Source organism: Bombina bombina, chromosome 7, assembly GCF_027579735.1.
Source record: "Bombina bombina isolate aBomBom1 chromosome 7, aBomBom1.pri, whole genome shotgun sequence".
NCBI classification, from domain to species: domain Eukaryota; kingdom Metazoa; phylum Chordata; class Amphibia; order Anura; family Bombinatoridae; genus Bombina; species Bombina bombina.
In genome coordinates, this window is record NC_069505.1 from 630146925 (window position 1) to 630270957 (window position 124033).

The window sequence follows — 124033 nt, forward strand, 5'->3', positions numbered from 1 at the left end:
TACCACTTAACTATTCGACATATATACTGCTGCTGAACCCTGCCTGTCTGACTAATCTGCCTGTTATACCCTTTAACTGCTGGACTGATATACTGCTGCTGAACCCTGCCTGTCTGACTGCTCTGCCTGTTATACCCTTTAACAACTGGACTGATATACTGCTGCTGATCCCTGCCTGTCTTACTACTCTGCCTGCTATACCCCTTAACTATTCGACATATATACTGCTGCTGAACCCTGCCTGTCTGACTACTCTGCCTGCTATACCCCTTAACTACTGGACTGATATACTGCTGCTGAACCCTGCCTGTCTGACTACTCTGCCTGTTATACCCTTTAACTACTGGACTGATATACTGCTGCTGAACCCTGCCTGTCTGACTACTCTGCCTGTTATACCCCTTAACTACTGGACTGATATACTGCTGCTGAACCCTTCCTGTCTGACTACTCTGCCTGTTATACCCTTTAACTACTGGACTGATATACTGCTGCTGAACCCTGCCTGTCTGACTACTCTGCCTGCTATACCCCTTAACTACTGGACTGACATACTGCTGCTGAACCCTGCCTGTCTGACTACTATGCCTCCTATACCCCTTAACTGCTGGATTGGTTACTGCTGCTAAACCCTGCCTGTTGGACTACGCTGCTTATTAACCCCTTAACTGCTGGACTGATATACTGCTGCTGAACCCTGCCTGTCTGACTACTCTGCCTGCTATACCCCTTAACTGCTGGACTGATATACTGCTGCTGAACCCTGCCTGTCTGACTACTCTGCCTGCTATACCCCTTAACTGCTGGATTGATTACTGCTGCAAGTTATAGTAATGCCATCAATGTAGAACAAAGCATCAGATTGGGGTAAATGAGGATTTAAAAACAAAGTAGGAATAAGTCGTAGAAGATAAAGTCACCTAACTAAACCCCCTGCAACATTGATAGTTTAGCTTGTGGTCAAATTGTATGGTCTAGGGGAGACACTGATACAAGACCCTTGTCATGTTAATGTAGTAAGTTAGGAACAAATTTAGGATTTAATTGAAGTTGAATATTTGACAAAACCCATAGGAAGAGTTTGGGTGAACGTTAATGCAGGGACAGATGGCAGCGAAATTTAGAGCAATTCATATTCAGATTTATTTGGTTCATTTTTGCATTTTATTTTGTGTCAAGGGGCCTCATATTTGAGCCTTGTGTAAGGCCTCACAAACTCAAGAGCTGCCTCTGGGTATGATTTATGGATAGTGCACCCTTCTATAATGTTTGCACTCCACTTGTAATCAAGGCCTATGTGTTTTACATATGCACAGAATATCACTGCATTTGATTATTTATTTTTTAGTAATTGAATTTTTCTTTAACCCCTTAACGACCAGCGACGTATGGGGTACGTCCTGCAAACAAATGCAGCTAACGTCCGACAACGTTCCCCATAGGTTGTTGGTCTTTAAAAGCGGTGGAAGTGATCCTGATTGCTTCCAGCCACTTTCATGCTGTTGCAGTGATGCCTCGATATTGAAGCATCCTGCAATAACACTTCTTAACCATCTGATGCAGAGAGAGCCAATCTGTGGCCCTCTCTGCATCGAATAGCGATGGCCGTGATCGTTGGTGGGTGGGAGCTGATGTGGGTGGCCATCGATGTGTTCCAGCAGTAAGAGGGGGCGGGGTCACCGGTGGCGCACCGACGCGCACACGTGCACGAGGGGCGGCAGGCAGGTGCTCGCATGCACGGGGTGGGAGCGGGTGGGAACTGCTACACTATGGAACTTTTTTAAAACTAAAGTGGGAGAGAGGAGGGAGGGAATTGGGACCTAAGGGATCTGGGAGGGGGTGGGGGGTTGGTATTTGGGGGGGAAGCTACACTACAGAAAAATAGGGAAAAAATAAAAAAATAAAACATTTTATTGTAAACTGGGTACTGGCAGACAGCTGCCAGTACCCAAGATGGCGCAAATAAGGTAGAGGTGGAGGGTTAGAGAGATGTTTGGGGGGGATCAGGGAGGTTGGGGACTAAGGGGGGATCCTACACAGCAGAATATGGCTTTAAAAAAAAAAAAATACCTTTTATTTTAGTACTGGCAGACTTTCTGCCAGTACTTAACATGGCGGGGACAATTGTGGGGTGGGGAGGAAAGAAAGCTGTTTGGGAGGGATCAGGGGGTGTGATGTGTCAGGTGGGAGGCTGATCTCTACACTAAAGCTAAAATTAACCCTGCAAGCTCCCTACAAGCTACCTAAGTAACCCCTTCACTGCTAGACATAATACACGTGTGATGCACAGCGGCATTTAGCGGCCTTCTAATTACCAAAAAGCAACACCAAAGCCATATATGTCTGCTATTTATGAACAAAGGGGATCCCAGAGATGCACTTACAACCATTTATGCCATAATTGCACAAGCTGTTTGTAAATCATTTCAGTGAGAAACCTAAAGTTTGTGAAAAATTTGTGAAAAAGTGAACAATTTTTTTTATTTGATCGCATTTGGTGGTGAAATGGTGGCATGAAATATACCAAAATGGGCCTAGATCAATCCTTTGTGATGTCTTCTAAATAAAAATATATACTTGTCAAGGGATATTCAGAGATTCCTGAAAGATATCAGTGTTCCAATGTAACTAGCGCTAATTTGGAAAAAAAGTGGTTTGGAAATAGCAAAGTGCTACTTGTATTTATGGCCCTATAACTTGCAAAAAAAGCAAAGAACCTGTATACATTGGGTATTTCTAAACTCAGGACAAAATTTAGAAACTATTTAGCATGGGTGTTTTTGGTGGTTGTAGATGTGTAACAGATTTGGGGGGTCAAAGTTGTAAAAAAGTGTGTTTTTTTCCATTTTTTCCACATATTATATAACTTTTTAAAGTAAATTATAAGATATGATGAAAATAATGTTATGATTAGAAAGTCCATTTAATGGCGAGAAAAACGGTATATAATATGTGTGGGTACAGTAAATGAGTAAGAGGAAAATTACAGCTAAACACAAACACCGCAAAAATGTAAAAATAGCCTTGGTCCCAAACGGACAGAAAATGGAAAAGTGCTGTGGTCCTTAAAGGGTTAAATATATGTGTATGGCTTCATAACGTTTGGACTAACATTTGGCAATATATATAAAATGTCCTGAATTCTTCAGAACTGGTGCTTTGCTGACGCACTGTGTGTAAAATTTTAACAGTTTTTATGACATTGAGCAACATCAGTAATTTACGGTTTTCCTTTGAATTTTGCTCTTCAGACACACAGTATATAAAGAGAAGGTACAGAGTATAAGGTTATACCATTGAATTGAATTCCAAATAACAGCTACACCGGAGGAAAAGAAAATGAGCAAAATCAACATAGTGCTGTATGCGCAAGAGGATTGTAAAGGAGATCATGTGACTCTGACATCGGATGTTCCTGACTTGACAGTGAATCAGTTTATGAAAAAAGCGTTGTCTCTCAAAGTATTTGGGGACCCCTGGATTGTGTTTACCGAGATTAATTATAAGGGTGATTACACAGTCTATAGAGAAGGAGAACACAATGACATCAAGTCTATGAGCTCTAACATTGCCTCCCTTAGAGTAATCCCAATGGGTCTGCAGAGCCCTTCTATTACGGTGTATGAAAATGTCAAGTATGATGGCAGGCATGTAGAAGTAACATCTCCTCTGAGTCAACTATTTAATGAAAATGGGAGTCCATCTTTCAAAGTGAGACAAGGAGCTTGGATCCTGTATGGTGAAGAAAATTACAGTGGAAATCCAACATTTGTTCTTTCTGGTGATGAAGAGCCTGGTTACTGGAACAACAGAATTAAATCTCTGAAGACAATTTCTCAGTCTGAATAATAAAAAGCAATATCTAGAGAAGATGATTATCTCCAGACAACCCCTGATCACGTAGCTATCCTCTGCTGCAGCCTATATACTCCTGGCTAGATGTCCTACATCTGCCCTCAAATGCTTATTCTCACTTAGATTTAAAGAATCAGAAGATATGTGTCTTTTCTAAAAGGACCATCAGCCTTACCCTTCATCTCTTGAGTAATCAGTTATGGCAGAGAGGAACAAAACCAAATCTCACTCAGAACCACCAATATAACAGACTCGTGCAGAAAGAACTTTTCTCCAACATCTGAAGAGAGGACCCTGATCTGTGTCCCTGAAGTGATACTGATGACAAGAGTGTGCTGAAGACTGAGAAGATATGACAGACATTTTATTCTTTCATTATATAAATACTTTGCTGAAGCAATAAATCACTATTATTAGCACAATGAGTGTCCCTTGTGTCTTTGTGTGTGCCAGTGACATGGGGACATCAGAAGTCAGGTGAGTTGGATGGTTTAGAAATGATTGTCCCCAGGGGAGTGTGTGTGAGATGCTGTATTTTTTTAAGATGTATAATCACTGTGTATCTGTTACTGTGTGTGAGATGCTGTATTTTTATGATGTATAATTACTGTGTATCTGTTACTGTGTGTGTTAAACAGATATATTTAAAAGATACGTTTTATATAAAAAGTGCATCTATACTAAACAGCTGGTAACTAAATACAGGGCAGTGATGGGGAAGATGTAAACACTACATGAATGAGCATTAGGAATTGTGTATATACCAGTCAGGGTACAGCGGCTTGTAGACATTGTGTAAATGTGTCAGATTTTCTGTATAACCCCAATTATCTATGTAAAAAATCTGCCCTATGTTAGTAAATACTTATACTGTATGTGCTCCTTACCTTCTGTATCAAGTACAGGTTTATAGTAAATAATAAAATATTTAAAAAAAGCCTGCACACACAATAAGGGCTTGATAAGCAGTGCAGCGCTATTTATCACACAATAACTATTTTGTCTTTTTGTGCGTATCAGTTAATGCGCATATCACAATTGTAAAGTAAAAAGGTTTTGTTTGCACGCTAACCCAATGCCCGCAAAAAGCTAAAGTTACAATATCATGACCCGTTTACGTATCCCCCCATAGAAATCAATAGAGCGAAAAGCTGAAGTTACAATATCATGACCCTGTTTACGTATCCCCCCATAGAAATCAATAGAGCAAAAAGCTAAAGTTACAATATCATGACCCGTTTACGTATCCCCCCATAGAAATCAATAGAGCGAAAAGCTAAAGTTACAATATCATGACCCATTTACGTATCCCCCCATAGAAATCAATAGAGCGAAAAGCTGAAGTTACAATATCATGACCCTGCTTATGTATCCCCCCATAGAAATCAATAGAGCGAAAAGCTGAAGTTACAATATCATGACCCCGTTTACGTATCCCCCATAGAAATCAATAGAGCGAAAAGCTGAAGTTACAATATCATGACCCATTTACGTATCCCCCCATAGAAATCAATAGAGCGAAAAACTGAAAAAAAACGAACACCCATCAAGTTGCACAAACATGATAGCATTTTCTCAAGTGAGCTAACGCAACATGAAATATTATTATTTATTCATAAATACATATTTCTAAATAACAAAAATTCCCAAGCACAAGCTGCTTTATGATAAAAAGTCCAGTTTATTCCATCTATAAAAGCATGAAAATTGTGCGACACAAAGAAGCGCAATGACAAGGATAGCAAGGAATGGAGACGCGTTTCGTGCGTACACGCACTTGTTCACTGCTTATAAGAGCAACGGTTTCCTCTGGTTTAAACTCAGTAACATTTAAAGACACAGTGTAACATTAATGTATAATTAATTAAGCCATTCCATACTTCAAAAATATTAAAGGGAATTGTTACATTATATATGAAAATGATTTGATGTATCTTAAAGGGACATGCAACCCAAATATTTTCTTTCATGATTTAGGTAGACCATACAATTTTATACAACTTTCCAATTTACTTATATTATCACATTTACTTCATTCTCTTGGTATCATTTGTTGAAGGAGCAGCAGTGCACTACTGGTTTCTAACAGAACACATGGGGGAGCCATTGACAATAGGTATATATATATGTAGCCACCAATCAGCAGCTAGAAGCTAGGTTATTTACTGCTCCTGAGCCTCTTTATATTTATTCTCATTTATAAAAAATTTTTGTTATATTTTATTTCTTGTAGTATAGATCCATATAGATACATTTTATACAAATCAATATCTTTTCTTCACTTGAGATCCTTGGGTATAGAGCTATAGAGTATAAATAGCCACAAAACTTCCTGTAAGTTTAATTTGCTCTCTCTATCAGCACCTCTTCTTCAGGCTGGAACTTAATCGATGCCTTGTACAGTTACTAATTTAGTCAGACTCGTGAAATTCTCTCAAATGTTTTGCTATAGGAGTCAGAATCTGCATCATCTATAGATCTAACATGTTCTAAAAATCTATCTTTCAGGGGTCTCTTAGCTTTAGTTTAAGAGTTTCGAGAAGAGGAATATTATTATAATAGTAGTGCTTATACGTTCCCCAACAAAATTAACTCCTATCTATAGGGAGGAAAATTGTCTTTCCTTCGTCAGAGTAATAACGGAGTGGGGGGGGTGCTCAATATCCTGTGTTAACATAGAAATATGAGAAGAAGAAATGGATATACCTGAGCACTCAAAATAGGCTAATAGGAATTCGTGTTGTGAGTAGATGTATAGGACTGGGTTATATCTACATAAAACATAACTTTTATTAAACTCAATAAAAAAATATTGTATAGGTGATAAACATTCACTCCGTGTGTTGTGTGTTAAAAATAAGATAAAAAATGATGAATGCTGCAGTGCCAAATAATGGCCATACAAATTATGTCAAGTGGGTAACTGCTGGTCTCAAATGTTATTGAGTACTTAGCATTAGCAACAATAGTTAATCCAATACAAGGAGGGAAGGTACACTTCCGCGAATTATGATGCTAAATACAGAGCTCGACCATTGTGAGCCTGAACTAGCATAGCAAGTTTTGTATATAGTTACACATTAGGGTTGAACTGTAAGTAAGTCTATCTGAATTACGTGTAAGGACAGGGTCCAATACTAGTTGAGTGTAAACACTATACTGCTATCATGTATATGTTGCTAAAAACAATTATTCCCACAAGACGTGTGTGTGTGGATGGTATATCTGGCAGGGGTGTACCACAATATGCTCACGGATTGCACAAGAAACTAATCTAAAAAGAGGATTGACCTCACACAAATTATCTAGCTAGTGCAATACTGGAGCGGTACTACACCCTGTCAGAGTCCCATACTATGTGTCTTAATATTTAACAATTATATACTAGTGACCGCAATGACGTTATACACATATGCCCAGAAAAGGGCTAAAGCAATGAAAGGAATATTCCGTTATAAGTATATAATAATGCGGCTATGCGTATCTCAATTATGCACACACAAACACTATGATACTGTCAGCATTCAAATCGAGCGCCTGATGCGCATTTCGCCACCTCTGTGGCTTTCTCAAAGGCTAACCCGTCCTGCCTCCACACGAGCGGTTAAATACCGCTCAGAGCCAATCACGGGTGAGTAATCATACACACCCTCTAACGGCTGGCCAATCACATATCATCTACCCGATAGGGTAGAGGTCCGTCACATGACTTCTGATGCAGATGTATATGGGCGTGATCCATCACGCGAATAGACACCCGCAATACCTAATATTATCTTGGGATATAGGTTATTCCCATTAGCTTGTATACGTTAATCGTAACATTGCCATAGCAATCGGGCATAATAAATAGGATCCAATTACGCAGTTGAGATTTTGTTAATCCATATTGGGTACAGAAGATAATAGCTCATAAAACAGAGTACCATTACAAGTGTTACGTTGTCTCTATTGTTGTGATGATGGCTCATATTCAGTTGCAACATATCAGTAAACTGATAGTAGTGTAGCTACAGAATGTAAAATGCTCATTTGCAAAGCTGTATCACATAGACTCAGGGTGTAAGAATCCTATATCGTAGTAGTAGTGATGGTACATATAGGGCCGACATTTCAGCCCACACCACTTCAATTAGAAGATGTTATATAGTGGTTGAATTTATTAAGGAGCCTGAGATAGGGAAGTGGACATATATATCCATTGTCTCTTAGCTTTACCCACATAGGGCTCCATGAACGAAGCAGCGAGAACTGCACCGGAGCCCTTGCGGGGCAGGATGGCATATGCAAGCTTGCTTCCAGCAATTAAAGAAGCAGCGGTTATTGGACCGCTGCTTCTTACACCCTACACCACCTCTGAGGTGGCGAGGGAAAATCACAGAGAGCTTGCTCGCTAACGCTGATTGACAGCCCCTTCAGTCACGCAATTGGTCGTGCAAATGAAGGGACGGGCATTACACACTTCGAGTAGTGTTTAATGATACATACTGGCTAGTGGGCGAACAGATCCGCTGTCCGTATGTAGCAAAGGCAGGCGGATAGCTTTGCAAGTTGCAAAGCTGTCTGTCCGTCTCTTAGTACATGGAGCACATACTGGTTAGAGCACCACCTGCAGGTCAATAAATATTTTACATGAGGGGTTGCACAATTAATTAAAACAATTATATTGGGTTGCTGATTGGTACTTGTGGAAGTGAAACTGTTCCCTTCCTCCACATACTCACATGGTTTGCAAATTTGTCTCTAACATTTATAAAACCCTTTCCTTTGCCTAAGCCAGTATGTCTGTGTTCTCTTAACGCACAGTACATAACGCACAGTACATAACGCACAGTACATAACACACAGTACATAACACACAGTACATAACACACATTACATAACACACATTACATAACACACATTACATAACATACATTACATAATACACAGTACATAAAACACAGTACATAACACACAATACATAACATACAGTACATAACATACAGTACATAACACACAGTACATAACATACAGTACATAACATACAGTACATAACACACAGTACATAACACACAGTACATAACATACAGTACATAACATACAGTACATAACACACAGTACATAACACACAGTACATAACACACAGTACATAACATACAGTTCATAACACACAGTACATAACACACAGTACATAACATACAGTACATAACATACAGTACATAACACACAGTGCATAACATACAGTACATAACACACAGTACATAACACACAGTACATAATACACAGTACATAACATACAGTACATAACACACAGTATATAACACACAGTGCATAACACACAGTACATAACACACAGTACATAACACACAGTACATAACACACAGTACATAACACACAGTACATAACATACAGTACATAACACACAGTACATAACATACAGTACATAACACACAGTATATAACACACAGTACATAACATACAGTACATAACACACAGTACATAATACAAAGTACATAACATACAGTACATAATACACAGTACATAACACACAGTATATAACATAGAGTACATAATACACAGTACATAACACACAGTACATAACATACAGTACATAACACACAGTATATAACACACAGTACATAACATACAGTACATAACACACAGTACATAACATACAGTACATAACACGCAGTACATAACATACAGTACATAACACACAGTACATAACACACAGTACATAACATACAGTACATAACATACAGTACATAATACACAGTACATAACACACAGTACATAACATACAGTACATAACACACAGTACATAACATACAGTACATAACATACAGTATATAACACACAGTACATAACACACAGTACATAACACACAGTACATAACATACAGTACATAACATACAGTACATAACATACAGTACATAACATACAGTACATAACATACAGTACATAACACACGGTACATAACACAGCACATAACACACGGTACATAACACACAGTACATAACACACAGTACATAACATACAGTACATAACACACAGTACATAACACACAGTACATAACACACAGTACATAACACACAGTATATGACACACAGTACATAACACACAGTACATAATACACAGTACATAACACTCAGTACATAACATACAGTACATAATACACAGTACATAACACACAATACATAACATACAGTACATAATACACAGTACATAACACACAATACATAACATACAGTACATAATACACAGTACATAACACACAATACATAACATACAGTACATAATACACAGTACATAATACACAGTACATAATACACAATACATAACATACAGTACATAATACACAGTACATAATACACAGTACCTAACACACAGTACATAACACACAGTACATAACACACAGTACATAATACACAGTGCATAACACACAATACATAACATACAGTACATAACGCACAGTACATAACATACAGTACATAACACACAGTACATAACACACAGTACATAACATACAGTACATAACATACAGTACATAACACACAGTACATAACACACAGTACATAACACAGCACATAACACACGGTACATAACACACAGTACATAACACACAGTACATAACACACAGTACATAACACACAGTACATAACACACAGTATATGACACACAGTACATAACACACAGTACATAATACACAGTACATAACACTCAGTACATAACATACAGTACATAATACACAGTACATAACACACAATACATAACATACAGTACATAATACACAGTACATAACACACAATACATAACATACAGTACATAATACACAGTACATAACACACAGTACATAACACACAATACATAACATACAGTACATAATACACAGTTCATAATACACAGTACATAATACACAGTACATAATACAAAATACATAACATACAGTACATAATACACAGTACATAATACACAGTACATAACACACAGTACATAACACACAGTACATAACACACAGTACATAATACACAGTGCATAACACACAATACATAACATACAGTACATAACGCACAGTACATAACACACGGTACATAACATACAGTACATAACATACAGTACATAACACACAGTACATAACACACAGTACATAACACACAGTACATAACACACGGTACATAACATACAGTACATAACATACAGTATATGACACGCAGTACATAACATACAGTACATAACATACAGTACATAACATACAGTACATAACATACAGTACATAACATACAGTACATAACATACAGTACATAACGCACAGTACACAATACACAGTACACAATACACAGTACATAACGCACAGTACATAACGCACAGTACATAACGCACAGTACATAACGCACAGTACATAACGCACAGTACATAACGCACAGTACACAATACACAGTACATAACACACAGTACATAACGCACAGTACACAATGCACAGTACATAACGCACAGTACATAACGCACAGTACACAATGCACAGTACACAATGCACAGTACATAACGCACAGTACATAACGCACAGTACATAAGATACAGCACATAACACACAGTACATAACACACAGTACATAACGCACAGTACATAACACACAGTACATAACATACAGTATATAACACACAGTACATAACATACAGTACATAACGCACAGTACATAACACACAGTACATAACACACAGTACATAACGCACAGTACATAACGCACAGTACATAACACACAGTACATAACACACAGTACATAACACACAGTACATAACATACAGTACATAACATACAGTACATAACACACAGTACATAACACACAGTACATAACATACAGTACATAATACACAGTAAATAACATACAGTACATAACACACAGTACATAAGGGATTAAATGCCCTACATATCCTGAGTGTCTGCTTGTAACTTAACTTATCATAACTTAACACTTAATATAACTTTATTAAATAATAAATAACAACACAACACAGTCTGTGGGTGAAAGACCCGTGGGTCGCATTTATTGGTACCAGCCGTGGAACTGGCAGGTAACTTAACCACGGGTGGTGGCAATCGGGGCCTACATTCTAACTATGGATAACCCCTTCTAGAAAATGGCCAAGGGACACTGCTGCAGACCACAAGGCGGAGATACTCACGCAGCTTTATATTTAGGGGTTTTTCGGCCCAACGATAATCAGCCCGAGCACGCCCAAGCATACCAAGCCTGTGACGTCACCCTGACCGCAATGGCCATTACTCAAACCTCCTTCCAGTCTGCAGCCGTGATCCAGACCACCCGCCAGATTAGGGTGCAAGCATTAGAAACTCCAAACCTGTAGGTCCAGCCTTGACTTGACGAACAGCATGTCAATAACTGGGGAGTTCAAAATTACCGTCCTTGGACATAGGGAAGTAGTTTGAGTAACCCTCTTCCAGCCTCAGACACCTAGTCTCGAATAGAGACTTAACGAAAAACCGATTGCCGCCTACTATATAGTTATCCGAATCAACAGTGCATTACAATTTCCAATCAGTAATGCAGAGAATCAAATCAATAATGCATTACAAGTTCCAATCCGTAATGCATAATGAATCAAATCAAAGATGGATAACAAAACAAAACGACAGTGCATAACAAATTCAACAACAGTGCATAACAGGGATGGGAGGGTGGGGAAAGATCTTCTGGGAGTCCACAGGAACAAAGAGGAAGTAGAATCCCTGCACATCCTTCTTATAAGGTTAGTAAACCCCTCCCAACACAATGCAACATTGTAACTAACACACACACACACAGCAGCACTCACTCCTCCAGGCCTTAACCCTTAGCTACGTTCCGGGCTATTTGCCCTGCACTTTCTTAAGGGATTAAATGCCCTACATCTCCTGAGTGTCTGCTTGTAACTTAACTTATCATAACTTAACACTTAATATAACTTTATTAAATAATAAATAACAACACAACACAGTCTGTGGGTGAAAGACCCGTGGGTCGCATTTATTGGTACAGCCGTGGAACTGGCAGGTAACTTAACCACGGGTGGCGGCAATCGGGGCCTACGTTCTAACTATGGATAACCCCTTCTAGAAAATGGCCAAGGGACACTGCTGCAGACCACAAGGCAGAGATACTCACGCAGCTTTATATTTAGGGGTTTTTCAGCCCAACGATAATCAGCCCGAGCACGCTTAAGCATACCAAGCCTGTGACGTCACCCTGACCGCAATGGCCATTACTCAAACCTCCTTCCAGTCTGCAGCCGTGATCCTGACCACCAGCCAGATTAGGGTGCAAGCATTAGAAACTCCAAACCTGTAGGTCCAGCCTTGACTTGACGAACAGCATGTCAATAACTGGGGAGTTTAAAATTACCGTCCTTGGACTTAGGGAAGTAGTTCGAGTAACCCTCTTCCAGCCTCAGACACCTAGTCTCGAATAGAGACTTAACGAAAAACCGATTGCCACCTACTATATAGTTATCCGAATCAACAGTGCATTACAATTTCCAATCAGTAATGCAGAGAATCAAATCAATAATGCATTACAAGTGCCAATCCGTAATGCATAACAAATCCAATCAAAGATGGATAACAAAACAAAACGACAGTGCATAACAAATTCAACAACAGTGCATAACAGGGATGGGAGGGTGGGGAAAGATCTTCTGGGAGTCCACAGGAACAAAGAGGAAGTAAAATCCCTGCACATCCTTCTTATAAGGTTAGTAAACCCCTCCCAACACAATGCAACATTGTAACTAACACACACACACAGTAGCACTCACTCCTCCAGGCCTTAACCCTTAGCTACGTTCGGGGCTATTTGCCCTGCACTTTCTTAAGGGATTAAATGCCCTACATCTCCTGAGTGTCTGCTTGTAACTTAACTTATCATAACTTAACACAATATAACTTTATTAAATAATAAATAACAACACAACACAGTTTGTGGGTGAAAGACCCGTGGGTCGCATTTATTGGTACCAGCCGTGCAACTGGCAGGTAACTTAACCACGGGTGGCGGCAATCGGGGCCTACATTTCTAGAAAATGGCCAAGGGACACTGCTGCAGACCACAAGGCGGAGATACTCACGCAGCTTTATATTTAGGGTTTTTTCGGCCCAACAATAATCAGCCCAAGCATACCAAGCCTGTGACATCACCCTGACCGCAATGTCCGTTACTCAAACCTCCTTCCAGTCTGCAGCCGTGATCCTGACCACCCGCCACAAGAGACTGACCTGCATATTCACTGGTCCTGACTCTTGCCGCCACCCTATACTCTTAGGAGTAACTCCTGCCTGATGTCCTGCAAGAACAAATCTACTCCTGCCGGTTCTAAATGAACCCCATCCTGCCTATACAAACCCTTATGGGCTGTCGAGATGTTCCCGTGCTCTACCACAAAACCCTTGAGTTCAACTACCTGCTTCCTCAAGTCCCTATTGATCTTTTTCCTGACCTGGAAAGCCGCCTTATGACACACCATGTGCCTCCATCTTAATCTAGGGATCACATTCGACCACCCGATTCTCACACCTGGAAACCAGAGTTTGAACTGCCTCAGGTCTGACTGCATTGCCCGAATTAGATCCAATGTGGGAATGGCCCCCACATCGTTGCCGCCGGCATGAATTATCAGAATGTGGGGTTTTTCCCACCTTCTCGTGGCATTCTGGAGCAATGCAGGCAGATCTGCCCAGGCCAAGCCTCCGCGCCCTAGCCAACGTAACACAGCCCTGGACAAAGGAAATCCTAGCTGCTGTCCTCCTGGCATGGCTGCAGCTCTAATTGCGGCCCAATGCACATATGAATGGCCGACGATCCACACCCGTACAGGACCTGGACGTTATTCTGAAAACAAACAAAACAAGAGATAGCCCGCTTGCAGTAGACCAGATCCTCACAACCTTGGCCCATTACCTTTAGGTATCGCCCCAGCAAGCCCCCCAAACTCTTGCATACTTGACCCTTGATCCCCGTTCTCAAACATACAGCGGCCTAACATAAGACTTATACCGCAGCAACCTCCACCGCCCTAATGAGCGGATGCATTCTGAGGACCAACCCAACTCTGCTGCCGTTGTCGCTGCCCCCACTCGGAAGGAGTGTGGGGCGATCCGAGACCCGTCAAGACCAGCCGTTGGCGCTGCCCTATCTACATCCTTCCCAAACTGGTATCTGGTCAGCGGGTCTCCATTAGCATGTATTAGAAACCTGGAGGAGCCTCCTGGCCGCACTTCCAGGTAAGATGACACTAGCCGCACGGGGCAACAGGTAACACCAGGCTGCCCCGGCAAGGAAAGCCAAGCCCCCCGGCCCTCCTGGTCGGTTTTGGACCTGGGAATGAACAATAGCATGGAGTCATCCACCAGTCTGACATGGTTGTGCATGACCCCCCCTGTGGCCGCAGTTTTGGCTTGCGGTACCAACTCGCCCACCCTTAATGCGCCATGAAACGCCAGGCCGAAGGCCGCCCCGAAGAGCGAGCCTCGAAAGGTGAGGAACATACCTCTGGTAGGACCACCAGCAACTTTACCAGCCGTTCTGCCGTAATGGGCTCCCTTGCGTCCCGTCATGGAACTTCCAGACGGCCCCACCCCCTAATAAGCTGCTTTACAAAGAAGGAGCGTGACTCGTCTTTAAAAGCGTATAGTCTGCAGAAGAAAGCCACAGCCGATAGCCTCGCGACCACCGCCCCCTTTTTTGCTTGCTTACCTCTCAGGTCCACCAGCCAGTGCAACAGAAACCCCTGTTCACCCTCACAGGAAGGGAACTCACGTAGGTCGCAGAAACCTACCCACTCGCTCCAGTACCTTACATATGCCGACCATGTGCTGGGTGCCAACGAAGCCCGCAACAAAGGAATCAGGGAAGTCCCTTGCCATCTGCCACAAAAAGAGAGGGCAAGAAAGACCATTAGGAGCCGCGGCAGGTGCCGCTGCCCTAAATGCCTCCCACTGGAAGCGAGACAATGCATCTGCAACTATATTCTGCACCCCTGGCACATACCGGGCCCAAAAGTCAATGTTCCATTGCAAACATCTCAACACCAGGTGTCGCAAATAATGCACCACCACAGGCGATGAAGCTGAAAGCCTGTTAACCGCAAACACCACGCTGAGATTATCCGTCCAGAAAATCACAGCCTTGTTACTAAACAGGTGACCCCACAGTTCCACTGCAACCAGTACAGGAAACAATTCCAGAAAGCAAAGATTGCGTGTAAGCCCTCTGGCCGTCCACTCCATTGGCCAGGGCTCCGCACTCCATGCCCCTTCAAAGTAAGCCCCATACCCGGATGCTCCAGCGGCGTCCGTGAACAGATGTAATGCTTGGTTAGATATTGGATCACCTCGCCACATGCAGATGCCGTTAAAGTCCTGGAGAAACCTCTCCCAGACCTGCAAGTCCACCACGAGATCCCTCGTGATGCGAATGTGCGATGCCGGAGCCCTACCTACGCCCAAACACCGCTCTAACTGCTTGCTAAACACCCTACCCCACGGGATAACTCTCCCTGCGAAGTGAAGGAGACCAAGGAGCGACTGCAGCTCCCGCAGCGAACACGTCTGTGCCGAAACCATGGCACGAACTGTTGCCAACATCTTGGCAACCTTTTCCTTAGGCAACCTACACTCTCCTGCCACCGAATCGATATCGATGCCTAAGAAAGTCAAGCACATGCACAGTCCCTCCATCATCCTCTGCTAGAGGAACCCCAAACCTGGCCATCATGAACCTCATGACTTTCATTAAAGAGGCATTCTTGCGAGTTGGCCGCCCCTACCAGGAGAAAGTCATCCAAGTAGTGCGCAACTCTGTCACTTCCAGCCACCGAGACCACCGCCCAGTGCAGGAAAGTGCTGAATGCTTCAAAATACGCGCAGGAATCGAACAGCCCATGGGTAGACAATGGTCAACATAATAACCCCCTTCAAACCAACACCCCATCAGTCCGAAGGATGATGGGTGAATCGGGAGAAGCCGAAACGCGGATTCTATGTCTAACTTCGCCATCAACGCTCCAGGGCCCCGTTCCCTGACCATAGCCAGCGCGTCGTCAAATGACTGGTAATGGACTGAGCTCAATTCCTCCGGAATGGCGTCGTTTACTGACTGCCCTTTCGGATAAGAGAGGTGTTGTATGAGCCGGAACTTACCCGTTTCCTTTTTGGGGACAACCCCCAGCAGGGAAACAACTAAATCCGGCAGTGGCAATTCCCTGAAAGGGCCAGCAACCCTACCCAAGGCCACTTCTTTTCCCAGCTTCTCCCTGACTGCCTCAGGGTACTGAGAAGCTGATTTCAGGTTCTTCCTGTCTCGGGCTCCCACTACTCGACCGACTACTGGGATCATGAAACCCTCACGCAAGACAGACGTGCTTGAACGTGTACGATGTGCCCCGCTCGCACGCTTTATCCTGATACTGCCAGCACACACCCCCTTGCCGCCGTCGAAAGCGCAATGTCTGCCTACCCTCAGGCGATGCTGCCGTGGAGCCCGCTTGCACCCTCCTTTCCGCATCAAGATGCGCCCATAGATGCAAATCCATTGTGCCAAAATCAAGCAATGGGTTGCCCACCTTCTTCTTCCGATATAGCATATCGTACTCTCTCCACGCACCATCAGCAAACTTTCTGTGTATTGCATCAATGGTGTCGACGTACTTAAAGAGGGCAGTCCCATGATCAGGAAACCTCTCCAAGTACCAAGTGGCGTAGACCCTGAAACACCGATGCCACTCAAGGGTATCGGGCCGCCTAAATTTCTTAGGGCCCGTACCATCCTCCGCCATTTCTTTAAACTTAAAAGCCTCTGCAGACAGTTCAAATATGTTCACATACTTACCGTCCTGGATACGCTTCACCGTCTTAGACTTAAGGTGTGCATGCAAACTGTGTACCTGGCATGAATAAGTATCCCCATGTACCGCTGCCTTTCTGTTCACCGCCTGTGGTGACCCCCCAGCAACCCCTAGGAGTTGAGATGACTGCGCCACACTACTGGCGTTGCCATCCCCGTGATTGCCCCTACTCATCTTTCTCAACATTCTATACATCCTCCTATGCCCTTTCGTGTGCAAACCCAGGGACCCATCTATCTCAGCCCCCGAACCTGACCCACTAGAGCTGGAAGAATTACACCGCCCCCTAGGTAAACCAAGTTGCACCTCACCAGAGAAAGCACCCAATGCGGCCTGGCCTTGTCCAGAAGCACTGCTGACTCCTCTAGGCACGAGAGCTCCAGAACTCCAGAACTCTGAGTCGCCATATCCCTGCTGGATGAGGATGTCCTGGGTACCTGCAAAATAGAAGCCAAGAGGGGAGTACCTCATGAAGAGCCAGCCGTCTCCTCCCTATCCCCCCCTTCCCCAAATTCTAGATACCCTACCCGGTCGCTATCACTCACACCGCATGCCAAACTCACATCATCATCCGTACTGGTGGACAGCCCACTAGCCGAATCCTCTTGAAATCTCATGGTCCTACTCCGACCCTGAGACTTCGATCCCCTGGCCTGTCTCACCTGCCCCCTCCCAGGGCTCTCCAGGCCTTCCCCAGGGCCATCGCTAATGCTAGCATGCCCCCTTTTCACAGCCCCCCTTGTGGCTATTTGCCCCAACCGTGCTGGTGAGGTCCTGCTGGGCGTCATTATACCCTGCAGGCCTTGCTCCTGGGGCTCCGCTACCGCAGTGTCACCCCCTGAGCTATGTGCCACAACGGCCCCCTTATTTGCGGTCTTAGCCGAGGGGGCCTTTCCTTTACTTTGGGCCGCGGCGGGTGCGGGAGCCGCCTTAGCTTTGCCCCCTCCTAACGTAGGCCGCGAGCGCGAGGGGGGTGCCCTCTCGGCATCCCCTCCTTTATTGCTTGTTCCCGCTGCGGCTCTTGTGCGCACTCCCTGCTGCGCCACCCCCGGAGTGCCCCCCGAGGGGCCTTGCTGTCCCGCTTCCTCATTCTCACTTGCCCCATGACTCCTCGCTGCTGCCCCTTGTCCTGGCCTGCCATGCGCCCCCTCAGCCTCCTGAGGCCTAGCTGTCTTAACCCCAAGAGCGGGTGTCCCCCGAGGTGCTCTTATTTTGGATGCCATGAGGGACGACGAACCGGAGGCCTGCACACTACCATAGGCCGAAGCCTGGGCCTGAAGTACCGCCAGACCCGACGAGGCACCCACGAGGACCGACGCTAAGGACTGTAAGAGGGACACCGCCGCCGCCACCGATTCCCCGGAGAGGACCACTGCCGCAGGTAAGGCCGCACTGCTCCCAATACCAACACCAACGGAACTCTCCCCAGAGGTACCCGAACCCCTTATGGCCTCGCTGGGCCCCGCAACTACAGGCCCCTGCCTAAGGCCTACTCCGGAACCCCCGGGTGCATCACCGGGACCCCCAGAGCAGAAACCGGAGCTCCCCTGGGACCCCCTAGGCCCTATGCCTGACCCGCCTAGCGCGCCTGCTCGCCCCTCAGGCCCTACATCCCCTTGGGGCCTACACTCCAACCCGACAGGCTGATAAGCCTGTCCGGGCCCACCATCCCCTACTAAATTCTCCCGTGCAGGAGAAGAAAATAACACAGGGCTACCCTCCCCCCTAAGGGAGAAACGGGCAGACACAGCCCAGACCCATGGCCCAGACCCACCGTGACATTTCCAGATGGGGATGGTGCGACCCAATCAACGTCCTCTAACTCCATTTCTTCCCATTCTCCAGATTCGCCTTCCATTGGAAAAATGCTGCAAACTGCTAAGCTGAAAGATCTTCTGGGAGTCCACAGGAACAAAGAGGAAGTAGAATCCCTGCACATCCTTCTTATAAGGTTAGTAAACCCCTCCCAACACAATGCAACATTGTAACTAACACACACACACAGCAGCAGCACTCACTCCTCCAGGCCTTAACCTTAGCTACGTTCCAGGCTATTTGCCCTGCACTTTCTTAATACACAGCACATAACACATAGCACATAACACACAGCACATAACACACAGCACATAACACACAGTACATAACACACAGTACATAACACACAGTACATAACATACAGTACATAATACACAGTACACTACACACAGTACACTACACACAGTACACTACATACAGTACACTACACACAGTACACTACACACAGTACACAACACCCAGTACATAACACACAGTACATAACACACAGTACATAACATACAGTACATAACATACAGTACATAACATACAGTACATAATACACAGTACACTACACACAGTACACTACACACAGTACACTACATACAGTACACTACACACAGTACATAACATACAGTACACTACACACAGTACATAACACCCAGTACATAACACACAGTACATAACACACAGTACATAACATACAGTACATAACACACAGTACATAACACACAGTACATAACATACAGTACATAACACACAGTACATAATACACAGTACATAACATACAGTATATAACACACAGTACATAACACACAGTACATAACACACAGTATATAACACACAGTACATAACACACAGTACATAAAGTATACAATACACAGTACATAACACACAGTACATAACATACAGTACATAACATACAGTACATAACATGCAGTACATAACACGCAGTACATAACACACAGTATATAACATACAGTACATAACACACAGTACATAACACACAGCACATAATACACAGTACTTAACACACAGTACATAACACACAGTACATAACATACAGTACATAACACACAGTACATACCACACAGCACATAACACACAATACACAGTACATAACACACAGTACATAACACACAGTACATAACATACAGTACATAACATACAGTACATAACACACAGTACATAACACACAGCACATAATACACAGTACATAACACACTACATAACACACAGTACATAACACACAGTACATAACACACAGTACATAACATACAGTACATAACACACAGCACATAACACACAGCACATAACACACAGTACACAATACACAGTACATAACACACAGTACACAATACACAGTACATAACATACAGTACATAACACACAGTACATAACACACAGTACATAACATACAGTACATAACACACAGTACATAACACACAGTACATAACACACAGTACATAACATACAGTACATAACACAGTACATAACACACAGTACATAACACACAGTACATAACACACAGTACATAACACACAGTACATAACATACAGTACATAACACACAGTACATAACATACAGTAAATAACATACAGTACATAACATACAGTACATAATACACAGTACATAACACACAGCACATAACACACAGTACACAATACACAGTACATAACACACAGTACACAATACACAGTACATAACATACAGTACATAACACACAGTACATAACACACAGAACATAACACACAGTACACACAGTACATAACACACAGTACATAACATACAGTACATAACACACAGTACATAACACACAGTACATAACACACAGCACATAACATACAGTACATAACACACAGTACATAACACACAGCACATAACACACAGCACATAACACACAGTACATAACACACAGTACATAACACACAGTACATAACAAAGTATACAATACACAGTACATAATAAACAGTACACAACACACAGTACATAAACTATACAATACACAATACATAACACACAGTACATAAAGTATACAATACACAGTACATAACACACAGTACACAACACACAGTACATAAAGTATACAATACACAATACATAACACACAGTACATAAAGTACACAACACACAGTAAACAACACACAGTACATAAAGTATACAATACACAATACATAACACACAGTACACAATACACAGTACATAAAGTATACAATACACAATACATAACACACAGTACATAAAGTACACAGCACACAGTACACAACACACAGTACATAAACTATACAATACACAATACATAACACACAGTACATAAAGTATACAATACACAGTACATAACACACAGTACACAACACACAGTACATAAAGTATACAATACACAATACATAACACACAGTACATAAAGTACACAACACACAGTAAACAACACACAGTACATAAAGTATACAATACACAATACATAACACACAGTACACAATACACAGTACATAAAGTATACAATACACAATACATAACACACAGTACATAAAGTACACAACACACAGTACACAACACACAGTAAACAACACACAGTACATAAAGTATACAATACACAATACATAACACACAGTACACAATACACAGTTTCCTATTGATTTGAATCTCTTGCCCTTCTGCTTAATCATCTCTCTGTAACATAAGGAGACCAGACTTTCATGCATAAATATCTTATTTTATTTCATCCCCAGTTCATACACAATGTGTACAATGCACAAACGTCACTGGCTCACAGGCAGCATCATTATTATTATTATGTGACAGTGTATCTAGTGCAGGATTCTCACCCAGGTACCATCACCCCATACCCAGAATGCACCATCACCCCATACCCAGAATGCACCATCCCCCCATACCCAGAATGCACCATCCCCCCATACCCAGAATGCACCATCACCCCATACCCAGAATGCACCATTATTATTATGTAACAGTGTATCTAGCGCAGGATTCTGACCCAGGTACCATCACCCCATACCCAGAATGCACCATCGCCCCATACCCAGAATGCACCATCACCCCATACCCAGAATGCAGCATTATTATTATGTAACAGTGTATCTAGCTAGGATTCTCACCCAGGTACCATCACCCCATACCCAGAATGCATCATCACCCCATACCCAGAATGCACCATCATCCCATACCCAGAATGCACCATCACCCCATACCCAGAATGTAGCATTATTATTATGGTCAGTGTATCTAGTGCAGGATGCTCACACAGGCACCTTCACCCCATACACAGAATGCAGCATGAAGAGGCTCAGTGAAGGTGGTAGTGAAGGTGTATAAGTGTCTGACCGGGTCACACAGCTTAAAGAAGGTCAGACGCCCAGCCTCATAGTCCAGCAGTATTCCTACTGTGTCACATGACAGAGGGGGATGTAATGAGATGCGCATTGTGTTATGGACCACTGAAAGATCTTTATCACTATTCAAACCCCAGGACTTGTTGTTGTTTCCTATCCAAGACTGACGTTCTCCCCTCCCCATACTGGTATAACAAACCCCTACACACCAGTGCCCCGATTTACTGATTTGCACTTCCCAGTAATGTCGTCCTGAGGAAAAGCTCCTGGTGCTCAATACCTGAGGATAATAAGTAAATCTCTCTGGTGTTTCTGGTCGCTGCTGGTTTATACCTGAGCAGGATGCCGTTTTCAGTTCACCTGATACAATAACATTATTATGAGCTGTGTTTATATCTAGAAATATGTCTGTCACCTGCACATACAGCTCTCTCTTTACATCAGACACAATATCAGCTAAACCTCTGTATAAGGCCACTGAGATCAGATCCTCATACAAATGCCCCCCAGCAGGGACCTGTTTATCACCTCTCTGTGTGACCTCATTATCTCCTTTCTCAGCACCACAAAAGTCATCTCTGTGTGATTCCTGTTCTTGTAGGACAGTTAATGGGTCAGTCATGTTGCACAGCTCCTCGATTTGACTCATCTTTCTGGTCAGCTCGTCCTTCTCTTTTTCCAGCTGCTGGATCTGATTAGAGATTGTGAGTAAAACCTGCTCCTGCTGCCGGGTGATGTCACTCAGGACTCGCTTCTCTAGGTCTTCCAGCTGTTTCCTGATGTCCCTAATCAGGGCAGTGAGTCGTTCTGTTACACCAGCTGCTTTCTGTTGCACCCCTCTCCTGTGCTCCTGCAGACTCTGGACTCTTTTCTCAGTCTTCTCTCTCTTTGTGGTCAGTTTCTGCAGAACATCTCTCAATCTCTTTTTCTTCTTCTCAGAAGCCTCATTCAGCAGCTCCACCTGGTGTCCCCTGTGCTCTCCGGCCAGGGAGCAGAACACACAGATACAGGTAGCATCCTCAGTGCAGTAATATTTCAGCAGCATCCTGTGTATGGAGCATTTTCTGTTACCCCAGGAAGTGGTGGGTTCAGTTAGGACGTGTTCCTCAGACTTGTTGTGTGACCTCAGGTGGGGATCACACAGAGAAGCCTCACACAGCAGACAGGATTTAGTAGCAGGTACAGGAGAGTGAATACAGTAAGTGCAGAAGATACCAGTGTCTTTGTGCTCTTGCTCAGTAATCTGTAAATTCCTCACTATGTTACACAGCGCTATGTTTCTCTGAAGCTCAGGTCTCTTATTAAAACTCTTTCTGCACACAGGACAGGTATAAACCCCAGACCTCTTCTGCGTACCCAGCACACTCTTAATACAGCCCAGGCAGAAGTTATGGCCACATCTCAGAGTTACAGGATCTGTATAAAAATTCAGGCAGATGGGGCAGGTTAGCTCCTCTCTCAGATCAGCAGACGCCATGTTTGTATCCAGCAGCGGCAGGAAATGAAACGTACAATATCTTTCTATTCAGCACAAGGGTGTGGCACATACGTAACTATTCAGCAGCAGGAAATGTAACTTACAATATAAAGCTATTCAGCACAAGGGTGTGGCACATACGTAACTATTCAGCAGAATGAAATGAAACTTACAATATATATAGTTACTCAGCACAAGGGTGTGGCAGTTACGTAACTGCATGTGGTCGGCCTGTTAACTCTTTATGTCCCAGACTGCAGTGACCAGGGCAGGTTTATAAACTCTGATAAATGTTCTGTAGTGCTCAGTAATTTGTGTATCTGATGACATGACTGATAAACAAAGAGAAACTCTTATTATTGTGCCAGCCGTTCAGACTTTTAACTGTTTCCAAAAAATTCAAAGTATGTGCACCAAATGTGTTGCCAATATGTGTAAAACAGAGTGATGTGAAATGTCTGTTGGTCGCGAGCTGCCCCAGGTAATTGCACTGAACAGGCAAATAATACTTGTCTAATAACCAATTGCAATGCTTGCAACAAGTAACCGGCACTCTTAGGCAAACCAAATAAAACGTTACGTTAACCTTCACTCACCCGTGTTCTGCGGATTGGGGGTACTTCTGGCAGACCTCTGCCGCTTTACATCCGCCACACTCTGTGCAGGTAAGGCTCCAATCAGGCAAAGGGCAAATTCACCGGAAGGCGCCAGGACGAAGCGGTGTACCTCTACCGCCTCAACTTATCCCAGCCGCAGTACTTCCTTGTATTGTGTAAGTTGCTCCTCCCCCCTGCTCCGCTCCGTAACACGGTGAGACTTAGTGTTGAAAACAGCGGTCACCAAGACCGTAAGTATATGGCTAAACACAGATGGTCATCATACTTGCTCCAAACTGATAATCAATGTCCCATACTCAGCAAATGCTACCGGTGTACTGGAAAGTGAAAAGATCAAAGAGAGGAAGTCCCAGTAGCATAAAATTAAATCCTTTATTCTTGGTTCAAATAAAATCAAACATGGATATTCACAGCAAAGACGATGTGGAAGGTGCTGAGGGCGCAGCACTAACTGGCTTACATGTTTCGGAAATGATCCGTAGTCATAGCCTGTAGTGCTGAGCCCCACATCTGATGACATCACATGAAATATTAGCACAGAAATAAATCTAGTTTTTCTGTAAATAAAATATTATACCACACAGTATAACAGCACCTACACATACATAAGTGAACGCTACATATATTTTATACAGTTTATCATCTGTAGTTTCCTTTTATGGGAATTTCTAATCTATTCAAAAAACTTTATTTCTTTTCTAAGATATGGTGAGTCCACGGCTTCATCATTTACTGTTGGGAATATCTCTCCTGGTCAGCAGGAGGAGGCAAAGAGCACCACAGCCAAACTATTAGGTATCACTTCCCTACCCACAATCCCCAGTCATTTTCTTTGCCTTCGGTGCAAGCAGGAGGTGAAGTTTTTTGGTGTCTGACACTTCAATCAAGATTTTATTTTTTTGATAGCCAGAGTAGGTTTACTGTGATCTTTCCTCTCAAGATTGGGGTTAGCTGTACTCCACATCAGTCTTTTCAGTAAGGCAGTGGTGGCTTTTAAGCAGTTATCTGTTTGTGGTTCCCGAAAAAGAGGGAACTTTCTGTCCTATTCTAGACCTGAAGAGTCTAAACAAGTTTCTCAGAGCACCATCCTTCAAGATGGAAACTATACGTTTCATTCTTCCTTTGGTCCAAGTGGGTCAGTTCATGACGACCATAGACTGGAAGGATGCGTACCTTCATGTTCCTATTCACAAGGATCATCACAAATTTCTGAGATTTGCCTTTCAAGACAAGCAATATCAGTTTGTGGATTTTCAGTTTGGACTTGCCACAGGCTCCCAGAAATTGATCAAAGGTTCTGGGGGCTCTTTTGGCAGTGATTCGGTCTCGGGGTATTTTCTACGTTCCCACGGATGGAAAGTAAATCTGGGAAAGAGTTCCCTTGTTCCAGCTACAAGGTTAGTTTTCTTAGGACCCATAATAGCTTCTCTATCAATGAAAATATTTCTGACCGAGGTAAAAAAGGTCAAGATTCTGTCCTCTTGCTTCGCTCTACAGTCTGTTGTTCGGCATTAGTGGCTCAATGTATGGAGGTGATTGGGCTGATGGTTGCTTCCATGGACATCATTCCCTTTGCTCGATTCCATCTGAGAGCTCTGCAGTTATACATGCTCAATCAATGGAATGGGGACCATACGGATCTGTCTCAAAGAATAGATCTGGATCAGTCAACAAGAGACTCTCTCCCGTGGTGGCTTTCTCAGGAACATCTGTCTCAGGGAACATGTTTTTGGAGACCTTCCTGGGTGATTTTGACTACGGACGCCAGCCTACTGGGCTGGGGATCAGTCTGGGACTTGCTAAAGGTGCAGGGACTTTGGACTCAGGAGGAGTCTGTTCTCCCCATAAGCATCTTGGACTTGAGAGCAATTTTCAATGCTCTGATGGCTTGGCCTCAGCTGTCTTTAGCCCGGTTTATCAGGTTTCAGTCAGACAACATGACCGCAGTGGCTTACATCAACCACCAGGGAGAGACTCAGAGTTCCTTAGCTATGAAGGAGGTGGCACAGATTGTTCAGTGGGCGGAAGCTCACAATTGTTGTCTGTCTGCCATCCACATTCCAGGAGTAGACAACTGGGAAGTGGATTTCCTGAGCAGACAGACTTTTCATTCCAGGGAGTGGGAACTCCATCTGGAGGTGTTCTCCAGCTTAACCCTCAAATGGGGGATACCGGAGTTGGATTTGATGGCGTCAAGGTCAAGGGATCTACAGGCCGCTCTGATAGATGCTCTGGCAGTCCCTTTGGATTTCATGCTGGCATACCTGTTTCTTCCATTTTGTTCTCCTTTCATGAGTCATTGCTCGTATCAAACAGGAGAGAGCATCAGTAATTCTAATCACCCCTGTGTGGCCTAGCAGAATCTGGTATGCAGATCTAGTGAAGATGTCATGTCTCCCACCTTGGAGGCTGCCTCTGAGGAAGGACCTTCTTATTCAGGGTCCCTTCCTTCATCCAAATCTCGTTTCTCTGACTGCTTGGACATTGAACGCTTAGTTTTGTCTAAGCGTGGTTTTTCAGAATTGGTCATTGAGACCATGATTCAGGCTCGCAAGCCTGTTACTAGAAGGAAAAAGAAAAAAAAACATACGGCAGCATGGTAATAGAGTGCGCCAAAAAGGTTCCAGTGAGGGTGTATGAGTAGACCAAAGGAACTGTGATACAAAAAATATGTGGTGTGCAATAGTGAAATAAATTCTTGTGCATAAAAAAGTGGTGTAACCAATAAACATAGTGACAATAATTATAAATTGTAAATAATGGTGATAATACCATTCAAATGCATTAGCATTAAAATGACAACAATTTGTAGAAAATGCTTATCGTGCAAAAGTCCCAAAAAGGTGCTGATGAGTGGTATCTCAGGCTGTCAGTCTCTCTGAGGGTTATATGGGGATTTTTGTCACAATAATGATGTTAAAGTGCAGCAGGCAGCTGGTCTTGGAACTGTCTGATCAAAACAGGATATCTAGAAATTGAACAAAAGAAGACGGCGCCTCATAGTGCAAGTAAATTCCGGAAAGATGGGGTCACAATAGGAAACAACAATTGTAGATATATTCACAAGAGAATTGGCACTCTTATATAAAGAAGTGCGAATGGGCAGGCTGACGTTTTTGCAGCAGTCAGTACACTGAAAACAGGTGGTATCCAAACTTCCAAGGATGCAGCTGTGGGCTCTCCTCCACGGATTGAGAAGGGATCGTCTGGAGCCGTGCTGTGTTGAAAACAGGCAGCTTTTCCCTGCGTGCAGCAAACACTTAGAGCTAGTGTTCAGAATAATCACTCCACAGTAAATTTGAGGAGGCAAACACTGTCTTGACAGTAACCAAATAACTGGCAAATAATAGGAACCCCGAAAGAATCAGGCTTGAATAAAAAGGGATAAGAACAATTTATTGTATGAGCTTTAAACGCGTTTCTCAGCCGCAAGCTCCTGGCTGTTTCATCAAGTAAAATGTATTACACATGAGGATACAAAACAAATTTAAAAAGGGTGCCAAGGCGTTTCATTGGTCAGTGTCGGACTAATCCTGGGCTATGATACATTGTAAACAAATCTATAATGTAATAATATCAAGACAAAGATTGTATATACCAGAGCCCCTACACTTAGAAGCAAATTAGCACTGAGCAAGAAGGTTAAACATATCATATCCAATTCACAACCTACAATAAAGAAAAAAACCAACTCCTTTTTAGAAAGAATAGGGGTATATAAATGTGGACAAAGAAAGTGCAACACATGCAGATTTATAACATCTGGAAAAAAGACTTTTCAGTCTTTTGTCAGTGGAGAAGTCTTCAATATCACTAGAATTTTTAACTGTAACTCTGTTTATGTTGTATATGTTCTGGAATGTTGTTGTGGGATCCAGTGCGTAGGCCGCACCTCCAGGAAGGCTAAAGTACGCTGGGGCGAACATTGGCGGAACTGCAAAAATTGCACCAAAAAAAGATCAAGCACAGCATTCCTGAACATTGTCTATATAAACACAAGGGTATCTCTGATATTTTCAGATTTTACCCTATTGACTACATTCCGCCTTCTACAGATTATAACAGAGTTATACAATTAAGAATCCGAGAAACCTTTTGGATTCATAAATTAAAAACTTTACATCCATTTGGCCTTAATTCCAATCTAGACCTAGCGGCATTCAACTAAAGAACATTCACATCACCAGGTTTCACTTCCCCATTCCCAACTCCCGTTTGTTTTATATGCTTTGATCCTCTTAAATTTGCTTTATATACAAGGCCAAATATAGCATTATTACAACATCTTTTCATTTTTACTTACACATATGCACCTTGTCTTAGAGATCATTTTCTTAATATCTATTTGAGCCAATTCTCTATTTATAGAGTCTTATCTGTAATCCTACAACCGTATAATACTATCCCAAGTTGTTAAACTTCATATTACATCTGTTTACAGCGTTACTGCAATGCAATATTATATATATATCTGTCTATATTGTTATTAACATAATATTCCCCTCCCCCCCCTTTCAATATTACAAACATAATGTATATTCTCTTCTCTATCGCCCCATATGGGCTCCAGACATTTTTTCATTATACCAGTACAATAAGGTATGACAGTGATACAAGTTCAGGTTCCACTACTCTCTTTTGAGGTTTGTTAGTTATACATCATCTTTTTACAGACAACCATATATTTTTTACACTAAGGTACTTCGTTGACACAGATCACAAATAATTTTATTTCCGACACATTCCCTTCTTTTGCGCATTCAATATTAAAGATTGGGGTCCACATATTTTTCATATTTCACCCCCTTTTCATACATATTTTTTATATATACATTTTTATAAATTTTCTGTTTAACAATATTATACTTGGTTCCATGGCCCTTTGATGCATTTTCCATCTCTCCGTTGCTCTTATATAACACTTGTCACCTTTACAACATTTGTAAGAAAACCTCAATGCACAAAGGGGATCGCTTCCAATAGCGCCTCTAAGATTTATAGCACCTATCTCATTTGCTTACTACGCCACTAAAGATTATAAATATAGCCCTTAGATGGTCGCAGTGTTTTATAACATGCAAAATAAGGAGGAACGATATACAAAGTCATATTTATTGTTTTTCAGACATTTTACACTCCCTATGGGATTCAAATTAGTGAGCCGTAAACCTTTTTGGTTTAAATATCATCCTTGATATGCCACTACTTTTTATCTTCCTTTTTTTGGAAAACATTACATGTCAGTTAGAAGGTTTAGATCCTAATTATAATATATTTTTTTCCCCACTCTGGATTTTTAATGGAAATGTCTTGCTTTATTTTATTTTGGACACTTTTTATTTTATTTTTTTGCAGGTATCGCTCATTTTTGCCTGTGATTTTCAGCAACAAAAAGCAATTTTACATATTGTTACTAGTTTATTTTCAATCTAGTAATTGATACATATTCATGAATTTTTTTTATACATCAGCGGATACAACGTTAGAATATAAACCCACTTCATATACATTCTTTTTGAAAATTATTTATTCATATAGACGATGTTCCACAACATTTCACAGATCAAACGCTCTTTAGACTTGGCTTAAACGCAAACTATTATATTTAGGAATACCTATCAGGTTCTTACAATCTAGTCAGGAAAGTTTTTTATTGTGTTATTTGTATTTTTATACAATTTGTCTTGATATTATTACATTATAGATTTGTTTACAATGTATCATAGCCCAGGATTAGTCCGACACTGACCAATGAAACGCCTTGGCACCCTTTTTAAATTTGTTTTGTATCCTCATGTGTAATACATTTTACTTGATGAAACGGCCAGGAGCTTGTGGCCGAGAAACGCGTTTAAAGCTCATACAATAAATTGTTCTTATCCCTTTTTATCCAAGCCTGATTCTTTCGGGCTTCCTATTATTTGCCAGTTATTTGGTTACTGTCAAGACAGTGTTTGCCTCCTCAATTTTACCGTGGAGTGATTATTCTGAACACTAGCTCTAAGTGTTTGCTGCACGCAGGGAAAAGCTGCCTGTTTTCAACACAGCACGGCTCCAGACGATCCCTTCTCAACCCGTGGAGGAGAGCCCACAGCTGCATCTTTGGAATTTTGGATACCACCTGTTTTCAGCGTACTGACTGCTGCAAAAACGTCAGCCTGCCCATTCGCACTTCTTTATATAAGAGTGCCAATGCTCTTGTGAGTATATCTACAATTGTTGTTTCCTATTGTGACCCCATCTTTCCGGAATTTACTTGCACTATGAGGCGCTGTCTTCTTTTGTTCAATGTTACTAGAAGGATTTACCAGATGGTATGACGTAAATATCTGTATTGATGTGAATCAAAGGGTTACTCTTGGAGTAGAGTCAGGATTCCTAGAATTTTGTCTTTTCTCCAGGATGGTCTGGAGAAAGGTTTGTCAGCGAGTACCCTGAAGGGTCAGATTTCTGCATTGTCTATTTTGTATACATATTTTGTCAGGCCCTGGTCAGAATCAGGCCTGTGTTTAAGTCATTAACACTTACATACCAAATCCAAAGGGTGAAATATGGCTCAGGAACAGTAAAAAGGAAATTTATGCTTACCTGATAAATTTGTTTCTTTTACGATATGACGAGTCCACGGATTTCATCCTTACTTGTGGGATTTATCCTCCTGCTAACAGGAAGTGGCAAAGAGCACCACAACAGAGCTGTATATATACCTCCAGTCATTCGACCGAAGTTAGGAAGAGAAAGGAAAAGCCAAAGGTGCAGAGGTGACTGAAGTTTAAGAAAAATAAATATATACCTGTCTTAGAAATGACACGGTCGGCCGTGGACTCATCATATCGTAAAAGAAACAAATTTATCAGGTAAGCATAAATTTCCTTTTCTTTTACCAGATATGACGAGTCCAAGGATTTCATCCTTACTTGTGGGATACAATACCAAAGCTACAGGACACGGATGAAAGGGAGGGACAAGACAGGGACCTAAACGGAAGGCCCCACTGCTTGAAGAACCTTTCTCCCAAAAACAGCCTCAGAAGAAGCAAAAGTATCAAATTTGTAAAATTTGGAAAAAGTGTGAAGAGACGACCAAGTTGCACCTTGCAAATCTGTTCAACAGAAGCATTGTTTTTAAATGCCCATGAGGAAGCCACAGCCCTAGTGGAATGAGCCGTAATTCTTTCAGGAGGCTTCTGTCCAGCAGACTCATATGCCAGATGGATGATACTCTTCAGTCAAAAAGAAAGAGAGGTAGCCGCAGCTTTCTGGCCCCTACGCTTTCCAGAAAAAACAACAAATAAAGAAGAAGATTGACGAAATTCTTTAGTTGCCTGTAAGTAAAACTTCAGGGCACGGACCCCGTCCAAGTTATGCAACAGATGCTCCTTCTTAGAAGAAGGATTAGAACATAATGAAGGAACCACAATTTCCTGATTAATATTCTTATTTGAAACAACCTTAGGAAGGAACCCAGGTTTGGTACGTAAAACCACCTTATCAGAATGAAAGATAAGATAAGGTGAGTAACATTGTAACGCTGAAAGTTTAGAAACTCTACGAGCAGAAGAAATAGCAACCAAAATCAAAACTTTCCAAGATAATAACTTAATATCTATGGAATGCATGGGTTCAAACGGAACCCCTTGAAGAACATTAAGAACTAAAAATTCAAACTCCAGGGTGGAGCAATTGGTCTAAACACAGGCTTGATTCTGGTCAGAGCCTGACAAAAAGACTAAACGTCTGGAACATCTGCCAAACGTTTGTGTAGTAAAATTGACAAAGCAGAGATTTGTCCCTTTAAGAAACTCGCTGATAACCCTTTCTCCAATCCTTCTTGGAGAAAAGACAGAATTCTGGGAATCCTAACTCTACTCCATGAGTAGCCCTTGGATTCGCACCAATAAAGATATTTACACCATATCTTATGGTAGATCTTTCTAGTAACAGGCTTACGTGCCTGAATCAAAGTATCAATGACTGAATCAGATAAAATCAAGCATTCAATCTCCAAGCAGTCAGTTGCAGAGAAACTAGATTTGGGTGTTGGAAGGGTCCCTGAAAGAGAAGGTCCTGCCTCAATGGAAGCTTCCACGGCGGCAGAGAGGACATGTCCACTAGATCGGCATACCAAGTCCTGCAAGGCCACGCAGGCACGATTAGAATTACTGAAGCCCTCTCCTGCTTGATCTGAGCAATCACCTGAGGCAGGAGAGCAAACGGTGGAAACACATAAGCTAGGTTGAACGACCAAGGCGCTGCCAAGGCATCTATCAGTTCGGCCTGAGGATCCCTTGACCTGGATCCATATCTTGGAAGCTTGGCATTCTGACGAGATGCCATCAGATCCAACTCCAGTCTGCCCCATCTGAGGATCAGAGTGGCAAAGACCTCCGGATGGAGTTCCCACTCCCCTGGATGAAATGTCCGCTTCCCAGTTGTCCACTCCTGGGATGTAGATTGCTGACAGATAACAAGAGTGGGCCTCCACCCACCGAATTATCTTGGATATTTCTGTCATCGCTAAGGAACTCCTTGTTCCTCCCTGATGATTGATGTAAGCCACAGTCGTGATGTTGTCCGACTGAAAGCAAATGAATTTGGTCGAAGCCAACTGAGGCCACGCCTGAAGCGCATTGAATATTGCTCTCAATTCCAGAATATTGATTGGAAGAAGTGACTCCGACTGAGTCCACACACCCTGAGCCTTCAGGGAATTCCAGACTGCACCCCAACCTAGAAGGCTGGCATCCGTCGTTACTATCACCCATGAGGGTCTGCGGAATCACGTCCCTTGGGACAGATGATCCTGAGACAACCACCAAAGAAGAGAGTCTCTTGTCTCCTGATCCAGATCTATCTGAGGAGACAAATTTGTATAATCTCCATTCCACTGTCTGAGCATGCTCAGCTGTAGTGGTCTGAGATGAAAACGAGCAAATGGAATGATGTCCATTGCCGCCACCATCAATCCAATTACCTCCATGCACTGGGCCACTGATGGCCAAGGATTGGACTGAAGGGCTCGGCATGTATTCAGAATCTTTAACTTTCTGACCTCTATCAAGAAGATTTTCATGGATATGGAATCTATTAGAGTTCCCAGGAAGGGAACCTTGGTCTGTGGAATTAATGAACTCTTTTCTAGATTCACCTTCCACCCGTGAGTCCTCAGAAAGGACAGGACCATGTCTGTATGAGACTTTGTCAGATGGTAAGACGACGCCTGGTTCAGAATATCGTCCAGATAAGGTGCCTCTTCAATACCCCGCGGCCTGAGAACCGCCAGAAGGGACCCTAAAACCTTGAAGATCCTGGGTGCTGTGGCCAACCCGAAGGGAAGAGCCACAAACTGAAAATGTTTGTCCAGGAAGGCAAACCTTAGGAACTGATGATGATTCTTGTGGATAGGAATATGAAGGTATGCATCCTTCAAGTCCACGGTAGTCATATATTAACCCTCCTGGATCAATGGCAGAATTGTTCGAATAGTCTCCATTTTGAAAGATGGGACTCTGAGAAACTTGTTTAGACTCTTTAGATTTAAAAAGGGTCGAAACATGCCCTCCTTTTTGGGGACCACGAAAAGATTTGAGTAAAGCCCCTGTCCCTGTTTCAGTCCTGGAATGGAACAAATTACTCTCATAGTAGAGAGGTCTTTTACACAACGTAAGAATGCCTCTCTTTTTGTCTGGTCTGCAGACAATCATGAAAGAAGAAACCTCCTCCTTGGGAGAGAACCTTTGAATTCCAGCTGATACCCTGTGACACGACTTCCAGTGTCCAGGAATCCTGAACATCTCTTACCCAAGCCTGGGCAAAGAGAGAAAGTCTGCCCCCTACTAGATACGGTCCCGGTTCGGGGGCTGCCCCTTCATGCTGTTTTGGTAGCAGCAGCGGGCTTCTTGGTTTGTTTACCCTTGTTCCAAGCCTGGTTGGTTCTCCAGACGGACTTGGCCTGAGCAAAATTCCCTTCCTGCTTGGCGGAAGAAGAGGAAGAAGAGGAGACTCCCCTAAAGTTCCGAAAGGAACGAAAATTATTTTGTTTACCCCTTAGTTTAGCAGTTCTATCCTGAGGTAGGAGATGACCCTTACCTCCCGTAATGTCAGAAATTATCTCTTTCAAATCAGGCCCGAATAAGGTTTTCCCTTTGAAAGGAATAGCCAAAAGCTTTGACTTAGATGACACATCAGCAGACCAAGATTTTAACCATAATGCTCTACGCGCTAAAATAGCAAATCTGGCTTTCTTAGCTGCCAACTTGGCAATCTGAAAAGCGGCATCTGTAATAAAAGAATTAGCCATCTTAAGAGCCTTAATTCTGTCTAAAATATCCTCTAAATGAGTCTCAGTCTTAAGAGACTCTTCTAAAGCATCAAACCAGAAGGCCGCCGCAGTGGTAACTGGCACAATGCAGGCTATTGGTTGTAAAAGGAAACCCTGATGAATAAACAATTTCTTTAGAAGACCCTCCAATTTCTTATCCATAGGGTCTTTGAAAGCACAACTGTCCTCAATAGGAATAGTTGTACGCTTAGCCAGGGTAGATATAGCTCCTTCCACTTTAGGGACTGTTTGCCAAGAGTCCCAAACAGTGTCAGATATGGGAAACATTTTCTTGAAATTAGGAGAGGGTGAGAACGGGATACCCGGTCTGTCCCATTCCCTCTTAATAATCTCCGAGATTCTCTTAGGAACCGGAAAAACATCAGTATAAGTAGGTACCTCTAAGTATTTGTCCATTATGTTTCAGATGAATCCTTAAACTTAGCTACCAATATATTCATAAATATACTTTGTACAACCACGAGGATATGTATAGCCAAACACTGGAGAACAGGTTCACCAACGTGGTCAGACGTGATTAACAGGTTAGATAATATATATGCTATGTCAGAATCTGCCTCTTGGTTGCAGGATACAACAACACATTTCCAAAAGATTTGGGTCCACTGGATCATGAACAGAGATAGAAGTGAGATAAGGGAAATTTAAGTCTTTCAAGAGTTATAACACGATAGGGGATCTCTCCTAAACTTATTACCACTAAGTCTTTTATGGGGAACTTATATACATCTTAGATACAATTTGATGGTTCTCTCTCTGCTCGACGGGAAAGGTTATACAGTTATGAGTTTATTGTTTTACAGTTTCAAAAGTTTATGTTTAATGTTTATAATTATTAAAATAAAAGGAAAACACATTAGAAAAGGGAGGGGAAGGAAGACTATAGATAATTTCGTTCCTACTTCAGGAAAATAAGCAGGACCTCATATATTTCCTATGCCTGAAGGCAACTTCAGTAGGTGGGAGCTTTTCCTAGGACTCTATGGACTTTCAGAGATTTCAGTAATGATGGAGATACATTGGGAAAGCCGGATGGATATACTAATTGCTGAAAGAAGTTGTTTCATCCTCCAACTCATTTTCATGTTGTTTGAGACAGATATATGGAATTATAAAACTTTATCGAACAGAATAAGAGGTCCTGAGACTGTAACAATGAATATAAATATGTTTATCTGAACTAGGGGCATGATGTATTAGATATGTCTCTTGTCTTCCTTTTTGACAATAAAGATTATTTCAACTAAGTATTTGTCCATTTTACACAATTTCTCTGGTGGTACCACAATAGAGTCACAGTCATCCAGAGTCGCTAAAACCTCCCGAAGTAACAAGCGGAGGTGTTCAAGCTTAAATCTAAAGGACATAACGTCCGAGTCCATCTGAGGTAACGCACTTCCCGAATCAGAAAGTTCCCCCTCAGACAGGAGTTCCCTGACCCCCAATTCAGATCCCTGTGAGGGTACATCGGAAATAGCTAACAAAGCATCAGAGGACTCAGTATTCACATTGACTTCTGTCCTACTGCGTTTGCCCTGTAACACTGGCAACTTAGATAATACCTCTGTAAGGGTAGTTGACATAACTGCAGCCATATCCTGCAGAGTAAATGAATTAGACGCGGCTGAAGAACCAGGTGTCGCCTGGGTGGGCGTTAAAGGTTGTGACGCTTGGGGAGAAGTTAGCGGTATACCCTGATTCTCCGCAGACTGAGAATCATCCTTAGACACATCTTCTTTACATAAAATTTGTGCTTTACATTGTAAGGCCCTCTCAGTGCACGAGGAACACAAAACCAGAGGGGGTTCAACAGTGGCATGTAAACACATAGAGCAAGGAGTTTCATCCTCAGTGTCAGACATGTTAAACAGACTAGCAATATTAACAATAATCGTATTTTGCTAAAAATATTGAGCTCTGATTCAAATTGTATGCAAAAATGTTAATGCAAAAAGAAACTGTACTGCGCCTTTAAATTTTAAAAGCGCAACTATTTTTCTGACATCTGCAAAACTTGTTTGGAACAGAAAATATTATTTTAGAGTGCCCAAAATACTCTATAAGTATTGCATCCACTTGCTTAGATATGTAAGAAAACAAATAACAGAAATGTATTTATTTTCTTAATTTGGCCCCTGCACCACGCCACAGCTCTGCTGTGGCGCCTACCTGCCCCCGTAATACACTTGGTGTAGCCTGAAGTTTGAAAAACCCTTTGATAGGTCGAGACAACTTAGGCCCCACCAGAGCCCCAGTCTCCGCTTGCTATGCGATCCGGATGCTACTGCGCGTCTGAGCGCGTGAAAATAGGCCCCACCCACCATGGGCGTTACTCTAATTCTGACTAAGACCCGCATGGGTCGCAAGTAAAAACAACAAGTCGACTTGTAAGACAAAAAATAAAGCCATGTGCCCTCTTGTATACACAGCAAACATCGTAACACTGCACTCCCTCAAACTCTTTGCATAAATGTTTTGTAGATGAGTACATAGAGGAGACTTATGAAAACTACATAGTGTGTGTATATATATATATATATATATATATATATATATATATCTTCTTCAATCAAGAACTACACTCACTGGATTTGGATATAGAAATTAAAAGGGACATTATACACTCATTTTTTCTTTGCATAAATGTTTTGTAGATGATCTATTTATATAGCTCATAAAGTTTTTTTTTTTTTAAAATGTATAGTTTTGCTTATTTTTAAATAACATTGCTCTGATTTTCAGATTCCTTACCAAGCCGCTAAGTTTTATGTGAATACCGTCAGCTACCTTCTCCAGCTTGCTCCTGTTTGTGTAAAGGGTCTTTTCATATGCAAAAGAAGGGGGAGGGGGGAGGGTCTTATTTCCCACTTGCAGTGGGCTTTCCAGCTGCCTTTTCAACAGAGCTAAACGGACAGCTTCTAAGTACGTTTTTAAACAGTTTTATTCTGGATTTTTATATCGGTATCTGTGCATCTTATTCTTTATAGTAGTGTCTTTTACATGCAGTTATATAAAAATGAGTGTATACTGTCCCTTTAAGCAAACCGTAACTCCCAGTGTCCAGCCCTAAATAAGGTATATATTTACATACTTTGGCAAATAATATAAAGGGACTTCAGGTACACCATTTCCTTTCATATAGTGTATACTGCTTACCCTTCCCCATATAGGGAAAAATGTCAGCCTGTTCTGATGCATCAAGTCTCCCCAGAAACAAAATACTGAACATACCTCAATGTTGCTTGTAGCAAGACACCGTTCTCCACACTGAAGATTTTCTCACACTACCTTCAGCTGAGCTGTGGGAACCATCATGGATCTTAGGTAATGTTTGCTAAGATCATCAACATCAGGGCAGAAAATAAGATGTCTCCCCTCCTCTTGGGAAGCAATAGACTGACGATTTCCCCCTGAGAAAAATAGTACTCACTGGCACCATTTTAAAATAAAAAACTTCTTGATTGAAGAATCTAAACTAACACCTCACTTTACCTCTTCCTATCACTAACACAGGCAAAGAGAATGACTGGAGGTGGGAGGGAAGGGAGGAGCTATATATACAGCTCTGCTGTGGTGCTCTTTGCCACTTCCTGTTAGCAGGAGGACAAATCCCACAAGTAAGGATGAAATCCGTGGACTCGTCCTATCTGGTAAAAGAAAGATATAACTTGATTCCCCCACATGCAAATGTGTGTGTAAATAATCACATTGAACTTATAGTATTCAGATCCACATAACGCTAAGCAGTTTACAGGGAGACTCACTTGTATCAGTCTGTATAATAGCCTCAGCTCTAGTATTCGATCAGCGTGATTATGCTCTCCAGGGTCAAGCGGGTCAGATCCGGAAACCATATACAAGTATCCTGTACTAAACGTTACCTCCTTATCGTAAGGCTGTCCCATTCACCGATCAACAAAATAGGTAAGATCGGCCCCACAGCATGCAGGTGGGCAGGCAATGTGTTCCTATTATATTAATTCGGCTTGATCTGGATCCGGCAATCTGAGTAGATAGGGTGAGAAGTCAATCTGTTGTACAGCTTACCAAACAGCGTTCCCAGACGCTGTCAATTCAAAAGCACAAAAATTCAAAGAACAGAGAAGTTACAGGCAGTACCAAATAGGATAGTTAAAAACAAAATGGATTTATTTTGAAACATTGTTAAAATTGGAAGTTCCAAAAGCACACACACAAACTTGTGAACTCAGCACACAGGAGCTGCCTCCGACGCGTTTCCTGCTAAAACAAGCACTTCATCAGGGATAAACAGCCGTGTTCCCTATGAAGATTTAAACCTCTCAGGATTAACCCCTTACTATCTAATAACAATTTTTTTTCAAGATTCTTTGTGATATAAAGTATACAATACATAAGTTTACATAGGTTAAAAATCTTCAAAACATAATTATATAATAACTAGAATCCATTGTTTCTATAGTATACTCAAAAAAAGAGAATCAATATCTTTACACATCACATTTAAACCTCAGCATCAATGAAAATTCAGGACATAATGTTACAAAACATGCTCTGTATACTCTATATAGCCCTAAATGTAATAAAGTAAAACTATTTCTCAATAGGCATATGGATCTATTAAAAATCCTATATCTCTTATTATATATCCCATATATGTATATATATTCAAATAGGCCTATAGGTTAATGATATATATGAAGCGACTTGGAGTTTAAATGGCTAATGTTGGAAGCCCACTATAAGATGAATAATGGCGATAGGGAGATAATTTAAATATCTATGAATAATTTAAGATCCCACATCTCATTGATACCATTGGGATATCCTGTCTGTAATTTATGTATCCATAACACTTCCTTTCTATTCAATATCGCTAATCTATCTCCCCCTATGATACGTTTAGGTACTCAGTCAATGGCTTGAAATTCAAGAAGGGATAGAATATATTTTTTCGCTGGTTCATAAAATTCTAGTCCTGTCCTATGTTTGACAAAATGTTTTGCTACTGGAGTTTTTGGTTCTTCTGCCTCTAGTGAGAGGTGTTATTGTATACAGTCCTTGAGGGGTCTAGTGGTGTGTCGAGTATATTGACACCCACACAACCCTCCCCTCCATCTTCATCCACTTCCATCTCTGTCTGGACCAACCCATCCAATTAGGCTGTCCATTCCTCCTGGGGCAGCTTTCCTAGGAACGGCATTCATAGATCTCTACTCTGTAGAGTATTTCTACTCTGGAGTAGGAAGGGACTTTCTCTGGTAGTCCTGTTCAAACTGGAGAGCCTTGTGCCAGAGTTCCCTTTGAACCATATATTTCAAGGCCAGTTTGCCCTCTACCAAGACAGGGCCATCTAACTAGGCCAGAGCTGCCTGCAATCTCCACTGGAATTCAGCCGCCATTTCCATCAGGGTCCCACTGGTGGTTTGGAACTGCTCCATAAGGAGGAAACAGATCCCACCGCTGCCAGCAAATTGTAGCGGGTCTCGGTACCCCCAAATGGATATACCCGCTAAAGTAGGCTTCCTCCTGCTAAACACGAACGGATCCCCGAAACTGAGAAGACTTCCCTCACAAGAAAATTAGCCAGGACTGAATGTTTGAGAGTAAAAATAAGAAATGATTGATTGCACAAAAAACACAGCTTTTATACATTTCCAACAAAGGGGAGTGTAGTCACCACATGATTAATAGAAACAAATATACAATGGGACAAAGAGCAGTAGGTTGCAATCAGCTCAAACATTCTGAGTCTGGGGATTGGAGCAGGCAATGTTAGTTTGGGCTGTCATCTAATACTCCAACAAAGCACAGGAACTTCAACTCTGTATCAGGGAACCCTCCAGTACTCAGAGTCTCTGGGAATTTGTGGAAACGGGGTAAACCTGAATCCATTGTAAAAGTACTCCAAATATACCCTGGGCACCCGCCTCCCAAATCACAGAATCCCCTCAAGTTCCAGGGTCCATAGGCGTGGGGAGGAGGCTTGCCTGCAGTCCTCTCCAAGTACAAAAGTAACAGAGGCTTCCACTTTTCTTTAATTAAATTGTATATTTTGAATCTTCTAGAAACAGACATGTACCAGGTAGAAACTGAGAAGTTACCTTTATCATATATAGTTCCAATAATAAATTTGGTAAAAAAAAAAAAACACTAGCACAACTTCTTAATTGTAAATGTGTCTATTTAGACAATTACATTTATTTTTCAAATAATTAAAATTACAAAATGAGTTATTTTGAAAATTATTGAATTGGTATATCTGGGACAGACTATTCTATTCCCTAAAAACCGGGAAAGCATTACCTCTGGAAAGTCTGGATTACCCTTTATTGGCAGGTTTGTTGCAAACTCAGTTGGCACCCAGTTTCCTACAAATATTTTGCCAGGATTATTGGCAGGTTTATGAATTAGTGCCTGGTTAGACTATATGGTCCAACCATATCTTATTCAAGATTTACTATATAACTATAGTTACTGTGCGTAAGCAACAGCAACTGTTCTACCTAAACGGGCCCAGTTATACATTTCAAAATCTGGTAAACCAAATCCTCCAAATATTTTAGATGTAGATGTTTTTTATATAGCAATTTTTTTCTTATTCCAAAAGAACTTTACTAAGGCCTTTTTCAGAAGATTAAGATCTGATTTTTTTTAATCAGACGTGGCAAAGTCTACATTAAAGGGATACTCAAGTCAAAATTAAAACTTTCATGATTCAGATACAGCAGCAATTTTAAACAACTTTCCAATTGACTTCCATTAACAAAATGTGCACAGTCTTTTTATATTTAACAGTCAACAGCTCCTACTGAGCATGTGCAAGAAGTCACAGAATAAACGTATATGCATTTGTGATTAGATGACGGCTGTCACACGATACAAGAGAAGTAGAAAAGAAATGTATGCTTACCTGATAAATTTATTTCTTTCGTGACACGGTGAGTCCACGGAATCATCAATAACTGTTGGAAATACCACTCCTAGCCAGCAGTAGGCGGCAAAGAGAACCACAGCAAAGCTGTTAAAGGGACAGTATACTGTAAAATAGTTTTTCCCTTAATGTATTTACAATTGCTTTTTTTACCAACTGCAGAGTAAAAAATGTATGAAAATTAGCTTTTTAAGGTTTATTTCTGTATATTAAAGCTCTGATTTTGTGTTTTGAAGCCACAGCCTAATAAAATAGGTGAGCTTGTAGGTATAATCAGATCTCATTACTGTATCACATTGTGCACATATACCTGCTTCTTTATCTTATATTTGTCCTTAAACCAATCACCAATACTTTGAGAGAACAATGGGAAATCAACATTTTATTACCTTATCTCTGCTTTATCACACTGGGAGTGTAATTTCTTCTGCTGGCTGTGTTTACAAAGCTTATCTATAGCTGGTACGCGCGGCCACAAACTTTCAGAATAGGTGGGGATACCACATGCTAAATTAACAATTTCAAATGCCAATATAAGGGTAAAGGATCTACTTGTAAACAATTTAATACACTCCAGCAGGTAAAGTGGATCATTGGGAACAAATTAAAGGGGAGAACATTTTTGAGTAAACTGTCCCTTTAAGTATCACTTCCCTTCCCACAAACCCCAGTCATTCGACCAAAGGAAAGGAGAGAAAGGAAATAACACAAGGTGCAGAGGTGCCTGAGGTTTATATAATAAAAAAACTGTCTGAAAGAAACAGGGTGGGCTGTGGATTTACTGTGTCAAGAAATAAATAAATCAGGTAAGCATAAATTTTGTTTTCTTTCTAATGCCACGGTGAGTCCACAGAATCATCAATTACTATTGGGAATCAATACCCAAGCTAGAGGACACAGATGATTATGGAGGGCAAGACAGGCAACCTAAACAGAAGGCACCACTGCTTGAAGAACCTTTCTCCCAAAAGCAACCTCATTCGATGCAAAAGAATCAAAATTATATAACAAAAAAGTGTGCAAAGCTGACCAAGACACAGCCTTACAAACTGTTCTACAGAGGTCTCATCCTTGAAGGCCCAAGAAGAAGACACTGCTCTAGTGGAGTGAGCTGTAATCCACTCAGGAGGCTGCTGTCCAGCAGTCTCATAAGCCATACGAATAACATTTCTCAACCGGAAAGAAAGAGAAGTGGTAGACGCTGTCTGGCCTTACGTCTTCCAGAACAATAAACAAACAATGCAGAAGACTGACGAAAGTCCTTCAGATCCTGCAGATAGATTTTAAGGGCTCGCACAATGCCTAAGTTGTGAAACAAACTCTCTTTATGAGAAGAAAGATTAGGAAAGAGGGAAGGAACAGCAATTCCTGATTAGAAACAACCTTAGGAAGAAGCCAAACTATGTAATGAGACAAACCTTATCTGACTGAAACATGAGAGAAAGAGAGTCACACTGCAACGCTGAGAGAACACAACTCTCCTAGCAGAAGAAATGAAACCTTGCAAGATAATAACTTAATATCTATGGAATTCATAGGTTCAAAACCAAGCCTGTGTGAAACTTTAAGAACAAAGTTAAAAACTCCAAAGTGGAACAACAGATTTAAACAAAGGTTTGATCCTAACCAGAGCCTGAAAAAAGGAATTAACAGCAGGTACGTCCGCCAGACGGAAGAACAACAAAATAGATAGAGCAGAAATTTGACCCTGAGGGTACTGATGTACAACCCCTTTTCCAGACCTTCCTGAAGAAAAGATAAGATTCTTAGGATCCTGCTCTACTCCAAGAAATCCCTTAGACTAGCCCTCATAAAGGAATTTATGCCAAATCCCTTCGGTGACAGGCTTACAAGCTTGAATCACGGCTCAATGATCGATTTGTACAGACCACACTTAGGAAAAACAAGCGCAAAAACCCCTGGAGTAGAGGACCTTCCTCAGAGAAAGTCTCCACAGGGGTAGCAACGACATCTCTACTAGATCCGCATACCATATCCTGCGAGGTCACGCAGAAGTTAAAAGATTTTTAAAACTCCCGCTTGGAAAACTAGCTGACACCAGAGGCACACGTCATATCAGAAAACAGTAACTTTGCCTGGGTTCAAACCCACAACCCTCTGCTTCAGGAGCAGTGGAACTAGCCACCACACCACAAATCCCTTTGCGAGTGAAGATCCACAGAAAGGAGAGGAAACAGAGGAAAATATATACCACCTGAAGTTCCAATGAACTGCCAGAGCATCTATCAGAAGGCCTGATGATCTCTCGACCTCCGACCACACTGAAGAGCCTGGAGATCCAATGAGACGCCATCAGATCCAATGCCAAAACCCCCACTTGATTGTCACCTAGAGAACACGTCCGGATGTAGTACCCACTCTCCAGAATGGAAAGTCTGACTGTTTAGACAAACCACCTCCTAATAGTCTACTCCGGAAAGGAGGAAGACTGACAGAAATTGTGGATCTCCACCCACTGAAGATACTTATCACCTCCTACATGGTTAAGGGACTCAGAGTTCCCCCCGGTGGTCGATGTAATCCACTGAGGTTACAATGTCCGACTGGAACCTGATAAACCGGGCTAGAGGCAGTTAAGACCCAGCCCTCAGGGAATTGAAGGTCGCTCTCAACTCCAAAATGTTTATGGGGAGAGTAGTTTTCTCCTGAAACCAAAGACCCTGTGCCTTCAATGAGTCCCAGACTGCTCCCCAACCCATTAGGCTGGCGTCCGAGGTCACAATTACCCCCGAAAGTCTCTGCCAGCAAGTCCTCTGGAAGAGATATTCTTGAGACAGCACCACGGTAGGAAGTCTCTTGTAAATTGGTCCAAAACTATCCTCTGCAATAGGTTTGTGTAATCCCCATTCCATTGAGCGAGCCTGTATATCTGCAGAGGCCTCCAATGGGACCGAGCAAAGGAAACTATGTCCCTGGAAACCCCCATCAAACCAATTCCATATATTGGGCCACTGATGGTCGAACCACAGACTGTAAAAACAGGCAAGCGGAGAGAACATTGATAGGAAGTCTAAAACGGATCCTAAGAAGATCACTCTTGTAAACAGGACAAGACAACTCTTCTCCAAATTAACCTTCCCACCATGGGAACGAAGAAAGGACAACAAGATCTTTGAAACAGATTCTGCTAGTTCCAAAGACAATGCCTAGAACCGAATGACGTCCATATAAGGTGCCACTGCAATACCACGGGACTGAAGACTACCCATAGAGCTCTCAGGCCCTTTGAGAAAATTCTGGGAGCTGTGGTGAAGCCAACTGGAAACGCTACAATTGCGAAATTCCTTCCTATTCGGAATCAAAATCAGGAATGAATAAAATTCAGACCCCATTTCCCTTACAGGGTCTAGACTATTCACAGGAAAGAGGAGACCCACAAAGGAGGAGGCCTACAAAATGGCTCAGTTATCTGGCCTGCAGATAAAACAGAGGCAGAAACTGCCTCAGAATGGAAAGAGATGACTACTAAGTAGTAACCCTGAATAACTATGTCCTCGGCCTATCTGGGACCTCTTGTATCTATACTTGAAAACCAACAGAGAGATTCAACCTCCCACTTGGAATGTAGAAAAAATACTAGAAATTTCCATGGCAGACCAGAACCAAACAAGGCTACACTTGTACATAGGCACCAGAACTTGGCCACAGAGGAAAAATCCACTGTCCTCCACGGCCCGCAGGCACAGAGAAGTTAGATATCATAGCTCCCTTAGCTTAAGAGCCTTAATACAGAACCTTCTCAAAATAGATCAGACAAGGCATAACGCCAATAAAACGCTGCACTTGAAGCAATGGTAACGCCAAGTTCAATGTAAGTCCATAGATCCTGAAAAGAGCAGCTATCCTCTCTAGGAATCAAAGTTCTCTAAGCCAGAGTAGAAATGTCCTACTACTTAAGGCACTGTGCGCCCTGATATTTAATGGAGACAGCAACAAGAAACATCTTTTCAAGACAGGAGATGTAGAACAAGGAAACCCTGACTACTCCTATTCCTGTGGGGGGGGGAAACGCCTAGCACAGTCTGGAACAGGAAAACACTTCACAGAGGAATCCCAGTATTATAAAAAGTAATAGATTCTTTAAGTTTAACAACGACAAAATGTATCAGAGTCACACCAAGGTAGCTAAAACCTCCTTTAACATCACAAAGGTGTTCAAGCTTAAATCTGAAGTATACAACTTCAACCTCAGATGAAGGAATTATACTGTCTGAAGTCTGAAATTTCACCTCAGAAACTACCAAATTTTCCTCGCCAGCCTAGGAGAGGGACCTCTGTGTAGTCAAACGTGGAACAGAAACCCTCAAATTCTGAAATTATATATGTCCTCTTGCACTTTCCCTGAGAAAAGGAAAAACAGACCAAGCCGCAGATACCATAGAGGATACCTGGCCTCAAATTCAAAAACACTCCTCCTGGAGATTGAGAGGAACTGCAGGGCACTTCATGTGATTCCATTAAGGCTTGGGACATAAAAGGAGAAAAACTGTTGCATAGTCAAAAACAGTATCATCCAAAGACACATTAACTCACCTAATAGTCATGCAGCACAATTATGACAAACAAAAAATGCTACAGGGCATAACAGTCTATAACAATCCTGAGGCACCGACATCCTGGTATTTAATATTTATATAACAGAGGGGAGGGTATGAGACACATCAGGAGAAACATATATTGATGTATGGAAAAAGCGCCCCCAAACATAGGTTTGAAAGAAAACAAACCTATAATAAAAAGAATATTACCCCTAACATTAGTGGACAAAGCTTCATGAGAGAGCACTATACAAGGTTTGGTAATAATTAAAAATATTAGAGATTGAACGACATTTGTAAAATCTATAACGCCTTCTGAATGTCTCCAAATTATTGTAGGACCATGTCACTCAGCACACAGTAGCTAATAACAAACCACACAGCTCCGTAGCATGACACATACCCACATCTACGGACACATAGCTCCCTTGCAACGAGAAACAAAAGGAGGGCGTGTTCAAATGCCCTGCTCTAAACATCGCTCCGTACGGAAGCAAATGGCTTATCTGCCATACTTGGGGAAGAAGAGGGCGGGAGCAATCATAGCCCTCAGAAAGAGCTTGCAACTAAAGTTAACTGCGCGTCTCACACTGCCTAATGAAATTCCTTCCTTTTCAGTAAAGGAAACTCAGCAGCACTCGCTAAAAAAGGAAAAAAAACTTAAGCGCTTCTTTCCTTTACTCATATGTCTTGTTGGTACCTCTACAATGACAAAAACAGATATGTGCCGTTCTTATGAAGGCTCTTCTGTCAGAACCTCTAGGACTCTGATGTCTATGCTAGGACTCGGTCTAGATACTGTAAAAGCGCTTTGTGCTATATCAGTTATTAGAATTATCAGAGGAACAATGTACCTCTAAGCATAGCCACATAAAATTAAACCTGCACATTAATAAATAAATGTTGAGCTAAAGTACAAGAACAATAACAAGTCAGGGATACTTCCAAAAAGTATTAACCCCTAGTCTACTAAAGTCACATAAGTGCCTGCGTCCTGCCTATGATATCCTGCCTCAGGATATACTGTATATGTCCCAGAATAATGTAGTAGAAAAACTTTTCAGAAGTGCATGTCCCCCAAACATAGAAGACCAAGCAAGCACTTGCCTGCATCCAGCCTTCAGGCAGGAGGACAGCTCACCCGACATGAGAGGATGCCGCTCCTCACAGAGACCTGTGAAACAAAGAAAAACTAGAGTAAACCAACTCAGGCTTTCTATACCAGGGCAGCAACATGTTAGGAAAACTCATCCAGGCCCACCTCACAAGTTCATAACTGCTTTAAAGCCACCACTGCCCTACTGAAGTGAATTAACATGGAGTACGGCTAGACCCAGACTGCGATGGAAGATCAGAGCAAGCCTGCTCTGACTTCAAAACAAAAAAATCTTGATAGAAGAATCTTTATCAGACACCTAATTACTTCACCTCCTTCTTGCACTACAGGCAAAGAGAATGACTGGGGTTTGTGGAAAGGGAAGTGATACTTAACAGCTTTGCTGTTGTGCTCTTTGCCTCCTCCTGCTGGCTATGAGTGGTATTCCCAACAGTAATTGATTATTCCGTGGACTCACCCTGTCATTAGAAAGAAATAGATATAACTCTGAAATTTGTCAGTAAAAAAAAAAAATCTACTGCTCATTTGAAGTTCAGACTAAAAGTGCTATTGTATTTTTATTGTGCATTTGTTGTTTGTGCAAATATACTTTATTACTGGTCCTTTAAAGGGACAGCATAAAGTAAAATTATTATTCCCTTAATGTATTTCCAATGACTTATTATACCAGCTGCAAAGTATAACATATATGAGTAATTGCCTTTTCAGGTTTGTCTATATGAAATTGCTGGTTTTGTGCTTTGAAACCACAGCCTATTACAGTGGGTTGAACTTGCAGGTAATATCAGCTCTCATATTATCACTGTGTGCACACACTTGCTTCCTTATCTGATTTGTGTCTGTAAACCAAATCCAATACTTAGAGAGAACACTGGAAAATTATCATTGTATTACTTATCTCTTCTACCTGGAGTATAGTATCTTCTGCTGGCTCTATTTACATTGTCTGTCAATAGTCTAGATGTTAGACCAGAAACATTCAGTATAGGTGGGGATAACACAGGCTAAATCAGCTATTTCAAATGCAAAAATAAGGCTAAAGGAGTTACATGTAATACACTCCAGCAGGTAAAATGGAACAACTTAAAGGGTAGAAAATGTTGGGGTAAACTGTCCCTTTAAGTAAGTATTCTGCTCTTTTATTGCTGATATTTTCCCCAATTTATTTCATTTAGTGTAAACAAATATTTAATATAATTATATTGGGCTTTCCTTTTTCGATTATATTTAGCCATATATAATGCAGTTATTTCCACTATTAAATTGACTTTCACTGTTTCACAAAATAATACCACTTCTTTTTTAGATTCTTCTATATTATGTTCTACATACGCTCTCCATTTAAAAAAAAAAAAAAAAATTATAATCATTTGAGATAAAAAGGAAATTTATGCTTACGTGATAAATTTATTTCTTTTACGATATGACGAGTCCAAGGATTTCATCCTTACTTGTGGGATTTATCCTCCTGTTGACAGGAAGTGGCAAAGAGCACCACAGCAGAGCTGTATATATAGCTCCTCCCTTCCCTCCACCTCCAGTCATTCGACCGAAGTTAGGAAGAGAAAGGAAAAGCCAAAGGTGCAGAGGTGACTGAAGTTTAATAAAATAAATATATACCTGTCTGAAAAAATGACAGGGTGGGCCGTGGACTCGTCATATCGTAAAAGAAATAAATTTATCAGGTAAGCATAAATTTCCTTTTCTTTTACAAAGATATGACGAGTCCACGGATTTCATCCTTACTTGTGGGATACAATACCAAAGCAACAGGACACGGATGAACGGGAGGGACAAGACAGAGACCTAAACAGAAGGCACCACTGCTTGAAGAACCTTTCTCCCAAAACCAGCCTAAGAAGAAGCAAAAGTATCAAATTTGGAAAATTTGGAAGAAATATGAAGAGACGACCAAGTTGCAGCCTTGCAAATCTGTTCAACAGAAGCATCATTTTTAAATGCCCATGAGGAAGCCACAGCCCTAGTTGTATTCTGCAAAGACTCTTGATCTCTAATTCAAATAGTCTGTAAAAAGTAAAATCAAAAGAAAAACGTACTGTGCCTTTAAATTTTAAAGCGCAACTATTTTTCTGACATCTGCAAAAAGTTGTTGGGGACAGATAATATTATTTTAACATGCCCAACATACCTTATAAGTATTGCATCCACTTGCATAAACATGTAAGAAACTTTATAATAGTTTTTTATTTAATAACGAAAAACATAATTTATGTAAGAACTTACCTGATAAATTCATTTCTTTCATATTAGCAAGAGTCCATGAGCTAGTGACGTATGGGATATACATTCCTACCAGGAGGGGCAAAGTTTCCCAAACCTCAAAATGCCTATAAATACACCACTCACCACACCCACAAATCAGTTTAACGTATAGCCAAGAAGTGGGGTGATAAGAAAAAAGTGCGAAGCATAAAAAATAAGGAATTGGAATAATTGTGATTTATACAAAAAAATCATAACCACCACAAAAAAAGGGGTGGGCCTCATGGACTCTTGCTAATATGAAAGAAATGAATTTATCAGGTAAGTTCTTACATAAATTATGTTTTCTTTCATGTAATTAGCAAGAGTCCATGAGCTAGTGACGTATGGGATAATGACTACCCAAGATGTGGATCTTCCACGCAAGAGTCACTAGAGAGGGAGGGATAAAATAAAGACAGCCAATTCCGCTGAAAAAAATCCACACCCAAAACAAAGTTTAAATCTTATAATGAAAAAAAATGAAATTATAAGCAGAAGAATCAAACTGAAACAGCTGCCTGAAGTACTTTTCTACCAAAAACTGCTTCAGAAGAAGAAAACACATCAAAATGGTAGAATTTAGTAAAAGTATGCAAAGAAGACCAAGTGGCTGCTTTGCAAATCTGATCAACCGAAGCTTCATTCCTAAATGCCCAGGAAGTAGAAACTGACCTAGTAGAATGAGCTGTAATCCTTTGAGGCGGAGTTTTACCCAACTCGACATAAGAATGATGAATCAAAGATTTTAACCAAGATGCCAAAGAAATGGCCGAAGCCTTCTGACCTTTCCTAGAACCGGAAAAAGATAACAAATAGACTAGAAGTCTTTCGGAAATCCTTAGTAGCTTCAACATAATATTTCAAAGCTCTAACTACATCCAAAGAATGCAACGACTTTTCCTTAGAATTCTTAGGATTAGGACACAATGAAGGAACCACAATTTCTCTACTAATGTTGTTAGAATTCACAACCTTAGGTAAAAATTTAAAAGAAGTTCGCAACACCGCCTTATCCTGATGAAAAATCAGAAAAGGAGACTCACAAGAAAGAGCAGATAATTCAGAAACTCTTCTAGCAGAAGAGATGGCCAAAAGAAACAAAACTTTCCAAGAAAGTAATTTAATGTCCAGCGAATGCATAGGTTCAAACGGAGGAGCTTGAAGAGCCCCCAGAACCAAATTCAAACTCCACGGAGGAGAGATTGACTTAATGACAGGTTTTATACGAACCAAAGCTTGTACAAAACAATGAATATCAGGAAGACTAGCAATCTTTCTGTGAAAAAGAGATTTTTCCTTTCAAGGAACTTACAGACAAACCTTTATCCAAACCATCCTGAAGAAACTGTAAAATTCTAGGAATTCTAAAAGAATGCCAAGAAAAATGATGAGAAAAACACCAAGAAATGTAAATCTTCCAGACTCGATAATATATCTTCCAAGATACAGATTTACGAGCCTGTAACATAGTATTAATCACAGAGTCAGAGAAACCTCTATGACTGAGAATCAAGCGTTCAATCTCCATACCTTCAAATTTAAGGATTTGAGATCCTGATGGAAAAAAGGACCTTGCGATAGAAGGTCTGGTCTTAACGGAAGAGTCCACGGTTGGCAAGTGGCCATCCGGACAAGATCCGCATACCAAAACCTGTGAGGCCATGCTGGAGCCACCAGCAGAACAAACGAGCACTCCTTTAGAATCTTGGAAATCACTCTTGGAAGAAGAACTAGAGGTGGAAAGATATAGGCAGGATGATACTTCCAAGGAAGTGACAATGCATCCACTGCCTCCGCTTGAGGATCCCTGGATCTGGACAGATACCTGGGAAGCTTCTTGTTTAGATGAGAAGCCATCAGATCTATTTCTGGAAGTCCCCACATTTGAACAATCTGAAGAAATACCTCTGGGTGAAGAGACCATTCGCCCGGATGTAACGTTTGGCGACTGAGATAATCCGCTTCCCAATTGTCTATACCTGGGATATGAACCGCAGAAATTAGACAGGAGCTGGATTCCGCCCATACCAGTATTCGAGATACTTCTTTCATAGCCAGAGGACTGTGAGTCCCTCCTTGATGATTGACATATGCCACGGTTGTGACATTGTCCGTCTGAAAACAAATGAACGACTCTCTCTTTAGAAGAGGCCATGACTGAAGAGCTCTGAAAATTGCACGGAGTTCCAAAATGTTGATAGGTAATCTCACCTCCTGAGATTCCCAAATCCCTTGTGCTGTCAGAGACCCCCAAACGGCTCCCCAACCTGTCAGACTTGCATCTGTTGAAATCACAGTCCAGGTCGGAAGAACAAAAGAAGCCCCCTGAACTAAACGATGGTGGTCTGTCCACCACGTCAGAGATTGTCATACAATCAGTTTTAAAGATATTAATTGAGATATCTTTGTATAATCCCTGCACCACTGGTTCAGCATACAGAGCTGAAGAGGTCGCATGTGAAAACGAGCAAAGGGGATTGCGTCCGATGCAGCAGTCATAAGACCTAGAATTTCCATGCATAAGGCTACCGAAGGGAATGATTGAGACTGAAGGTTTCGACAAGCTGAAACCAATTTTAGACGTCTCTTGTCTGTCAGAGACAGAGTCATGGACACTGAATCTATCTGGAAACCTAAAAAGGTTACCCTTGTCTGAGGAATCAATAAACTTTTTGGTAAATTGATCCTCCAACCATGTTCTCAAAGAAACAATACAAGTTGATTCGTATGAGATTCTGCTAAATGTGAAGACTGAGCAAGTACCAAGATATCGTCCAAATAAGGAAATACCACAATACCCTGTTCTCTGATTACAGAGAGAAGGGCACCGAGAACCTTTGTAAAAATCCTTGGAGCTGTTGCTAGGCCAAACGGCAGAGCCACAAACTGGTAATGCTTGTCTAGGAAAGAGAATCTCAGTAACTGATAGTGATCTGGATGAATCGGAATATGCAGATATGCATCCAGCAAATCTATTGTGGACATATAATGCCCTTGCTGAACAAAAGGCAGAATAGTCCTTATAGTTACCATCTTGCATGTTGGTATCCTTACATAATGATTCAATATTTTTAAATCCAGAACTGGTCTGAAGGAATTCTCCTTCTTTGGTACAATGAAAAGATTTGAGTAAAACCCCAGCCCCTGTTCCAGAACTGGAACTGGCATAATTACTCCAGCCAACTCTAGATCTGAAACACATTTCAGAAATGCTTGAGCCTTCACTGGATTTACTGGGACACAAAAATCTTCTTGCAGGAGGCCTTATCTTGAAGCCTATTCTGTACCCTTGTGAAACAATGTTCTGAATCCAAAGATTGTGAATCGAATTGATCCAAATTTCTTTGAAAAATCGTAATCTGCCCCCTACCAGCTGAGCTGGAATGAGGGCCGCACCTTCATGTTGACTTGGGAACTGGCTTTGGCTTTCTAAAAGGCTTGGATTTATTCCAGACTGGAGATGGTTTCCAAACTGATACTGCTCCTGTAGGGGAAGGATCAGGCTTTTGTTCCTTATTGTGACGAAAGGAACGAAAACGATTAGTAGACCTAAATTTACCTTTAGATTTTTTATCCTGTGGTAAAAAAGTTCCTTTCCCTCCAGTAACAGTTGAAATAATAGAATCCAACTGTGAACCAAATAATTTATTACCCTGGAAAGAAAGGGAAAGCAAAGTTGACTTAGAAGACATATCAGCATTCCAAGTTTTAAGCCATAAAGCTCTTCTAGCTAAAATAGCTAGAGACATATACCTGACATCAACCCTGATGATATCAAAGATGGCATCACAAATAAAATTATTAGCATGTTGAAGAAGATTAACAATGCTATGAGAATTATGATCTGATACTTGTTGCGCTAAAGCTTCCAACCAAAAAGTTGAAGCTGCAGCAACATCCGCTAAAGATATAGCAGGTCTAAGAAGATTACCTGAACATAAGTAAGCTTTTCTTAGAAAGGATTCAATTTTCCTATCTAAAGGATCCTTAAAGGAAGTACTATCTGCCGTAGGAATAGTAGTACGTTTAGCAAGAGTAGAGATAGCCCCATCAACCTTAGGGATTTTGTCCCAAAACTCTAATCTGTCAGCTGGCACAGGATATAATTGCTTAAAACGTTTAGAAGGAGTAAATGAATTACCCAAATTATTCCATTCCCTGGAAATTACTTCAGAAATAGCATCAGGGACAGGAAAAACTTCTGGAATAACTACAGGAGATTTAAAAACCTTATTTAAACGTTTAGATTTAGGATCAAGAGGACCAGATTCCTCTATCTCTAATGCAATTAAGACTTCTTTAAGTAAAGAACGAATAAATTCCATTTTGAATAAATATGAAGATTTATCAGCATCAACCTCTGAAACTGAATCCTCTGAACCAGAGGAAACATTATCGGAATCAGAATGATGATGTTCATTTAAAAATTCATCTGAAAAATGAGAAGTTTTAAAAGACCTTTTCCGTTTACTAGAAGGAGGAATAACAGACATAGCCTTCTTAATGGATTTAGAAACAAAATCTCTTATGTTAACAGGAACACTCTGAGTATTAGATGTTGATGGAACAACAACAGGTAATGTAACATTACTAAAGGAAATATTATCTGCATTAACAAGTTTGTCATGACATTCATTACAAACAACAGCTGGAGGAACAGATACCACAAGTTTACAGCAAATACACTTAACTTTGGTAGATCCAACATCAGGCAGCGATTTTCCAGAAGTATCTTCTGATTCAGGGTCCATCTGAGACATCTTGCAATATGTAATAGAAAAAACAACATATAAAGCAAAATTGATCAAATTCCTTAAATGACAGTTTCAGGAATGGGAAAAAATGCCAGTGAACAAGCTTCTAGCAACCAGAAGCAAATAAACAATAAGACTTAAATAATGTGGAGAAAATAATGACGCCCATATTTTTTAGCGCCAAAAAAGACGCCCACATTATTTGGCGCCTAAATGCTTTTAGCGCCAAAAATGACGCCACATCCGGTAACGCCGACACTTTTGGCGCAAAAACGTCAAAAATGATGCAACTTCCGGTGACAAGAACGACGCCGGAAATAACAAATAATTTTTTGCGCCAAAAAAGTCCGCGCCAAAAATGACGCAATAAAATTAAGCATTTTCAGCCCCCGCGAACCTAACAGCCCACAGGAAAAAAAGTCAAATTTTAAGGTAAGAAAAAAATTGATTATTCAAATGCATTATCCCATATAATGAAACTGACTGTCTGAAATAAGGAATGTTGAACATCCTGAATCAAGGCAAATAAATGTTTAAACACAATTATTTAGAACTTTATATAAAAGTGCCCAACCATAGCTTAGAGTGTCACAAAAATAAGACTTACTTACCCCAGGACACTAATCTACATGTAGTAGAAAGCCAAACCAGTACTGAAACGAAAATCAGTAGAGGTAATGGTATATAAGAGTATATCGTCGATCTGAAAAGGGAGGTAAGAGATGAATCTCTACGACCGATAACAGAGAACCTATGAAATAGGCAATACTCTCTTCACATCCCTCTGACATTCACTGCACGCTGAGAGGAAAACCGGGCTCCAACCTGCTGCAGAGCGCATATCAACGTAGAATCTAGCACAAACTTACTTCACCACCTCCACAGGAGGCAAAGTTTGTAAAACTGATTTGTGGGTGTGGTGAGGGGTGTATTTATAGGCATTTTGAGGTTTGGGAAACTTTGCCCCTCCTGGTAGGAATGTATATCCCATACATCACTAGCTCATGGACTCTTGCTAATTACATGAAAGAAATTGGCCCCTGCACCATGCCACAGCTCTGCTGTGGCGCTTACCTGCCCCTGGAATATATTTGCTGTCCTTTGATAGACCGATACAGCTTAGGCCTCACCAGAGCCCTGGACTCTGCTACTATACGATCCGGAGACTGCTGCACGTCTAAGCGCGTAAAAATAATCCATGCCCACCATGGGCGTTATCTGAAATTGACTAAGGCCCGCATGGGTCGCCGTCCAGAGAAGGATAGTCTTTATGTCCGGAAGACACACATCAGAGGAAACATATATATATATATATATATATATAGTGAAGATTGGAGTAGCCGTGTTAGTCCAGTAGATAGATGCTCAAAAAGCAAAGTATTGCAGTACGCAGTGATACCTTTTTTATTGGACTAACATAATATTTAAAAGATAAGCTTTCAAGAGTTTTCCTCTCTTCCTCAGGTCTAAAGCAATACTGATCATTCTGATATAGATACACATCACATACAACAAATGGAAGGGAGGAAGGGGGGTGAGAGGGGGGTCATAAAAGCAGAGAATGTGTCTGAAGGAGAAAATAGCTGAGAATAGCCAGAAAGAATAAATAAACAGAGGAGAGTAAATAGGCCAGATGAGAGGAAAAACAAAAAGGAAAAAGAAACCAATATAGAACAATAAAGCATACTTTTCTCTTATACCTAATATGATCAACAAAAATAAAACAAATACAAGAGAATACAAAACAAGCAATATAAGGAATCGAGTTAAAACAATAACCCTAATTTAATTGGTTGACCCTGTAACAGCATAACAGGTCCTCTATATCGAGCGGCAAGGCACAGTCCAAAGAAGGAGAGTCTTTATGTCCGGAAGACACACATCAGAGGAAACAGTCATGGATTACCCAGAGTCCAGTTCTGGGGCTGGTACCAGCATGCAAAGCAAAGAATGGATCCAAAGATAGTTCAGCAACTTTCACTGCAGTATGGTGGTTAAAACAAGCTTGACAAAAGGTCTTTCATCTTCATCTTTTCTTTCTTTAAAGGTTTACTTGCATTCAATCTTTAATCTTTTGAAGAGTGCATTTATGGAATTTTGCCTGTACAGATTTTACCTAAATATGGAAACTAAAAAATAATTCAGATAGTGTCTTTTAATCTCTGGATACAGCTGCATACTCTCATCCTGCAAATACAAATATAGTGTTAAGAACCAAATAGAAAAATAAAACATTTTAGGCATCTGAAATATGAGAGCAAAATAAAACACAGAGAGACAATGAAGAGATAGAATCCACCAGGGAGGGAAAAAGGAGTGGGGTCTGGGTATACAGGCTACGACCTGGGAGGCCATCAAGGTAGATGATGTCCGTGGCCAGATTCCCAATGAAGGAAAGTTCTAGACAATCCTAGGGACATAGTACATCCTGCATAGGGATAGGACAGGGAAATTTAGGGCACAGCTGGTGGTTAGGCAATAACATTGTGAGAGGAGATTCAAAACGTTTTAGGTTCACCTCCTAAAAACAATCACCCCCATTACATAAAGATACTCATCAATACTATACTCATCAATACTTCCCCCTTGTTGGTGTGAAACATCTCATGTGACACGCAAACACAACATAACAAGAAACTAAACGACAAATCATGCACTCCACTCTTGCAGAGACAATTCTCAATAGCAAGCAAAATCAAATACACTTCACTATTCAATATACTGTCCATACAGCACGATTCCACACGCAGTCACAAAAGAGAAAAACATAACAAAGAAACATTGAAAACCAATTGTTCTTGTCTGTAACAAAACAAAACATTAGCTGCCGACACAAACTTCAAACAATCACAATTAACCTGAAATTCAACACATATTCTGACATTCCCTGAAACGCAAAACACCATGCAAATCAACAGTTAAAGGACATACTAGTATAAATGAAACTTTCATTATGCAGATAGGACTTTTAATTGTAACCAACTTTCCAATGTACTTTTCTCATCAAACTCGCCTTTTTCCTCTTGATATTCTTAGTGTAAACTAAACATAGGTAGGCTCACATACCAACCTCTAAGCCCCCGAGGGCCGCCTCCTATCACAGGCTGTTTAAATCTCTTTGCAACACCATGAGACAAAATACACGTAAGCCATAGAAATAAAACTGTGTGCTGGAAGAAGGCCCTAGACACAAGGCATGTCAAAACTATAATCAGATAAATTAGCAAGTTATGTAAATGCAGTAGAATCAGATAAATTGTGCATCATTTGTTTGCCGTCCCCTATTGCCTTAATATAGGGGTGTTTATCGTAGACACATTATAGACCACGGCTTAGCTGTTAAGCAGCAATCAAACTTATTGCATTTATAGCTGTAGACTGGTTAGTAACCATATAGCTATATATTTGTTAAAGTGTCACTTAAATCAATTCGTTAAATAATATGTCATTTATTTATTGAACTCAGTGGGGGTTATTTAAATAACAAAGAGTTCTGTAATATCTGTGAGATACAGTTTGACAGCAGACGGCCACAGAAATAAAATGATCATTTTTTGTTAGATTCTGTGACAGAATATAATATAAATACTTGTTTTTTTGTAGTTAGCAATTTATATTTCTTTCATGTAATTAGCAAGAGTCCATGAGCTAGTGACGTATGGGATATACATTCCTACCAGGAGGGGCAAAGTTTCCCAAACTTTGCCTCCTGTGGAGGTGGTGAAGTAAGTTTGTGCTAGATTCTACGTTGATATGCGCTCCGCAGCAGGTTGGAGCCCGGTTTTCCTCTCAGCATGCAGTGAATGTCAGAGGGATGTGAAGAGAGTATTGCCTATTTGAATTCAATTATCTCCTTCTACGGGGTCTATTTCATAGGTTCTCTGTTATCGGTCGTAGAGATTCATCTCTTACCTCCCTTTTCAGATCGACGATATACTCTTATATACCATTACCTCTACTGATTCTCGTTTCAGTACTGGTTTGGCTTTCTACTACATGTAGATGAGTGTCCTGGGGTAAGTAAGTCTTATTTTTGTGACACTCTAAGCTATGGTTGGGCACTTTTATATAAAGTTCTAAATAATTGTGTTTAAACATTTATTTGCCTTGATTCAGGATGTTCAACATTCCTTATTTCAGACAGTCAGTTTCATTATATGGGATAATGCATTTGAATAATCAATTTTTTTCTTACCTTAAAATTTGACTTTTTTTCCTGTGGACTGTTAGGCTCGCGGGGGCTGAAAATGCTTCATTTTATTGCGTCATTCTTGGCGCTGACTTTTTTGGCGCAAAAAATTATTTGTTATTTCCGGCGTCGTTCTTGTCACCGGAAGTTGCGTCATTTTTGATTTTTTTTGCGCCAAAGGTGTCGGCGTTACCGGATGTGGCGTCATTTTTGGCGCTAAAAGCATTTAGGCGCCAAATAATGTGGGCGTCTTTTTTGGCGCTAAAAAATATGGGCGTCATTATTGTCTCCACATTATTTAAGTCTCATTGTTTATTTGCTTCTGGTTGCTAGAAGCTTGTTCACTGGCATTTTTTCCCATTCCTGAAACTGTCATTTGATCAATTTTGCTTTATATGTTGTTTTTTCTATTACATATTGCAAGATGTCTCAGATTGACCCTGAATCAGAAGATACTTCTGGAAAATCGCTGCCTGATGTTGGATCTACCAAAGTTAAGTGTATTTGCTGTAAACTTGTGGTATCTGTTCCTCCAGCTGTTGTTTGTAATGAATGTCATGACAAACTTGTTAATGCAGATAATATTTCCTTTAGTAATGTTACATTACCTGTTGCTGTTCCATCAACATCTAATACTCAGAGTGTTCCTGTTAACATAAGAGATTTTGTTTCTAAATCCATTAAGAAGGCTATGTCTGTTATTCCTCCTTCTAGTAAACGTAAAAGGTCTTTTAAAACTTCTCATTTTTCAGATGAATTTTTAAATGAACATCATCATTCTGATTCTGATAATGATTCCTCTGGTTCAGAGGATTCTGTTTCAGAGGTTGATGCTGATAAATCTTCATATTTATTCAAAATGGAATTTATTCGTTCTTTACTTAAAGAAGTCTTAATTGCATTAGAGATAGAGGAATCTGGTCCTCTTGATCCTAAATCTAAACGTTTAAATAAGGTTTTTAAATCTCCTGTAGTTATTCCAGAAGTTTTTCCTGTCCCTGATGCTATTTCTGAAGTAATTTCCAGGGAATGGAATAATTTGGGTAATTCATTTACTCCTTCTAAACGTTTTAAGCAATTATATCCTGTGCCATCTGACAGATTAGAGTTTTGGGACAAAATCCCTAAGGTTGATGGGGCTATCTCTACTCTTGCTAAACGTACTACTATTCCTACGGCAGATAGTACTTCCTTTAAGGATCCTTTAGATAGGAAAATTGAATCCTTTCTAAGAAAAGCCTACTTATGTTCAGGTAATCTTCTTAGACCTGCTATATCTTTAGCGGATGTTGCTGCAGCTTCAACTTTTTGGTTGGAAGCTTTAGCGCAACAAGTATCAGATCATAATTCTCATAGCATTGTTAATCTTCTTCAACATGCTAATAATTTTATTTGTGATGCCATCTTTGATATCATCAGGGTTGATGTCAGGTATATGTCTCTAGCTATTTTAGCTAGAAGAGCTTTATGGCTTAAAACTTGGAATGCTGATAAGTCTTCTAAGTCAACTTTGCTTTCCCTTTCTTTGCAGGGTAATAAATTATTTGGTTCACAGTTGGATTCTATTATTTCAACTGTTACTGGAGGGAAAGGAACTTTTTTACCACAGGATAAAAAATCTAAAGGTAAATTTAGGTCTACTAATCGTTTTCGTTCCTTTCGTCACAATAAGGAACAAAAGCCTGATCCTTCCCCTACAGGAGCAGTATCAGTTTGGAAACCATCTCCAGTCTGCAATAAATCCAAGCCTTTTAGAAAGCCAAAGCCAGCTCCCAAGTCAACATGAAGGTGCGGCCCTCATTCCAGCTCAGCTGGTAGGGGGCAGATTACGATTTTTCAAAGAAATTTGGATCAATTTGATTCACAATCTTTGGATTCAGAACATTGTTTCACAAGGGTACAGAATAGGCTTCAAGATAAGGCCTCCTGCAAGAAGATTTTTTCTTTCCCGTGTCCCAGTAAATCCAGTGAAGGCTCAAGCATTTCTGAAATGTGTTTCAGATCTAGAGTTGGCTGGAGTAATTATGCCAGTTCCAATTCTGGAACAGGGGCTGGGGTTTTACTCAAATCTTTTCATTGTACCAAAGAAGGAGAATTCCTTCAGACCAGTTCTGGATTTAAAAATATTGAATCATTATGTAAGGATACCAACATTCAAGATGGTAACTATAAGGACTATTCTGCCTTTTGTTCAGCAAGGGCATTATATGTCCACAATAGATTTACAGGATGCATATCTGCATATTCCGATTCATCCAGATCACTATATGTTTCTGAGATTCTCTTTCCTAGACAAGCATTACCAGTTTGTGGCTCTGCCGTTTGGCCTAGCAAAAGCTCCAAGGATTTTTACAAAGGTTCTCGGTGCCCTTCTCTCTGTAATCAGAGAACAGTGTATTGTGGTATTTCCTTATTTGGACGATATCTTGGTACTTGCTCAGTCTTCACATTTAGCAGAATCTCATACAAATCGACTTGTATTGTTTCTTCGAGAACATGGTTGGAGGATCAATTTACCAAAAAGTTAATTGATTCCTCAGACAAGGGTAACCTTTTTAGGTTTCCAAATAGATTCAGTGTCCATGACTCTGTCTCTGACAGACAAGAGACGTCTAAAATTGGTTTCAGCTTGTCAAACCTTCAGTCTCAATCATTCCCTTCGGTAGCCTTATGCATGGAAATTCTAGGTCTTATGACTGCTGCATCGGACGCGATCCCCTTTGCTCGTTTTCACATGCGACCTCTTCAGCTCTGTAAGCTGAACCAGTGGTGCATGGATTATACAAAGATATCTCAATTAATATCTTTAAAACCGATTGTACGACAATCTCTGACGTGGTGGACAGACCACCATTGTTTAGTTCAGGGGGTTTCTTTTGTTCTTCTGACCTGGACTGTGATTTCAACAGATGCAAGTCTGACAGGTTGGGGAGCCGTTTGGGGGTCTCTGACAGCACAAGGGATTTGGGAATCTCAGGACGTGAGATTACCAATCAACATTTTGGAACTCCGTGCAATTTTCAGAGCTCTTCAGTCATGGCCTCTTCTAAAGAGAGAGTCGTTCATTTGTTTTCAGACGGACAATGTCACAACCGTGGCATATGTCAATCATCAAGGAGGGACTCACAGTCCTCTGGCTATGAAAGAAGTATCTCGAATACTGGTATGGGCGGAATCCAGCTCCTGTCTAATTTCTGCAGTTCATATCCCAGGTATAGACAATTGGGAAGCGGATTATCTCAGTCGTCAAACATTACATCCGGGCGAATGGTCTCTTCACCCAGAGGTATTTATTCAGATTGTTCAAATGTGGGGACTTCCAGAAATAGATCTGATGGCTTCTCATCTAAACAAGAAGCTTCCCAGGTATCTGTCCAGATCCAGGGATCCTCAAGCGGAGGCAGTGGATGCATTGTCACTTCCTTGGAAGTATCATCCTGCCTATATCTTTCCGCCTCTAGTTCTTCTTCCAAGAGTGATTTCCAAGATTCTAAAGGAGTGCTTGTTTGTTCTGCTGGTGGCTCCAGCATGGCCCCACAGGTTTTGGTATGCGGATCTTGTCCGGATGGCCACTTGCCAACCGTGGACTCTTCCGTTAAGACCAGACCTTCTATCGCAAGGTCCTTTTTTCCATCAGGATCTCAAATCCTTAAATTTGAAGGTATGGAGATTGAAAGCTTGATTCTCAGTCATAGAGTTTTCTCTGACTCTGTGATTAATACTATGTTACAGGCTCGTAAATCTGTATCCAGGAAGATATATTATCGAGTCTGGAAGATTTACATTTCTTGGTGTTTTTCTCATCATTTTTCTTGGCATTCTTTTAGAATTCCTAGAATTTTACAGTTTCTTCAGGATGGTTTGGATAAAGGTTTGTCTGCAAGTTCCTTGAAAGGACAAATCTCTGCTCTTTCTGTTCTTTTTCACAGAAAGATTGCTAGTCTTCCTGATATTCATTGTTTTGTACAAGCTTTGGTTCGTATAAAACCTGTCATTAAGTCAATCTCTCCTCCTTTGAGTTTGAATTTGGTTCTGGGGGCTCTTCAAGCTCCTCCGTTTGAACCTATGCATTCGCTGGACATTAAATTACTTTCTTGGAAAGTTTTGTTTCTTTTGGCCATCTCTTCTGCTAGAAGAGTTTCTGAATTATCTGCTCTTTCTTGTGAGTCTCCTTTTCTGATTTTTCATCAGGATAAGGCAGTGTTGCGAACTTCTTTTAAATTTTTACCTAAGGTTGTGAATTCTAAAAACATTAGTAGAGAAATTGTGGTTCCTTCATTGTGTCCTAATCCTAAGAATTCTAAGGAAAAGTCTTTGCATTCTTTGGATGTAGTTAGAGCTTTGAAATATTATGTTGAAGCTACTAAGGATTTCCGAAAGACTTCTAGTCTATTTGTTATCTTTTTCCGGTTCTAGGAAAGGTCAGAAGGCTTCTGCCATTTCTTTGGCATCTTGGTTAAAATCTTTGATTCATCATGCTTATGTCGAGTCGGGTAAAACTCCGCCTCAAAGGATTACAGCTCATTCTACTAGGTCAGTTTCTACTTCCTGGGCATTTAGGAATGAAGCTTCGGTTGATCAGATTTGCAAAGCAGCCACTTGGTCTTCTTTGCATACTTTTACTAAATTCTACCATTTTGATGTGTTTTCTTCTTCTGAAGCAGTTTTTGGTAGAAAAGTACTTCAGGCAGCTGTTTCAGTTTGATTCTTCTGCTTATAATTTCGTTTTTTTTTCATTATAAGATTTAAACTTTGTTTTGGGTGTGGATTTTTTTCAGCGGAATTGGCTGTCTTTATTTTATCCCTCCCTCTCTAGTGACTCTTGCGTGGAAGATCCACATCTTGGGTAGTCATTATCCCATACGTCACTAGCTCATGGACTCTTGCTAATTACATGAAAGAAAACATAATTTATGTAAGAACTTACCTGATAAATTCATTTCTTTCATATTAGCAAGAGTCCATGAGGCCCACCCTTTTTTGTGGTGGTTATGATTTTTTTGTATAAAGCACAATTATTCCAATTCCTTATTTTTTATGCTTTCGCACTTTTTTCTTATCACCCCACTTCTTGGCTATACGTTAAACTGATTTGTGGGTGTGGTGAGGGGTGTATTTATAGGCATTTTGAGGTTTGGGAAACTTTGCCCCTCCTGGTAGGAATGTATATCCCATACGTCACTAGCTCATGGACTCTTGCTAATATGAAAGAAATGAATTTATCAGGTAAGTTCTTACATAAATTATGTTTTATCATTCTTTATAACATAGAACACCAGTACTGCCGCTTTAAATGTAAAGTACAAATCTTTCTCTCTGCGACAAATCCAAACACAAGAGAGAACTTTTTTTTTTTTTAAAAGAAAACCAAAGCATGCACAGTGTTATCAGTCTTTCTCAAGGATAGTAAGGCAAGCTCAAAGTTTCATTTTTACTTAAGGAGAAACACTGTTTACTGCTTAAAAATATAAAATTCACACTAAAACCTGATAAATGCTAATTAGTTTAACCACAACAACAAAATTATTGGATCTAACTCTGTGTATAATTTGATATTCACCATTCTGCAGCTCTCTAGCCACATATAATCAATCGTATATTACACAAAAATAAGCTTTCTACAAAAGAATAACAATAAAATTTCCCCTTTAAATTATTCCCAATGATCCATTGGCCTTACTTATAATAAAAAATGTATACTGACATTCAATAAATAGCCTAAGCAAGCATAAGCAGCATAAAAACACACTCACAGTGGGATGCAGGCTAGTTAAAGGGACATTTTACCCAAACTAAAAAAAAATCTTTAATTGAAGCTGCTAAGTGCTAACACAGTTAAATATACTAGTGTTAGGTTTACAGTAAACCTCATTGTCTTTTCTGTAAATATTCCCTTAAATTCTCAGATGTTATATCAGTTTGCCTGTATCCCTTTAAATATTGTCACTCCTCTGTTTTTTTCTTGTGTTTTTTTTTTTTCTAGTCTCACAGATCGCGACACTAAAATTGTAGACAACTTATCACTTCAGTTTGCATTACAGAGAGAATTAAGGTACACTGCACAGAAATAGCTGCTATCTAAACGGCAGATTTACAAAGAATAATACAAAGAAAGGTCGCAAAAAAATATCTATTTCGCAAACTACTAATACAGTGTTATTGCTATTCATGAACTCCTTTCACCAGAGTGAACTGATCCTTTAAATAATAAGATGACAATTTTCTATTGCTCCGTCTAAGCACTGAGCTCTGATTTTACAGACAAATATAAGATAAGGATTATCTGAGATTCAACCCATTACAATTTACATCAGCTATACACAAACTTACAAATGCAACTTCTCCTACATTTTATACTATGCAGCTTGTATAACAAGTCATGGACAATACATTAATATCAACACTATGTTACAGTAGACTGTCCCTTTAAGGACTAACCATTTATCACGTAAATTACATATGTATATCCCAACCATAATTTAGGCTGCTTGTATGATTTACCACACAAATTCCACCTCTGTACTGTAGCATGACCTGCAGATTAATTTACTTGCAACAGAAACGGACGCACTTTTAGATAAAATTTCAATTACAGCCTATAACTATATTTCATCTTTTGCACTACCTCCATGCACAGACCTTAAAAATACAACATACGTTAACCCATTAATCATACGAGAAACAGTTTCATATTTACCAGAGTGTGACAAAAATCACACACACCATCGCACTTTCAAAGCCACTTTCAAAGCTGTTACTTCACTTGCAAAAACAATATCATATATTTACATGCCAAAAAACAATTATCACTTAAAACTAAAACTGCTTATTAATACCACATACTTAAAACATGCTGTTGACTTTAAAATACAGGTATAAAAAAATAACACTACAAAATACCTCCTTACAACGTCTGATTTCCCAGCAGAGAAACAGAAAGAAACATTTTTACAGCGATACAGACACACAAACCCATTCCATCTCGCATACCAGAGATTCACTCCCTTTTTTCCTTTCTCAGAAAAACATCTATTTCATAGCGTACCAAAGACATATAGAAATACCACAAGATTAACTTGTCACCAAGTTCAAAATGTATTTCATTCTGAATCCCCGCAGAATGGCAATTTTCTGCATGGATTGGGACAATCATTTTCAAATAATACATTCTGTTTTTGGTTTAGAGTAAATCTGTTACACGCATACCACAGTGAGAACCGACAGACCATCACACATTATGCATCACAATATACACAATTTCCTTTTCATTACTGCAAGCAAACAAAAAGTTTTACAAACGGAGCTGCTGTAACAGTTTCTTTTTTTTTTTTTCTGTTCTGTGTGCGCGCTCCGTGGTGGCCCCCCTTCTTTGCCTGCTGCATTTTTTAACACAGAGATTTCTCTATTTACCACACAGCAGTGCTCACTGACAGTGTTTTGAAATGTTTCTGTCTTTAGCAGAAATTATTAACCTTTTTTGTCGACCTTATACATGTAATTTTCTCCCGGCATTATTATCTATAAGCAGATCCCATTCCTCGACACAATAATAGCCACAATAATAACATGCATAGCCACTTAATATTTTCTAAGCACAGCATAATGTTATAGCAGCAAAACACAAATAAACAAAGCAAGCATCAGATATCAACATGAGTTTCAGGTGGGTAACAAAACTCTATTATGGGAATGAATATGGGAAACTTTAACACACGTGAGACTCACTCACTGCCAACATATCCGGGAGAGCATAACTTAAAATCTCCTGTCAAATGGCATTTATTTATTTCTTGCGCGCTTATCACAGACAGGACTCACAATACCTGTCGTAAACCAGCCCAGGACTATCAACCTGGCTGGAGGGGTTATCACAACTGCCGGCAGGACTATAACCTCCGCAAACCTGCGCTTCAACCACAGGAACCCCTTAACCCTTTATCATATATTATCAACACCTATTACCAGACTGAATTTAGGTTCAGATTCACAGAAGGAAAGCATGGTAAAAGCACTCATACTCACCCACTGTGAATCCCACTTCTGACGCCAAAATTGTTAGGTGTTATCCCCGGGGGGGGGGGGGGGTCAGGTCAGGCCGAAGCCGCGGGCCCACTGTACCAGATGTAGGCACATGTAGATTATCTGATAAGGATCCCTTAGAATGACTCAGACCACGCAGCAATATGATCTAAAGCCAATCATGTTTATTGAACAGTGCAAGCCTATCTTATAGACTTCAGTAACAGCATACAGGGTTAAGGGGATGACACGTTTGGACAGCGTCATCTTACACAGTTATACAGAGTAAAATACAGTGTGATTCTGGAAAGTTACTATCTCATAACAATATGTTATAGTCATAATAAGCTAACATCTGCAGAGACAACAAGGTCTCTGGACCATCTTATTGATATAATATTCTTCTGGGCATACAGCCAGGAAGCTTCTACAAGGCCGAAGAGCTAAGGAAAGTACCATAACAAGCACATAGTTCCCACTACATAATAACCCAGTATAATAAAGACTAATCATTACAAAATGGATGCTAATCATCACAAGATGGCTGCGAAGAACAAGATGGCTGCAGTCAGGTTCACATTACCCCTAACATAACACAACTACACAACTCAATTGAAAAACAAACTGAAATCTTTAAGGTAAAATAATGTGGTTGCATAAGTGTGTAACTGGGGATGTAGCTGTGTTCAGAATTAAGCAATCAATTTAAAGTGCCTCTGATTAACCCAGAATAAAGTTCAGCTGTTCTAGTAGGTCTTTCCTGACATTTTCTTAGTCGTGTCCTACACAAAAGCCATGGTCCGCAGAGAGCTTCCAAAGCATCAGAGGGATCTCATTGTTAAAAGGTATCAGTCAGGAGAAGGGTACAAAAGAATTTCCAAGGCATTAGATATACCATGGAACACAGGGAAGATAGTCATCATCAAGTGGAGAACATATGGCACAACAATGACATTACCAAGAACTGGATGTCTCTTCAAAATTGATGAAAAGACGAGAAGAAAACTGGTCTGGGAGGCTACCAAGAGGCCTACAGCAACATTAAAGGAGCTGCAGGAAAATCTGGCAAGTACTGGCTGTGTGGTACGTGACAACAATCTCCCGTATTCTTCTTATGTTTGGGCTTTGGGGTAGATGGCAAGACGGAAGCCTTTTCTTATGAAGAAAAACATCCAAGCCCAGCTAAATTTAGCAAAAACACATCTGAAGTCTCCCAAAAGCATGTGGGAAAAGGTGTTATGGTCTGATGAAACCAAGGTTGAACTTTTTGGCAATAATTCCAAAAGATATGTTTGGCGCAAAAACAACACTGCACATCACAAAAAGAACACCATACCTCCAGTGAAGCATGGTGATGTCAGCATCATGCTTTGGGGCTGTTTGGAACTGGGGCCTTATTCAAGGTAGAGGGAATTATGAACAGTTCCAAATACCAGACAATATTGGCACAAAACCTTCAGACTTCTGCTAGAAAGCTGAACATGAAGAGGAACTTCATCTTTCAGCATGACAACGACCCGAAGCATACATCCAAATCAACAAAGGAATGGCTTCACCAGAAGAAGATTAAAGTTTTGGAATGGCCCAGCCAGAGCCCAGACCTGAATCCAATTGAAAATCTGTGGGGTGATCTGAAGAGGGCTGTGCACAGGAGATGCCTTCGCAATCTGACAGATTTGGAGTGTTTTTGCAAAGAAGAGTGGGCAAAACTTGCCAAGTCAAGATGTGCCATGCTGAAAAACTCATACCCAAAAAGACTGAGTACTGTAATGAAATCAAAAGGTGCTTCAATAAAGTATTAGTTTAAGGGTGTGCATACTTATGCAACCATATTATTTTAGTTTTTTATTTCTACTTCCCTATTAAAAAGATTTTTGTTTGTTTTGCAATGGAGTTGTACCGTTTATAGGTCACATTAAAGGTGGAAAAAGTTCTGAAATTATTTATCTTTGTCTTATTTTTTTACATCACAGAAAACCTGACATTTTAAAAGGGGTGTGTATACTTTTTATATCCACTGTCCCGTATCCCCCCTGGAGCTTTAGGTGTACCAAGTGACAATCCATGTATAACTCCCATAGTACATATATAACATTCACTGTCCCTTATCCCCCCTAGAGCTTTAGGTGCACCAAGTGACAATCCATGTAAAACTCCCATAGTACATATATAACATTAACTGTCCCGGGATTACCTCGTCGTCAGACTTTACATCCATTTTGCAGCAGAGTTGGGTTACAAGGGGTTTCCGAAGGGAGGAGCTGTTCAGTAGCGCACGCTGAGACTGGCGTGGTGCATGGAGAGTGAGCAGCTGTGTACAACGATCTCCTGCGGCCATTTCTCCCGTTGTTGGTGCAAGACAGCACCCTAGGGAGCGGGGCAAATAGATTCTGGCCCTGGCAGGAAACCCCCAAAATACTTTTTCCAACGGCTTCCAGTCCGAGCCACAACTTCAATCTGTGAATAAAAAAAAAAAAAAAGAAAAAGAAAAGCTGGAAGAAAGAAAAGAGGCTAAACTATACTGTTAAATCTGTTACCTTGAGCCTGTCGCTATATCTACTACATATGCCTTAAGGACCCAGTCGATAGTAACAGTGTTCACTGGGGTCAGGATTGGCAGCAGCGGTGCCAAGGTTTTTGCAGAGCAGCTGGAGTAGAACGGTGACAAGGGCCGTGCCGTAGTCAAGGGTGGAGAGCGGTGCCCGTTGTGGGGTGGTTACACCTCCTAGGGCTCGCCTAGTGCAAAGGATTCTCCCGGGTCACTGTGGATCATCACATCTGATAGCTGTGAAAGTAGCGATACAGCTGAAGAAGGAAGCTGACCAATCCAAGAGTTGCCCTGCGGTCGAGCCCCCCCAACCTACCAATAAGAAGCGGAGGTGTGGGAAGAACTTTATTTCACGTACCGCGTCTAGACGGAGTACATATGAAGTAACAGAGCAGTGTTAGAGCTATTCAGGCTGAGGAGCGGCCCTACAGGTCCTAAACTGATACAGCTTGAGGAGCCCGGAGCAGGACATGTAAGTTAATTTTCCCGTTGGCTGTTTTTGTTAAACGGAACTAAGTAGCCCGCTAGCTTGCGGCAGTTACTAGCTGAAGGAGAGGTGGCTGTGGTGTTTTCTACCAAATAGATCTAGTGACTGTATTCCTTTTTCCTGGTAAAGAACAAGAAGAGGGGACTTTTCTGTAGTTAAGTTGATTCGCCACATCACTGGGGATATTGCTTGTGAACGTATTGCTCTATCAGCTATATACTCTTGTGCAAGACTCTCAAGTTGTTATTAAAGAGTATTCTGCAGAACTTTAGTTTGCCGCATAGAAGCGGAGGACAAAATAACAACCCAGGAAAGTGGCTAATTACCACACTTGGATAATAGAAAATACGAGAATGCACTATTAAGGATGCGCTGTGTAAGCTGAGATATGTGGGGATAGATAGTGTGCTAACTCTGTGTTGATTTGTTGGGTTAAATTTTATTATTTAAAGGGAGACTTTGAATACGTTATATTGGGTTTGTTTGCCTGTACATATACAGTGATGTGCTGTAAGGGTGGTTATAGGTGCTGAATATTTTTTTATTTCTCGCCAATACATTATCCTTATATTCTCTGGGTCATAGAGAATTAACAACTAGACTTAGGCAATTAAAACTGGGTGTGCAAGTCTGTACTGAAGTGGTATACAAGCACCTATAAAGTAGAGATCAAGCTGAGTTACAAGGAGCTGGAAAGCCAAGTGTATCTTATCTGGAAGGAGACAAGCCCATAGAAATATAAGAACAGCTAAAACTAACTGGTTAAGGTAGTAGAGATTTACAGGCCTGTGTGCACTACTATGCACTATTTAACATTATTGTAGTAACACTACTATAATTGTCACACATTATTTTGAAAATATAGTATAGGGGAAATAAGGGTGGGAGGGGGTTATTGAGACATTGTTTGTTTTTGTTTTGTTTTTTTGTGTTTGAGGGTCTTCACTTCAATGTGCACTTGATTTATTTTCTTTTTTTCTGCTCTATCCTTTATGGATAGATTTATCACTCAGGTGAAATCTAATTCACCAAAAATGCCTGTAAAAATAAAAGATAAAAAAAGTAAAATATCAGATACCAGTTTGGATAGCTCAACAGAAACCAATAAAATGTCCTCTGATTCACAAACACTGATTTCACAGCTAACAGAGATATTTTCCCCACAGTTTGAAGTAATTAAGAAAGAGCTAGGGACTATCTCTGCAGAGTTAGTTACACTGTCCTCTGAAGTTAGGCAGTTTTCGAACAGATTAACTGAGGCTGAGACAAGAATCTCTGAGGTAGAAGATATATCTCATATTCATGGAGACTTAATTCAGAAACAGGAAGCTAAAATGAAAAGCATGCAGTCACGCCTGGAGGATCTCGAGGATCGCTCCAGGCGTAATAATATCAGGATAGTGGGCCTCCCAGAAACATCAGAATATGAGGATTTATTGAAATTCACTTCAATTACACTACCACAAACATTAGGGATGGCCCCTGAGCTGCTACCCCTAGCGATAGAACGAGCACATAGGTTGGGCCCCAAGAAATCTTTCTCGGATGGAGTCATGAGGAACAGAATCTGTATCTTTAAACTGTTAAAATTTCAAGACAAAGTTGAAATATTGAAATTATTTAAAAAAAATGATCCTCCTATTTTTGGAAAGAATCGGATTCTGTTGTTTCAGGACTTCTCATATGAGACGTCAGCTAAAAGAAAACTAATGGCCCCATATTGTTCGCAATTGATAAATAAAGGGGTTAAAGCTCACCTGATATATCCAGCGCGTATAATTATTGAGGACAAAGGTACTAGATATTCTTTTGAGGAGGTGGCAGATGTTAAAAAATTCATAGAGACAGGGTAAAGTGTCATGCTTCATATAACAGAAAGGTTGTCCTATATGGAGCTTGTTTTTTTCTAAATAATAGGGACTATAGGTTAATGAAAGCAGTGAAGTGGTTATATAGTATTTTATGTGTGTTATGTTTTTTCCCTCCCCTTTTTTATTTTTTGGTTTATCGTTTCTTTTCCTTTTTTTTTTTTTCCCTTTCCGCTTTTTTTTTCGCTCTCTCTCCTTCTTCCGTCTGGTGGCCCTCCCCCCCGTGTACTCTGCCCCCCCCATCGTCCCTTCCGTGGGATGTGCTACAGTGATGTTATTGGTGGATGAGGGAGGGAATTAAAATTATATCTTGGAATGTAGGGGGGATAACTTCCCCCGCTAAACGTAAATTAGTAATTAAAACATTAGCTGGGTATAAACCTGATGTGGTACTCTTGCAGGAGACTCATCTTAATGAGCAAGAAGCAGACAAGTTAAAAATAAAATGGGTGGGGGAGGTTCTCTCTACCTCAGGGGTAGCTAGAAAATGTGGAGTTGCTATACTTTTGCACAAAGAATTGGATTACAAGATAATTAATGCTGAATTTGACCCGGCAGCTAGGTTTATCCTCCTTCAGATACAAGTGAAAAATTGGAAATTAGTTATATGCAATGTATATGCCCCAAATGATTTTTCGGTGGACTTCTGGGAAATGATGAAGTTAAAATTGTTCCCGTTTGTTGCAGAGAATTTGATTTTAGGCGGAGATTTTAATGTAACTCCTAGTCCAGAGCTAGATAGACTCTCAAAAAAAAAAAATATAATGACCTACTCTAGATATGCTAAATATTTAAGACAATTTTGTTTAAGGCTGAAGTTGGTTGATGTATGGCGGTTTAAAAATCCGGATGTACTGGCATTCTCATGTGAATCAAAAGCACACCGCATTTTTTCTAGAATAGATCTTTTTTTAATTTCCAAAATATTCTTAATGCAGGATCTAGAAAGTACAATGGGAGAGATCTGTGTATCTGATCATGCTATAGTCTCATTATCCTTACATTCAGGCAATAAAGAAAGAGGTGGAATCTCTAGATTTACTTTCCCCCGGCATTTATACACTAACCCTAAATTTGTTAATTTTTTAAAAATAGTGTGGCAGCGCTATTATAATGAGAATCTAAGTAGTTTTCATAAGTCAGAGGTTTTCTGGGAAGCTTTTAAAGCTGTTATCCGGGGAGAGATTCAAGCATTTGTGAGCATAGGGAACAAAAAGAATAGAGCATGAGAAACTCAAATTATAAACCAAGTCAAGAATACCTATAGAAAATACTGTTCATATCCGACAGCGGCCAACTGGAAAAAATATAGAGAGAATAGAAAAGAAAGAGATCTCTTCCTAAAACAAAAATTAGTAGAAGAAGAGACAAAAATTAATTTACACTATAGAGGAGTACATGGTTGCTCCGCGAAAAATCTGGCTAGACTGTCTAAAGTGAGGAAAAAGAGAAATCTCATTCTATCTATTAAATAAGATACAGGTAGAGTTACCGAGACTAAAGGAATTGTGGAAATCTTTCACACCTACTATCAACAGCTATATAGCCAAATTGAAATAGATAATGTGAAGCAAGATCTTTTTTGGAATATGACAGAGGTTCCTAAAATATCGCCGGATGACCTAACGGTAATTAACGCTCCAATTACCTCGGTAGAAATTAGCAAAGCAATAGATAATTTAAAGCTAAATAAAGCAGCGGGTCCGGATGGACTCCCAGTAGAGTTTTATAGATGCCTAAACAAAGAGATACCTCTAATTTTAGAAAATCTTTTTAATTCTTACTTTTGTTCTCAGAGTTCTATCTCAAACTACTAGGATAAAAATGCGGAGGAACCGGCCTCATATAGGCCAATTTCGGTCTTAAATATAGATTATAAAATTTTAATGTCGATTATTGCATCCAGGTTATCTATCTTTTTATATAAAATTATCCATCCAGATCAAACTGGATTTATGACGGGGAGAAATCCTTCTAAAAATATTCGTAAATTGGTTAATTTTCTGGATTATGCTTGGAATGTGGATAAGAGTAAACAGAGGCCGTTGTGGCAGAATGCGGCTATTCTATCGTTAGATGCGGTTGAAGCCTTTGACTCGATTGTATGGGAATACTTATTTCGAGCATTAGATCAGTTCGGGTTTAAAGGTGAATTTGTACAATTTATCTGTAAAATATACCATAACACTATATCTTTTATTTTGATCAATGGGACCTTATCTCCTAAAATAATACTCCAAAGAGGAACTAGACAGGGATGTCCTCTATCCCCGTTACTTTTTAATATCGCTTTGGAGCCGTTAGCAATACAGCTCAGAAAAGTGTTACCGGGAGTTCGGATGGGTACCCAGTCTCTTAAAACTTTGTTATATGCAGATGATGTATTACTATTTTTAGCGAATATACAACAATCTATTCCGCTGATTCTGCATACGTTGGAAATCTTCAGCTCTTTCTCTGGGTATAGGATAAATTTGGAAAAGAGTGAATTAATGTGTCTAAATAATACTCAGACTAGAGTACCCAACAGCCCATTTAAACAAGTTGACGGTATTAAATACCTGGGTTTGGTCCTGCATAGAAACCCTAGTCACTGGTATAAAGATAATTATGTGCCATTATTCCAGAAAATTATTGCAGATCTACAGGTATGGGCAGCTTTTCCACTCTCCTTGACAGCGCGAGTCAATCTAATTAAAACTATTATTTTTCCGCGTCTGTTGTACCCATTGCAGAATCTCCCGTTATTTATTTTAAATAAGGATATAAAATTAATTAGTGCTGTTTTTTCCAAATTTATTTGGAATAATAAAAAGTCCCGAATTGGGTTGGGAAGACTAATGCAAAAGGTAGATGCAGTAGGATTAGCGCTGCCGAATATCAAACTTTATAACCTAGTTGCCTTGGTTAAAATAGCGATAGATTGGATCGCAGGATCCAGTATAGTAGCCTCTGAAGAAATAGATTCTTTTCTAATTGCGCCATTTGTGTTGAAAGCTATTATACATACCCCAGTACATAAGCTGCAGCAGAATATTTGTTGTCTCATTTCTATTAAGAATATTGTATCCGCCTGGCAGAAATTTTGTATCTTTTTAGATTTGGAATTTTCCTTCTCTGAATTTTTACCTATTATAGGTAATCCGAGTTTTTTACCGGGTTTATATCAAAAAACATTCAGAGAGTGGGCTGGAAAAGGTTTACATTATGTAAAACAAGTTCCTGATGAAGGTTGTCAAATGGCATCAGTAAAAGATATTTTTAGCAAATTCGGGATTAATAGAGCTGATCTATTCGCCTATTTTCAAATTCGGCATTTTGTTGTAGGACAGAAGTGGCGTATCACGACCACAATGATTTGGGCAGATATTAAGTTATGTGTACAAAAATTTATTGCAGGAGATGCGTCGATTTCATTATTGTATGATGTGTTGTTGAGTAAACAGAGCCAGCTTATTCTGGATAAGCTATGTAATGTAGGGGGGGGGTGAGACAGAATCCAGAGGAGGGATGGGGAATGGGAAAATAATTTTTTATTTTTTTTCTCTCATCCCTCTTTTGTTCGCTTATGTGATATGATTCTTTAGTGTGGTATTATGTATACTTGATTTCATAAGTTGACTATGGGTGCAAAAATAGGATATAGGATGAGAAATCCATTTTCTTTTTTGTTTGCTTAACTTTTTTTTTTGTATTGCTGAAATTGTAAGACAGATAGAGCTCATTCTATGTTTCTTCTATGGCAATATTCTGTTTGTATTCTTCATGTCTTTTTTTTGTTGTGGATATATGATGATGCTGTACATAATGTAAAAAATCAATAAAAATTATTTTATTTAAAAAAAAAAAAAAAAAACTGTCCCATATCCCCCCTAGAGCTTTAGGTGCACCGAGTGACAATCCATGTATAACTCCCATAGTACATATATAACATTAACTGTCCCGTATCCCCCCTAGAGCTTTAGGTGCACCAAGTGACAATCCATGTATAACTCCCATTGTACATATATAACATTAACTGTCCCGTATCCCCCTGGAGCTTTAGGTGCACCAAGTGACAATCCATGTATAACTCCCATAGTACATATATAACATTAACTGTCCCGTATCCCCCCTAGAGCTTTAGGTGTACCAAGTGACAATCCATGTATAACTCCCATAGTACATATATAACATTAACTGTCCCGTATCCCCCCTGGAGCTTTAGGTGCACCAAGTGACAATCCATGTATAACTCCCATAGTACATATATAACATTAACTGTCCCGTATCCCCCCTAGAGCTTTAGGTGCACCAAGTGACAATCCATGTAAAACTCCCATAGTACATATATAACATATTAATTGTCCCGTATCCCTCCTGGAGCTTTAGGTGCACCAAGTGACAATCCATGTATAACTCCCATAGTACATATATAACATATTAACTGTCCCGTATCTCCCCTGAAGCTTTAGGTGCACCAAGTGACAATCCATGTATATCTCCCATAGTACATATATAACATATTAACTGTCCCGTATCCCCCCCTAGAGTTTTAGGTGCAACAAGTGACAATCCATGTATAACTCCCATAGTACATATATAACATTAACTGTCCCGTATCCCCCCTAGAGCTTTAGGTGCACCAAGTGACAATCCATGTATAACTCCCATAGTACATATATAACATATTAACTGTCCCGTATCCCCCCTGGAGCTTTAGGTGCACCAAGTGACAATCCATGCATAACTCCCATAGTACATATATAACATTAACTGTCCTGTATCCCCCCTAGAGCTTTAGGTGCACCAAGTGACAATCCATGTATAACTCCCATAGTACATATATAACATTAACTGTCCCGTATCCCCCCTAGAGCTTTAGGTGTACCAAGTGACAATCCATGTATAACTCCCATAGTACATATATAACATATTAACTGTCCCGTATCCCCCCTGGAGCTTTAGGTGCACCAAGTGACAATCCATGTATAACTCCCATAGTACATATATAACATTAACTGTCCCGTATCCCCCCTAGAGCTTTAGGTGCACCAAGTGACAATCCATGTATAACTCCCATAGTACATATATAACATATTAACTGTCCCGTATCCCCCCTGGAGCTTTAGGTGCACCAAGTGACAATCCATGCATAACTCCCATAGTACATATATAACATTAACTGTCCTGTATCCCCCCTAGAGCTTTAGGTGCACCAAGTGACAATCCATGTATAACTCCCATAGTACATATATAACATTAACTGTCCCATATCCCTCCTGGAGCTTTAGGTGTACCAAGTGACAATCCATGTATAAATCCCATAGTACATATATAACATTAACTGTCCCGTATCCCCCCTAGAGCTTTAGGTGTACCAAGTGACAATCCATGTATAACTCCCATAGTACATATATAACATATTAATTGTCCCGTATCCCCCCTGGAGCTTTAGGTGCACCAAGTGACAATCCATATATAACTCCCATAGTACATATATAATATTAACTGTCCTGTATCCCCTCCTGGAGCTTTAGGTGCACCAAGTGACAATCCATGTAAAACTCCCATAGTACATATATAACATATTAACTGTCCCGTATCCCCCCTAGAGTTTTAGGTGCACCAAGTGACAATCCATGTATAACTCCCATAGTACATATATAATATTAACTGTCCCGTATCCCCCCTAGAGCTTTAGGTGCACCAAGTGACAATCCATGTATAACTCCCATAGTACATATATAACATTAACTGTCCCGTATCCCTCCTGGAGCTTTAGGTGCACCAAGTGACAATCCATGTATAACTCCCATAGTACATATATAACATTAACTGTCCCATATCCCCCCTAGAGCTTTAGGTGTACCAAGTGACAATCCATGTATAACTCCCATAGTACATATATAACATTAACTGTCACGTATCCCCCCTAGAGCTTTAGGTGCACCAAGTGACAATCCATGTATAACTCCCATAGTACATATATAACATTAACTGTCCTGTATCCCTCCTAGAGCTTTAGGTGCACCAAGTGACAATCCATGTATAACTCCCATAGTACATATATAACATTAACTGTCCTGTATCCCCCCTAGAGCTTTAGGTGTACCAAGTGACAATCCATGTATAACTCCCATAGTACATATATAACATATTAACTGTCCCGTATCCCCCCTAGAGCTTTAGGTGTACCAAGTGACAATCCATGTAAAACTCCCATAGTACATATATAACATTAACTGTCCCGTATCCCCCCTGGAGCTTTAGGTGCACCAAGTGACAATCCATGTATAACTCCCAAAGTACATATATAACATTAACTGTCCTGTATCCCCCCTAGAGCTTTAGGTGTACCAAGTGACAATCCATGTATAACTCCCATAGTACATATATAACATTAACTGTCCTGTATCCCTCCTAGAGCTTTAGGTGCACCAAGTGACAATCCATGTATAACTCCCATAGTACATATATAACATTAACTGTCCCGTATCCCCCCTAGAGCTTTAGGTGCACCAAGTGATAATCCATGTATAACTCCCATAGTACATATATAATATTAACTGTCCCGTATCCCCCCCTAGAGCTTTAGGTGTACCAAGTGACAATCCATGTAAAACTCCCATAGTACATATATAACATTAACTGTCCCGTATCCCCCCTGGAGCTTTAGGTGCACCAAGTGACAATCCATGTGTAACTCCCATAGTACATTTATAACATTAACTGTCCCGTATCCCTCCTGGAGCTTTAGGTGCACCAAGTGACAATCCATGTATAACTCCCATAGTACATATATAACATTAACTGTCCTGTATCCCCCCTAGAGCTTTAGGTGCACCAAGTGACAATCCATGTAAAACTCCCATAGTACATATATAACATTAACTGTCCTGTATCCCCCCCTAGAGCTTTAGGTGCACCAAGTGACAATCCATGTATAACTCCCATAGTACATATATAACATTAACTTTCACGTATCCCCCCTAGAGCTTTAGATGTTCCAAGTGACAATCCATGTATAACTCCTATAGTACATATATAACATTAACTGTCCCGTATCCCCCCTAGAGCTTTAGGTGCACCAAGTGACAATCCATGTATAACTCCCATAGTACATATATAACATTAACTGTCCCGTATCCCCCCTAGAGCTTTAGGTGTACCAAGTGACAATCCATGTAAAACTCCCATAGTACATATATAACATTAACTGTCCCGTATCCCCCCTGGAGCTTTAGGTGTACCAAGTGACAATCCATGTATAACTCCCATAGTACATATATAACATTAACTGTCCCATATCCCCCCTAGAGCTTTAGGTGCACCAAGTGACAATCCATGTATAACTCCCATAGTACATATATAACATTAACTGTCCCATATCCCCCCTAGAGCTTTAGGTGCACCAAGTGACAATCCATGTATAACTCCCATAGTACATATATAACATTAACTGTCCCATATCCCCCCTAGAGCTTTAGGTGCACCAAGTGACAATCCATGTATAACTCCTATAGTACATATATAACATTAACTGTCCCGTATCCCCCCTAGAGCTTTAGGTGCACCAAGTGACAATCCATGTATAACTCACATAGTACATATATAACATTAACTGTCCCGTATCCCCCCTAGAGCTTTAGGTGTACCAAGTGACAATCCATGTAAAACTCCCATAGTACATATATAACATTAACTGTCCCGTATCCCCCCTGGAGCTTTAGTTGTACCAAGTGACAATCCATGTATAACTCCCAAAGTACATATATAACATATTAACTGTCCCATATCCCCCCTAGAGCTTTAGGTGCACCAAGTGACAATCCATGTATAACTCCCATAGTACATATATAACATTAACTGTCCCGTATCCCCCCCCCCCCTAGAGCTTTAGGTGCACCAAGTGACAATCCATGTATAACTCCCATAGTACATATATAACATTAACTGTCCCGTATCCCCCCCCCTAGAGCTTTAGGTGTACCAAGTGACAATCCATGTATAACTCCCATAGTACATATATAACATTAACTGTCCCGTATCCCTCCTGGAGCTTTAGGTGCACCAAGTGACAATCCATGTATAACTCCCATAGTACATATATAACATTAACTGTCCCGTATCCCCCCTAGAGCTTTAGGTGCACCAAGTGACAATCCATGTAAAACTCCCATAGTACATATATAACATATTAACTGTCCTGTATCCCCCCTAGAGCTTTAGGGGTACCAAGTGACAATCCATGTATAACTCCCATAGTACATATATAACATTAACTGTCCCGTATCCCTCCTGGAGCTTTAGGTGCACCAAGTGACAATCCATGTATAACTCCCATAGTACATATATAACATTAACTGTCCCGTATCACCCCCCCCCCTAGAGCTTTAGGGGTACCAAGTGACAATCCATGTATAACTCCCATAGTACATATATAACATTAACTGTCCTGTATCCCCCCCTAGAGCTTTAGGTGCACCAAGTGACAATCCATGTAAAACTCCCATAGTACATATATAACATATTAACTGTCCTGTATCCCCCCCTAGAGCTTTAGGGGTACCAAGTGACAATCCATGTATAACTCCCATAGTACATATATAACATTAACTGTCCCGTATCCCTCCTGGAGCTTTAGGTGCACCAAGTGACAATCCATGTATAACTCCCATAGTACATATATAACATTAACTGTCCCGTATCCCCCCTAGAGCTTTAGGGGTACCAAGTGACAATCCATGTATTACTCCCATAGTACATATATAACATATTAACTGTACTGTATCCCCCCCTAGAGCTTTAGGTGCACCAAGTGACAATCCATGTATAACTCCCATAGTACATATATAACATTAACTGTCCCGTATCCCCCCTAGAGATTTAGGGGTACCAAGTGACAATCCATGTATTACTCCCATAGTACATATATAACATATTAACTGTCCTGTATCCCTCCTGGAGCTTTAGGTGCACCAAGTGATAATCCATGTATAACTCCCATAGTACATATATAACATTAACTGTCCCGTATCCCCCCTAGAGCTTTAGGTGCACCAAGTGACAATCCATGTATAACTCCCATAGTACATATATAACATTAACTGTCCCGTATCCCTCCTAGAGCTTTAGGTGTACCAAGTGACAATCCATGTATAACTCCCATAGTACATATATAACATTAACTGTCCTGTATCCCCCCCTAGAGCTTTAGGTGTACCAAGTGACAATCCATGTATAACTCCCATAGTACATATATAACATATTAACTGTCCTGTATCCCCCCCTAGAGCTTTAGGTGTACCAAGTGACAATCCATGTATAACTCCCATAGTACATATATAACATATTAACTGTACTGTATCCCCCCCTAGAGCTTTAGGTGCACCAAGTGACAATCCATGTATAACTCCCATAGTACATATATAACATTAACTGTCCCGTATCCCCCCTAGAGCTTTAGGTGCACCAAGTGACAATCCATGTATAACTCCCATAGTACATATATAACATATTAACTGTCCCATATCCCCCCTAGAGCTTTAGGTGTACCAAGTGACAATCCATGTATAACTCCCATAGTACATATATAACATATTAACTGTCCTGTATCCCCCCCTAGAGCTTTAGGTGTACCAAGTGACAATCCATGTATAACTCCCATAGTACATATATAACATTAACTGTCCCATATCCCCCCTAGAGCTTTAGGTGCACCAAGTGACAATCCATGTATAACTCCCATAGTACATATATAACATTAACTGTCCCGTATCCCCCCTAGAGCTTTAGGGGTACCAAGTGATAATCCATGTATAACTCCCATAGTACATATATAACATTAACTGTCCCGTATCCCCCCTAGAGCTTTAGGTGTAACAAGTGACAATCCATGTATAACTCCCATAGTACATATATAACATTAACTGTACTGTATCCCCCCCTAGAGCTTTAGGTGCACCAAGTGACAATCCATGTATAACTCCCATAGTACATATATAACATATTAACTGTACTGTATCCCCCCCTAGAGCTTTAGGTGCACCAAGTGACAATCCATGTATAACTCCCATAGTACATATATAACATTAACTGTCCCGTATCCCCCCTAGAGCTTTAGTTGCACCAAGTGACAATCCATGTATAACTCCCATAGTACATATATAACATATTAACTGTCCCGTATCCCCCCTAGAGCTTTAGGTGCACCAAGTGACAATCCATGTATAACTCCCATAGTACATATATAACATTAACTGTCCCGTATCCCCCCTAGAGCTTTAGGTGCACCAAGTGACAATCCATGTATAACTCCCATAGTACATATATAACATTAACTGTCCCGTATCCCCCCTAGAGCTTTAGGTGTACCAAGTGACAATCCATGTATAACTCCCATAGTACATATATAACATTAACTGTCCCGTATCCCCCCTAGAGCTTTAGGGGTACCAAGTGACAATCCATGTATAACTCCCATAGTACATATATAACATATTAACTGTCCTGTATCCCCCCTAGAGCTTTAGGTGCACCAAGTGACAATCCATGTATAACTCCCATAGTACATATATAACATTAACTGTCCAATATCCCCCCTAGAGCTTTAGGTGTACCAAGTGACAATCCATGTATAACTCCCATAGTACATATATAACATATTAACTGTCCTGTATCCCCCCTAGAGCTTTAGGTGCACCAAGTGACAATCCATGTAAAACTCCCATAGTACATATATAACATTAACTGTCCCGTATCCCCCCTGGAGCTTTAGGTGTACCAAGTGACAATCCATGTATAACTCCCATAGTACATATATAACATTAACTGTCCCATATCCCCCCTAGGGCTTTAAGGGTACCAAGTGATAATCCATGTATAACTCCCATAGTACATATATAACATTAACTGTCCCGTATCCCCCCTAGAGCTTTAGGTGCACCAAGTGACAATCCATGTATAACTCCCATAGTACATATATAACATTAACTGTCCCGTATCCCCCCTAGAGCTTTAGGTGTAACAAGTGACAATCCATGTATAACTCCCATAGTACATATATAACATATTAACTGTCCCGTATCCCCCCTAGAGCTTTAGGTGCACCAAGTGACAATCCATGTATAACTCCCATAGTACATATATAACATTAACTGTCCCGTATTCCCCCTGGAGCTTTAGGTGTACCAAGTGACAATCCATGTATAACTCCCATAGTACATATATAACATTAACTGTCCCGTATCCCCCCTGGAGCTTTAGGTGCACCAAGTGACAATCCATGTATAACTCCCATAGTACATATATAACATTAACTGTCCCGTATCCCCCCTAGAGCTTTAGGTGCACCAAGTGACAATCCATGTATAACTCCCATAGTACATATATAACATATTAACTGTCCCGTATCCCCCCTGGAGCTTTAGGGGTACCAAGTGATAATCCATGTATAACTCCCATAGTACATATATAACATTAACTGTCCCGTATCCCCCCCTAGAGCTTTAGGTGCACCAAGTGACAATCCATGTATAACTCCCATAGAACATATATAACATATTAACTGTCCCGTATCCCCCCTGGAGCTTTAGGTGTACCAAGTGACAATCCATGTATAACTCCCATAGTACATATATAACATATTAACTGTCCTGTATCCCTCCTAGAGCTTTAGGTGCACCAAGTGACAATCCATGTATAACTCCCATAGTACATATATAACATTAACTGTCCCGTATCCCCCCTAGAGCTTTAGGTGCACCAAGTGATAATCCATGTATAACTCCCATAGTACATATATAATATTAACTGTCCCGTATCCCCCCCTAGAGCTTTAGGTGTACCAAGTGACAATCCATGTAAAACTCCCATAGTACATATATAACATTAACTGTCCCGTATCCCCCCTGGAGCTTTAGGTGCACCAAGTGACAATCCATGTGTAACTCCCATAGTACATATATAACATTAACTGTCCCGTATCCCTCCTGGAGCTTTAGGTGCACCAAGTGACAATCCATGTATAACTCCCATAGTACATATATAACATTAACTGTCCTGTATCCCCCCTAGAGCTTTAGGTGCACCAAGTGACAATCCATGTAAAACTCCCATAGTACATATATAACATTAACTGTCCTGTATCCCCCCCTAGAGCTTTAGGTGCACCAAGTGACAATCCATGTATAACTCCCATAGTACATATATAACATTAACTTTCACGTATCCCCCCTAGAGCTTTAGATGTTCCAAGTGACAATCCATGTATAACTCCTATAGTACATATATAACATTAACTGTCCCGTATCCCCCCTAGAGCTTTAGGTGCACCAAGTGACAATCCATGTATAACTCCCATAGTACATATATAACATTAACTGTCCCGTATCCCCCCTAGAGCTTTAGGTGTACCAAGTGACAATCCATGTAAAACTCCCATAGTACATATATAACATTAACTGTCCCGTATCCCCCCTGGAGCTTTAGGTCTACCAAGTGACAATCCATGTATAATTCCCATAGTACATATATAACATTAACTGTCCCATATCCCCCCTAGAGCTTTAGGTGCACCAAGTGACAATCCATGTATAACTCCCATAGTACATATATAACATTAACTGTCCCATATCCCCCCTAGAGCTTTAGGTGCACCAAGTGACAATCCATGTATAACTCCCATAGTACATATATAACATTAACTGTCCCATATCCCCCCTAGAGCTTTAGGTGCACCAAGTGACAATCCATGTATAACTCCTATAGTACATATATAACATTAACTGTCCCGTATCCCCCCTAGAGCTTTAGGTGCACCAAGTGACAATCCATGTATAACTCACATAGTACATATATAACATTAACTGTCCCGTATCCCCCCTAGAGCTTTAGGTGTACCAAGTGACAATCCATGTAAAACTCCCATAGTACATATATAACATTAACTGTCCCGTATCCCCCCTGGAGCTTTAGGTGTACCAAGTGACAATCCATGTATAACTCCCATAGTACATATATAACATTAACTGTCCCATATCCCCCCTAGAGCTTTAGGTGCACCAAGTGACAATCCATGTATAACTCCCATAGTACATATATAACATTAACTGTCCCATATCCCCCCTAGAGCTTTAGGTGCACCAAGTGACAATCCATGTATAACTCCCAAAGTACATATATAACATATTAACTGTCCCATATCCCCCCTAGAGCTTTAGGTGCACCAAGTGACAATCCATGTATAACTCCCATAGTACATATATAACATTAACTGTCCCGTATCCCCCCCCCCCTAGAGCTTTAGGTGCACCAAGTGACAATCCATGTATAACTCCCATAGTACATATATAACATTAACTGTCCCGTATCCCCCCCCCCTAGAGCTTTAGGTGTACCAAGTGACAATCCATGTATAACTCCCATAGTACATATATAACATTAACTGTCCCGTATCCCTCCTGGAGCTTTAGGTGCACCAAGTGACAATCCATGTATAACTCCCATAGTACATATATAACATTAACTGTCCCGTATCCCCCCTAGAGCTTTAGGTGCACCAAGTGACAATCCATGTAAAACTCCCATAGTACATATATAACATATTAACTGTCCTGTATCCCCCCTAGAGCTTTAGGGGTACCAAGTGACAATCCATGTATAACTCCCATAGTACATATATAACATTAACTGTCCCGTATCCCTCCTGGAGCTTTAGGTGCACCAAGTGACAATCCATGTATAACTCCCATAGTACATATATAACATTAACTGTCCCGTATCACCCCCCCCCCTAGAGCTTTAGGGGTACCAAGTGACAATCCATGTATAACTCCCATAGTACATATATAACATTAACTGTCCTGTATCCCCCCCTAGAGCTTTAGGTGCACCAAGTGACAATCCATGTAAAACTCCCATAGTACATATATAACATATTAACTGTCCTGTATCCCCCCCTAGAGCTTTAGGGGTACCAAGTGACAATCCATGTATAACTCCCATAGTACATATATAACATTAACTGTCCCGTATCCCTCCTGGAGCTTTAGGTGCACCAAGTGACAATCCATGTATAACTCCCATAGTACATATATAACATTAACTGTCCCGTATCCCCCCTAGAGCTTTAGGGGTACCAAGTGACAATCCATGTATTACTCCCATAGTACATATATAACATATTAACTGTACTGTATCCCCCCCTAGAGCTTTAGGTGCACCAAGTGACAATCCATGTATAACTCCCATAGTACATATATAACATTAACTGTCCCGTATCCCCCCTAGAGATTTAGGGGTACCAAGTGACAATCCATGTATTACTCCCATAGTACATATATAACATATTAACTGTCCTGTATCCCTCCTGGAGCTTTAGGTGCACCAAGTGATAATCCATGTATAACTCCCATAGTACATATATAACATTAACTGTCCCGTATCCCCCCTAGAGCTTTAGGTGCACCAAGTGACAATCCATGTATAACTCCCATAGTACATATATAACATTAACTGTCCTGTATCCCCCCCTAGAGCTTTAGGTGTACCAAGTGACAATCCATGTATAACTCCCATAGTACATATATAACATATTAACTGTCCTGTATCCCCCCCTAGAGCTTTAGGTGTACCAAGTGACAATCCATGTATAACTCCCATAGTACATATATAACATATTAACTGTACTGTATCCCCCCCTAGAGCTTTAGGTGCACCAAGTGACAATCCATGTATAACTCCCATAGTACATGTATAACATTAACTGTCCCGTATCCCCCCTAGAGCTTTAGGTGCACCAAGTGACAATCCATGTATAACTCCCATAGTACATATATAACATATTAACTGTCCCATATCCCCCCTAGAGCTTTAGGTGTACCAAGTGACAATCCATGTATAACTCCCATAGTACATATATAACATATTAACTGTCCTGTATCCCCCCCTAGAGCTTTAGGTGTACCAAGTGACAATCCATGTATAACTCCCATAGTACATATATAACATTAACTGTCCCATATCCCCCCTAGAGCTTTAGGTGCACCAAGTGACAATCCATGTATAACTCCCATAGTACATATATAACATTAACTGTCCCGTATCCCCCCTAGAGCTTTAGGGGTACCAAGTGATAATCCATGTATAACTCCCATAGTACATATATAACATTAACTGTCCCGTATCCCCCCTAGAGCTTTAGGTGTAACAAGTGACAATCCATGTATAACTCCCATAGTACATATATAACATTAACTGTACTGTATCCCCCCCTAGAGCTTTAGGTGCACCAAGTGACAATCCATGTATAACTCCCATAGTACATATATAACATATTAACTGTACTGTATCCCCCCCTAGAGCTTTAGGTGCACCAAGTGACAATCCATGTATAACTCCCATAGTACATATATAACATTAACTGTCCCGTATCCCCCCTAGAGCTTTAGTTGCACCAAGTGACAATCCATGTATAACTCCCATAGTACATATATAACATATTAACTGTCCCGTATCCCCCCTAGAGCTTTAGGGGTACCAAGTGACAATCCATGTATAACTCCCATAGTACATATATAACATTAACTGTCCCGTATCCCCCCTAGAGCTTTAGTTGCACCAAGTGACAATCCATGTATAACTCCCATAGTACATATATAACATATTAACTGTCCTGTATCCCCCCTAGAGCTTTAGGTGCACCAAGTGACAATCCATGTATAACTCCCATAGTACATATATAACATTAACTGTCCCATATCCCCCCTAGAGCTTTAGGGGTACCAAGTGATAATCCATGTATAACTCCCATAGTACATATATAACATTAACTGTCCCGTATCCCCGCTAGAGCTTTAGGTGCACCAAGTGACAATCCATGTATAACTCCCATAGTACATATATAACATTAACTGTCCCGTATCCCCCCTAGAGCTTTAGGTGCACCAAGTGACAATCCATGTATAACTCCCATAGTACATATATAACATTAACTGTCCCTTATCCCCCCTAGAGCTTTAGGTGTACCAAGTGACAATCCATGTATAACTCCCATAGTACATATATAACATTAACTGTCCCGTATCCCCCCTAGAGCTTTAGGGGTACCAAGTGACAATCCATGTATAACTCCCATAGTACATATATAACATATTAACTGTCCTGTATCCCCCCTAGAGCTTTAGGTGCACCAAGTGACAATCCATGTATAACTCCCATAGTACATATATAACATTAACTGTCCCATATCCCCCCTAGAGCTTTAGGTGTACCAAGTGACAATCCATGTATAACTCCCATAGTACATATATAACATATTAACTGTCCTGTATCCCCCCTAGAGCTTTAGGTGCACCAAGTGACAATCCATGTAAAACTCCCATAGTACATATATAACATTAACTGTCCCGTATCCCCCCTGGAGCTTTAGGTGTACCAAGTGACAATCCATGTATAACTCCCATAGTACATATATAACATTAACTGTCCCATATCCCCCCTAGGGCTTTAAGGGTACCAAGTGATAATCCATGTATAACTCCCATAGTACATATATAACATTAACTGTCCCGTATCCCCCCTAGAGCTTTAGGTGCACCAAGTGACAATACATGTATAACTCCCATAGTACATATATAACATTAACTGTCCCGTATCCCCCCTAGAGCTTTAGGTGTAACAAGTGACAATCCATGTATAACTCCCATAGTACATATATAACATATTAACTGTCCCGTATCCCCCCTAGAGCTTTAGGTGCACCAAGTGACAATCCATGTATAACTCCCATAGTACATATATAACATTAACTGTCCCGTATTCCCCCTGGAGCTTTAGGTGTACCAAGTGACAATCCATGTATAACTCCCATAGTACATATATAACATTAACTGTCCCGTATCCCCCCTGGAGCTTTAGGTGCACCAAGTGACAATCCATGTATAACTCCCATAGTACATATATAACATTAACTGTCCCGTATCCCCCCTAGAGCTTTAGGTGCACCAAGTGACAATCCATGTATAACTCCCATAGTACATATATAACATATTAACTGTCCCGTATCCCCCCTGGAGCTTTAGGGGTACCAAGTGATAATCCATGTATAACTCCCATAGTACATATATAACATTAACTGTCCCGTATCCCCCCCTAGAGCTTTAGGTGCACCAAGTGACAATCCATGTATAACTCCCATAGTACATATATAACATATTAACTGTCCCGTATCCCCCCTGGAGCTTTAGGTGTACCAAGTGACAATCCATGTATAACTCCCATAGTACATATATAACATATTAACTGTCCTGTATCCCTCCTAGAGCTTTAGGTGCACCAAGTGACAATCCATGTATAACTCCCATAGTACATATATAACATTAACTGTCCCGTATCCCCCCTAGAGCTTTAGGTGCACCAAGTGACAATCCATGTATAACTCCCATAGTACATATATAACATATTAACTGTCCCGTATCCCCCCTGGAGCTTTAGGGGTACCAAGTGATAATCCATGTATAACTCCCATAGTACATATATAACATTAACTGTCCCATATCACTCCTGGAGTCTCTAAACACAAATGACAAACATAGTCAATATACTTTTGATCCAATATTTATTTAATGAAATCTAGCTTTCAGTAAAAACCACAAAGAATAATTGATTGGCAATCTTCACTTTCATCCAACTATGTGTAGCTCTATTAGCCCCATTTATCAAGGGGTCGGAGCACCGTTGGCTGCAGGTTCACATAAGTGAACCTGTACCAGAGGTTTAAGAAGCAGTGGTCATCAAAACGATGCTTCATAAACAACTTTGCCTCCTGTTAATTGGTGTATGACAGTCCCCATAGGGAGATTGATGGCCCTTGCTCGCGTAGTGTGCAATGGTAAATCCGGGCAGCTTATTGCCCTGTATCCCTCCTAGAGCTTTAGGTGCACCAAGTGACAATCCATGTATAACTCCCATAGTACATATATAACATTAACTGTCCCGTATCCCCCCTAGAGCTTTAGGTGCACCAAGTGACAATCCATGTATAACTCCCATAGTACATATATAACATATTAACTGTCCTGTATCCCCCCTAGAGCTTTAGGTGCACCAAGTGACAATCCATGTAAAACTCCCATAGTACATATATAACATTAACTGTCCCGTATCCCCCCTGGAGCTTTAGGTGTACCAAGTGACAATCCATGTATAACTCCCATAGTACATATATAACATTAACTGTCCCATATCCCCCCTAGAGCTTTAAGGGTACCAAGTGATAATCCATGTATAACTCCCATAGTACATATATAACATTAACTGTCCCGTATCCCCCCTGGAGCTTTAGGTGCACCAAGTGACAATCCATGTATAACTCCCATAGTACATATATAACATTAACTGTCCCGTATCCCCCCTAGAGCTTTAGGTGCACCAAGTGACAATCCATGTATAACTCCCATAGTACATATATAACATTAACTGTCCCATATCCCCCCTAGAGCTTTAAGGGTACCAAGTGATAATCCATGTATAACTCCCATAGTACATATATAACATTAACTGTCCCGTATCCCCCCTAGAGCTTTAGGTGCACCAAGTGACAATCCATGTATAACTCCCATAGTACATATATAACATTAACTGTCCCGTATCCCCCCTAGAGCTTTAGGTGTAACAAGTGACAATCCATGTATAACTCCCATAGTACATATATAACATATTAACTGTCCCGTATCCCCCCTAGAGCTTTAGGTGCACCAAGTGACAATCCATGTATAACTCCCATAGTACATATATAACATTAACTGTCCCGTATCCCCCCTAGAGCTTTAGGTGTACCAAGTGACAATCCATGTATAACTCCCATAGTACATATATAACATATTAACTGTCCTGTATCCCCCCTAGAGCTTTAGGTGCACCAAGTGACAATCCATGTATAACTCCCATAGTACATATATAACATTAACTGTCCCGTATCCCCCCTAGAGCTTTAGGGGTACCAAGTGACAATCCATGTATAACTCCCATAGTACATATATAACATATTAACTGTCCTGTATCCCCCCTAGAGCTTTAGGTGCACCAAGTGACAATCCATGTATAACTCCCATAGTACATATATAACATTAACTGTCCCATATCCCCCCTAGAGCTTTAGGTGTACCAAGTGACAATCCATGTATAACTCCCATAGTACATATATAACATATTAACTGTCCTGTATCCCCCCTAGAGCTTTAGGTGCACCAAGTGACAATCCATGTAAAACTCCCATAGTACATATATAACATTAACTGTCCCGTATCCCCCCTGGAGCTTTAGGTGTACCAAGTGACAATCCATGTATAACTCCCATAGTACATATATAACATTAACTGTCCCATATCCCCCCTAGAGCTTTAAGGGTACCAAGTGATAATCCATGTATAACTCCCATAGTACATATATAACATTAACTGTCCCGTATCCCCCCTAGAGCTTTAGGTGTAACAAGTGACAATCCATGTATAACTCCCATAGTACATATATAACATATTAACTGTCCCGTATCCCCCCTAGAGCTTTAGGTGCACCAAGTGACAATCCATGTATAACTCCCATAGTACATATATAACATTAACTGTCCCGTATTCCCCCTGGAGCTTTAGGTGTACCAAGTGACAATCCATGTATAACTCCCATAGTACATATATAACATTAACTGTCCTGTATCCCCCCTGGAGCTTTAGGTGCACCAAGTGACAATCCATGTATAACTCCCATAGTACATATATAACATTAACTGTCCCGTATCCCCCCTAGAGCTTTAGGTGCACCAAGTGACAATCCATGTATAACTCCCATAGTACATATATAACATATTAACTGTCCCGTATCCCCCCTGGAGCTTTAGGGGTACCAAGTGATAATCCATGTATAACTCCCATAGTACATATATAACATTAACTGTCCCGTATCCCCCCCTAGAGCTTTAGGTGCACCAAGTGACAATCCATGTATAACTCCCATAGTACATATATAACATATTAACTGTCCCGTATCCCCCCTGGAGCTTTAGGTGTACCAAGTGACAATCCATGTATAACTCCCATAGTACATATATAACATATTAACTGTCCTGTATCCCTCCTAGAGCTTTAGGTGCACCAAGTGACAATCCATGTATAACTCCCATAGTACATATATAACATTAACTGTCCCGTATCCCCCCTAGAGCTTTAGGTGCACCAAGTGACAATCCATGTATAACTCCCATAGTACATATATAACATATTAACTGTCCCGTATCCCCCCTGGAGCTTTAGGGGTACCAAGTGATAATCCATGTATAACTCCCATAGTACATATATAACATTAACTGTCCCATATCCCTCCTGGAGTCTCTAAACACAAATGACAAACATAGTCAATATACTTTTGATCCAATATTTATTTAATGAAATCTAGCTTTCAGTAAAAACCACAAAGAATAATTGATTGGCAATCTTCACTTTTATCCAACTATGTGTAGCTCTATTAGCCCCATTTATCAAGGGGTCGGAGCACCGTTGGCTGCAGGTTCACATAAGTGAACCTGTACCAGAGGTTTAAGAAGCAGTGGTCATCAAAACGATGCTTCATAAACAACTTTGCCTCCTGTTAATTGGTGTATGACAGTCCCCATAGGGAGATTGATGGCCCTTGCTCGCGTAGTGTGCAATGGTAAATCCGGGCAGCTTATTGCCCTGTATCCCTCCTAGAGCTTTAGGTGCACCAAGTGACAATCCATGTATAACTCCCATAGTACATATATAACATTAACTGTCCCGTATCCCCCCTAGAGCTTTAGGTGCACCAAGTGACAATCCATGTATAACTCCCATAGTACATATATAACATATTAACTGTCCTGTATCCCCCCTAGAGCTTTAGGTGCACCAAGTGACAATCCATGTAAAACTGTCCCGTATCCCCCCTGGAGCTTTAGGTGTACCAAGTGACAATCCATGTATAACTCCCATAGTACATATATAACATTAACTGTCCCATATCCCCCCTAGAGCTTTAAGGGTACCAAGTGATAATCCATGTATAACTCCCATAGTACATATATAACATTAACTGTCCCGTATCCCCCCTGGAGCTTTAGGTGCACCAAGTGACAATCCATGTATAACTCCCATAGTACATATATAACATTAACTGTCCCGTATCCCCCCTAGAGCTTTAGGTGCACCAAGTGACAATCCATGTATAACTCCCATAGTACATATATAACATTAACTGTCCCATATCCCCCCTAGAGCTTTAAGGGTACCAAGTGATAATCCATGTATAACTCCCATAGTACATATATAACATTAACTGTCCCGTATCCCCCCTAGAGCTTTAGGTGCACCAAGTGACAATCCATGTATAACTCCCATAGTACATATATAACATTAACTGTCCCGTATCCCCCCTAGAGCTTTAGGTGTAACAAGTGACAATCCATGTATAACTCCCATAGTACATATATAACATATTAACTGTCCCGTATCCCCCCTAGAGCTTTAGGTGCACCAAGTGACAATCCATGTATAACTCCCATAGTACATATATAACATTAACTGTCCCGTATTCCCCCTGGAGCTTTAGGTGTACCAAGTGACAATCCATGTATAACTCCCATAGTACATATATAACATTAACTGTCCCGTATCCCCCCTGGAGCTTTAGGTGCACCAAGTGACAATCCATGTATAACTCCCATAGTACATATATAACATTAACTGTCCCGTATCCCCCCTAGAGCTTTAGGTGCACCAAGTGACAATCCATGTATAACTCCCATAGTACATATATAACATATTAACTGTCCCGTATCCCCCCTGGAGCTTTAGGGGTACCAAGTGATAATCCATGTATAACTCCCATAGTACATATATAACATTAACTGTCCCGTATCCCCCCCTAGAGCTTTAGGTGCACCAAGTGACAATCCATGTATAACTCCCATAGTACATATATAACATATTAACTGTCCCGTATCCCCCCTGGAGCTTTAGGTGTACCAAGTGACAATCCATGTATAACTCCCATAGTACATATATAACATATTAACTGTCCTGTATCCCTCCTAGAGCTTTAGGTGCACCAAGTGACAATCCATGTATAACTCCCATAGTACATATATAACATTAACTGTCCCGTATCCCCCCTAGAGCTTTAGGTGCACCAAGTGACAATCCATGTATAACTCCCATAGTACATATATAACATATTAACTGTCCCGTATCCCCCCTGGAGCTTTAGGGGTACCAAGTGATAATCCATGTATAACTCCCATAGTACATATATAACATTAACTGTCCCATATCCCTCCTGGAGTCTCTAAACACAAATGACAAACATAGTCAATATACTTTTGATCCAATATTTATTTAATGAAATCTAGCTTTCAGTAAAAACCACAAAGAATAATTGATTGGCAATCTTCACTTTCATCCAACTATGTGTAGCTCTATTAGCCCCATTTATCAAGGGGTCGGAGCACCGTTGGCTGCAGGTTCACATAAGTGAACCTGTACCAGAGGTTTAAGAAGCAGTGGTCATCAAAACGATGCTTCATAAACAACTTTGCCTCCTGTTAATTGGTGTATGACAGTCCCCATAGGGAGATTGATGGCCCTTGCTCGCGTAGTGTGCAATGGTAAATCCGGGCAGCTTATTGCTGCTCGCTAGATGTGAAGCTGGGTGGACAGAGGCGAAGATGTACGTCCCTGTTCACCTTATTTTCTTACATTAGTGCAGCAGAACCAGTCATTGGCGTTTCACAGGTGCCCTTTCAAAACACAACTTTACTTGATTTTAATCCATTCAGGCAATTATATTCCAGTCTCCTATAGATATAACAGCAGGTAGTCCTCACTAGTGACACTTTCTCATACACACCACTGTATTTCACATAACACCATGTACTGCTAAAAAGATGATGCAAAGTCCCAAAAACGTTCCCCGTCATTAAATAGAATTCAGGTACTCTTTACTGGCAAAAACCCCCAATGAAACGGAGCACGGATAAAAAGCAAAATAAAGACATTTATTAATCATGGAACTGAAAACAAAAATAAATAAAACTTTATGTAGAGAGAGGGTCAGACGCAATTTGGCTCACACTTTAATCTGTGGCCTGATTCTATTATAATGCTAAACATGTATATACCCTAAGGTATTGTCTGAATGGGCCAAGCACGTGGGAGAACCTCTCATTTAACTCTTACAATGCTGAAAGGAGCAAGGGGGATGGAAACTCTGGGTGACTCCTCACTGGCACACACATAAATCAGTAAAGGCCGGCAAATATAGCCACTCTCTCTCTACCTTATAGAGATAAAAGGAGCATTGTGCCTAACCTTCTTCTTGTGCCCGACACTGAGGCTATGATTACGGCTCACGCTGAAACGCGCAAGCCAATCTGACACACTACACCCTTGGAATTGTTCTGTGAGCTCTGAGGTCTTTTAACCTGTGGAAATAAAAGTTATGTTTTTATTACATACAAGGACTGATCGCTCATTTCTTCAGCCAAGCTTGACTCTTCACTGGCACCACATAAATCAGTAAAGGCAGGCAAATATAGCCACTCTCTCTACCTTATAGAGATAAAAGGAGCATTGTGCCTAATCTTCTTCTTGTGCCCGACTTATATGCACTAGTCACTTTGCTGATTTAGGAGAATACAGATCTCACACTATGGTTAAGTGGATGCTGGGGCTAGCTCCAGCCGTTGACTCTGCACAATGACCCTTTTCTCTCCTCTGAGCCGAGCATTGCACAGCCTAGGCTAACAAAGTGACACTTGATCTGCCGACTTGTGGTGTTCGTTTCCGGCGTTTCTGCAGACGCCTAGGAGAATAGCCTTGGGGTGCTCTTTTCCACGTTGATTTTATATTCCTATTCCGGACACATAAGGCTATATTGTTATTAAATCACACAGGTTCTACCATTAAGATGCTGGGCACTGTGATCTATGATATTCATGTGGCTCTATATCAATTGTAGTTAATGTTAGACATCTATTGGAAACAATTACTATATATTTGTCTCACTGTATCATAATACGACTGACACCTGTCCCACCCCTCCTACTACAGAGTTCACACTTAGGGGTAGATTTATTATCAGTCGAGCGGACATTATTTGCTACAACAAACCGTGTCCGCTCTACATTGTAGATCTTTGTGAAATGCTTGTGCAATGCATTCCCCTGCTCACTGGTGGTCAATTGGCCGCTAGCAGGGGCTGTCAATCATCCCGTTTCAATACGCCACCTAAAAGGAGCAGCGGGATTATTGACACATGTAAAAATGTGATTACTATTCCGCCCACTGTTACTGGGCTACCAATCAGTATCAGGCTTGTGTACGCCCCTCCTATTCCCTTTGATATAATGAATATTAGTGCAGTCTATCACAATGCAGCTACAATGTTTACTCTGGGCCAATCACTGACTAAAGTATATACAGGGTTGTATATTGATCATTGTGACATTGATTTATGGTTAAGAAGAAGGACAATTTTTGTATGAAAACTGTGGCCATTACATACATATAAACACTGTTAAAAGGTTTTCCTTTGCCAGTCCATGTATGTTATTTGTTTATTTACCTCAGTAATAATTAACATACTTCATATAGTCGGACAGTTTTATTACACTGTGTGCTTCATGGGTATGTATAGTTACTGCACTGTATACTGATTTTTAACTGTGTGGGGGTCTATGGCTATTTATTGCGAGTTTGTGCGCAGTCTGGTTTGTCTGAAGTAGGGGCTCAAGTGATCCGAAACATCACTAAAATAAAAAGTCCAGTAAGTGTTGATCCTATCAACTTTTAATACGTATTTAGTTTCTGACCCCATGGTAGCTGCTATGAAGAGGTGAGAGCGCAAATCCCTGCATACTAAGTGTATATTAATACTAATGTGTTAGTTATGCAAATCTGGGGAATATTTTTTTTTTTTAATACTTTTTATCAGATAGTGTTTATATGACTACATTTTTTAATATATTAAAGGGATACTGAACCCAAATTTTTTCTTTCATGATTCAGATAGAGCATGAAATTTTAAGCAACTTGTTAATTTACTCCAATTATAAAATTTATTTCATTCTCTTGGTATCTTTATTTGAAATGCAAGAATGTAAGTTTAGATACCGGCCCATTTTTGGTGAACAACCTGGGTTGTCCTTGCTGATTGGTGGAGAAATTCATCCACCAATAAAAAAGTGCTCTCCAGAGTTCTGAATTAAAAAAAAGCTTAGATGCCTTCTTTTTCAAATAAAGATAGCAAGAGAACAAAGAAAAATTGATAAAAGGAGTAAATTAGAAAGTTGCTTAAAATTGTATGCTCTATCTGAATCACAAAAGAACAATTTTGGTTTCAGTGTCTCTTTTATGTTGTGTTTAACACAAAAAAATTTTTTTGGGGGGTGGGTTCTTGGAGATGGGTTTTCTATCACGATGTATAATACATTTTTTTTTCTTGCCCTACCATTTACGCTCTCTAAGTTCTTCAGTTGTGCTAACCCGACGAGCGTAAATCGCAATTGCACTCCAACAACCACATTTACTTTCAACTTTTAATATAAAAAGCCAGAAAAAGCCAATATCGCTCGCGTCCAAAAGCCACTTGTAATCTAGCCCAGTATTGGTTAGAGATATATTATATAAACAGATTGTAATTTTATTACAAGACCAGAGACTCCTATTTTTATGCATTACTCTTTCCTTTACTACTCAATGCAGCCTTTTAAAGAACAAGATATATAAGATAACATAGCATTCACATAATAAGAACATAACATAGGCTTATTATAGTGAGAAAAAACAACCAATCAGTACAGAGCATACCCTATAAACAGAGCACCCAATTAACATACTTCCTCTTTCTTTTTGCTGCTCACTCAGATAAGTAGTGCAGTCATAATAATATTATTATTCATTATTACTATTGTTATAATAAATATTTTGTCCCTTTTATTGTTATTTCCGTTTCTATCTCATTTCTATATTTTGCTCATTTCTATATTTTGTCCTTTTCTCCGGTTTTTTCATTTTTCCGTTTTTTCTTTACTTAATTTCCTATTTCTACTCCTCTATTGAGCGTTTTTCTTACCTCTTATTTAGGTTCTTAAATTCTTTATATTGCTCCCACTCTGTGTTTTATTCCCCTGCATGGTTTTTTCCCTCTGCTTGTTTGCCTTCCCTCAGTCCGGTCGCCATTTTGTGGGCCGTCCCTCCCGCCCACTTCTGACGACGTAGCAACCTTGTCTCCTGTCAGCTGTACCTCTGCTGTGAACCGAGTGGTAAATTTGTATCTTTTCCACTCGGTCCTGACATTGCTTGCAATTACAATATAAGAGATTTCTCCTCAGCCTCTGTGGCCATCTTCTGGCTGTTATTTTCATTACAGTTACTGTGTATTTTTGCTATATACCAAACGCAATAAGGTTAACCATTTGAACCAAATATTTTACCTCAGAGAAAAAATTTTCTTGCCTCTCAATACCCTGTTTTGTTAAACTTTTAAGTTTATATATAAAAAAAATTTGTGCTTTCTAAGGGGATTGGATATTTAATTTATTAATATATATATAGTTTTTACTTCACATTGTTTTTTCTCTAACACTATAAACAATGTCTGAAGCTCAATCTAAATCACCTCCTTTGACCTTACACACAGTACAATCAATGATTGACTCCTCTATGAACAATTTATTTAATAAAATGACCTCCTTGATAGGAGAGAAACAAAGAAAAATATCTTTAAAAAGAAAAAACCCTTCCATTGCTTATAAGGCAAGTAAAAAACTCATTGAAAAGTCTCGCCAATGTTTAACCGAGACGAATATTCCTCACAGCAAAGGAAGAAAAACTGCTGTTAACAGAACCCTGCACCCTGAGGGTAACCAAACAGGGGATACTAATGTATGCAAAAAATTAAAATTTAAGTCAAAAAATATTATTGATAATCCATCTTCAGATTCTGAGGAATCAGATGGTGACGAATACACTGATATCAATTCAGATAACTTAAATGATTTGGATAACTCCGATGGCTCCCCGGCCGCTAAAAAACCTAAAAAGAAAGCCAAAAAATATGTTGAATACAGTGAGGATGAAGAGGACTTTTTAGACTGTTTAGGTAACCCTAGATTTAAACCTGATGATTTACACCATCCCCGGTCCGCCGAGTGGTGTCCCCCCCTGGATTTAGCTAAATTTATTGACCACCAATTACGTAAACCCCTAAAAAAGCAGACCCGCAACAAAATGAAAGCGGAATGTCCCCGTCCTCTATTACCAAAGAACGCTTCCATTACCCCTGAAGTTGACCCCAAAATTTTAAAATTCATCGGTTCTCCAGGATATAAATTGAAAAAAGGAATTGATAGATCCTGGAAAATTTGCCAAGATAAACTTTTAGATTCAGTTGGTCCCCTCACAAAATTATTCGAATTATCTGAACAAGGCGTAGCCGAAAATTGCCCTTTGGACCCCTATGTGGTCAGAGAATGGGTTCAAAGACTCCTGTGTTTTATTGGGAATACAAATTGTGCAATATCTGGAGAAAGAAGACGTAATATCTTGCAGAAAATAGACCCGAAAATTTCTGATTTTTCCTCAAGTAATATTGCTTCAGACAGAAAAGGTCTTTTATTTGGAGATTCTTACTTAAAGGACTTAAGTCAATACGTAAATACTTTCTCTAACCTAAATAAAGTAAAAACTTCCGTTAAGAAAATCTTTTACCCCAACCAGGGTTTCTCCGACAGGGCCGGGAGAGGCAGAGGCCGCTTTCCCGGCCGCCAAACCTTCTTATCCAGGTCTCATTATTATCCCCAACAAACACAATATCAACACCAGTTTCAATCTCAATTCCAAAGAGGTTTCTCTGATCCATCCACTTCCTCCTTCTTTCCAACAAGAGGTCGCCCCTGGATTCAGAGAGGTTTTAGGACCAGAGCCAGAGCTCGACAAGCTCCAGGTAAGTTCTTCACTTCCCCCCTACACCCTTTCTTTCCCAGAAAAAATTGGAGGCAGACTCGCCCTGTTTACTCAAAATTGGGCGGTAATTACTTCAGACCCCTGGGTTTTACAAACTGTATCAGGTATCCTCATAGAATTCATATCTCCCCCAATTCAAGTCTGTCTCCCACATCCTATTCAATTTTCTCAAGAAGACTCTCTTTTGGTCAAGAAAGAAATTTCTTCTCTCTTCTCCAAAAAAGCAATTCTTCCAGTTTCCAATCCCCAAGATTTTTACCTAAGCAATTTATTCTTGGTAAAAAATAAAAACAATCAATTCAGACCTGTCATAAACCTAAAAACATTAAATACTTTTGTAGTTTATCACCATTTCAAAATGGAAGGTATTCACTTATTAAGAGAATGCCTAAGAGGAAACGACTGGTTGGTTCGATTGGATCTCACAGACGCATATTTAACCGTTCCAATCGCCCAAGAACATTGGAAATTCTTGACTTTCCGTTGGGAAGACCAGTTTTGGAATTTCACTTGCCTTCCCTTTGGTCTGTCCTCTGCTCCTTGGATTTTCACCAAGCTACTGAAACCTGTAGTGGCCTGGCTGAGACTCCGAGGAATTCGTCTAATAATTTATCTGGACGATATTTTGATTATGGACCAAGATTTCCACTCTCTTCAGAATCATCTATTCACCACAATTTCTTTATTAGAATCATTAGGTTTCATTGTGAACAAACAGAAATCAGTCCTTATACCCACAAAGTCTTTGATTTTCTTAGGCTTCAAAATCAACTCTATTCTCTCTACTCTGAGTCTTCCTTCAGACAAAGTAAAGAATATCAAAAAAGAAATTGCCAAAACCTTATCCAAAGATTTAGTTCCCATCAGAACCATAGCCAGAATAGTAGGGTTACTATCATCCTCTATTCAGGCTATTTTTCCTGCCCCCTTACACTATCGAGAACTTCAGAGACTAAAGATCCTTCATTTGAGAAAAGGTTTTTCTTATTCTCATTTGATTCCTTTGTCTCTAGAAGCCAAAGAAGAATTGTCTTGGTGGCTCTCTCATTTAGAAGCCTGGAATGGGAGAGCCATCTTTGGCAGAACTCCGGATTTCATTATAGAATCCGATGCCAGTCTTTCGGGCTGGGGTGCACGCTGCGGCCCTTCCATCACCGGTGGCAAATGGACACTGGAAGAGAAACGTTTCCACATCAATTGTTTGGAATTATTGGCTGGCTCGTTTGCAGTCAAAAGTTTTGCCAATTTTTCTTCTCCAGTTTCTATTCTCCTGCGCATGGACAACATTTCAGCAGTTCGATATCTCAATCGTTTAGGAGGCACCAAATCGAGGAATTTGTCCAATATTACCAAGGAATTTATTCACCTTTGTTTAGACAGGAATATTTCTATCAAAGCGGAATACATTCCAGGTTTATCAAATACAGCTGCAGATTGGGGATCTCGTCATCTGACAGATTCGAGCGATTGGAAATTAGACAAGAAAATGTTTTTAATCCTCCAGTCTCTCAGAGGTCCCTTTTGTCTGGATCTTTTTGCATCCAGGACCAATTTCCAGATTTACCCATACTTCAGCTGGCGCCCAGATCCAGAAGCTGCGGCCATAGATGCTTTTCTTCAACCATGGCCCCCCAAGAAAGCCTATGCCTTCCCTCCTTTCTCCATGATCCCGAGGACAATTTCAACAGTCCGCAGGGATCTCCTATGCCTAACTATAGTGACTCCCCTTTGGCCAACCCAATCTTGGTACCCCTCCCTCTTGGAGATGTCCACCAGTCTTCCAATCCTTCTCCCCCCACTTCCTCACCTACTAGTCAGTCCAGAGGGCGAATTTCACAGTCTAATTCTCCAAGGCTCTCTACTCCTGATAGCTTGGACAATTTCAGGGGACCCTGGTCTCTCCGAGGCCTTTCGGAGAGAGCTAGATCCCTCATTCAAGACTCGTGGGCTCCAGGTACCCGCAGATGTTATTTTGCCGCATGGTCAAAATGGTCTAGCTGGTGCTTGCAAAGGGATTTGGATCCCTTTTCTGCGGATTTAACTGAGATCATTAATTATCTGTCTCACCTCTTTGACTCAGGCCTTGCTTACAGATCAATTAATGTCCATAGATCGGCTATCTCCGCCAGACATCATCTTATCAATAATTCACCTATAGGTCAACACCCTTTAGTCTGTAGACTCCTTAAAGCCATTAGATTAAAACGTCCTCCTGTTCCCAAACATGAATTTTTCTGGGACGTAGACCTAGTTTTTTCTCTTTTCAAATCTTGGCCAGCTAATAACTTGTTGTCTCTAAAACAACTTTCCGCCAAACTCGCTACCCTTCTTTGCCTTATTTCTTTCAGAAGAGTATCGGATGTAAAAGCATTAGATTGGAATTCTAAACGTTTTTCCCCTGAAGGGGTCACCTTCTTCCTTTCTCGCAGAACGAAAACTTTATCCACTTCCATCTTTTACCCTTATCTGTCTTCCGAACCCTCTTTGTGTGTGGTCGAATGCTTAAAGTCTTACGAATCTAGAACTCTAACATTTAGGAAACCTATCCATAATCAACTGCTTATTTCTTTTGTTCCCCCCTATGCTCCTATCACCTCTACCTCTATCGCTAGGTGGGTTAAATGGGTCATGAAAGAAGCCGGTATCAACATTTCTTTCTCAGCTCATTCTGTTAGAGGTTCCGCTGCTTCGAAAGCCTTTTTAAAAGCGGCTCCTCTTCAACAGATATTAAGTGCTGCAGACTGGTCTTCAGATTCCATCTTCAAACAATTTTATTTCAGACCCATTCAACATGCCTCGCTTAATTTATTCTCCTAACTACTTTAAACTTGCATAAAAATAGGAGTCTCTGGTCTTGTAATAAAATTCCGATTATCCTAGTATGTGAAGGTATAATCTAGATTTTATTAAAGACACAGAGACGAGTATTTTCCCTCCTCACATAGATAATGGTGTTTTTTCCCCACCCTAATAACCGTTATTATTATGTTATTAACTCTTATATATATTTTTTAACAGTATCCATGTGAATCCAATCCTTTCTCAGCCTCTGGATTCTTCCCGTCAATTCAAAAATCTCAACCTTCATTCACTGAATCCTGGACACCTGCGTTATCTTCTATCAAATTCAACATCCCATGGAATGTCGTCCATCATTTCTTCAAGAAGTTGGCGTTCTTTATCCTCTGTTGTTTTGGACTTTTTGGTTTTCTTATAATGTTCAATATTTTATTTCTTTTGAGCATCAATTAGAAAGAGGAAGTATGTTAATTGGGTGCTCTGTTTATAGGGTATGCTCTGTACTGATTGGTTGTTTTTTCTCACTATAATAAGCCTATGTTATGTTCTTATTATGTGAATGCTATGTTATCTTATATATCTTGTTCTTTAAAAGGCTGCATTGAGTAGTAAAGGAAAGAGTAATGCATAAAAATACTCGTCTCTGTGTCTTTAATAAAATCTAGATTATACCTTCACATACTAGGATAATCGGAATTTTGCACCATACCTCAGTTTTACGTAATTTGGCACTACAACCAACTATCAAGAGCTATTACTATTTTAAATACCCCAGAATTATCTCTGGTTAAAATTGTTTTTTTTTGTTTTTTTTAGAAATTAAGTGGTTGGAATTTTACAAAAATAATAATACTCATTTAGATAATTCTGAATTATTATGGGAGACTATGTGAAAACAGTAATGAGGGGGAATAATATCCTATGTAGTCAAAGCTATCAAATCTTCTAAAATGACTTTTGATCAACTTGGCACTAGATTAAATCTGACCTCAATTATTTAGCTTCATATTCAGTTGTCGTACATAAAAAAATATCTAGAAGAAGAGAGAGATGTTAGTATTTCAGATCACAATCATCTAAAGATCAATAAAAAGCTCAAGGTAGACTACATAGATATGGAAGTAAAGGGCTAGATTATTAATGTTTTATCTACGCTCAACATATTTTTTTTACATTGTACGGCAGAATTTAGCTTGCACAAATGGCCATAAAACCCTGATATCAATCATGTGCATACAATAGCACGCCACTGGTAATCTATACCAAAGTGAGAGGACATATAATGTGTCACAATGAGGGTGTAGTTTACCTAGCGCCTTGCTCTTGCCATTTGCAGTATGTTGGTAAAACCTACAGGGAGCACAAAAGGGATATTGTCAACAAGAATACTGAATCAAATGGTCTAGAGAGACATTTTTTCCACGTTCACAATAGCTCCCTGATTTTTATGTCATGGGACTTGAGTTAAATTGACATGAAGTGCAGAGGAAGTGGTATAGACAGACCATTATTAGAGGCAAATTTTAAATGATACATAATATGAATACTCTTCAATCAAGAGGTTTAAATAAGGCAATTAGTTATGTTAAATTTTTGTATAATTGATTCCTTCCTGGAACTACTGTATAAAAAAAAAACACAGCTCCCTCCCCATAAAGAGAAATTTATTCTGCATGGCATATTATATATATATATATATATATATATATATATATATATATATATATATATATATATATATATATATATATATATATATATATATACACACATACACATACACACACACAATATAAACCCCACAGATTTTCAATGATATTCAGGTCTGGGGACTGGGATGGTATTCCAGAACATTGTACTTGTTCCTCTGCATAAATGTCAGAGTAGATTTTGAGCAGTGTTTTGGGTTGTTGTCTTGTTGAAATATCCTGCTCCGGCGTAACTTCAACTTTGTGACCGATTCCTTAACATTATTCTCAGGTATCTACTGATATTGAGTGGAATCCATGCGACCCTCAACTTTAACAAGATACCCAGTACCGTCACTGGCCACACAGCATGATGGAACATCCACCAAATTTTACTGTGGCTAGTAAGTGTTTGTCTTGGAACGCTGTGTTCTTTTGCCGCCATGCATAACGCCTCTTGTTATGACCAAATAACTCAATCTTTGTTTCATCAGTCCACAGCACCTTCTTCCAAAATGAAGCTGGCTTGTCCAAATGTTCGTTTGCATACCTCAAGTGACTCTGTTTGTGGCGTGTGTGCAGAAAAGGCTTCTTCTGCATCACTCTCCCATACACTGAATTGTTGAATGATGCACAGTGACACCATCTGCAGCAAAATGATGTTGTAGGTCTCTGGAGGTGGTCTGTTTTTGACCGTTTTCACTATCCTTTGCCTCTCCAATATTTTACTTCTGGCCTTAACAAGAACTGTGCCTGTGGTCATCCATTTCCTCACTATGTTCCTCACAGTGGACACTGACAGCTTAAATCTCTGCTATAGCTTTTTGTAGCCTTCCCTTAAACCATAAATGTTGAACAATCTTTGTTTTCAGATCATTTGAGAGTTGTTTTGAGGCCCCCATGATGCCACTCTTCAGAGGAGAGTCAAAGAGAACAACAACTTGCAATTGGCCACCTTAAATACATTTTCTCATGATTGGATGCACCTGTCTATGAAGTTCAAGGCTTAATGGACTCACCAAACCAATTGTGTGTTCCAATTAATCAGTGCAAGGTAGATACAGGTATTCAAATCAACAAAAACAGAATTTATGCTTACCTGATAAATTACTTTCTCTTGAGGTGTAACCAGTCCACGGTTCATCCTTTACTTGTGGGATATTCTCCTTCCTAACAGGAAGTGGCAAAGAGAGCACACAGCAGAGCTGTCCATATAGCTCCCCCTCTAGCTCCACCCCCCAGTCATTCGACCGAAGGTTAGGAAGAAAAAGGAGAAACCATAGGGTGCAGTGGTGACTGTAGTTTAAACAAAAAAATCTACCTGACTTAATAGCCAGGGCGGGCCGTGGACTGGATACACCACAAGAGAAAGTAATTTATCAGGTAAGCATAAATTCGGTTTTCTCTTGTAAGGTGTATCCAGTCCACGGGTTCATCCTTTACTTGTGGGATACCAATACCAAAGCTTTAGGACACGGATGAAGGGAGGGAACAAGACAGGTACCTTAAACGGAAGGCACCACTGCCTGTAAAACCTTTCTCCCAAAAATAGCCTCCGAAGAAGCAAAAGTATTGAATTTGTAAAATTTGGAAAAAGTATGCAGCGAAGACCAAGTCGCTGCCTTACAAATCTGTTCAACAGAAGCCTCATTTTTAAAAGCCCATGTGGAAGCCACTGCTCTGGTAGAATCAGCAGTAATTGTTTCAGGAGGCTGCTGGCCAGCAGTCTCATAGGCCAAACGGATGATGCTTTTCAGCCAAAAGGAAAGAGAGGTAGCGGCCGCCTTCTGACCTCTCCTCTTACCAGAATAGATAACAAACAAAGAAGTTGTTTGTCTGAAATCCTTAGTTGCTTGTAAATAGAACTTTAAAGCCCGAACCACATCAAGATTGTGTAACAGACGTTCCTTCTTCGATGAAGGATTAGGACACAGAGAAGGAACAACAATTTCCTGGTTAATATTCTTATTAGACACAACCTTAGGAAGAAAACCGGGTTTGGTACGCAAAACTACCTTATCTACGTGGAACACCAAGTAAGGTGAGTCACACTGTAAGGCAGATAACTCTGAAACTCTTCGAGCAGAAGAGATAGCTACCAAAAACAAAACTTTCCAAGATAAAAGTTTAATATCAATGGAATGTAAAGGTTCAAACGGAACCCCTTGCAGAACTGAAAGAACTAAATTCAGACTCCATGGCGGAGCCACAGGTCTATAAACAGGCTTGATTCTGACTAAAGCCTGACTAAACGCTTGAACGTCTGGTACCTCTGCCAGACGTTTGTGTAAAAGAATAGACAAAGCAGATATCTGTCCTTTTAAGGAACTAGCTGATAATCCTTTCTCCAATCCTTCTTGGAGAAAGGACAATATCCTGGGAATCCTAATCTTACTCCATGAGTAACCCTTGGATTCGCACCAACAAAGATATTTTCGCCAAATCTTATGGTAGATTTTCCTGGTGACAGGCTTTCTAGCCTGAATCAGGGTATCGATAACCGACTCAGAGAAACCACGCTTAGATAGAATTAGGCGTTCAATCTCCAAGCAGTCAGACGCAGAGAAATTAGATTAGGATGTTTGAAAGGACCTTGAATTAGAAGGTCCTGCCTCATTGGCAGAGTCCATGGTGGAACAGATGACATGTCCACTAGGTCTGCATATTAAGTCCTGCGTGGCCACGCAGGTGCTATTAGAATCACCAACGCCCTCTCCTGCTTGATTCTGGCAACCAAACCGTGGAAACACATAGGCCAGATTGAAGGACCAAGGCGCTGCTAGAGCATCTATCAACACCGCCTGGAGATCCCGGGACCTGGACCTGTAAAGAGGAAGTTTGGCATTCTGACGGGACGCCATCAGATCCAATTCTGGAGTGCCCCATAGCTGAGTCAGCTGGGCAAATACCTCCGGGTGGAGTTCCCCCTCCCCCGGATGAAAAGTCTGACGACTCAGAAAATCTGCTTCCCAGTTGTCTACTCCTGGGATGTGAATTGCTGAGAGGTGGCAAGAGTGATCCTCCGACCACCTGATTATTTTGGTTACTTCCATCATTGCTAGGGGACTCCTTGTTCCCCCTTGATGGTTGACGTATGCTACAGTCGTGATGTTGTCCGACTGAAATCTGATGAATTTGGCCGCAGCTAGCTTAGGCCATGCCTGAAGAGCATTGAATATCACCCTCAGTTCCAGAATGTTTATCGGGAGAAGAGCTTCTTCCCGAGACCATAAGCCCTGAGCTTTCAGGAAGTCCCAGACAGCACCCCAGCCAAACAGACTGGCGTCGGTCGTTACGATGATCCACTCTGGTCTGCGGAAACACATTCCCTGAGACAGGTGATCCTGAGACAACCACCAGAGAAGAGAATCTCTGGTCCCCTGGTCCAACTGTATTTGAGGAGACAAATCTGCATAATCCCCATTCCACTGTTTGAGCATGCATAATTGCAGTGGTCTGAAGTGTATCCGTGCAAAAGGGACTATGTCCATTGCCACTACCATTAGACCGATTGTCTCCATGCACTGAGCTACAGACCGCCGAGGAATGGAATTAAGAGCTCGGCAAGTAGTTAAGAGTTTTAACTTTCTGACCTCCGTCAGAAATATTCTCATTTCTACTGAGTCTATTAGGGTTCCTAGGAATGGAACTCTTGTGAGGGGGAAGAGAGAACTCTTTTTGATGTTCACCTTCCACCCGTGAGACCTCAGAAAGGCCAATACAATTTCTGTGTGAGACTTGGCTCTTTGGAAAGTCGACGCCTGAATTAAGATGTCGTCTAGGTAAGGCGCCACTGCTATGCCCCACGGTCTTAGAACCGCCAGAAGGGACCCTCTTGCTTAGAGCCGGCAAAGAGAATGACTGGGGGGTGGAGCTAGAGGGGGAGCTATATGGACAGCTCTGCTGTGTGCTCTCTTTGCCACTTCCTGTTAGGAAGGAGAATATCCCACAAGTAAAGGATGAACCCGTGGACTGGATACACCTTACAAGAGAAATGACAAGGGTGCCCAAATTTATGCACCTGTCTAATTTTGTTTTGAAGCATATTGCACATTTTCTGTTAATCCAATAAACCTCATTTCACTACTGAAATATTACTGTGTCCTTCAGTTATTAGATAGATCAAAATGAAATTGCTGATCCAAACACCCAATTATTTATAAATGAAAATCATGGAAATTGTCAGGTGTGCCTAAACTTTTGCATAGGATATTGTGTGTGTGTGTGTGTGTGTGTGTATGTGTGTGTGTATGTGTGTATGTGTGTGTGTATGTATGTATGTATGTACAGGTATACCTCACTTTACAGCGCTTCACTTTACAGCACTTCGCTAATACAGCGCTTTGTGGAGCTGAAGTTTAACCTCCAAGGATTTTAAAACATTGCTGTAATCTTTGTGAGATTGCGAGAAAAGTGACTGGCACCATTTTATTATGCTTAGTTCACCCTTTTTACAGCATTACTGTGTAATCTGTGTCTCAGTGCTATACTCTGGCAAATTGTACTACAGTAATTGTCACTATTTTACAGGTACAGTATTTATTGAATACTGTGCTGTGCGAGTGTTAAACTAAACTTAGCACTATTGCACACCTAATATAAGTTAATTAAAACATGTTTTTAAGTTTTAAACACACTGGCAAGTGAAACAAAAGCTAAAACTGCCTTGTTTCACTTTAAGGCGGTTTTCACTTTACAGCGGGGCTCCGGTCCTTAACCCGCTGTATGAGCGGGGTATACCTGTATGTATGTATATATATACCTGTATGTATGTATATATATATATATATATATATATATATATATATATATATATATATATATATATATACACATACACACATACATATATACACACATACATATATATACACATACATACACACACACACGAATAATCCTTTAAAATGTCAAATCTGAGATACTGAACAATTTAGAGCTATTAGGGTTAAATATTCTATTGTATAAAATCGTGTCATTCTGAATATAGGTTTGGCACATAAATGCCATATATTACAGTGATCTGTAAAATCATTTTTACAACAAAAAGTTGCAATACCACCTTATCTTTTTCAGGAAGAGGCTGATTAATGTGTATCTGAATCATTTAAAGGGACAGTCTAGTTAAAACTAAACTTTCATGATTCAGAAAGGACATGCAATTTTAAACAACTTTCCAATTTACTTTTATCATCAAATTTGCTTTGTACTCTTGGTATTCTTTATTGAAAGCTAAAACCTAGGTAGGTTTATATGTTGATTTTAAGCCCCTGAATGCCACCTCTTTTATCAGTGCATTTGACAGTTTTTCACAGCTAGTTCATGTGTGCCATATAGATAACATTGTACTCACGCCCATGGAGTTGCTTACGACAGAGCAATGATTGGCTAAAATGCAAGTCTGTCAAAAGAACTGCAATAAGGTGGCAGTCTGCAGAGGTTTAGATACAAGGTAATCACAGAGGTAAAAAGTATATTAATATAACTGAGATAAGGAGCAGTCTGCAGAGGTTTAGATACAAGGTAATCACACAGGTAAAAAGTATATTAATATAACTGAGATAAGGAGCAGTCTGCAGAGGCTTAGATTCAGGGTAATCACAGAGATAAAAAGTATATTAATATAACTGAGATAAGGAGCAGTCTGCAGAGGGTTAGATACAGGGTAATCACAGAGGTAAAAAGTATATTAATATAACTGAGATAAGGCGCAGTCTGCAGAGGTTTAGATACAGGGTAATCACAGAGGTAAAAAGTATATTAATATAACTGAGATAAGGGGCAGTCTGCAGAGGCTTAGATACAAGGTAATCACAGAGGTAAAAAGTATATTAATATAACTGAGATAAGGAGCAGTCTGCAGAGGTTTAGATACAAGGTAATCACAGAGGTAAAAAGTATATTAATATAACTGAGATAAGGAGGCAGTCTGCAGAGGTTTAGATACAAGGTAATCACAGAGGTAAAAAGTATATTAATATAACTGAGATAAGGAGCAGTCTGCAGAGGCTTGGATACAAGGTAATCACAGAGGTAAAAAGTATAATAATATAACAGAGATAAGGGGCAGTCTGCAGAGGTTTAGATACAAGATAATCACAGAGGTAAAAAGTATATTAATATAACTGAGATAAGGGGCAGTCTGCAGAGGTTTGGATACAAGGTAATCACAGAGGTAAAAGGTATATTAATATAACTGAGATAAGGAGCAGTCTGCCGAGGGTTAGATACAGGGTAATCACAGAGGTAAAAAGTATATTAATATAACTGAGATAAGGAGGCAGTCTGCAGAGGTTTAGATACAAGATAATCACAGAGGTAAAAAGTATATTAATATAACTGAGATAAGGGGCAGTCTGCAGAGGTTTAGATACAGGGTAATCACAGAGGTAAAAAGTATATTAATATAACTGAGATAAGGTGGCAGTCTGCAGAGGTTTAGATACAAGGTAATCACAGAGGTAAAAAGTATATTAATATAACTGAGATAAGGGGGCAGTCTGCAGAGGGTTAGATACAGGGTAATCACAGAGGTAAAAAGTATATTAATATAACAGATAAGGAGCAGTCTGCAGAGGCTTAGATACAAGGTAATCACAGAGGTAAAAAGTATATTAATATGGGGGGGCGGAGCCAACTATCCAAGAGACCGGTCGCACATCACAGGAGCTCCGGCTCTCACTTTAGAAGATAAGGATAAAAATATGCTTTGAGAAATACTTTTTTTCACCTCAATGATTATTTGTGCATGCATTTTACATGAGATACCCGGCTAAATGGGTCAGAACGGTTAAACATCGTATTTAGGCTCCCTTTGCATCTACCACGTGGCCTTACGGATACAGACTACAGGAATGGCGGCTGAAGAAGATTCGGAGGCGACAGCTTCTGACTACATAGAGGCCTCCTTTCGGCTATTAGAAGTGCTTCTGACAAGGATATATGCAGCGCAAACTCGCAATGGTATGCCCCCTAGCCAAATCTTACAGCGCTATGGAACACAGCAAGTGGGAGAGCACGCACCAGACATAGCTGCTGACAAGTTTGACGCCGCGGATGAAGTCACTCAGCGGGGCGTAAAGCCGACTCAGCAGAGTCCAGCGCAGAGCTGGAGATCAAAGGCCCGGCAGGAATCACACTCCCATCTCGCTTCAGGAACATCCTTTCTCCTTGGTGGCAGTCCGAGAGTGGTAGCAGTACCTGAACCGCAGACGGACATGAAGGTAACCTCTCCAAGTGCCCAGATGAAAACATTGGGAGAGTCCAGGCGCATCGGTAGTAATGCTAATCGCCTTCACCCATTCACACCGTTGCACTTACCTTTTGAGCCTCTCAGGGTGACTGAACATTTTGGTAGAGGGCTGTCTGACAATCCAAATCCGGCCATCACTGGGCTGGTAAGGTCGGGAATGGGCTAAATAGTTCCTGCTTGGTGATCCCCTGAGGTTACCGTATCTGAACAAGGACATGCTATTTCCTAAACTGTTTATGAACCTTATACCGTTGTGCTCTGTTGCCACGTTAAACTCTATTATAATATATATTGGTTAAATTGCCTACTGTGATAATAACAGTATCCGTGAATTATGAAGGTACATGAGGATGGGACTGCTTCTCAAACAGAGGAACTGGCTGGGCTGATTTAGAGCCATCACTCCATTGAAAAACACTGTTTGTCTATTTGGGACACCCATACTGAATGTTTCTCATACTGTGATATGCAATTTATGATAATCCCAAGTTTGAAATACTTATGAGGCTGCCTAGTTAGTTACTGATTTAATGTCTATCTATCTTAGCTAGCTTGAGTGCCCTTTTTTTCTGTTTGCCTCACATGTCCCAGAGTCAGTTAATGAATCACAGTGGTTTTGCAGACACGATGACATTCCACCATAATACTGTGGTTATAACAGTTTGTACTGGGCTACTGTTATTGTAACTATCTCAAAGTGTCTCTCATGATCTACATTTAACAGTAAGCCGTCTCTTGACCAAACATGTATATAGTGCATATGCTACTACGTTTAGTTAATATTGCATGTATTTTTTCTGTCTGATGTTATGTCAGGCTACACTGATATTTCTCATAAGCAGCAGTTGTTACCCCCTTCCAATAATTGAAAACCTGGTATGCAGCTCCCGACTGTTACGTGTTATCTCAAGTTACTCCTACAGGTCACTTGCTATCAAATGTGTATTTGCTAACACAGTATGAGCTATAGGGGGTTCATATTTAGTTTTGGACTTCGATAAGGTTGCAATGTTGTTTTTCTATATATTTCTAGCTCTTCATAATGACTGTAATACCAGGTCCTTACTTTGTTTGAAAAGATATGAGCTTGGCGAGGAGCTACTTAGCTTTGATTGCCATAGGTCATATCCCACATATAAATAGGTAATAGCTTATAGCTGATATTATTTTACCCTAGTTATTTATTTTACAATGCTTATAATAAATGTGTGGTCACAAATATGGGCAGGTAAAATACACACAACATCCTATAGACCTAGGTTCCAGCCCTGTCATAAATGATACATATCTGTTACACCACATTTTCCTGTTTGAGCTTTAACTGCTTATGGGTTATCTGACAAAACTTACCATTTTTCCTGTTAGCCTATAATCTCTCATGCCGCATATTTCTTGATACCACTATAGTGGAACTAACCATAGACTATATAGTCTCATATATTTTGTTCTAATTTTTATATACTTTGGTTAAGAAATACCCATATAGTCAGCTAGTTCATGGTTAATAACCCATACAACCTTGTTTTATTCAGCCCTATGAACATTATTCCATGTAATTTGTTTCTCTAGTGGGATACTTCCCCCATTTTTATGGTAAACCAAGAAGGTTACACTTAACATCTTGACTGCTATGGTTTATTTACCTACTGTAGGGGTGTTGCCAGCGGCCGAGGTGACCCCCTAGCACCTATTGTGTCCAGCAGTATATCTACCTTATGGTATTCCCTTGTTTTATGCCCTTCCCCTCGTTGCTGTTGCTCCGTCATTACCACTTTTCCCATACAGACTGTGTGTTCATAGTCACCCAGTTTATCACTTTTAATGCCAGGTTTATTTCTTGGGGCTAGCACTCCTCTCTAAGCATTAACAAAACCTAGATACACCTCTTTTCTCTACAAAGACGAGAGATTCATATCTCCAATTAGTAGTAAGTGCAAAACCTGTAATTTGATACATTGAGCATAGCTATCCTGTGAGGCATAACTTTAACTCAAGACCTATGATACGCCTCTGACGCAGGCTGGCCCTGCATTACCATTGCCATTATTTTAGGCCTACTCACTTGCAATACCCTTAATACAACATTAGTTTAGAGTTAATTTATCTCTCCTTTCCCCATAGCTATTCATATGCTTGTAAGGCCTTACACAGAGACATAATGAGCCCTCATCTACCTTGTTCAAGCAATTAGAATGTAACTACCCTTATACTTAACTTTATATAAACGAAAACTGTGATCAGGAAATATGTGATTTCCAGTTAGAATGTAACTACCCTTATACTTTACTTTATATAAACGAAAACTGCATGACAACACTGTTACTTTTCATTGACGAAGCTATATCACCACACTTTATAAATATAATCTGTATTATGAGTAAGTGAGCACTCTGGTTTACTCAGATGAAACATGTGGCACCTACTTAGCAGGCTAGTCCTATTTCTTGGAGTGGAGTTGCCCTCAGATCCACCTTAATTATTATATAGTGACTACCATATATTATCAAATTAATATCCCACCTAGTTGGAGCTTAGTTGATCTGGATAGAGATTAGAAGTTACAAATAACTTGTCCTTAGGCTTGGCAGCCTAGCTCACAAGTACCCTACTAGGTGCTCCTCCGGTTTAACCTAAGATTTAGTGTGTAAACCTATAACTTGCTGGGGGGCACATAGCTATACTGCGATGCACAGATATAGCCAGAAGCTTCTCACACTGTCTTTGGTGTAGGCAGGTCCTGCACTATTATTAGCATCTACGCCCTTATTATACACAGCATCTTGATTAAGCTCCATAAACTAAGTTAGCCCTTTGAATTTAGTACTTGAGGCCCTCCGGACCTGGCATACCCTTAGCCCAATATTTATTTAGAATATAAGGCGTTTACCACACTTCAAATAACCACCTCCCCCCCCCGCCACTATCTTATAATGTACCTCCTAGGTAAGGAGGCCTATCTATGCGGTCTTTCTAACCAGTACCGCAACCTACCCCATCTATTTTCTATGTTTCTATGTGCAGCTTTTCACTCTACTATAAAACTGACTCTATTTCTCCTACCTAGTCAAGCGAAACTGTTAAGATTCGCTTACAAATTGAGTTACAAGTTTTAAGTTTAGTATTTTCAATTTCATCACACTACTTATATATTACAAAAACTTGTTTTGCTGTGTTATAAAAAAAAAATAAGGAAGACACATGAAGACCATGCGCTATTTACACATTGTGAAATATATGCCATAACTATTGTTTATATTTGACTTACTTTGAGAATTTTGAATACATCTCATTGGCAAGTTTGTGTATTATAAACATTCCTACAGATCTAGCTTATGTATAATTTTACATCCCTGTATATTCTCATGTTTATATGGCTTCGTGATAATATGCATGTAACCTTATTACTTTTTCTTTGTCTTCAATAAAAAGAATATAAAAAAAAAAAAGTATATTAATATAACTGAGATGAGGAGCAGTCTGCAGAGGCTTAGATACAAGGTAATCACAGAGGTAAAACGTATATTAATATAACTGAGATAAGGAGCAGTCTGCAGAGGGTTAGATACAGGGTAATCACAGAGGTAAAAAGTATATTAATATAACTGAGATAAGGAGCAGTCTGCAGAGGCTTAGATACAAGGTAATCACAGAGATAAAAAGTATATTAATATAACTGAGATAAGGGGCAGTCAGCAGAGGCTTAGATACAAGGTAATCAGAGGTAAAAAGTATATTAATATAACTGAGATAAGGAGCAGTCTGCAGAGGCTTGGATACAAGGTAATCACAGAGGTAAAAAGTATAATAATATAACAGAGATAAGGTAATCACAGAGGTAAAAAGTATATTAATATAACTGAGATAAGGAGCAGTCTGCCGAGGGTTAGATACAGGGTAATCACAGAGGTAAAAAGTATATTAATATAACTGAGATAAGGAGGCAGTCTGTAGAGGTTTAGATACAAGATAATCACAGAGGTAAAAAGTATATTAATATAACTGAGATAAGGGGCAGTCTGCAGAGGTTTAGATACAGGGTAATCACAGAGGTAAAAAGTATATTAATATAACTGAGATAAGGTGGCAGTCTGCAGAGGTTTAGATACAAGGTAATCACAGAGGTAAAAAGTATATTAATATAACTGAGATAAGGGGGCAGTCTGCAGAGGGTTAGATACAGGGTAATCACAGAGGTAAAAAGTATATTAATATAACTGAGATAAGGAGCAGTCTGCAGAGGTTTAGATACAAGGTAATCACAGAGGTAAAAAGTATATTAATATAACTGAGATAAGGGGCAGTCTGCAGAGGTTTAGATACAGGGTAATCACAGAGGTAAAAAGTATATTAATATAACTGAGATAAGGTGGCAGTCTGCAGAGGTTTAGATACAAGGTAATCACAGAGGTAAAAAGTATATTAATATAACTGAGATAAGGGGGCAGTCTGCAGAGGGTTAGATACAGGGTAATCACAGAGGTAAAAAGTATATTAATATAACTGAGATAAGGAGCAGTCTGCAGAGGCTTAGATACAAGGTAATCACAGAGGTAAAAAGTATATTAATATAACTGAGAGGAGGAGCAGTCTGCAGAGGCTTAGATACAAGGTAATCACAGAGGTAAAAAGTATATTAATATAACTGAGATAAGGAGGCAGTCTGCAGAGGTTTAGATACAAGGTAATCACAGAGGTAAAAAGTATATTAATATAACTGAGATAAGGGGCAGTATGCAGAGGTTTAGATACAAGGTAATCACAGAGGTAAAAAGTATATTAATATAACTGAGATAAGGGGCAGTCTGCAGAGGTTTAGATACAAGGTAATCACAGAGGTAAAAAGTATATTAATATAACTGAGATAAGGGGCAGTCTGCAGAGGTTTAGATACAGGGTAATCACAGAGGTAAAAAGTATATTAATATAACTGAGATAAGGCTCAGTCTGCAGAGGTTTAGATACAGGGTAATCACAGAGGTAAAAAGTATGGGGGGCCGAGCCAACTTCCAAAGCGGCAGGACGCGTCTCAGTGAAGCTCCTGACCTTAAATTTGTTCTATTGCATGTATTAATATATCTTTCAAGCTAATTGTGATTATTCAAGTGAAGATTTCCACAAACTCTTTTCTAGCAAGAGTCTGGAACTGATTTTCGACTGTGATCCTGACCTATGCTGTTTGGAAAGCCACGCGGTCCTACACTGGCCTAGCCTGCCGCGTGTCTGGGGCTTCCGCATAAGTCCCCCCCCAGACTCTGGGTTACAAGGTAGTTCATAACTACCACATCTGAGACTTTGCTATTCCAGCAAGAGGGAACTATCCACCCTGAAAGCTAGCATTAACACCTCCGTGGCGACTAAACCCTGCTCAAATTATGGAGTCTCCGGACAAGTGGGAACGCAAGACGGTGCAGCTGCTAGAAAACCATTTTAAAAATCTGAAACTTGAGCTATACAGTTTGTACCTGTCTCCAAGACCTGAACATATAGCCCTATCAGCAAAAATGAGCGAGTCACTGAAGGAGCAAACTGGTAGCTCTCTGACAATAATGTCAGTGCACCAAGGAGCAGATCATGTGTCGGGAGGGGCTCTGGTGTGCGACCAGACATTTGATGCGGATCAGGGGCTGACTACACATCGCAGCGGTATTGCAATACAATCCTTACCTGACTGCACAGAAGAAAAAGGTCCCATTATGTAACTCCAGCCCCGGAGTGTCACCCGATTCTAGAAACCAGAAAAGGGACCCTACTTTACCCTCAGTTCCGGTCTTACCTACTCTGAAGTTTGTCGGCTCTGCTTATCCCGGTCGCCCTTCGCGGAGTTCCAGTGGAGTGCACGGCAGTGGGTTTTGCTTTGCGCTTATGTCCAAGGGATATGTATGTGTGGACGGACTCCTGGTGAGGATCAACAGACGGGGTCTTCATAAGGAACAGTGTAATCTGGCCAGCACCCACCTAGTCCATCGACTCGGTGTGGGGTAGGGTCAGCTGCTCTTCAACAGTGGAGATGTTTCCCCTATGTACTGTGGGATCTCTCTGACTACCAACGATATTGAGTGGAGAACATTCTGGCAAGTAATAAACCTATGGAGCTAATGGAGAACATTTTGGCAAGTAATAAACTGAGAAGCGAGTGCTAATGCTCAGGACTCGTAGTTGGACACATGTGAATGAGCTTCTATTATGGTTTAGGAATGATCCGGGTGGGAGCGAATAAACTATTAGGCTCATGAAGATTTCATATCTGAGATTCAAATAATAGAGTGTTTTGTATTTAGAATATTTATTTTTAGAAGTCCGATTAGGCTAGCTAGATATCTTAGTTTTTCTTGTTTTTTTTTATTCATGCTGTTTATGCCCAGCAGTGTTCATAGATATTCAGGCTGCATGTTGCCTACTGCCTCCCCACAACTGATTAGATTTCCATGTTTAAGTACAGCTATAAATGGTAGGACATTTAGAAGTTAGAATACAAGGGGTGGTATGTGTAACGCCCTAACTTCGTTTATTTAAAGCTTCACCTTGGTTTATATACACATAAGGCATATTGTTCTACCTTATAATAGACCTCTGCTTGTCTTGTTATATGAATAGGATTTTGTGAGGAGCAGAGTTAACCCATCTTGCTCCAATGGTGCGCTGTCTGCGGCCGGGACAGCTCACGACAAACAAATTCTAATATCCAATATTTTTAATAAGAGTAGACAATAGCCTGCTTATGAGACTATTTTGCAGCCCTGAATTCCAACACTCCCCAATGTTCCTAAAATTACTTTTTCTTTTCCTTTTTATATATATGTGGATATAGGGAAGCTTATATACTTTAGAGTAGATGAGCCGATAACTTCCCACTCACTACTTTTGAGATAGTCTTCTACCATTTTATGTAGTTGTCAACCTCTCGTTGTGCTACACACATGCAAACCTCACCCTAGCTGTTTAAGTTAAGGTCAATAGATACGATGGTTCCCTCATCATTGTACTTCTCAATGTATCCATTTATTATTATTTCTTTACCAAATTATTTCATTAATTATATTAGTTGCTATTTTTTCATATTTATTTTGGTCCAAAAGTGACCACTTCAAACGCTAATTTCCTCCACTAAAACATTTAAGTTTTTTGTAGGTCCAAGAGTGATCTATTGTGACCAGTGAGTAAACTATTTAAGGAAAATATATAAAACTGAGGTTCCAGAAGTTTACCTACTATAGTTCATTATGAAGATTTCACGTGTCAAAGTTTGTTCTTTTGACATTTTTATCTTATGTATTACGGTAATCTGTTTATGATGTTTTATTTGCACAACCTCAATAAAAAATTTAAAAAAAAAAAAAGTATATTAATATAACTGAGATAAGGGGCAGTCTGCAGAGGGTTAGATACAAGGTAATCACAGAGGTAAAATGTATATTAATATAACTGAGATAAAGAGCAGTCTGCAGAGGTTTAGATACAGGGTAATCACAGAGGTAAAAATTATATTAATATAACTGAGATAAGGAGCAGTCTGCAGAGGCTTAGATACAAGGTAATCACAGAGGTAAAAAGTATATTAATATAACTGAGATAAGGAGCAGTCTGCAGAGGCTTAGATACAGGGCAATCACAGAGGTAAAAAGTATATTAATATAACAGATAAGGGGCAGTCTGCAGAGGCTTAGATACAAGGTAATCACAGAGGTAAAAAGTATATTAATATAACTGAGATAAGGGGCAGTCTGCAGAGGCTTAGATACAAGGTAATCACAGAGGTAAAAAGTATATTAATATAACTGAGATAAGGGGCAGTCTGCAGAGGTTTAGATACAGGGTAATCACAGAGGTAAAAAGTATATTAATATAACTGAGATAAGGGGCAGTCTGCAGAGGTTTAGATACAAGGTAATCACAGAGGTAAAAAGTATATTACAATAACTGAGATAAGGAGCAGTCTGCAGAGGTTTAGATACAAGGTAATCACAGAGGTAAAAAGTATATTAATATAACTGAGATAAGGGGCAGTCTGCAGAGGTTTAGATATAAGGTAATCACAGAGATAAAATGTGTATTAATATAACTGAGATAAGGGGGCAGTCTGCAGAGGTTTAGATACAAGGTAATCACAGAGATAAAATGTGTATTAATATAACTGAGATAAGGGGGCAGTCTGCAGAGGCTTAGATGCAAGGTAATCACAGAGGTAAAAAGTATATTAATATAACTGAGATAAGGAGCAGTCTGCAGAGGGTTAGATACAAGGTAATCACAGAGGTAAAATGTATATTAATATAACTGAGATATGGGGCAGTCTGCAGAGGTTTAGATACAGGGTAATCACAGAGGTAAAAAGTATATTAATATAACTGAGATAAGGAGCAGTCTGCAGAGGCTTAGATACAAGGTAATCACAGAGGTAAAAAGTATATTAATTGTCAAGGTATATGTAAAGATTAATATATATATATATATATATATATATATATATATATATATTATATTTGACTAATCAATTCCAAATGATTCATTCAAAAAAATTGATTTGAAACTCATGTCCAATCCTCCACCATTCAGTATGCAAAATTTAAAATGCATCCAAGTGAAGACAATAAAACATTTGGTCTACTTAACTTTTATCTTGGGGGAAGAGCAGAGTTTAAACTGTTGAGATAGGATAGGACCATTGAACCATTTCAAAGAAACCCCTTGGTTATTTGGAGTCAATAGTCTGAGTTTTGAATGGAAAATATGCTCAGAAGCCCTCTGAAATCTCTCACCCAAATCTTTGTGACTTGAAAAGAAACATATGCTAACAGACACATATGACATCACAATGGCCACTAAATCGAATAAGTTCCTGCCTGTATATTGAAGTAGTAAAAATTTGACCAGCTAAAAACACAAACAATTTCAGGGATTGTAATTTCTAACAACCACAAATTAAATGACCCCCTATTGAGTTCCATATGTACAGAGAACAGACAAATAAGCATTTAAAATCCCTGTATGGCATAAATAAGAATAAATAAATCTTGCAAAAGAAATAATATCTTCATGTAAGTTAAGATAATCAAATGAATTTGAATGTGTGTATATGTATGTATGTATGTATGTATGTATATATATATATATATATATATATATATATATATATATATATATATATATATATAATGTGTGTGTGTGTGTGTTCAGACAACATATTATATGTGAATATAGAAATTTGGGAGATTGTCTAATTTTCTAATATTACATGAATATTCGCTAAGCTTGATAGGCGACTATTTTAGTCGGTCTAAAATGTTTAACTATGTCAGAATAATAACCTCTGTATCTCTATTTTTTTTCAGACCTATGATAAACAGGATGTCCTATGAATGTGAACCATAGACAAGATTCATACATTCAGGATTTATTAGAAATATGAAATATATTATATTCCTGTTGAAATGCAATGCAATGTCAGGATACTGAATGCTATTTTTAAATGGATTTTAAATGCTATTAATTTTGGAACAGTTAGAAATATAAATTATTTTGATGTGATATGATATTAAAAAGAATTTGATGTTTCATATTAAAATAATCAGAAAAATGATATGATACTATCCCATCTATAATTAATATTGTAATTGACTGATGCAGTGTTATAGCATTGTTTAATATAATCATTATGTGGGAAATATTGTAAAATGTTTAGAAATGGTTAAATGAATCTGTCTTGTTTGTCATGTGGCCCCCCTATGGACAAAATTCGGTATTACAGCCAAATTAAAAAAAACTTGACTGTTAAAAGATACTTCCCAGATGAACCAATCCATGTTCAATTTCAAAGGGCCAATCCGAGATAAGCTTCCGTTGGGCGTTTCCAATCTCATCAATGATGGTACTGATCAAAAAAAGGGGAGGGGTGAGATCAGATGATTTAACCCCGAGCATAGAGAGAGAAAGGAGGCTGCTGCTGGCTAACTCTGGTTAATTTTGACTGGTAAACCGTTTTTGCTGAACCCTGAAGGACAAATAACTGCTGCAGTTATAAGCAAACAGCTATCTTTTATTCTCCATATGCAGATATCCCCAATTTTGGTATTCTGAGGTGAGATTGTTCCTGTTGAGAAATACTGGATATCGATTTGTTTATTTGGTAAAGTGTATATATATATATATATATATATATATATATATATATATGTTATTAATTACATTAATATTTTAACACAAATATATGCATAGTCACTGCAGTTTAAAGTATAGTTGATAGATTAAAGAGAGCATTTTGTATTTTAGCTTAAATTCATAGTCCTGTATAGGGTTAAGTTTATTTTATTTTTATATGCTAAGTAATTTATCTGTGCAAAATATAGAAAAAAATATATTGTCCTATTGTTTAACTAAAGCACTGTTAAAATTGTATTGCTTGAATGTTAGCAGCTAAATATCTTGGAATCTCATTGTGTTAACTGAATGAAAGGCTATTGTGAATAAGGCTAGTTTTATAGGTAAACTTTTATGAACTTTACATAACATATTTTAATAGTTTTTAAACGTGTATAATATTGATTTATATTCCAGTTCCTACAAATATATTTCAATGTGTTCATAGATATTAACTAATAATAAAGAATTTAGGAATTTATATTAATTTTATGGTTTTTGGTATATGCATATCTTAATGGGTTTTTAGTTTAAAGGATACTTATTAAATATATTGTGTTATAACCCTGCCATATACTGACATAATATAACTGAGATATGGGGCAGTCTGCAGAGGTTTAGATACAAGGTAATCACAGAGGTAAAAAGTATATTAAAGTGAATGTAAGTTTTGATGCAAAAGTGTCCGGTTTTTAAATTTTTTATTAAAAACAGGGGCACTTTAATTCATCAAAATTTATATTTCACTCATTGTGAAAAAATACTTCCTTTTTAATCTTGACAGCCGCTCCAGTTTCCCCTGGTCGTCGCAAGCCATTTCTGATGTCAGAAATGATGGATGGGTCCTTCTCCAATTACGGCTCCCCCCCCGGGGGAATCAGTGTCCGATTCAACGCTGTGATTGGAGGAAGTCGGATACCTTATTTTAGACCCAGGAAGACGCTTTGCGACGGGCGGAGGAAGCTGGAGCGGCTGTCAAGATTAAAAGGTAAGTATTTTTTCACAACAAGTGAAATGTAAATTTTGATGAATTAAAGTGCCCCTGTTTTTAATCAAATTTTTAAAAACCGGGCACTTTTGCATCAAAATTTACATTAACTTTAATATAACAGTGTTAGTTATGCAAAACTGGGGAATGGGTAATAAAAAGGGATTATCTATCTTTTTAAATCTGGAATAAAATGTCCTTTTAATTTTGAGTATATTGTCCCTTTGATGAACTAATTACAACTATTACTATTTGCTAGCTGTATTCTTTTTATTGCCCACTAGATGGCACTTTAGCATGTTGGTATATTGCTATTGAATTTGTTGCTCTAAAAACTACATTGTACATTAAAGTATTAATACATTTTACAAGGCACATTTTTGGAGCTCTCTCTTTTTATGTCTTGTCTTTGAGATTTTGTGCATAATCACTTCATTAGCAGTTGCTGGATAATATATATACACTGCTTGATAAAACCCAAACATCACAGTGAATTTTAAACAAGGCTCTTTTTTTTGGATTAGTCTACAAACTCATTTTTACACACATATATACCCAAAACTACCCAAATGACCCTGATCAAAAGTTTACATACCCTGGTGATTTTGGCCTGATAACATGCACACAAGTTGGCACAAACGGGTTTGAATGGCTATTAAAGGTAACCATCCTCACCTGTGATCTGTTTGCTTGTAATTAGTGTGTGTGTGTATAAAAGGTCAATGAGTTTCTCGACTCCTGACAGACCCTTGCATCTTTCATCCAGTGCTGCACTGACGTTTCTGGATTCTGAGTCATGGGGAAAGAAAAAGAATTGTCAAAGGATCTTTGGGAAAAAGGTAGTTGAACTGTATAAAACAGGAAAGGGATATAAAAAGATATCCAAGGAACTGAGAATGCAAATCAGCAGTGTTCAAACTCTAATCAAGAAGTGGAAAATGAGGGGTTCTGTTTGATAAGATACTGCATTCATCTTGCCATCCATTCTGACCAAACTTCCTGTGCCTTTGTAGCTCACACATCCCCAAAACATCAGAGATCCACCTCCGTGTTTCACAGTAGGAATGGTGTACCTTTCATCATAGGCCTTGTTGACTCCTCTCCAAATGTAACGTTTATGGTTGTGGTCAAA

General features: G+C 40.0%; 2 protein-coding genes and 1 long non-coding RNA gene across 4 annotated transcripts; 1 reads left to right on the top strand and 2 right to left on the bottom strand.

Annotated features, from left to right (window-relative positions):
* The first annotated feature begins 3339 nt into the window (after nt 1-3339).
* LOC128636766 (epidermal differentiation-specific protein-like) lies at nt 3340-3849 on the top strand. The gene has a single exon (XM_053689746.1). It carries the CDS (start codon nt 3340-3342, stop codon nt 3847-3849), a length of 510 nt encoding a protein of 169 aa, XP_053545721.1.
* An 18366-nt stretch (nt 3850-22215) lies between these two features.
* LOC128636161 (E3 ubiquitin/ISG15 ligase TRIM25-like) lies at nt 22216-24357 on the bottom strand. The gene has a single exon (XM_053689210.1). The coding sequence runs from the start codon at nt 24348-24350 to the stop codon at nt 22767-22769; it is 1584 nt and encodes a 527-aa protein (XP_053545185.1). The 5' UTR covers nt 24351-24357; the 3' UTR covers nt 22216-22766.
* A 31939-nt stretch (nt 24358-56296) lies between these two features.
* LOC128636162 (uncharacterized) lies at nt 56297-98296 on the bottom strand. Of its 2 annotated transcripts, XR_008398677.1 has the most exons (3): nt 98149-98296; nt 69319-69581; nt 56297-57103 (listed from the first exon to the last, which is right to left on the bottom strand). It is a non-coding gene; the product is annotated as an uncharacterized LOC128636162 (long non-coding RNA). The 2 variants fall into 2 exon arrangements; XR_008398678.1 differs by lacking the exon at nt 69319-69581.
* Nucleotides 98297-124033: the final 25737 nt, after the last annotated feature.

Coding starts and splice junctions, on each gene's coding strand:
- LOC128636161 (XM_053689210.1), bottom strand. CDS start 24,350: ATGGCGTCTGCTGATCTGAGAGAGGAGCTAACCTGCCCCATCTGCCTG.
- LOC128636766 (XM_053689746.1), top strand. CDS start 3,340: ATGAGCAAAATCAACATAGTGCTGTATGCGCAAGAGGATTGTAAAGGA.